General features: G+C 34.0%; 1 protein-coding gene across 1 annotated transcript; it reads right to left on the minus strand.

Moving 5' to 3' along the window:
• Nucleotides 1-46,311: 46,311 nt before the first annotated feature.
• Nucleotides 46,312-112,552, minus strand: LOC129226840 (uncharacterized). The gene is made up of 7 exons (XM_054861470.1): nucleotides 112,542-112,552; nucleotides 109,969-110,173; nucleotides 66,324-66,472; nucleotides 62,195-62,531; nucleotides 57,791-57,916; nucleotides 56,556-56,770; nucleotides 46,312-46,892 (listed from the first exon to the last, which is right to left on the minus strand). Exons 1-7 carry the CDS (start codon nucleotides 112,550-112,552, stop codon nucleotides 46,508-46,510), a joined length of 1,428 nt encoding a protein of 475 aa, XP_054717445.1. The 3' UTR covers nucleotides 46,312-46,507.
• Between the last annotated feature and the right edge of the window lie 16,593 nt (nucleotides 112,553-129,145).

The following is a 129,145-nucleotide window of genomic DNA, read 5'->3' on the forward strand; positions in this document are numbered from 1 at the left end:
CAATCTTTCTCGTGACGTCTGTATGTACGTATGTATGTGCGTATGTATGTCGCATAACTCAAGAACGGTATGTCCTAGAAAATTGAAATTTGGTACGTAGACTCCTAGTGGGTCTAGTTGTGCATCTCCCCTTTTGGTTGCATTCGGGTGTTTCTAAAGGGGTCTTTTGCCCCTTTTCGGGGGGAAATCATTGTTAATTTAGATGTAAACTCAAGTGGTGTTATAATTTGGCGGACACTTGGCAATTATCGCCACTCTTTTGGTCGCCAAGCTTTGTCGCCAACTTGGCGACAAATTTGACGATTTTTTTTTTAAATCTGATTTCAATTTGGCCATTGTTGGTGATATTTAGAGAGTAAACTATTGAATCACATTAAAATTGCCAGTAACGGGGAAATTACATTAAATTGAGGTAAAAGGAAGTCATGTGATGCACACATCAGCTCGTTTTTAAAGAAGTATGTTGAAAAATAAATATTAAAAATCTAAATATATTATTTTGTTATTGGTATTATACTGACAATAATATTATCAATGAAGTAATAATGATACTTTTTAACACACAATACAATGTTATTTAATAATGAACATAACAATAAAAACAACCTGTTCTTAGGATTATTACAAATGTAATATATTGATATTGATAATGTTTTATTATGAAAAAAACAAATGTGTTGTAATTACCATTATTATTGTTATACTTACATTATTATTGATGTTCTATTATATGAAAATTATTATTATGTTCCTAAAATTATTATTGTTATTGCAATATTTTTCATAATAAAAAGTATTTACATGATTATTATTATTTATTAATGCTATCCAGAGTACAGCAATAATAACTTTATAGTAATGGTAACATTAATAGCAAATATTGCTAATCATTAAACAAATGTATTGTAAATTTTTTCTAAATGAATACTGCTTAAACCGTCATTAAAAGATAAAATCAGTTCTATAAACGCTCAAAATTGCAAACATGTAAAATGTGTGCAAAAACTTCCCAAATATTTTTCAGCACTAAGAAAGGAGTTAAATGTAAATCCAGAACATGTGCGATGCACGTGTATTATTATTATTTTTTAATTACTATTATAAAAATGTTACTTTTGTTGTTGTTAATTATTATTACTATTATTATTGGCACTTTTGTTGTTGTAAATTATTATTCTTATTATTATTACTATTATTATTATTATTATTGGTACTTCTGTTGCTGTAAATTATTATTCATAAAATTATTATAATTATGATTGATACTGTTGTTGCTGTTGCCAATTATTTTCTTAATATTATAGTTATTAATTTTATCATTAATATAATAATTGTTATTCAATACTATTGTATTTATTATTATTACTATTGTTATTATTATAATTAGTATTGTGTTATTATTATTATTATTATTATTATTATTAAAATAAGCATTGTGTTATTATTATTATAATTAGCATTGTGTTATTATTATTATGATTAGTATTGTGTTATTTTTATTATAATTAGTATTGTGTTTATTATAATTAGTATTGTGTTTATTATTATTGTTGTTTGAAAGACAAGGATACGTTATTGTAAAACTTTATAATGAATTTGAAACCTTCTGAGTATTCTTTTGGTGCCAACATCATCAAAACTACATTAAGCATCGGCTGCTCGAAACGCAGAACTGAGCAACGATTCCTCCCTCTTTCAGAGATCCGCTTGAGAACCCATTTCACGAGTATCACAACAATTTGGTGGGTCGCAACCGCTTCTAATGCCAGGCATTCAGGCAAATAACAAGTCCGGATTACACACTTGAATTAAAAGCATCATCATCATCGTTAACCTACTGTGAGAACTTCAAAGAGCAAACAATGGGTTCGCACTTTATGGTGTGATAAATGGCAGTGTTTTTCCAGGTGACGACAATGCACCGTTCGGTGTTTCTTGTCCTGCTGATACAAGTAATGAGAGAATGGGGTCGTTTCCAAAATTTTCAAAGGATTTTTTTTTTCTGAAAGAGCATGCTTAAAAACATAATGTCTTACCATTTTTTTAAATAATTTGACTAAGTCTAATATTTTTAAAAATTATTTTAATCGGTGCGCTTTCATTGTTTACTCTTCTGCCGATGACATCACAAATGATGACATTCACAGAGTGTAATATTTAATTCGCATCTTTTCACATATTCACATGTGTTGGCAACGATATGGTTGATAGCAAGCGTAGAGTGCAATATTTAATTCGCTTCTTGATTATCATAACGTGGAAATGCGGTAGAAAGATGCGGCAAAGTACCTCATTTGTGACGTCATTAAGACCACACCTTATTTTCAAAATCGGACATTTTAAAAAAGTAATTAAAAATTAAGCGCCGGGAAAATGAAAGTTTTTCTTGCTCTCCGTTTTTTTTTTTTTTTTTTTTGCTTATTCTGTCAATTTTAGAGACTAAAAGTACACTTTTGACTGAAGGAAACAACCCCATTATATTTAGAAAATATAGTCAAAATCACTTATAACGAGCCCTGATTTAACAAGAACTCGGATTTAACGAGGAAATCAGAAATATTTGGTTGATACAATGTTAAATCCATGGGAACAAAACTCGCTTTTAGCATACATATCCCGCTTAAAGCGAGCAATATTTTTGTGGTTCATGAATTTTCTATTAACTTCCTGCTCAGCTTATCCTTTTTTGGATCGCAGTTCGAAGTCAACCTAAAATTATAGATGAGCCATAAATCCTGAGAACAAGTGATGATAGGACATTTTTCAAAATATTTTGTAGAGAAGTATTGGAAAATTATATATTGATTGACGCGAATGTATTTCGCTTCCGAGGGTACTCTAACTCAAGTTCAAGTTAACACAGGTAAAGAAAAAAGAAAAAAAAAACGAGCTGATGTGTGCGTCACATGACTTCGTTTTACGCCAATTTAATGATAGCAGTAACTTTTGGAGTTCGCGAAGAAACACTTTAAATATTTTCACCCGAAGTTTCTTGCGAACCGAAGCAAAAAAAAAGTTTTATACAGATTAATTTTCCCATTATTGGACATTTTAATGTGATTCAATGGGGTACTACTCTCTAAGTATCTCCAAAATAAAACCAGATAAAAAAAACCCGCTAAATTCGTCGCCAAATTGACGAAAAAACTTGGTGACCACCAAAAGCTTGGCGATTTTTCGCCAAGTGTTTGCCAAATTATAACATCACTTGACTTTGCATTGAAATTAACAATGATACCCTCCCCCCCCCAAAAGGTGTAACAGACCCCCTTTTGAACATTCCAATGCAATCAAAAGGGAAAGTGCACAACTAGACCCCACTAGGAGTCTACGTATCAAATTTCAACTTTCCTGGGGCATACCGTTTTTGAGTTAGGCGAGATTATATGTACATACACACATACGCACATACATACGTACATACGGACGTCACGAGAAACTAGTTGTATTTAATTCGAGGATCGTCAAAATGGATATTTCGGGTGTCTATGCGTTTTTAGGCATATATCCACGTGTGGTCGGTTTGAAAAAAAAAAAAAAAAAAAAACTCAATATTCATTCGGGGGCGAGAGAAATGGAAATTATGGCCGATTTTGGGGTGAAATTTTTTTCGCGAATAAGATACTTCCTTTACTTCGTAAAAGGAAGATAAAACGAATGAAAGGAACGATGTAACGCATGTAATCCTCTACAACACAAGAAAGAGACAATTAGACAGCTCAAAGTAAATTAAACAACTTCTTTGGTACAGCACAGAAACGAAAAAGCAAACAAAGACAATTTGTGTGACTTTACACGATTTTTTCCGAAAACCCGTATTTTACGAGCACCCGGTTATAACAAGCAATTTTTGTGGTTGTTTCGTGCTCGCTATAAGCGAGTTGGACTGCAATATCGAAAAATAATTTATTATAAAAATATTTACTCGCATATTTGGGGTAACATTTTCCTCGAAATTGATTGCGTAATACTACTTTTACGACTATTGATACTACTAATAATTATTAATAATACAGTACATGTGAAGTGTTTTTGATTCTTTTTTTTTTTTTTGAAACAAAAAATATACTATCTTTTAAGTTGATGTAATATAACATTTCAAATAATAAACTAGTAAATAAAGACTGTGATTTGCGTAATTTCCTCTGGTGTCAAGTTAAATATCAGTTTTACTGTGCTATGCTATTGTAACATGAAAATTTCTCTTAAATAAGCATCTCTAGTAATTTTTCGTTATTACCTTCATCATAATAATTATCATCATCATCATTATTATTATAAATCTATTTAATATCATTATTATCTGATAAATTCAAAATCAAATACATTAAAATCCGTAAAATGTGTTCACCAGAAAGCTTATATCTCGTCGTGTGTTGAAATTGTATCTAGCATCGTTGTTTCTGATACCTGGTAGATAGCAAACATTTATTTTCACCCCTTAGGTGATACCATTCGTACGAAATGAAAACATCTCAATTTTCAGCTTTTAAGATATTACCAAGCACTTTTCTGTTAATAAACATATTTAACAGCAGTGCCTCTAAAACAGTGAAACCCAATGTACAGCCCGTAAAAAAGACCTGTGAGGCCCGTTGTTTTGTTTAATGTTTCAAATTGAAAACCTCGGTTAGCCACCATATCACAAATTTGGAGCTAAATATTGAGAAACTAGTTTATTTAATTTATAAAATAAGCATTAAGTGATGATAACAACAATTCCTAGTTCGTAGTTTTCTTTACTTTTGCCCATTTTACCATGTTTTTCGGAGTTTTTTAAAAATATTTTGAAATTTTATTGGTGTTCTGACCCGCGAGAATGATTTTAATATGAGGTGTATCCCGCGAGTAAAAAATGGTTGGGTACCACTGTTCTATAAGATACGAATATTACACACAAGGAAAATATCAAAAAAAGATTTCTCATTTGTTCCTATCCAGATAAATCTATGTCCCCCGCCGAAATTGCCATCTTTAATAAGAATTTTTACTGAATGAAAGATTATTAAAACAAAACATTTTTTTCTGTTTCTATGATCTACGCCTTTATTAATGCAGTAATTAACCGAATTTTCAATAGTTTAATTATAAGATTATGATTATTTGATATGATAACACAATATTGATCATTAGTTGCTGATGAATAATAAATGAAGATGAGGTATTATAGAACCAGTAGAGATTTCTGATTCGTTTCGTGTTCAAATAAATCCATGACACAGCCCAGTGGCTATCTTGAATTAGAATCGTCACGGAATGAAATATTGTTGAACACAAAATACTTTTCTCTTCTACTACGGCTTTAGTAATGCAGTCATTAACTTAATTTCAGATGGTATGTTTATAAAATTATGATTACTTCGAGGATAACTTACTATTGATCAGTAATTACAGATGAATAAATTAAGGTATATGAAGTGCTAATAACTTGCAATAGTTAATTGTTTGATTTGATAGTTCTACTGATTTTTATGGCGCAAGAACCTTAATAGGCTATATTGTTCCAAAAGACAGTCTAAAAGTTCAAAGACAAACGAGCTGATGTGTGACTCACATGACTTCCTTTTACCCCAATTTAATGTCATTTTTCCATTATTGGCAATTTTAATGTGATTCAATAGTTAACTCTCTAAATATCACCAACGGTGGCCAGATTGAAACCAGATTAAAAAAATAAATAAATAAAAATCGCCAAATTTGCCGCCAAGTTGGCGAAAAAACTTGGCGACCAAAAGACTGGCGATATATTGCCAAGTGTCCGCCAAATAGTAACACCACTTGAATTTACAACGAAATTAACAATGATTCCCCCCCCCCCCAAAAAGAGCAAAAGACCCCCTTAGAAACACCCAAATGGAACCAAAAGGGGAGGTGCACAACTAGACCCCACTAGGAGTCTACGTATCCGATTTTAACTTTCTAGGACTTCCCTTTCTTGAGTTATGCGACATACATTCGCGCATACGCACATACATACATACGTACATACAGACGTCACGAGAAAACTCCTTGTAACTAACTCGTGAATCGTCAAAATGGATATTTCGCGTGTCTATACACTTAGTCTTATGCACTTATCCACGTGTGGTTAAGTCGAAAAAAAAACTTAACATTGATTCGGGGGTGAGCAAAATGGAAACTAAGTTCGATTTTTGAGTGAAAATTTTTTCGCGAATACAATACTTCCTTTTTTGTAAAAGGAAGTTAAAAGGGATGTCACTAAAAATGTGAAAAGGCTTAAAGAAAAAAAAACGCTTAAAATTTTAGAATTGTGAAATATTAAGCCAGAATAAACACGTATAAACGAAGTTTGAAGAAGTATAGTTTCCTTTGACGTGACATAAAGTGACAAAATTAAAGGAAACATGGAAGGATATTTCAGTTCAACAATTTTGAAAAAATACTGCTTAAAACGTTAATAAAGGATAAAATCAGTTCTATAAATACTCAAAATTACAAACATGTATAATGTGTGTAAAAACTTCTTAAATATTCTTCAGCACTAAGAGAGGAGTTCCTTGTAACTCCAGAACATGTGCGTATATAATTATTATCATTATTACTATTGGAAATTGTTGTTCTGAAAAATTATTTATTATTATTGTTATTATTGCTATTTATTAATATTATTTTATAATCAACATTATTATCACTATTACTGTTGCTATTTTTATTATTACTATAGGGGAGAGGGGGGCACATGTGAACAAAAACGACATTTTTCTATATTTTTCATTATTGATTTGAGATAAAAAGGAAAAAGGTGCTAAATATGATAAATCAAACATTTGCTAATATTTTCATGCAGTTATCCCCCTTCTACAAGAGTAAATTCCAACCTAAAAATTAGTTCTAAAATGTGTTACATTTTGTTCACATCTGCCCCGGTGGGGGGGCAGTTGTAAACACACCTGAGGCACAAGTGAACAGATACATAAATGGTATAAAATGCACCTAAGCATGTCTTTAAGTACTCTTTATTACGCATTAATAAACACAATGAAAATATAAATATTGATTACATAATAAATTGACTTGATTCAACGAACATTATAGCCTTCAAGTTTTACAGAAAAAGAAACTGAAGAAGCAGCTCGATATGTGCTACCTAAAATTGTAGGTGGGGGTAATTTTAGCAGAATATCGTCAGTGTTTACCATCGATGTATCATCTGTTTCTGGAAATACAAAGGTTTCTTTCTTCTGCTTCCTCATGAATTTAACATTTGCTTCATCACTCTCCATTTTCTCAATACGGCCAACATAGTGAATTTGTCTTTTTTTTAGTGAATTCTACGAGGACAAAGTCATTCACAGCTAAATTTTCTGGTGCAAGGTTGACTTCAGCACAAATTTCTTGATGGCTACTCTCTTCAAAGCTAATGTCGAACTCGGAGTCACTGACTAAAACCTTTGATTGCTCCTTTTTCAACAGTTCAGCAAGTTCTAACTTTCTTTTCTTTGCAACTCTTTCACATTTTATCTTCATTTTCTCTGCCCTTTCTTCCATCGCTTTGAGAATAATATCTTTTTCAGGGGTGTCTGTGAGAATTCTCGATTTTCTTTTTTAACGCTGCTTACTTCTCCCTAGAGTGGAATCGTAAAATTCTATTCTAGGCAATGGTCTCACACATTCTGGGGTAGGACTTGAATGTGCATTGCAGCTGGTAGAGGCATCCTCATGATTAACTGGCATTAAGCTTGTTATTTGAGTTGGGATGAAATCAGCGTCAGTAAAAGCAAGCCGAGATAATGGCCAAATTCCTGTTTAGAAAAACCCGATTTAATATTTTTGGATGTAAGGGCTGCTGTGAAAGCTGGTGAAGAACACTGACCAATTTCATATATAGTTATTCTTTTTCCTGGGTGTATTGTCAACCAGTCATTGAAAGAAGTCTTCAGTGCAGATTTAAAGGGGCCATAAACACCTACATCCAAAGGCTGTAAGCGATGTGAACAATGAGAGGGAATGTAAGGAGTACTATTCCATTCTCACGACAAAATAATATTACATCCAAACTGATATGACTTTCATGATTATCAAGTAGAAGCAAAACAGGATTTGCTGCGGTACAGCGGGAGTACTTTTTGAAGTGTTTTACAACTTCTAGGAAGATATCTGCTGTCATCAATCCAGTTTTGGATACAAATCCTAAGCTTTCTTCTTGGGAATAAAAAAACAGGAGGTACAGTGTTTCCCATTGCATTAACTATACCACAAAATGATACAAGTTCACCTCTCTCGCCTGAAACATTTTGTCCAACTTGTTTCTCTCCACAAACCGCGATCACTTTTGAAGCCTCCAACACAGTCGCGATACAGCTGATACTAACTTCAACTATTAAAATTTTTAATTATTCAATGTTTCTTAATTAGCCTAATCAAAAAAAATTAAATAATTTTTGAAATTGAAATAACTATAAAAAAAAACAGTATGGGGCACATGTAAACAGTTCACACCTGCCCCTACATAGTGTGTTCACATGTGCCCCATATGAAAACTTAAGCCTAATCTGATAAAAAGCAATATTTCTTTCAATTTTTTTTTAAAAAATAAAGTACAAAAACTTACTTTATAAATCTCACTTCAAAATGAATAAAGTTCAAATCACAATAAAGATAGTGTTGAATGTGTTTTTACTCTGAGAACTGGAACGTGAAAGTTTACTGGCACCTTCCAAAACAGAAGTTATTATGATTACTAAAAAACAAAATGGTTGAGATCTTTGAAATTTCAGGCAGCATACAGTACTACTGCTGTCATCTACATGAATTTTTTTCAGATTTTTTTCCTCATGTTATCTGGGTAAAATATGGTTTGTTCACATGTGCCCCCCTCTCCCCTATTGCTATTATTATCATTATTATTATTATTGGAACTGTTGTTGTTGTTGTGAAACAATCATTATTATAGTTATTATAATTTATTACTATTTATTATTATTTTTGTTATTATTACTATTAACTGTTATTATTTTATTATCATCACTAGAGGTGCCCGCACGGCTTTGCCTATAATAGAAAATTAAAAGGTTTTTTGGTTCGCCAGTATATTTACAAATAGTGCATGGTGAATTTTCTCGCCGATTGGCTTGTGCCCATGTTACGGTTCCACGTTATGATAATTTCGTAATTTACTTGTCCGTTTTATGATAATTTTGTTCTAAAAATTGGAATAGAAAAAGAACCACATCAATTTTTCGAAAAATCGTTTCGAGGTGCACGCCCCCATGCTACAAGCTAACTTTTTGCCAAATTTCATGAAAATCGGCCGAACGGTCTAGGCGCTGTGCGCGTCACCGAGATCCTGACAGACAGAGAGACTTTCAGCTTTATTATTAGTAAAGATTATCCATTACTACCACTATTATTATTATTATTATTCATTATTATTTTTCTTATTATTACTATTCATTATTTTTATTTTATTATCATCACTATTATTATTATTATTATTGTTAATATTATATCACCATTATTATTATTATTATTATTATCATTTTATTGTTATTATTCTCTTTACTATTTCAAGTTTGTCCTTATAAACATTAATTTTATCATTTATTTGTTCCTACTGCACTAAAGATTCATTTCACACAAACATACTAAATCATTTAAAACGAATAGAACCTGAACTGCTAGTATTCAAACACCGGAAGAATTCATAGAGAGAATACTCTCTCTTTCTCTAATTTACTTCCTAGTTATCAATCACAGCCCAGTACCAACCAGTGGAAATTAGCAGCAAGGATTTCACGGTCATGACTGCACAACGCCCCACCGCAACCAATCACAACGGCGTAAATAAAATCGCATGTCATCCCTCCAGAAGCGATTTACTGACTCCGGGAAGGTGTGGTCGGACGCTGTGTCGGGGGCAATTATCTCCACCCACTAATAAAAGTAGAATGAAAGCTCGCATTACCTGCGCGAACACTCAGTCAAATTGATTGCAATACATTTCTAGGGAACTAACGAACAAATCAGTATGTAATTGGAAAAAATAGATTGCTTGAAATAAATTGTTCGTGGATTTCAATATTGATTAAATTTTGCTTTCATACCCGATTGAGGAAATTAAAAATCTGACAGTTATTGTACATCGTCAAGAAATTTGCACTTTAATACTCCATTGATGGCTTAAATTTGCAAAAACCAATACCAGTGCTTGACACTCTGCATAAGTTATCATTTCTAACAAGGACACATTTTGTCCTTGCTTTCAAGGATTGATGTTCACTTTGCAAGTAAACCAGACAACAATGTTTTAAAGTTCTTTCGATGTTTTTCGAAGTAATAGTTGATGAAAAACACAAATGCACAGTGAAATGGACGTGCCTCATGCATGTGTTTCGTAGTTTTGAAGAATGTAGTGGCGGACAAAAGAAGAAAAAAAAAACTGCATCACTTTTAAAAATTCACATCTTAAGAATTGCTCGAGAAATTTGAGCAAAATTGCTCTTTAACTTTTGTCACATGAAACGTATTCACAAATAATCTGTTTCTATCACGAGTTACACTGAGCGATTGCAGGCAAATGTTGAAAAAATGTGAACGATAACTTACGATTCGTCACCTATCCGAGAATAATTGCGGCTCATTAGATCACCGATATAAGTTTTTAAACATTCTACAAGTTCTCAAATCTATTTGGCTCTGAAATTTTGAAAGTTATTAACTGATTTAATTCGCGCGTGCGCAGTAAGAAACTAATTTCGTTAAATGTTTGTGTTTCCCTCAAATTTTCGTAATTATTATTTTAAATTTAAGTGTAATGATTCTCTTGTAAGCTGTCAAGTTTTCTGGAAGTTTAGTGCTAGGGCGGAAAACTCTGCGCGTTATAGGAAAAACACACAGGACCAAAAGTTATATTTTTGAAAAATATGCTTATATCTTCATGAATAAAGGTGATACGTTTAAAAAATGTATAAAATTACTGTACAAAAAAATCTGTAAAATGTGAGCTTTTGCAAGTGATGCTGTTCTAAGTCCGTTCTACTGTATATGGCTGTAATCAGAAACATGATCGAGGACACTTAAATTCTTAACTTGCTTCTGTTTTATATAAACAAAATTTCTACAAAGTGTCTTGTGTCATTATCTGCTTTATGACATTATGCGTCATTGGAAGAATACAACGAACGTCTTGACCGAAATGAAAAGTAAGCATTAAGAGTTTTAAACGGGGATAAGCAGATAAAGTTGCCATCAGTTTACTGCATCTTTAAGGAAAATTGCCTTCCTGGAGTACTTTTAATGGTGGCTGTTCCCAGCTTTCATACTGAAAGGACAACCCCAGGAAGATATAAGAAAAAACCAGGAAAGAATAGGACAAAATCAGGAAAGAAAAAGACAAAACCAGGACAATTGCCGACGACTTTTTTCCTCCTCATTTCTTAGCGAAGAAACGATAATGTTAAGATTAGAATACGGGACCTTCTGATTAGTCCTTTACTGTTAAGCAAAAATTGTATTAAAAAAAATGGTTTCTGACAAATTAAAGTTTTTGCGATCAATGATTGTAGTTTTAAACCTTTTTGATTTTTCGAAACGTTCTTTCATTCTCAGGTTTCTATGATAGATAAAATATCTAATCCTAGAAAAAACACTAAGATATCTTACTGTTGCTCTGAGGCGACGATATGGTTGCTTAGTTATTGTTTCTAAGAGTTACATTTGAAAGATTATATTTTCTTTCTTTTTTATTCACATTAAATGTACGAAAATGCACTAATAAATCAAAAAATTTAAAAGTCATACCATAAAATATAAACAATCATCAGCAAAAAAAAAAAAAAAAAAAAACAAAGAAAGGAAAGAAATATGCACAAAGTAAAAAATGTTTACAATTAAAATTTTAAATTAAACTTAGTTTTACAATTTGAAGTATTTAAATGGATGAAATAACTAGTCAGCAATGTAAAATATTGCTTTTTTCGATTGTCTGAATAGAACGCCCGCAAATAACGTTTTGCGGAAGAGAAAAATAAACATTAAAGTTCAAAACGATTTATCGTGGGGGGAAAAAACCTCCATTTTTCTTTTTGAATCTGTGCTTTCAAAACAACAAGACAAAATTATTTGTTGCCAGTTAATACAACAAAATAACGAGTATAAATAAAAAATATAGTAATAGAATAATTCCATTTTTTTTTCTTTTTTTTTTGAGCAATCACGATTGCTTATTGTTCTCATTTGACTGTTTTTGACGTTCCTATCATTTTATTTTCCCACCGCCACCTTCCGCATCATCACCGTCGACGGGCTCCTCACGATGCTGCTCCTATAGCGAAAGCTGTCTCCAGGTTGCATCCATATCCTACACACACGCGCATACATACACAACTACACACGCGCTCACACACACGCACACACACACACATACATAAACACACACAAACACATACACACATACAAACACATACACACACATACACACACGCATACATACAGACACCCACACATACACATACAAACACATACACACACATACACACACGCATACATACAGACACCCACACATACACACACAAAAACATACACACAACTACCCACACATTCATGCCTGAACACAGACACAGACACACATGCCTACACACACATACACATAACCCGTACATACAAACACATACCCCCACACGCAAACACACACACACAAACACATACACACACGCATACATACAGACACCCACACATACACACACAAAAATATACACACAACTACCCACACATTCATGCCTGCACACAGATACAAACACACATTCCTACACACACATACACATAACCCGTACATACAAACACATACCCCCCCCCCACACACAAACACACACGCCTACATACACAAACTCGTGATTGCGAAAAACATAATTTGAATTCAAAACGTCAAAATTCAAACTATTATTATTTTTTTTAATATTACCTTTACTTTCAGACGATATTTTTTACTGAGCTGCTGAAACTTTATCTTTGTTAGGAAAAGAGGATCGAAACGTCAAAGGTAAGAATAAGCAATCTTTGATTGTTCAAAGCACTGTTTAATTTTCTTTGGAAGTTTCAAGGTTTAGTTTCAACAACTAATTTTTAAAAAAAAGGAGAAAAATAGGAAATATTAAATGCACGTGAAAAAATATACTGGAGTCTCAATCTTTTAAAACCATTTGTATTATGCAATTATGTTATTAGCACGGGTGTCACCTGATTTGGGTTGCCCTCCCCCCCACTCCCCGTAGTAACGCTACTGTTTTATGCCATACTTTTGTTCAACCACAGTGCCAAATGACACGGAATCAGACAGAAAGCGATCAAAGAGGTATATCACAATTCACTGCTATTCAAAAAGACATAATATAATCTCTCTTCAAGTCAATAGAAATCATTAACAAACGAAATGATCTTTGCAATGACTTCAGCATTCTATTGAACTAACAAATCGGAGAGAAAATGCTAACCGAATAGGTTAGTAAATCACCGAGTTCGCTTGCTGTTCGGGAGTTTAATTACACTTATTTTGGGAGTTAATTAGGTATTGATTTTCTGAAAATCAGTTCCTAATTTTTGAGCTCTACATCATTAAGAAAGGTTTTAATAAGAGTTTGAGAAGAACTTTTAGTGTTTTTGACGGCATTTAGCGAGAGGAAAGGATTACCGTATTGAATTGGGTGTGAAATGGAGAGTAAAATGGAATTGTTTTAAATTGTTCGAGTTTAATACGAATGATTTATGCGTGAAAATTTCAAACGCTAACGTGTTCATAGGTTTGAAATCCTATCAACAACTGTGATAAGAGATTACGCTAACTTATACAATTTTTGTTTTACATGTATTCGTATCAATAATGTCAAATAAAAATCAATACGCGCAATATCTTGGTTACGCGTTAAAACATTTTCAAGAAAGCAGAAGCAAAAAATATTTTCTATCCGAACTAAAAAGACAGTTTAGCTGAAGATATTATCTTCACAAAGAACATAGATGAATTCTATCCCATCTAAAATATTATTATTATTACTATTATTATTTTTTGTCCTTCACACTAGCTTTATGCATACAAATATCTTAACTTGTTTTTCCATTACCTTATAAGACATATTACGACTCTCATTGAAGTCAAATACTAGTTTTCTATAAGCTAATAGAAATTTTACACTTACAAATTTTAGTTTCATTTACCATTTTAGACATTTTTTTAGATAACATTGCTTTGGCGATCATTTTAAAGGTTCATACTCTTAGATAGTCAGGTACTGTAGACCCCTATTTAAAAAAGCATACAGTGTCATTAAAAAAGTGTAAAACTTTCCAAATATCAAACACGGTTTCAAGACTATAAGGAGCCTCGAGCAAAACAAATGAGCTTATAAGGAATAGGAGTAGAGTTTTGTGGAGTAGAACACACGCTAATATTATTTTATATTAAATTATAAAATGTTCTACGTCAGTTCCTTAAAAAAAGTCAGTTGAATATGAATGTTGAATGTCAAGCAAGCGTTACGCAGGACATTGGGCTCCCCGATGGGAGGTCACTGGAAGTCACTCTGGCCCCCAAAAAATGTTCTTATTCGGCAAATTTTGATTGCCGATTCGAAAAATTAGGAGGGAACATTGCAAAATTGCGGGGGTTTTTTTATTAAAAAAATATATAATGATGCTGTCTATATTCATACTTTATTGTTCGGAAAAATTCGGAGTTTCATTCGGCACGTTGGAAATTTATCCCCCCCCCCCCCCAAAATTTTAGTATCGTGGCGCCCCTGCGCAGGACGTGTCACTCCCATTAGCTAGTTGCTTGGCATAAAAAAGACTATAAAGGATTGCTCACAAGGGAATATTAGTTAACGGAGTTGTAATTTAAAAAACACAAAAATATCAGTTTTCAAAAGGATTTTTTCTTTACTCTCCAAAGGGATTAACGAAATAAGCTAACCGGGGTGGTAACTTCTGATAATGTGCCTGCCCGGACCTCAGTGATTTTTACGGGCTTTGGCACCAATTTCAGCAAAATATTGCCAATTTGCCGTCAAAAGATACTCAAGCTCATTGCCAAATGCAAAGCTCTATAGTTGGGGAAAACCTAACATGGCAGCGTGGTTATGCTGTAATTAAAACCAGCGTAGCTTTCTCAATGGTGCCTGGTTAGGTTTGCCCAAACTTTAGCGAGTGAAACCCGCTCAGCAAGTGAAGTAAGGGCACAATGTTAATACTTAAGCTATGAATAATTTTTCCACCCCCATCTCAATCACTTGTCGTATTATGTATGTTTTGGGATTGTGATAAACATTAAAATACAGGCGTACTAATAAAAATGAACAAAAAAAATGTAACAAAGCTTTGTAGAAAATATTGTCCATTCAAATTCGTGATGAAAAACGAGAAGAGAAAAAGAAAAATTCAACTGAACGTGTCAAAGTGGAATTAGCAAGACGGAGGCTAAACGCAATAAAAGCTCATAATTACGAACAGTGGAGTGGCAACAGTATAATAAATGACTACTCAGCAAGTAAAGTACCAACTAACCCGAACTTCTCGCATATTCGATTTAGCAGGAGAACTCTTTAGCTGGGAGACGAACATATTGAATTAACTCGATCTCAGAAGGACGTACTTGAAATCCGAAGGAAAAGAGTTTGGGGTGCAGCAGTGATTCATCCACTGGGGATATGATAATCAAATTAAGCGATCCTGTCTTTCTGATCAACCGAAGGAAGGTAGACGAAAGCACTTTTCTATTTTTAATTAAGATTTAATGGATTATTATTATTAACGCTTTTGCAGGATAAAGGTCGTTGACCTACAAATGATAAGAGTCACGAATATCGATTTTGAGTCTTATACTAACATTTAAAGCATGAATTTTACTTTTAAACTGGTTTGGGCACATTCTTTCTAAGTTCTTCCCAATTTTGACAATTTTTGGAAGGACCTCTGTGTTTACAATGCTATTGTTCAATATGAGTGTTCAAGGTTTAATTAAAGTCGAATGCAACATCAGAGAAAAATTATTTTACATAAACTTTAGATCGGAAACCAGCTCAGAATACGACATTTAGGCATCGTAAGTACAACGTGCAAGAACTTTTTCATTTGAAGCAGAACTGTTGCTTTAAAACGCAACAACTAGACAGGAATTACACACACATGGAAATGGTCGAGAAAAAAAAAAGTGTGATTCTTTTTTTTTTTTTTTTTTTTTGGAGGGGGCTGGGGGATGATTTCTACTGGGAAAAATCGAGGATTTTTATATTTTAGCGCAAAATAATGTAGGGTAGACAGGGGCACGTTTACGCAGTGTCTTTTTTTCAAAATGAATTAGGAACTGGAGAGCCAACAATCATAACAGATTGATGCTACTCCCTAGCAAAAATTTTCACAAGTTTTTGAACATTAGTGGAGCTTCGGTCCAGTATGCAGAAAGAATAATCTGTCTTCTACGAAGTTGAGCAAATTTTGTGTTGAACGTTTTGAAGTTTATTGTGAATAAATAATACTTAGTTAAGAAAAAACAAATATATAAAAATTAGCAGAATTTTATCCTTTTTTGAGAATTGCATTTCTATGAACTGAAATATTAGTACTATTATTATTACTTTTTTTTTTTTTTTTTTGCACGTTAAAAATAAATCCAAACTTGGCGACGTGGCAAGTTTACGCGTTGAAAGTCGGAGCACCTTTACGATCGTTCTTACTGAGTCTTTCTTAAACGTGCCCCTGACTCTTTTTTCGCTCCAAACTGACTCAAAAATTTTTAGTATTTTTCGGCTATTTAGTTTTGAAAATTGCCATTTAATTTTTAATTAAGTTACGCATTCGTATCTTATAGCTTACAATCATATAGTGCTGTCTTCATGCCCCTTCAGCTTCAACTTTATACACTATTCAGTCTGCAATAAATTTGCTTAATTTTAGCGATGGTAACACATTATCTTCCAAACACTAAAAGAACCACGTTAGGTGTCAAAATAAATATGCGTAAACGTGCCCCGTATACGGAGCAAGTTTACGCAACCGACTTGAACTCAAAAATAACTTTTTTAACGGTTGAAAACACAAGCTGAGCAACAACTAAATGTACCAATTTTGACTCCATTAACTGCTTCATAAAACCGCAATGTCTAAAATTTCCTAAGTTAAAACATAAAGATTAGAAAATTCATTGAAAAAAATCCTCGTAAACGTACCCCTGTCTACTCTACTCAACAACTTCTTTTGAAATATTTTTTTGCTTTAATTATTTGCTAGAAAACAATAATTTTGACAATCAATGCAGGAAGCTGAGAACTAATTTAATTTCTCTGCAAATCAAGTATTTTGCCAATTCTCTCTATAAAAACTGTAAATTTATATGCAAGAAAAAGTTATACTGCCACTAATATCAAATAAGGAATAGATATTTAAGCTTAATACGTTTCTATTCAATGTATGTGTACATATGTACTCTTATGTATAAAAGCGTGTAACAAATTTTAAAAAAAGCAATGTTTCGTCCAAATTTTTACAATGTATATAATAACAGCAAAATATTTGAATTTTTTTAACGTAGAAAATCGAGAGTGTGCCAAATCAGGGCTGCATGAAGTAAGGTGACTCCCTCGTATTTCAGAAACTTTGATGAGAGAGAGCGCGAAAGCAAGAGACAGAAAGAACGAGCGATTGAAAAAGGGAATTAGAAAGAGAGAGATTTCAAAACATTCTAAATGACATAAAAATCCTGATTTTTTAATTTTATTTCCAGTTCGATTCTTTACTTTCAGGAAACATTTTGATATTCCCACCTCCTTCTACTTATTCTCTCTTCCATGTGAAAGAAAAATTAGGCGTTATCCTAACCAATATCTGAATGTCATTCTGCAACGCAATTGCGGCCTCAGGTCGTAATTCGAATACCTATCGGAAGTCTACATCGTGTAAATTGCAAAGGACAAAAGAAGAAACCTTAGAACTCATGGAGTGAGCTGTTATCTTCAGCGCCTACAAGTACCTCAAAGGTGACACTTGAAGAACTGACGTCACACAATGACACATTGAGAAGTTTTATCTGACTTTTTTTTTATTTTTCTTTGAAAATGGTGAATCGCAACAACATCGTATTGTCCGCTAGAGTTTCTAATATTTGCTTTCCGGATTGGGACAGAGTGAAAAGATTATGAATGAAACTTATTTTCTTCGCAACAGCATGTACGAAGTAAAAACATAAATACTGTATGCTTATGAAAACCTGTACTGCTTAAGTTGTCTAGACACTTTGGAACTTGTAAGAAAAACTAATGTGAAGTGGATACTATCAAGGGTTAAATGTTATTCTTACCGATGTATTACAAGTACTCCGAAAAAGAGAGAAATTTTAATTAAAAAAAAAGTAATTTAAGAATGTTTACATAATCGCAGAAAACCCCTTCAAAAACTCTATATTTTTTCTATTTTACTGACAAGTTGGTCAGGGGTGCAAGTGAACTCAAGTAAAATTTTCTGAAGGCAGTGTAAAATTTTAGGAAAGTATGAGGAAGATCTACTCCTCTCCCCCCCCCCCCCAAGTAAAACTCCTTCAAATATGCATTAACTTTTCAGTTTTAAAATGCGTTGTGAGCCCAAAATTTTCGGAAACGGCAAACCAAACGACACTTGAATTGAATGATATCTCGGAGACACCAAAGTCTAAACTGGAGCATGGAAAGCATGACGTCTCAGGGAAAACAATTTACCACCACACTTGAAGTGAATGACATCTCGGAGACATCAAAGGCTAAAATTGCATTTGAAACGAATGACATCTCTGAGACATCAATTTCTGTAGTGTCACATGAAGTAAATGGCGTCTTGGTAGCATCAGAATCCACCATGGCACATGAAATGGATGACGTTTCTTAGAAGCCAGTTTACAACGGCACTCTAAGTGAATAACGTGTACGAGACATCAAAGTCTACAACGGCACATGAAATGAATAACGTATCGGAGGAACCAGTTTACAACAGCTTTCGAAGTGAATGACGTCTCCGGAGAAATCAAAACCCACAACGGCATAAAGTGAATGACGTCTCCCAAACGTCACTGTATGTCAATGAGTTGAAGCTACTGTACTATTGCAACTGCAACTGAAACTTATTGTATTAGTATGCAAAGGGTTAATGTAATATTGAGAGATGATATTCATAACATAAAAGAATTGAGCTAGCTTTACTAGAAAACGAATGTTTTTATATTGTGTGTAGGTTAAAACCATTTAAAAATATTTCTTTTCCAGTTAGTAGAGAATAGACAAATAAAATGCTTGAGAGCAGTGGTTCCAAACGTTTTTTATCCAAGGGCCGTACCATTTTTTCAAATGATTCCCACGGGCCAGAACACTTATAAAATTTTTAAAGTACTTAAAATCTCTCTAAATAACATGGGAAAACAGGGAAAAGGAAATAAAATTACAAACCGAGAAATGCTGTCGTCATCACTTGATACTTATTTTATTTACAGCATTCGTTTTCTAAAAACAATTTCCGAATACAGTAAAACCTGTGAAGTTGACCACCTGTCTAAGTTGACCGCATTTTTCAGGAACGGAATTATCCCTTATCATATTGATCAACCTCCATAAGTTGACCACTAAAGTAGTGCATCGCAGGTGGTCAACTTACACAGGTTTCACTGTATACGAGTCTAAATTTAACATTTGGACCAATCGTGGTTTTCGATTTGTAAAAATTAAACAAAGCAGCGGTCATGCGGTTCATCTTCGGGCACCACTGCTTTAAATCATGGGTAGATAAATCGTTAAAACTCTAGAAACAAAGAAAGAAGGGCAAAGGAAGGCAAAGAAGGTTGGGAGTTCGCTCTTACTTTTTAAAACTTCGACATTATAGCGTACTTTCAACAAACCGCATGGTTTTACCGTTATTTTTCTAAGTTCGATGACAAATTTCAAAATAAACCTTTTTGCTTACAAGCTAAAAAACCAAATGTAATAAAAGTGAAATTCTGAAATTAGAATTTTGATTAGAATTTTGAAGGAAATGATACAAATAAAAAAAAAGCTATTCAACACTAAAATTGTAAGTCTCAGTTATACAAAAAAAAAAAAAAAGTAAAGAAAGAGAAAAACTATTCATTTTCATTGGTTAATTTGAATCTATTTTTATAAAACTGCAAGAGTTTCAAAATATTTTATTCCAAAACTTTTAAGAGCCAGCGCTGAACGTACGACGTTTTTCAGAGGAGCATTTTTACTGCACCTAATGCGTTTATTCTAAAAAAATAGCAGACAGACTAATAAAAAAAAAGAACAAATAACTTGTGCTTATTCTACTGGAAATAATAAACAGATTTTAGACACCACGTACTTCAATGAATTTGCTTGCGGTACCTAATAATTTGATGGGTTTAATCCAAAAAGATGTCACATATTGTTTCTTTCCTTACTGTGAATGAATAAAACATACTCATATGTTCGAAGTTCTACTATCAGTATGTTCAATAAACCACAATGTTTCATCCGCTATTGCTTGAACACGCACGCAAGAAACACTGTCAGATTATTTCGATTGTTTACTAAATTCCAAAAAAAAAAAAAAAAAAATAATAAAAAAATCTTGACTTTCAAATAAAAGGATAATGGAACTCCAAAAACAAGTCATAAACTTATTTCAGTCCTACTTCCTTTTTTTATTACTTGTTAATATTGAGACTTATCCTTTAAGACTTGAATAGTTTGAAGATAATAAATGACAAGGTTATTAAAAATCCCGCAAATCATTATTCAAAAACTTCTAGACCGTGTAATGCCTGAATGGATGATTTAAATATAAGAATCATAAATATATTCTATTCATGTGTTCCTGTTTTTTAAACTAGTTGCTCATATTTAAATTATGAAAAATTATTCTCTTCTTCTGCTTTATTAGTGCATTGAAAAATATGCGCTACATGTTACGTGATACATTTTCTCGAACTGATGGATTTAAAAGACGGGGGCTTGTAAATAGAATGTGAGAACAGTTTTACTAATTAAAATCTGATTAGAAAGTAAAATTCTTTAATCGACACAGTGACAACGACTTGTTACTTCCTTTTAGCAAAGTAAAAGAAATGTGGTATTCACAAAAAAATTTTCATTTGGGTTTCGGTCTAAATTTCCATTTTACACACTCTCGAATGAATGTTGAGTCATTTTTCGGAATTTCCGCACTTACTTTATGTACTACATACGTAGGAACAAGCAAAATACAGGAAAAACTGTAAAGTTAACCACCTTTATAAGTTGACTACTTTTTTCAGGCACGGAATTAGTCCTATACTATATCATATAAAGCAACCTATGTAAGTTGACCACTGAAGTAGTGCACCGCAAGTGGTTAACTTACACAGGTTTTACTGTATCCGATTTGAACCTCCACGAGTTGACTATAATAAAGGGTGTTTTTTTTAGAGGTAGAGAACATTAGGTTCAAATAAAACACAGTTAAATGTTGTTAATTGCCATGAATATTGCTTTATTCGAAAGATGATTCTTTGCCATTTTTAGGTAGAGAACATTAGGTTCAAATAAAACACAGTTAAATGTTGTTAATTGCCATGAATGTTGCTTTATTCGAAAGATGATTCTTTGCCATTTTTATTTAAATATGATTTCTGGCATATGGCCACCTCGGCTGGCTCGGAGAAAGTCCAATTGGAAAGTCCAATTTTCTCACTTTTTGCAGCAATAGAGGCCGTATGTCAGTGATAAGGTGGCGAATGTTCTCTTCCAAGGCGTCAATCGTCTGAGGCTTATCGGTAGTAGACCACAGACTTCACATAGCCCTACAAAAAGTAGTCCAGTGGTGTTAAATCGCATGATCTTGCAGGTCAATTCACGGGTCCATTACGCGAAATTATTCGTTCACTGATCATTTCTTTTAACAAATCGTGACACGCGCTGTGTGGCACGTTGCACCGCCTTGTTGTCTATTCATGATGAAATGGCAAACCAAACTGAACATAAAACAAGTGACAGCTATTAAAGTAGCACACATATCAAACAGTGTTGCCAACTTAAAGTTCTATACATATAAAAAAAACACCCTTTAGTTTTCTCGTGATGTCTATATGAAGTTGTATGTGCTTATATACATGTATATATCGCATAACTCAGAATGAGTTTTTGATAAAAGGTGGAAATTTCGTATGTAGGGGGGTCTTCATGGGGTCGAGCTATGCATCTCCCATTTTGATTGCATTCCGATGTTGCTAAAGGGTTGCTTACAAGCTCTTTGTCACAAATCGACCTTACTTTCAGTTCGGACTAAATATTGGCTGCGTTAGGCTTTTCGTCGCCAAGTTTTTGACGCTAACTTGGCTGTTGACTGCCTAAGTGGCGACATATTTGAAGACAAAAATGAAATGCCATACGGTATTCGTTTGGCGATATTGGTAATATTTAGCGAAATTCTCGTAGAATTAAAGATAAAATTGAATATGTGTAACATCAATTTGTGTACAGCGATCTTTTCAGTATCGGTTGGCAGAAAACTGGATGCGTAAGTATTTTAAATGTTTTCTACTATTTCCAGTCTAAAGTACTGCTATAGTGTTTTTTTTCTTCAACACGTTCTATTCAGATAAACAAACTTTTGTCAGAATGTCTTTTCATCCATAAGCTCATTACTTTTTGCATTGAAAAAGGCGTTCCCTGTAACGCCGAAACACGTGTCTGCTGTAATTGGCAAATTTGTGCTTTTTTTTCAACGTTGTTTTTCTTACTTTAACGTTCTATTCAGCTTCAAATCTCATAAAATTTGAAAGTGCCAATCTCTATATTTACCATTCTTTTTTTCGCGATCTACTAATGAGGAAGATATTGGATTTTTGGAATAAACGTCAAGCTTTGGGTTAAAGTGAAATCAATAAGTATTTTTGATGACTCAATAATTTTACATTCCACCTGTTATCCGCCTACAAAAACAAAAATGATTCATTGTTATTTCAACACTGACATTAAATGCTAGCTGCAGAAGCGAAACTAATTGAGCCGGTACTTTCTCCTATATTTGAAGCATAGAGCTCTTTCCGACACTTTGAAATGACATTCTTTGCCATTTTCGGCATTTTTACAATTGAAGCATGAATATTCTCTAGGTAATTACGCAACTTACCGCTCTTTTAAAAAAGGTTTTTGCTCCCAAAATCACAAACATTGCAAAAAAAAAAAAGTAAGATCTTGAAACAAAAGGGAATATTCACTTCATAAAAGAATATACTTGAGGGATAAAATCATATATTTCGTCAAATCAATGTCGATACAAGTGATTGTAACAAAGGTAGAGAATAAAATGCATACATAAATTATGCTACTGAATTTACATGGAAATAGATTGTTCGACTAACTTTGAAGTTATGATATTGCTTGTAAATTTACTTTACACACATTTTTTCTAAATTTTTCGTTCAAAATAATGAAAAGGCCAATTTATTTGTTGCTTCAATGAAATAATGGAAAGTTTTTTTAAAAAAAATATTATTCTGGTACAAATAATAAAAAAAAAAAGTATAGAAAGGGAAACGAGGTAAAAATCAAATGCTTTATGTAATGCGAAAGTACAATTAATAGCATTATAAAAGCTTCTGTTTTTTTTTAATTCTGAAAAAATAAAATCTTTGTAAATGAAAAAAAAAAAAAAAACTATAGAAAGGGAAACGAGGTAAAAATCAAATACTTTATGTAAAAGTACAATTGTTACCATTATAAAAGCTTGTTTTTTTTATTTTATTTATTTACTAATTTATTTATTTTCATTTACGAAGATTTTATTTTTTCGCACAATTTTCTGATTCTGATGTATGATCGTCTAAGAAGAAAAACCCCCATAAAATTACAAAAGTAAATATAAATTCAAGCTAAATGTGTTTATATTGAATAATCACGCTCAACTTAACTTATACTTAATGTTTAACTTCTTGTTATACGAATTTATAATCTAATTATAATCTACGAATTTATAATACATGATCTAAAAGAAGGTTTTATTAATTCGGTGGCAATGACTTAGTTGCCTATACTATACTGCCGTGGGGGCAAGTAAAGGGCAGTAACTGTACGTTAGCTTTATTGTACAAGCTTGCTTATTTGGTCTCCGCTGAAAAAAAGGCGCCAAAAAAACGTCTAATTCCAACATTTTCCTGTTATTAGTATTGAATCTAACACATGTTTCTTCAAATACAGTAAAACCTGTAAAGTTGACCACCCTTGTAAGTTGTCCACCTCTCTGAGTTGACCGTTATTTTCAGGCACAGAATTAGATCTATACAGTGAAACCTGTGTAAGTTGACCACTTGCGGTGAACTACTTTAGTGGTCAACTTACGTAGGTTAACTTATATGATAAGGGCTAATTCAGTGCCTGAAAAAAGCGGTCAACTTAGAAGGGTGGTCAACTTACAAGGGTGATCAACTTCACAGGTTTTACTGTACCATGTCATTCAACCTCTATAAGTTGACCACTAAAATAGTGCACCGCAAGTGGTCAACTTACACAGGTTACACTGTATCTCGACAACTCATTTCTGCAGATACGGCAGTATGTACGTTAGATGCTCTAACTGAACTATCAGAACATAAAAACTAAATTTCTGAGGAGCACCACGTCAAGCATAAACAACTTTATCAAAGTTAATTAGATCAATAATTACCTATTTATTTTATACAACTCTTATTTATATGACAGCTGGATAACTCTGAAATACAAATAAAATGTCACGATATAAGATAGAGTTATTTTTACAAAAATATGTATTTAGAAAGCAAATTAAACATTGTAATATTCGCATTTAGTAATCATATGTTACTATGAAACTCCAAAATCTGGTAGATGTGGATTTAGCTGTTGAATATCAACATTCAAATACCAAATGCATCGACGTAAAGTCCAAACATTTTCAATAAATACCGGTGAAAGTCGACATTCTCTAACGGCAATCTTCCATGGTAACAGATGTAAATATTGACGCTGTTTGTACCTGCTTTCTTAATGTGTAAAACGTGTTATTTAAAGCTAGATTATTTCCCCCCCCCCCAATTCATATTTTAATTCTTTCATTTTCAAGCCTTTTTTCAAGTGTTATTTTTTCGACATTTGCAAATAATAATCCTTTACTAGGATTATTATTCGCAAATAATAATCCCTTAAAAGAGCGGTAAGAATAGGGGGCTCTTCCTCCTGTTCGCTTCGCTTGCCAAACCCGTTCGCCACTTGTGGCGGGTGACAATTGAGATTTTAATGCTTTTCAGCGTGTCTGGACATACGTCCTCAGGGGTATTATTAATTATTCAGCAGTTTTTCTCACATTATTTTTTGTTGTAATTGATAATCAAGTAATGAAAACAAAAAGTTTTTTACATGTTAGCTTCAGATAATACTTTCCCATTTTCATTTCAGGAGAAATAGTTGGTTTAATATGTAGCCTCAATCTATACAGTCACCCCTATAGTTCAATTTAAATGCGTTCTTTATTTCTAGAACAAAACAAATTTACAAGCGATAAAATAATAGAGTTAAATAAAGATTCTACAGTTGGTACTCAGGGGATCTTTGAACTGAAAGTTTTGGGTAGGGAAATTATTAGTTTGCTGAATAATGCAACTCAAAATTTTGTTGAATGATAAAATACAGATATGCACACATTCGTACATATAATGAAAAGGGACATCCGAGCATGCAAAAAGAGCTCTATTGCAATTAATATATGCCCGGAAAATTTGCCGAATTGTGGGTAAAATTTTCCGAATAACGACATTTTTTGGGTGGTCGCAGCGACCTCCCATTCTGCGCCCTTGCCAGTACTCAATTATTTTTACACCTGTCGAAATTCATTGCCAAACAAGTCCTGAATTACAAAGAAATTGCAAGTTGGGGAGTTAAAGTTATCAAGCAATATTGCCATTATTATGTGTCCGGAAAATTTGCCGAATTGCAGGTAAAATTTGCCAAATAAGGACTTTTTTTTGGGTGGTACCAGCAACCTCCCATTAGGGCACCCTTACCGGTACTCAATTTTACACGTGTCAAAATGCAATACCAAATACGTCTTGAATCACAAAAAAATTGCAAGTCGTAGAGCAGAAATTATCAAGTATAAATAAATGTTTAAATTTGGTTTCACTACTTAGATTTGCTTAAGGCGTAGGGACGAATTCATATAAAAGTAAAAAAATTTGTAATCCTACCCAATTTTAAAGAAAAAATATTCGAAATTTAAGTTATAACAAAATAGTGTCACGAGGATACAAGTTTATAACATAAACCCTGACAAAAATATATGATCATACAAAAATGTGGCTATTAGGGAATTCATCTTCGCTTGAAAAATAAGTCAGAGGGGAAAGAAAGAATAGGCTACGATCGCGGAAATCCCACTAACAAATTATGTGTTACTGGATTGGTTTAATAACTTAGTTAATCATGGCCAAACGGCATTTGATTAATTTAGTTACATTTAGAAAATCTTGCCTCTTTGCAAAAAAAAAAAAAAAAAGTGCCTCTGCCGAAACACACAAAGTTTTCTTTAAAATTAATTGCTTGTCAAGATTTGAAAGTTTATATCCTAATGTGAAACTTGCAGTGCAAATTTCAAATCGTGTTTTAAGAAATCATTAACTACCAAAACATTAAGAATCAATCCTTGATCGGCAAGAAATTAAATATCAATATTTACAACAACACTAAACTTCTATGTTTCTAACAAATAATATTTTATTACGTTTTAATAACAAGCGAATATTGATAGCATTGTGTTCAATACGAAAATGAGTTTTAAATATTTCGTAAGATAAACAAATGTGAGCGGAATTTAATAAAAACGTCGCATTAATTTTCATATTTTAATACTTAAAATCACGATTTAATTACATTTCAAACGTTCACTGATTTCATTAGAGAGTTGCAAACCATTTTTAAAATTCTAAATTTATGTAAAGTACTAATTAGCTCAAATAATGTCAATAAATACTCACATGATCAGCAGCAGCTCGTTAATCCAATTTGTAAACAATCAATAAACCATCTTCTTAAACTTCACTCACGAAATTAAATGATCCATCACCCTTCGATTTAATCCAAATTGGGCTTTGACAGAAACGTACATAGAAGCACACAATAAACTTTCAAACTTATTCAAATAAAGCGTGTTTAGATCTCAGCGTTTTGAACTGGCCGCCACGTTCGATCGAGTATATTGCTGAAACATTACAACAGACTCCCGCGATCCTCCACACGCGGTTTCTAGGGTTACAAAGAGCGAGATAAAGCGCAGAAGAAATAATCGCCAAGCAAAATATCTGATGCTCGCCAAGATTTGTTTGCAGCGACTCTGATTTTTAAAAGAAACGAGAAAAGTTTAATTGGGTAGTGTTTTTCTCGCTAAGACATGCAAAATGATGTGCTATTTTACAACCAGTTGTTATCACGTTTTTGAACTTCCATGAATGATTTCGTAGCTGAAAACGTGTTATCAGAAGAAAAGTGTTAAATTTTGAAACATATTTTTATAATTGTTGATGGTAAACAAGACTCCTTCATTGAAAATTAGAGACTTTTGTGAAGGAATAAGAACAAGAAGTTCTGTCTAGAACTAAACGAGCCTACTTTCCCGTATACCAATATCGACTTTCTAGTATCTGATCAGTATTCTCAAAATTAGATAAAATCGTAAATTATTTCGAACATATTTTTTAAATATTTTAAGCTGATTTCGAGAAATAAAGTTTGCCTCGCTCATCTAAAGAAGTAGATACGTAAAAAATAAATAAAAAGAACAAATAAAATAGCACTACCTTTTAAACAAAGCAGGTCAATACATTTTTCCATCAAAAAAAAAAAAAAAACATCAACCGCTTTCAAAAAGGAAAAAAAAAAAGAATTCAAATTCAAATCTCATTAAAATAATCATACCAAAAAAAAAAATCGTTTGTTTTCCCCCTGTTGCCAAAAATTTTTAAGAATAAATTAAAACAAAATGTCAACTAAAAGAAATAATTTTCATTGTCGAAAAAAAAAATCGTCTGCGCATATCTTTATGAAGAAACATAAAGGACTCCGAATTTCTCCGCCAAAAACTGAATACATAAATTAAATCTTTAACTTGAAAGTAAAATTAAAACATATTTAAAACAATTATTTCACAGTAAAAACCATGGCTGTGGAGTCAGAGTCGGAGTCCATCTGATTTTGGGACAAAAGAGTTAGGTTCGAGAGCTGAAAATTTTAAATTCAAAGACTCGGAGTTGAAATCGGTCATTTCCCCAAAAAGTCCGCAAGTCTACCAATATTTGCAGAGACGGAGTAGGACTTATTATTTGATACAGGAGTTGGAGTCAGAGTCGAATATAAAAGAGTCGGAGTCAGCCATTTTTCCTCCGTGAATAAAGTTTTGCCAAAGCTAAGAAGTCAGATTCCGAGTCGGGAAATCAGAGTCCGAGTAATTTTCAAGCACAGGAGTCGGAGTCAAGGGTGCTAAAATTATTGGAGTCGGAGTCGGGAGTAGGTCGTCAAGAGCTATTTCCAACAAAGTTTGTTTGAAGTAAATCCGCCTTTAAGTTCGGAATCTATATTAACTTTCAGTTTCCCCGTATAGGCGCTAATGTTAAGAGGTTTGAACTGTTCAAAATTTTACGAAAACTTGTTCAAATCAAAAAGATATTTTCGATACATGTTTTTCATCAAAAGCTTTCCCTACAAAGTTTGTTTGGAGCCACTTCGTCTCTAAGTTCAAGATTTATTTTTGCTTTGAATTTCTCCGTAGGCGCTAATGTTAAGTTTTTTTAACTGTTCAAAATTGAACGAAAAATTGTTCAGATCAAAAAATGAATTACGGGAATGAGATGTCCTCGCCGAGATCTTTCTAACAAAAAAAAATTTGTTCGAATTGGACTATTCATTCAAAAGTTATTAGGGGGTGGAACAGACAGACAGACCGACAGACATTTTTCCCCCATCTCAATACCCTACTTCCCAATTTTTAATTTTTCAATATTTATCTATTTTAATTCTATATTTAACTATTTAACTTATTTTTGACTTTTTTTTTTCCTGATATTTTTAAGATGCATTAAGCCTTCTTTCATGCTTTTTGAGCAATCACGATTGCTTATTGTTCTCACTTGACAGTCCTTGATGTTCCGGTTCCTTTTTCAGCTTGGACCAGGCCTGCAGCACCACCGTCCATCAGCGGCGGCGCAGCTGGTCCTGAGCACTGTCCCCCGGAATCCACTTTTGCTAGGCGGTGGCGTCCATGTCCTACACACGCATGCTCATACACAGTCGTCTATGCGCGCACGCCTTTGCACACATACACACGCCTACGTGCACACACGTAAGCCTACACACACACGCACACAACTATATACACGTAAGCACCCAGGAGGAGGGACATGCTTGGGCGGGGGAGCCATTTCTAGAAACAATAACTCTAACCAGTAGAGTCTTGTCGCAACTCGTGATTGCGAAAAACATAATTTGAATTCAAAGTTTCGGAATTCAAATTAGAGTTAATTTTTTTTCTTCTTTCTCTGACTTTTACTGGGAAAGTAGGCTAAAAAGCTGTCTTTCAATATTGTAGATCAGTTTTAGACACTTTAATTAATTTTCTCGACGTTTTTCTAATTTATTTCAATAAATAACTACCTACCTAGGGTGTTATCTTTAAACGCGTTTTACTCAAAACTTGAAAATTTCCACTTACATCCCTTTGCTTCTCACTGCCGCATTTGTACTATGTCAAATCTATATTGTAACATAAAATACCGCCAGATTTAGAATTGCTGTATTAACACCTTCAATGCGCAAGTATCAAAATATTTCACTATAAGCTGGGGGAGGGGGGCACCCCAGTGATAAAATGGGCCCAGTGTCTTCAAAAATCATAGTCGGGCCCTATATCGGCGAACTAAAGCGGGAATAATTCGTAAGTACTCTGTAAATCAATGTTGAAAAACTACAAATTAAAAACGACCTTTACGATTTACAATAAACAAGTGGGAGGAAAGTCTTTCAACCGATAACATGGGTATAACAATGTGTCTTTCAGACATACCTATACCTATTATTTCATCTAGTACTTAGTAGAAAATTCTGCAAATACCCAGACTTGATAGAAGTAATCCCATTCTAATGCTGTGTGTAATCCGAAAATTGCCGTTCCTAAGAAATATGAAGCTCAATCGCTATTTTAGAACGTTTTAGCGGTATGTATTTTAAAGATTAAGCATTCGAACAAGATTTATCCCGTTTTCTTCGTCCATGTTCTAATGTTATTTGCAATATGTTTAGAAATAAATAAATGGTTTTTTTTCCTATCCATCACAAAAGGAAATAGTTTTAACAAGCTCAGACATATCATAATGGTATTTTAATGGTATGTTGTAAAGAGTTTTAGTATCTATGATTTTTTTTTTTTTTTTCAAATTTACTGGTAAAATAATATGACTCATATATTTTATTTTTTCCTTAAGGGGGTCCGGGACACATTTTGAAAATTTTTTTATTATGTACTTTAGAGTTTTGAAATTTTTTGAACTGATTCATCATTTATTTAATAAGCAAAATCATAACATAAATATGAAAAAAAATTATTTTTTTATTTCAATTTAATTAATTTTTTTCAAAAAAATGGGGTTGCTTTAAATTGCTATAACTCAAAATATTGTTGGTAAATTTTCAATTTTTTTTCAAAAAAGTATGCACAAATATCTAAGCTTTAATTTTTATTCGGCGATTTTAAAAATATTGATTCAATAAAAAATAAAAAATATTTGAAGAAAAATTTCGAAAAATTCGAAGATACTTTTTTTAAAAAAAATCATAATTTTTGCAGTAAACGTTTTTTTCAAATTCGCCGAATAAAAATTAAAGTAAATTGCTTGAAAAAGATATGCTCCAAGTTTCATTACTTTATCTCTATCGGTTCCTGACTTATAAGAGTTTGAATGCAAGAAATCGGGAAAAATTGCATCGTGGAGAAAAACGCGTTTAAAGTTTTAAAGTTATGTACACATTCGTTAGATGCATGCAACAAAAATAACTATAACTTTCGTTCTATTTAAGGTAGAAACAAGATTCAAACGTCCTCTTAAGCAGAAAAAAACGGAGCAATTTTTCAAATTATAAAAAAAAATTGCAAAATTTGAGGATTTTTGTGTCCCGGACCCCCTTAAACTGTTACTGTAAGGAATGTAATTGGCAAATTGGCAAGCTATATTATTCGTTAATATATTGCTTTACCGGCCACCTTGTCTAGCTGTCAAAGAAGTATGATTGCGATAGGGAGGTCCCGGGTTCGAATCTGGGTCGGGCATGGATGTACTTCCTGTCTCTGTAGTTTCTTTGTGTGAATGTGTTGTTCTGTTGTGAATGGATGTCGAACCTATAAATAAGTCTTTATGGCATGTGTGTACTGTGGAAATCGGAATTCACACCAAATGACGGTACAGTTGGAAAAGTGAAGCAGCTTATCCCATACAGCCAGCTTAGCTGGCATACGACAACAACAACCAACGAGCTGATGTGTGCATCACATGACTTCCTTTTACTCCAATTTAATGTCATTTACCCATTATTGGCAGTTTTAATGAGGTTCAATAGTTTACTCTCTAAATATCACCAACAGTGGCCAAATTGAAACCAGATTTAGAAAATAAAAAAAAAATCGCCAAATTTGTTGCCAAGATGGTGACAAAACTTGACGACCAAAAGACTGGCGATATATCGCCAAGTGTCCTCCAAATTATAGCACCACTTGGGTTTACATCGAAATTAACAATGAATTCCCCCCAAAAAGGGGCAAAAGACCCCTTTTGGGACATCCGAATACAACCAAAAAGAGAGGTGCACAACTAGACCCCACTAGGAGTCTAAGTACCAAATTTCAACTTTCTTGGACATTCCGCTCTTGAGTTATGCGACATACATACACACATACGCACATACATACAATACGTCACGAGAACATACAGTGGCTCCCAAAAGTCTTCGTACACCTACGACTTTCAACGAAATAGACCCCATTCCATTGGTTAGAATTAATATTTCGAAATAGGTATTTAATTGTAAGATTTATGATCAACTTTTAACAAAACTACATGAAAAGTTTTTAAAAAATATTAAAACTTGATTTTTTAAAAATCAAAAACCAAAAAGTGCCGGTAATTTTATCTCACAAAAGTCTTCGTACACTTTATAAAATGTCTTTATATTATTGAATAATCTAATTTTTGATTAAGTTATTAATTAGTAGAATATCATACGGTATTCATAACGCCTTTTAAACGTCTGGGAATAGATTTCATTCTTTTTCTTTTTTATTTTTGCTTAATTTCTGAGTAAGTGTTCAAACACACTTCGAGTCTTACTGTTTCTAGCTCTTTTTTCGTTTTAACGCCCTATTTTCGTAATCTAGCCTCACGATATCTCTAAATACGTTACACTAAGTTAAAATCTGGAGATTGAGGGGGTATTTTCTAAACTTTAGAACAATTTTCGAGGCACTAGACGCAAACGTTGAAAACCGTGTGCTTCTTATCGTTATCTTGATAAAAAACAAAGTTGTTTCCAATAACAAAATTTTTGACTAAGAGTTCAAAATTTGTGTTTAAAATATTTAAAGGAACAGTATGATTCATTATTTCATCAAAACATTACAAACTATCAAGTCCTGATGCTAATATGCACCCTCGCACTAGAACACCTCTACCGTCCTGATTAACTGATCCAAATAAGTTCTTGAGATTAAGTTCCTAATTTTTTCTTCTACTTACAATTATATAAAAAATTAACCAAAAATGCTGAACTCATTTTTATCTGTAAGTAAGACGTGATTCTAAAACGTTTTTAGCTTATTTAGCATTGATTTTGCGACGAAAATCGTAAGCTTTCTGTTTTTCGCATGACCAAGAAAATTTCTGTGGGAAGAGGTCCCATTTAATCCAGCTAATCAGAGAACTTGGCGAACAATTTTCGGTGAAAATTAAATGTAAAATGTTTCATTTAACTGTGCAGAAACTTTTACAGCACTCAAATGTGTATTTTTCATAAATTTTTTAACTTTAAATCTCCGATCACGTTTTGTCAACTTTGACGGTTGACCTTTTCTCACCTTATTTTCGGTCCAATTCTTTTTTTTAAAGCATTTTATCAAGCACTTTACTATACAAACAAATAAATTAACTAATTTAGAGACATTTCAAGCCAATTTACCACTACTGTGGGAAAAAAATTCAAATTTTAAATGGTGTTTGCGGTTTTTTAAGAATACCAGACATTTTACAGTAATAAGCACAATATTAAGGAATAAATAAAGAAAAAAATAAAGCCAAATGACTTATAAGGGTCAACACAATGCAAAAATATTAATAAAACGACATATGATAATTTTAATCATGAATTTATTCGAAAATATTTGAGTGCACGATGACTTTTGTGGCGTGTTATTTCCCTGTCTCTTCTTTTTCTGACCCATTTCAAAAAAAAGTTCCGTCAATATTTTGAAAAAAACCAATGGGTTGTATTTAGAATGACATAGGAATGATGTGAAAAAATATTGGACTTCATATTCGAATTCAGTTTCGAGTTATCATGGTTTTACTAAAAAATTTCTAAGTGTACGAACACTTTTGAGAGCCACTGTACCTACATACAGACGTCATATATACAGACATACAGACGTCACGAGAAAACTCATCGTAATTAACTCGGGGATCGTCAAAATGGATATTTCGGGTGCCTGTACGTACCTAGGCATATATCCACGTGTGGCCAAGTTGAAAAATAAACTTAACATTCAATCGGGGGTGAACAAAATGGAAATTAAGATCGATTTTTGAGTGAAAATTTTTTCGCGAATACAGAACTTCCTTTTTTGTAAAAGGAAGTAAAAATCGTGTAACAGTATAAATGTTTAGGTAAAGTAGCTCCCGAAAAGGTAATAAAAGAGAAAGAAAGAAAACTCGGCAAGGAATTGATATTGGACACTAACATTCCTTCAGAACATCTGTACTTATATGGGACTTTTAATTACTCTTTCTAGCAATTGGTGCAGTACAACCTATAAAATCTCTTGCATCATTGAATCTAACAGAACCGATCAACCAACTTTCTAGCAAATTAACAGTTTTGATTAACGGAAGTTTTGCATTCAACGTAATCATCGATAATGTTGATACAGCTTTCAGGATTTATTGCTTATATAATTTTCTTTTTACGAATTGATTTTCAAGATGAACATTTTCTATATTCAAGTAGACAAATAAGCACTTCGTCACGTCCTCTTATTCTAATACAATACTTATTAAGCGTACCGTCAATCGGCTTTGCCATCTGGAGTGAATTTTCCTATTATCCAAATTTTAGTTAAGGTAGGCGAACACCCTAAATATTTTTTTGTTCAATATTCATTGCACCTTTATAAAACTTTATACGATTATTAAAATGACATAAATAACACATTTTGACTATTTATTTGTTGAAAAAAAATTCGGTAGGTTTTTTTTAATAAAAAAAGCCATATTTTTAGGAAAAAACTGCCATTACCTTAACACTTCCAGTGCATTCATTTTTGCATTATTTTTAAAACTTTTTGAATTTATCTCTTCGTAAGATATCAGAGAGTGATATGACCTTCCAATTTGGAAATAATTAACTAAAAACAGGTTTTTATGGGTAAATGTTTGAAAATTTCCCCCGAAAGACGTGTTTTTTTCCGTTCAAGTTTAATTGATCATTATTTCAAAACCACATATTGCATGCGCCTTAACTTTTTGAGGTTTATATCACAGTAATGTGTTCAATTACCACGTTTGCAAAGTTTCAAATCTAATACTAGTTAATACTTTTTTCGCTAGAGCTGTTGACGTAGATAAAAACTTGAAAACGTGGTTATAAGAAAATCAAGAAAGAAAAAGTAAATTTCAGTTATAAGTAGTGCAGTTGAGTTTAGTAAATTTTTTCTAGTTTTCTCAATAATTAACCGATTTAAAAAACAATTGCCGATTTAGAAAAAAGAACACTGGGGCTCTCTAAATTTCTCAAAATCTCGAAATCAATTTTTTTTTTCGAAAATTAGGGTGTTTGCTTACTTTAATCCTTTCTGAAGCTTGACATTGACAATGTCGAAGGGCGCCTCGAATTCTCAAATTGCGGAATGGAACTCTAAATATTGCCGAATCGTCAGACAAGATTTGCCAATTAAGGAAAGTTTTGGGAGGTCACAGTGACCTCCCGTGACCCTCCATCGGTGCAGCTCGGATAATATCCCCGCAAAAGGCCGCATGTTGCAAAAAAATGAAAGGTTCATGAAATGTTTATTCCTTGCGTTTGTCGTCAAGCTTCAGACCTTCTGCAAATTAACTTTTAAAAAAGTGGACAAATTCACACCAGATGGGATACAAATTTCTGAATGTTGAGCATTTTTTGACTGTCTTCCTATTAATGCAACTGAAATGCATAGAGCTTTGATTCGTCCCCCCCCCCACGCACTTTTCCAAAGGTCCAATTTAAAACGAAGTGGATAGAATTAAAGGCTTATAAAATTCATGTTGTCAATTTAATGCCATAATAAACTCTTCTGCAGTCAAATAACTGCAACATTTGGGGATTTAGATAAATAGTGTGCATTGTACATTATAATCTTTCCTTGAAATAACACTTAGCTCAATTTCATTCAGTCCATTATTGTAGTCAATGGCTGAAGCCGATATTTTTTCATTTTCAATGTTTACTAGTATTGAGTATTTTAATATAACTAAAATTATATACGTCACCGTGAAAGACCAAAATTGGAGAATGTTGATTTTCAGTGGTGATTCTTCAGAAATATTTGATCTTTCACCGATGGCCTTGGTATGTGAAGCTGGCACTGGCTGCTTCACGATCCACATGATACCCCTGGCATACTCACCGGCTAATGGTGACATTTCTCAAATTTCAAACTTATATATGGTATTGTCTCTGTGGCTGTTCTGAAAAATCGCACACTTTGACCGATTAAAGCTAAAATGAAAAATATTGCGTTTCGTTTACGAGATGCATAAATTTTCATGCTTCTTAACGCCGGATCTGCTAATAAACCTTTGTCTAATTCCACAGATAATATGATAGGGTTACCACCATGATTGGGCTATCATAAATCAATGTTTACAACGTAAAAATCCGGATTTACATTTAGAGTTAGGCTGGAAAGGATATAGTGATACGAATCCTCCGCCCTTGTTACACTCAGACGATTTTTTTTTTTTTTTTTTGTTCTAACCAAATTAGATCAAGTTTTGAAATTGTTTGTCGTATGTGTGAAGATCAAAGGAATGCTTTAGGTTATTTTCAGTTGAAGCTAATGCAACTCAGCATTTGAACGTTTTGATTTGAACATTACAGAGAACAAAACTTCGCACACTGTTAAAAATGGCGAATGTTAAGTTTGGAAGGCAGCGTTCAGATTTAATTTGGTTATTCTTTTGTCTGCGAAAACAACGACAATGGCAAAACCAATAAACTGCGAAAACAGTCAATATCAAAATTGCTTAAAACAGTCAAACTGGTGACTTCATTCAGACATAACTTTCTCAACGATTTTTTTTTACTCTTATTTACGGCCTTTATTGATTCAATTTTGCAATACATTTGCTAAACACGAAGTAATTGACCAAAAATGCTTCAAAATTAATTAACCCTTCCAAATCATGCGTTCTTCTTCCGTGACCTGTTTTGAATATAAAAAAAAGAAGAAATGGCGTTAACTCGCCAAATGTGAACATCCATTTAATATATTCCTCGACTCGATTTGAAGCGAGGTAACGGAACGGACTGCTGTACCTGAGCCACGCGAGTATCAGCTGACATCAACATTCCCTCCCTGTGCTTGGGAACGCGTCGATTGTTCGAAAAGTGTTCCAACCACCCCTCCTTACGGCTTTTATTCATCATTTTCTTTTGTATATATGATATAAAAAAAAGAATAACAGTCGTTTAGTTTCGTCGTTAATCAGAATTCAAAAAGATTCGGTGGAATCGTTCCGTGTTATTAAAGTAGCGTAGAAATAACGCTACTTCTTTTCTTCTTGTTGCTTTTAATTTATGATAAGTACTTTCGATGCATCGTGGGAAGCAGGATTTCGAACTTAGTGTTTTTTTTTTTTTGAAACAGTTGAAAAAATGGTTGTAGGAAATGGAAGAATTCGGGAATTGATGGAAAGTAAATGAAGAATAACATAATGTAAGCTTGGATAAAAAATATTTAAAATAAGATTTCTAAATCATCTCGTAGATCAAAGCCGTTTGGTCATGAAAGTTCATTTCTTCAAACTTATGTCTGAAAAATTTTGTTTAGTGCTTCTATAAGACACGGTATTGAAAACAATGCAATGAAAAAATTAGTTTGAATTTTGTGATCTTGAGTTCAAATTATGTTTTTTGCATTCACGAATAGGACCCTACTTGAGTTTCTTGTTTATACTAATGGCTTTGATAGCAACCATAATTTGAATTCAACATGTCAAAATTCAAAGGAATGCCAGGGGCTAGATGCTGGATACTGTTTTTGCGTATAAAGGATCGAGAAGGTCGTTCATAAATAATGAGGTTGTTTCCATCAGTCAAAAGTACTATTTTTAGTCATTAAACTTGATAGAATGAGCAAAAAAAAAAAAAAAAAATGGAGCGAGGAAAATCTGTTATTTTCAAAACGCTTAATTTTTAATGAATTTTTTAAAATGTCCGATTTTTCTAAGGCGTGGTCTTAATGACGTCACAAGTGATGAACTTTGGCGCGCACTCCACTGGCGCAATGAATGCTTACGCTTGCTGTGTACCGCGTTTCCACGTTATGATAATTCAGAAGCGAATTAAATATTGCGCTCTACGCTTGCTATTAACCATATCGTTGCCAGTACATGCCAGTAAAGAAACGAATTAAGTATTCCGTATGCGCTAATTGCATTTCATCACTTGTGATGTCATGCGCGGAAGCGTAAAAAATGAAACTGAATCTGCGCACCGATTAAAATAATTTTAAAAAAAAATTAAACTTTGTCAAATTATTTGAAAAATGGTCAAACCCCATGTTTTTAAACATGCTCTTTCAGAAAAAAGTGCTTTAAAATTTGGGAAATGATCCGCTTCCCAAGGGCCATGGACACCGGCATTATAAGCATAGAAAAGTAAAATTAAAGGACGGACGTCATTCTATGGTCAAGTGAGAACAGTAAGCAATTCGTGATTGCTCAAAAAGAAATTGTATGTAGCTGTCGTTGTTTACTCTTTTTAATAAAGTATAGTGAAATGCCAAATGATATTTAGGGGAAAAAAACTGCACTTAATATTCTATTCAGAATTTTCACCAAAAGTAGTTATAAGAAATTTTCATGCCTTTATTCTGCATTTCAAAGTAAACTGTTTCGAATTGAAAATGCTAAAAACAATACTTTTTTTGCCTATAACTCAAAAACAGTTTATCAGGGTACAAGTGGGCTCAAGTAAAATCTTCTGAAGAGAGTGGGAAATTTTCGGAATCTATGAGGAAGTTCGACCCTCTCCCCCTCCTTTCTCCCGTAAAAACTCTTCAAATATGCATTCAAAAATCATTGGGGAAAAAAAACCTTTTAAAAGTTTTTTTAAAAATACTTTTTATTTTTAGAATCAGTTGTCAGCTCGGCATCTCGGAAATGGTAACCCAAAAATTTCGGAAAATTTCTACATTTCGGATCATAAACACCCCTGGGTTTATCCTACTTTAATCTGACATTTAAAATTTCCTCCCCCCTTAAATATATCAAAATGTAGGTTGAAATTGAAAACAGGAGGAAGAAAATTTCGTGTCGGAGAAAAGTAGTGGGGAATTAAAAAAAAAAAAAAAAAATGCACATTTTTGCTCTATTATTGCTTATTTGATCAAACCCAGAATTTTATGTCACTCGAATTTGTTGAGGGGGAAAATTGCGTTCTTGTTTTCGTGTCACCCATTCATAATTAGCGTTCTTTATCCTCATTTGAAAGTTCTTAAATATGAAGAATACTATTTTCTTTAAAAACTTTTATACATATCAACGCTTGCTTTCTCGTTCCGAGAGAACTTATCTTACCCGGTTATGGCTTCCCATTGCATCGAAGGGGTCACGTGCTTTGCCGGTAAGCAGGTGGTATCCATGGTGACGGATGAGAGCTGTTCGAAACATGGGGGAAGGGCAATCCAGCTGCCAAAGAACGCCGTATGACAGAACTGTTACCAAAAAAAAAAGTAATAAATAAATAACCAATTCTGAAGCCTCAGCTGCCAATGGTTTTTTTGTGATGCGTCAAAGAGAAAGGATTTTGTGTGCAAAGAAAAAGGAGAAGGGAAACTATCTTGAAGGAAACCACCATTTCCGATATTCATAAGCGTGGTACTTTGTTGCGAGTCATTTCTAAATAGAAGGACCACTTCACATGTTGTATATGGATTTGGAGAAAACGAAATGAAGTAAAATCAGATAAATTTACATCAGGTTTTCTAATTTGTAGTTATTAAGGTGCAGATAATTTCAAAATATCGAGAGAAAAAAAACAATTAACGAATAAATCAAAATAATGACAATACTAAAATCCTCAGAATTTATTTTAATTTGGATGACACATTAAAAAAGAAAAATTCTTCAAATAATTTTTTGAAACAATCTTTCATGTTAAAATAAGATGTCGGGGACTCAACATCAGATTTCTAAGTTGTTGTACAATTATTTTTATTTATTACGGAGTGGGCTGATAAATGGGGTATGGCTGTTAATGTTGGGAAATGTCAAGTGCTACAGTTAGGGCATGGAAATAAGTGTACGTTATTATTTGCAAGGTTCAGTCATTAGTCAGGCAGACCAAGTTACTGATCTGGGGGTCCTAATAAGTCAGGATTTAAAGTTTAGCCAACAGTGCAGCATTGCTAGCAACAAAGCCAATAAGATGCTTGGGTTTATCAATAGATCTATTTCAAATAAATCTAAAGAAGTTCTTCTGCCCTTATATAGAAGTTTGGTAAGACCCCATTTGGAGTATGCTGTTCAGTTTTGGTCTCCTTATCTTAAGAAAGACATTAATGTATTGGAAAGGGTTCAAAGGCGGGCTACAAGGCTAATAAGTGGACTTTCCCACTTAGATTATGATTCCAGGCTTAGAAGGCTAAAAATGTACAGTCTTGAGCAAAGAAGAGACCGAGGGGACATGATTCAGCTGTTTAAATTTATTAAAACGAAAGATGTTACGGGGCTAAAGTTTAGCACTGAAAACAGGACAAGGGGTCATTGTTTTAAGCTATTTAAATCTCAGGCTAACATGGATATTAGGAAAAATTATTATTTTAGCAGGGTAGTGGAACCTTGGAACAGCTTACCGGAAGAGGTGGTAATGAGCAAAGGAGTAGACAGTTTTAAGAGGGCCATTGATCTTCACTGGGGATTGTAAATTGACTAGGACCAGTCTAGCTGGGCCCAGAGCCTGTTGCTGGTCGTCACTTTTGTATTTGTATTTGTATTAAGGTGCAGATAATTTCAAAATATCGAAAAAGAAAAATGATAATAATTAACGAATGAATAAAAATAATGACGTTACTAAAATCCTCAGAATTTATTTTAATTTGGATGAATTACATTAAAAAAAAATCCATCAACTAATTTTTTCGGAACAATCTTTCATTTTAAAATAAAATGTCGGGGAATGTACATCAGGTTTCTAATTTGTACGGTTATTAATGTGCAGATTGATTTCAAAATATTGAAAAAGAAAAGAAAAAATAATGAACGAATGAATAAAAATTATGACACTACTAAAAATCTCAGAATTAATTTTGATTTGGATGAATTACATTAAAAAAAAAAAAAAAACTAAATTTTTTGTAGCAGTCTTTCATGTTAAAATTAGGTGTAAGTTTAGGGAAACAAGCAATTTGTGCCTGTGTATATAAATGCATTAAAACAAAATGAAGCAGAAGGTCAAAACTACTATAAAAAAAAACGATGGTTAGACCCAGGGCTACCAAGAGTCCTTGTCAGTTTGGTCATCGAGCTCACCTCCCCCCCCCCCATAAAACTTTAGTTGGGGAAAACTTACCCTGGTGGTGTCGTATTGCAGTGATTAGGATCTGCGTAGCCTTCACAATGCTGCCAGGCTAGGGTTGCCTCCATGGGCGCCCATATGCAAAATTTTAAGGAGCTCAAACATTTCCCCCATGGTTTAGTAGGAAATTTTGCCCATGGAAACCGATTTCAGTACAGTACAGTTGTTAAAATTTGACATTTTTAATAACTTATTCATCATTAGCTGGCAAAGAAATGTTTTTACATTTTTGCAAAGAAAAAGTACTAAAAGCAAGAAAGTTCTAATTTCTTTGAGGGGGGGGGGGCTTGAGCCCCCACTTGCCCCCCTATATGGGCGCCCATGGTTGCCCCAACTGTAGTCAAATTTATACTACTCCTCTGGGCTGACATGGCCTCTCGTCGAGCCTGGTTAGAGTCTGATTTGGCTTCACAACCAAATATTTTGCTATCGCCTGCTTCACAATCTTCTTTCAGACGACTCTATTTTTTTTTCTTCTTTTCAATTAATGGTCTTTTTGAATTGTAGGTCCTTTAGGACATCCTCTAACCAAGTATTTTGTGGTTTTCCTTTTAGTCTATTGCACATAGACTTCCAATATACAATTTTTTCCACTCGATTGTCAGTACGTCTCTCATTGTGACCGAGCCAGGATAGTCGTGACGTCAAAATTCATGATATATTTGTTTTCTCAGTATTTATTATACTGCCGATCTTGGAGCGATGTGTCTGCCAAGCAACGAAACTGGCAGGATTGCCAAATTTAAAATTTGGGAATTTGGGAGTCTACCAGTGGCAATGGAAGGATGGTTTTATCCATCCGATAGGAGCAATCTGGGACCTTGGTGACTTATACATATGAAGACGTGCAAAAGAAAGAAAAGTAAGAAATAGGACAAATGTATTTTGATGCAAAAATTGTGCTGATTAGATTAACAGTTCTTTTAAACTTATTTTTTCTGTCATAAAACGCGTAGCTGCGTAATCGTTTTGAAAATATAGCAGCAAGCAATCGAGAGTAAATTAACTAAACGAAACTTATTAGGTGGCCACAATTTAAAAAAATAAATTTTCTTTGAGCTCAATAACTGATAATCATTAGCTTCTAAGCTTACTAAATAACAAAAATTTTAAAAATTAAGAAGAACCTTGAAAAATTCTTTTGTTGCGTACTTTCTACACTGTAAAAAAATTCCGAAACGTTACTGATTATTTCCGTGGAATGTTTCGGGATTTCACAGGTTTTCCTCTATTTCCCCTTAAAATTAAGTATATTTGTAAAAAAAGTTTCAGAATTGCTACAAGTTACGTGAATGCAGACTTTTCACTATTGTGAAAAATATTTTTAGCTACCAGTTTAAAGATTGACTGAGCGTATTTATTAAGTGTTTCGGCCCTAGTTCGAGTACGGCCCGTATAAATTGACTAAGCTCCGAATGAGAGCAAATAAATCACTAGATAGCTGCGGCTTTGCAAGGCAAGAATTACAGACAATTGGTTCTTACTTGCGATTCCGTCTTAGCTTTGGCAATGTTGCATTAATATTTCTGGCGCTTTCTTGGTAATTCATGGAGGTTCTAATCAATTACAATAAACCTACCTTATTTTTCTTGAAGGTTCATGAGATATGACTAGTGGGGGAGATTTCAAAAAGTTTCAAGAATAATTTCAGAAAGGTCACTGACATTTAGCGGAAAACGTTCCTGCTTTTTGGTAAGATATGTAACTGGCAGAAATTGAGCACATCAGCAGCCCATTATTCCCCAATTATTTCCCAAGAACGTTACTGAATTGTTTTTACAGTGTATTAGTTCGTTAATTTGATAAATGGCTAAATATAGCTATACTGCTTTCCATAAGGATCTGGGATCCATTTGATGTTTGACAAAGCTATAGGTGCACGTTGCAACCTTCTAGTACAATGATATATGCTTGTGCCTCTACACTGAGAAAGACAGCACGATATAAACACACAGCAACAGTATTGATTGCTCTCGGCAAGAATACCGGATTTTAGCCCTTCTATATCGAAGTTTACTAGGACGTGGGACATAGCCTCAAAATACGGCGCTATCTCTTAAAATCCACAGGCATAAAGCGGATACTTGTAGTCAAAGATGAATAATTTTCTGCAGAAACTTCCTAGAATTTCTCTAACTATCTTCAAATAATAGAAGTAAGTTCTATACTTTTTCTGCAGATTGTTTCAAAGTAGAAGTAAATCTAAAGTTTCTATTCTACGAATAAACAAATACGTAACACTTATTCTGCTCAAAAGTCGACGTTTTTGAAAAAGGCAGAATTAGAGGTCGCCACTGGCCACAAGGCGACTAACTGAAAAAAAAAAAAAAAAAAAAATGCTAGTTAAAAAAATCAGCTCTCAATCACCACCCGAATTTGAAGATATTTGTAGAAATTGAGCAGGGTTTCTACAAAATGTCAGCAGAAAATTTGTCGTACTGCTCTCTGTACCTTACGCACCCTGGTAGACCGATCTCTCAATGGCCGGCTACATGACAGCTCTGTTCTCAAGCAAATATTTTCCTCTTTCACAGAGCCATCTGTTAGGGGGGGGGGCTGTCAGGAGGGGATAATCTTCTTACATTGCTTTGATAAGTTAATGTAGTATTTGCGGATAAGTGCATGGATGTAGACAGAAGGGCGGGGGGCAACTGCTCCTCCATAGAAGAGAACCTTTGACTCCCATACTCCTTCTAAATGTCACCAAAGGTAATTTAAATTGCAATTTCAGGACTTCAATTTCGAAAAATGTCCAAATTGAACCACATAACTGCTTCTTCTGTCCTCATATTACCAAAAATTAGCATAAAATATTCTTTTAGGAGACGAGGGGAAAAATATTTTCAAGCAATTTAAGAGATTCACACTAGGGGGAGGGGGGACTAAAATCCACCATCTTGTTGCGTTGCGACTTAGAGCATCAACACATAGATACGGCAACCCTCCCTAAATGGAATTCTGACTACACCCACGCGAAAGTGGAAGTGGTTCTTATTGTTTTTTGACATAATTTGCATTGCTTACATACCCTTTACCCCACCCTGTAGGAAAAAAAAAAGTAATGGCGGGCTTACATTTAACCTAATAATCAGTATTTTTGTGTAAACAGATCTGTTTTCATATTCTGCATCAAAGTTTATAATTCACTTATAAATTGTGGTGTATGCATTGCGTTTATTTAGTTTTAACATTGTTTCATTGTTTGATGGTTCACTGAAATGAATTAACATTTTATGTTGGAAACTCTGCATCATCTCACATTGGTGGATATAGAGGCCTCCTCAATATAGCCAATCCCAAAATCTTGCGAGTGCAGGAATGTTTTTAGGAGGAAAAGAAAGAGAAAATACTATGAGTGTTACTTTAAAAGAAATTCTAAGTTTTAAATGAGAGAGAAATTACATACCTCTTCTTGAAATAAAACTATTTTATTTCTAAAATTTTGCTCCAATCGTTTACATCATTTCTTGACGCCAACTTAAGACACATTGACTATCTACTGTCCTCTGAGTACATCTATTGCTCACGAGCCCTAAGAAAGTCTAAATTTGCTTTAGTTCTTTAATTTCGAAACTTTTTTGGAGGAGTACCCCTTATTCAAATGCTCCTTCAAATGTCCCGAAGGGTAACTAAAAATTGATATCCATTTCTTCAAAGCAATAAATTGTGCAAAAAGATATTTTTGATTTCATTAACCTTATCGTAAATTTCATAAATTAACCATATTACTGTTGTTTTTAAATTCAAACTTGTCATAAGAACTTGAAGATGGGTCGGGGGTGTAGTTTTTCAGAAAAATCAATGAACCGGCACTGTTTGAGCTTGGTTTGAGCCAAGACCAACATCCGAAGAAAGGTTGTCAAAAAATATCGAATGGCCCCTCTCAAAATGATCGGTTTGATCCGGCACTGTCATCATGTGATTGTGTATTACACGAAGGTAAATTGAGAGCCGGTCTTGTCGAAACCGTAGAAAACTCAATTAGTTATAAACATCTGCTCTAGATGGCAGCACAACACATTTTCGAGAAGCGAAAAATGAACCTTATTTTTATGCTAAACACAAATTTGATTTAAGAAAAATATGATTCTACAATTAATATTTCTTCAATTTGAAAAAATTAAATCCTTCTATGTGGTTTTATTTAAAAGAAACTTAAAAGATTTTAAAAAATCAAAAATTATTATTTAAAAAATCAGAATAAACACTACCGTTTTCGATTTTATTCAGAGAAACGTTTCATGCTGCCATCTAGAGACCATGATTCAAAGCAAAAAATATTCCTCAAAAAGATTTTAAAAAAGTGATTTAAAAAAATGCGGGAATCAGCATTAGATCTTCGATGAAAATCACTTGAATATTTTAGACATTTTTCTTCCGTAATATTCAACTTTTATGCAGGGTTATTGCAGTGAATTATTCTAATATAACGGGGAAAGTAGTTTTAGTTCGCACTTTATACGAGCCCCTTCCGATGAAAGCCCTTCTTTCCTTTCTCAACAGTCTTTCTTAGGTTCGAGTTATTGAAGATTTTGTATTTTTTTTTGTATCACTTTTATCAAAATTGTTCTTTTGACTTGTTTTAAAGTAACTTTAAATAACTTACAACATTCTACGTCTACGATGGGTTTACTGAAAGAAGGTTGAATACATACAAGGTCTCTTATAATTTGAAAGAACTTGTTCTTAGGAACTCCTTTGGCTGGTGTTGGTACAATTCGCTGCATGAAAACTGATTTAAGTCACTTTCATTCCCACCTCACAACAGCCCTTCAGGTTAGTGGACAATTTGTGTACTCTCTAGGTGGCAAATACGTTTTAGTAGGGTGCAATAAGATTAATTAAAGAGGACCAAGCTTGACTAAAATTGAAAATGTGACTCAAACCACTCTTATTTATCCAGTTCAAATAAATATAGTTGATTCACTGATAAAAACACAAAGTTGTGAGTGTCATATAAGGCAGTAAGAAGCAAAGGGATGCAAGTAGATACTTTCAAATTTTGAGTAAAACATGTTTAAAGTTGCGGTCCTAGGTAGGCTTTCATTGAAAATTTTTGCTAAATCATGCTGTATAGCAGCACGTACCAGCGCTACTATTAAAATATCTTGCCCCAAGACAGAGGAGAGGTTCATCTACCAGTTGTACTGGTTGTCTCCAAATTTTAAATTTTGCCACTTACATCCCTTTGCTTCTTACTGCCTGAAATATATTTTTTACCCTCTTTTAAAAAACAAAGGACAACATAAAGAAGATAGTTTTTATTCACCATAAATGAGTTCAATTTATAGGTGTAGATGTAAGCTTGCAAAGTGAGGGCACAACAATTACTCTATCACTGAAAAATTCAACAAAGAGTCAACTGGAGGAAGAGCAAGAGAGTTAAGCTGAAAACTGCAGAAAGCAAACTTATCCACCTTCAACCCAAGTTGAAATTAAGCTTGCTGCTCAGTCGGTGCATCATACATTGCAGACATCAAAGTTTTGAAGCTCCCGGATTGGTGAATGATCTCCTTAGGGCATCCAAAAGCGTTGATTCTGTCCTGTTCGTAGAAAGGTCTCGGACCCCTAACCACGGTTCTGGTAATACCTGGGGCTGCTTTTCGAGGCAGGGTTGGTGTCCTGATTTCAGGACTGATAGGGCTCGCTGCCCTATTTTCAACTTCCTGAATCATCTGGAAAGTTGGAGAAAGGGTGATGTCCACTATGTTGGACAGCTTCGTTCCGGGCTTTGCTGGAGCCAGAGTGCCAGGGGTGCCCGGAGATAAGGGGCCTTGTCCACCTGCTGGAGTTGCAGTGTTGACGGTTAGCTTCGTTCGTCTACAAGATGCAAGATGACGTTAGCTTTTAGTGGATTTTTTTTTAAATTGCACATTTTAGATAAAACAAAAGAAATATAAATATTTGAATTAAAATCTCAATAGCGTATTATCACACAAATGTAAAATAATACATCCTGAAAAAAACACTGGCTTAATAAAAATGTACTCTAATTACTGAAAATGAAGCGCTATTTAGTTGTCAGATAATTTTGACTGATGTTTTTAGCCATGCAAAATCCCAGTAGATGTAGCAGCTTTAGACTGTCGCTTGACTCTAATCAGCTACATCCACTGGACAAGCAAGGAATATTTTTTTGCATTTTATTTCGGTATAAGTGCAGCGCTGTCCCATTCCTCCCTCTGTCCCATTCTTACCGACTTTCCCCTACTCTTCTTTAAACTTCTTTTACGAATAAAATATACTCTTGGCTATGCTTTCGCTTTATATGGATGTTTTTAAAAAAGAAACTGTTTTTACCAGTACGAATATACCTTTGGCCACAAATTTTGCACTTATACCGGAAGTAAGTTCTGTAAAAAAACTAAGGTCCGTATAGACCCGTATTTTATTCACGCATGTAGACACGAATGATCCCTATCCGCGGATCAACAGTATTAACGATCCAGCACATCACTAGTAAGCACCATTTTTTCCCAACTAATGTATAGTTATAGAAACAGACGAAAAAATGATTTTAAAACGTTGAATCTCATGATGTACATGTACATATGATAAAAAAAAATTATTTTCTGCTTCAGAATCAGCACACAAATTATTGTGAGAATTCTCTTTGAAATAACAGACATGAAAAAAAAAAAAAATGTTAATCTGTCAAAATATACGAAAGAGAAAGTAAGTAACTGCAAAAGACAATTAATTTTGAGCAACAAAAGCTATTTGAGAATTGTTTTATTGAATTTATTAGCAATTTTTAAATTTGTTAACCATAAGAACGAGATAAAAACAGGTATTAATTTTCGGCAAAAGAATAGTTATCCTTCATACGGATAGGCCTTTCTTGATGTCTGAAAAAGTTAAATTCAGAATTTTTTTAAAATTCTTCTGGAGCTGAATCTTGTGAGCTCAAATTGCAAATTAAATCCTGGGTATGGTAGACCGACCAATCAATGAACACTGAAGCGGAATTTTAATTTTCTGAAAATTCATAGAATTGTTAAAAATTGTAGTGTTTGATATACAGTGGAAAAACATTTTAGACGATATAGGGCAGCGGTTCCCAACCTTTTTCCAATTGCGAACCCCTTCCAAATTCCAAAAGAAGTTGGCGAACCCCTTGAGTACGAGGTAATAAGTCACAAGCAAAAAAAAAGCGTGCACACACACACACACACACACACACACATATAGACAATAAAATTTGGGAGATTTCTTTTAGTTTGATGCTGCTCCAAAGTGAACAACAAGAACGGAAACAAAAATGCAAAATATAGAATTATAAACACTGCTACGAACTAAAATGATCGCTAAAAAAATCACCAAAAAAAATAAAAATAGTGATTATTCTGCATTGAGCTTCTATCAACTTTGAAAAAAAAATGGATTTTTTTGTGGAACAATGAGGCTGAAATTTTTCTGACACAAGGTTATATTTATCTCTATCACTAAATCAGAAGTAAATTAAAGAATTATCTTTTAAAAAATCTTTCTGCTGCCTCAGATTAATTAAATGAACTTTTTTCTTCCAGTAAAATGAGAAAGATCTTTAGGTTTAAGTCTTCTTGAAAAAGACTACGAGCCTAGCTGCGCACATTAATCGTTTGATTACTGAAGAATTTTCTTGTAATTATGCCAGAAACGCGGAGTAAAATGCGTGCATGGAAAAATAATAGAAGCCTCTATTTTTCACTATACGCATTTACTTTAATTTTTACACAAAAGGTGACTTTTAACAAAACAAACATTTTTAAGCTCACTAGGGAAATTTTTTACACAAATTTCGTAAATTCCTTATTTACATATAGCACACATTGTTTAATGGTTAAAACCAGTTGATTTTTTTTTTTTTTTACTGCTTAAACTTTACACTGCCAAACTTTTACCCACGAAAATTTACTGAAGTATAATTAATTTTCCATACTTCGTAAGGTATTTTTGGGTTGCTAGCCATTCTTTCTCTTTTTCGACAATAAAACTCGAAGTAGATTGTAGTGTATGTAGTGTGAATATTATAGTAACAAACAGCGCGATCTCACTTCTATGCATTTTTGACTCAACACACCAGAAGAGCGATAGCTCTTCGTCGGACTCAAATGATAAAGAAACTAAACATCAAAATATTTGAGACGCTCGCATTTGCTCTAAGTAATGTTTTTATCAAGTTTAATCAACTTTTTCGATGAAAAGCTTCTGAGGAAAACGAATGCTTTCAAATTCCTTTATCTGAGGATAGGGATTGCAAAACCGGTATACCGAATACCGGTATTTCGAGCAATTTTGCAATTTCGTAATACCGGTATTTGCTGAAGAAAATACCGGTATTTTCATTATTAGATGAAAATAATAAATGGTTTTAATTCAAAAATTTTCAATTTAACTTCTTAAATATCTACTTATATTTTAAATGTAGCGGAATGTGGGGCAAAGTGAAATGGTTAAGATAACTGAGTTTTTTCAAAGTGAAAATATCGGAAATATGTTTTGAAAATTGCAGTACATAAAGAAAGAACAGTGTATTTTGTAATAAAACTAGCGTTGAAACGGTATTTTTCATTTTTGGCAGTAAATTTGAGTCTTCAAGAAGTGGAAAATTTTCACTTTTTTTTCATGGGGCAAAGTAAAAATAAAATATTTTTTCAAATGAAATATTTTTTTTATTCCATTCTAAAACATAGTTTTGATCAACGGAACCAGTAAATAAATGGTTGGATGAATAAATGAAAATATAATGAAACAATAAAACGAAAAATTGAATGAATAAATCAATTAATATATGAAGAAAAATAAATGAGCGAGTAAGAGAATGAAAGAATAAGAAAATAAGTGAATGCATGAATAAGAAAATAAGTGAATGCATGAATCAGAAAATAAGTGAATGCATGAATAAATAAGTGAATTATCAAATGAATTAACTATTGAGTGAGTAAATGAAACAAACTATTTCACTTTACCCCATCCACTTTGTCCCGTATGTACTTGACTAATTGTACAATTCATTTAAAACGCAAATCAGCTTAATACAGTAAAACCTGTCTACAACTATACTGTTGGGACCTAAAAAAATCGTAACAGACAGGTTATCGTTATAGACAGTTTGATTATTCATGCTGACATTTTGCTGGGGCCAAAAATAAAATATTGTTATAGACAGGTTATCGTTGTAGACAGTATCGTTATATACAGGTTTCACTGTACAGTGAAATCCCGTTACAACGAATACCAATATAACGAAATTTCCGTTACAACGAAATAAAATTTCAATCCCGATTTAATTTCTAGTACGTTGCTTGAATTTCATTATAACGACATTTCCGTTACAACGAACAAAATTTAAGGTCCCTTGAAGTTCGTTGTAACGGGATTTCACTGTATTAACTAAATTAATACTGCAGTGGATGTTAGGAGGTCTCAGTTAATATTTAAAATGTTAATGACAAGAACTTTATCATTTTATAGTAATAAAAATAATTTTTGACTTACAACAACATATTACAATATGAGTATCAAATTTTTTAAATTGACTGTATAACCAAATGCTTTAATCTTCGGCGGTATAATAGACTACATATGGTACTACAAAGTTGACATAATACTAGATAGGTGGAGATAATTCAGAGTAAATATTTCATTATTTCACTTTGCCCCATGTTCCCCTACATTTATTTTCCCAAGCCAAAATCAATCTATAAATGTAAAAATTTAGCTTCAAAAGCATGAACTAATAGAATATCATTAAACAAAAGTATTTTTGTGCACCATGTCTTTATTTGTTCCTTTTCCCTGATCGCTCATTTTCCCTTTTGGGAAAGTTAATTTCGAGTGTAATATCAATGCCCCCCCCCCCCCTTTTCCTTTGAACAATTTATTCAAATCATCAATTGCAGGAATGCTCTCTCTATTTTTTTTTTTTTTAATATTTGTCTCAACTGTACTAAATTTTGACAAAAACAGTTTCTCGTTAGCATTACAAATAGCAATTTGTTGGCGCCAGTATTGGTTTGTTGTGCCGTCTCGCTATTTGGCTTCATACTTAGCAAAATAAAAATATATATTGCCTTGAAAATTTGCATAGAGGAAAAGCATAAATATGTTCCCCCGAATTCAAAGATATTTTCAGATATTTACATAATTATAATTGCAAGGAATTTTGAAAAGAAAGCTAAAACGAATAAGAGAAACGAACAAGATCGAATTTAGTCAAGTTTATCGCAAATTTCAAACCGAAGGACTAATAAAAAGTAAACACGAACCCCTCCTGTTCAAGAGAAAATGATGTTAATATTGGAAAAGTATCGTCTCTCAGGAAAAAAATTTCAACCAGCTTTAAATTAAAAAAATACTAGAAATGCACACAATACGAATGAAACGCACACGCACACACACAGACACACAAGGGTTTATCCAAAAATGACATGCAACAGACCGATTTTTTTTTTTTTGAAGATAAAGTATTTTTAGGCAATTAAACTAGAGCATGTGTATCACCCATTGCTAACAGTACCACCGACCTGCGTGAATTCAGAAGGAGTAATTATAACTGCAGGAAAGTTGAGTACTAAAATGAGTTCCAGGCTTAGAGACAATTCAATGGATGCATTATGTTTTTTACTAGTATAATTTTTTATTATGACAATTGTTCCTTCATTTTATATTTGTTCACAATACGTTTTCATAATAATACAATTTTTGTACAAAATATATGAAGAGTGGCAATGAAACAACATTTTTTCAAGCATTTTTTGAAACATTTCAAATACCGGTATTAATACCGGTATTCCGGTATCACGTTTTAAAAATACCGAATACCGGTAAGGAATTCTTGGTCTGGTATTGAAATCCCTATCTGAAAAGGACATAGTATTTTTTCAGCATGGCTTCAGGGATATCATTCTCAATAGAAGCGCTAAAACCGGCGCTTTGCAATGACAGAATATATTCTTTAAATGTAAAATGTGTCTCAGCAAGTATACAAATATTTTGATGCTAAGAGTATCGAATGTGCGAGAGACAAATGAATAAAAAAAGAGCAAAATTTGCCTGAAATTTTAATAATCTCTCCTATCATTTTAATTAAAATATTATTATAAATCTTGTTCTTGTAATAAAAATACTTCAATGTCAAATAAAAACACTGAAAAAGAGGTTTCTCAAAGTACATTTTAAGGTAAAAGCAAAATTATACTTTAATTGTATTTTACTCGTAACGAAATTTTCTCGATTTTCATACCTACAAAATGCTCCATGCGACACAATTTTCGCTCAAAGTACACGAAATTCAAAATTTAGCCTAATGTTTTACCAAATATTAGAACTTGGTATACATTATAGAATCAAACTTCAGGAAGGTTTTAACAAATTTACTAAAAATTACTAACAAGAGAAATTTCGGGGAATTTTTATCGAAGTATTTTTAAAAAATTCTCAAAAATTGTATTGAAGGAATTTACTAATTAATACCAATTTTTCTTTGCAATGATTTATTATGTAATAAAATGAGAAAATTAAGAAAAAAATGTAAAAATTTAAATCGAATGGAGCATTTTAAATTTTTCAAAAAATATTTATATTTTTTAAATTGGAAAATAAGCAAGAGTTGGTTTTTCTTTTTTTTGTGTGATACTCTACATGTTTATGCTTAAATACATATGCACACAAAACCTTTAGTGTGAAAACTAAAAAAAAGTAACTTAAAGCCCACCGTCCCCTTAAGACATCGCTCGCAGGTTAACTCAATTTTCTGAGCCTTTTAATGTATTAAGACATTTTAAACTATTTTTCTCTCATGCATTTACATCTCATCTAAAGTTTGGATGCTTCTGGATCCTCTGAGTTAGTTAATTCAATTTTTATTTGCTCAATTTCGAAAAAAAGCCCGACTCCCAGTAACAGACACCGACAATTCTGATGATACCCAGTAGCAGATATGATGAGGAAAGGATGTGTAATGGACAAAATTCCCTTTTTTCTCTTCAAAATGTGAAAAAGTTCTTTATTTTTAGAACTAAAGCCTTATTCAACTGAAATGAACATAAAACACCAGCTGACCTCACGTTAGCTGTTCATAACCTTCCACCACTGCCTTATAAATACCCCCCCCCCGGCTCATAAAATTCACTTAAAACCACACTAGATGGTTGCACCGTATTCATGAGCCACAACATCATCAGTTTTACGCGTCTAAAGGGCTTTTTATTTACATCCAAATTTACGACTGGTGTTACTGGATCATTGTCTGTTGCTGGTGACTTTACTCAATATCATTATTTTTTTTTAATTTGGGAGAACTTTCATAGTTCGTTTTTTTTGGGGGGTTGAAATGGAAAAAAGTACCTTGATTCAATGAATGAAAACCTCAACCAGTCAACAAACAGAGCATTTTATAGTCGTTTTCTTTCTGGAAATGTGAAGAAGGACGTTACCTATTCCTAAGGTAGCCCCCCCCCTCAAGGAAAAAAACGAACTAATTATATTTTTTTATTACAAAATGGCGGTACTGCATTGTAAAACATATACGTACATTTTAGCGCAAATAGCCACATTGGAATATATTACATTGATCGGTCGCTATTGCAGGCAGTGATTTCACTTCTGACGAAAAATATAGTTCTAATTTTCAGTTAAAGATGCGCACCAACTTACATGAGGTTTAAATTCTTGTTGAGTAACGTTTTCTGAAAAACATTTTCTTTCTTTTTCAATTTTATTTAATTTCATTTACTTTAACTTTAATAATGTAATCATTTTACGTCGTGTACGCTCCCAAAGTGGCAATCAAGTTAGTGGCCCTAAGCAAAAAATATGCTAATGCAGGAAGGTAAATTTTGGTAATCCACTATATTTTATTATTTTTTCCATCGCACAATATTCTAGTCTCATTTGAAAAAAAAAAAAAAAAAATCCAGAGTATGTGCAACTTCGGGTTCAAAAAATCTTAAATTCATTTTTCCTTCGCAATTTCCAAGTAATTAGTTTTGATTCATCAATCACCATTGCATTACTCTTCTAGAAGTAAAAATAGCTGATAATACTTTTTACAAATGATTTTAACCCATAAGCCACCTTTTCGAAGGATATGCTCCAAAGTTAGCCCATTAGGCACAATTTTGAAATTGTCTCATAAAAATAGTTGAATTTGATGTTACAACAAAATTTGGTATCTGTAAAATTCAACAGAAACAAATTCAGCCAAATACACCTAATAAGAAAAATTATGAAAAATCACCAAATTTTAATTATTGCCTCTTTTGACTCACTTACCGTAATTATTTTCTCAATAATTTATTTTATCTTAACATTTCATCCTGTGTAGGCACAATTAAACTAAATAAAAATGTGAACCAAAGAACAAATATTTTGCTTTGTAGTAAAGAGAAAATAGACAATTTCTAAAAAATTAAGAAACAATTATAAAAAATGCTAATTTGAATTTAAAAAAATCGAACATGGAATTAAAAGTACAGGAATGCAACGATTGATCAAAAAATGGTATAGTTGACATATAAAGACACAAGTCACATAATTTCATACATGGCTCACTAGAGGATTTTTGTAAGAATGGGGTAACTTATGGGCTCCTAACCTTTTACACGTCGTGGCATCCTCTGAAGATTTAAAATTTTCTGGTAATAAACCCAGTGCAGGGGCGGATTCAGGGGAGAGTCAAAGGGCCAGTTGACCCCCCTGTGACAAGAATTTTGCCATGATTCTTATTAAATTTTAATTTTTTTTAGAACCGGAAAATAGTACATAGAATCAATGTTAACCTTACTTTGCTTGGTTACGCAAAGTATTTCTTCTCAGTACGTCATAATTCAAAAGATTGACTTGGTTGGTTTGCTGTGATATTGCTATTTTGAGTTTTTTGTTCATTCTCAAAAGAAGAATAATCTTTAATGAGTTTGACGTTTTTCAGAGTTCTCTTCCACCTCAAGCCACATGTCGTTTGTGCTTTTTTCATCTATTTTATTGCTGTAATCTTACATAGTCAAAGCTTACGGTAACGTGCCCAGCCTGTTTGTTTGAAGAAATGTGAGTTTTGATGAACATTAATTAAGGGAATGAGGTTAGGTACAGACTGTGCCATAAAAAAATTTAGGAGAGGGTTTTGATAGAAGGACGATGCTCTGTAGCATATGAGGAGATTCGCCGACCTCCTTGGGGGGTGGTCATACTGCTTGACTGATACTTTTTTACGTAGGAGGAAAACACTGGCGATTGAAACTTGACCCCCCTTACAAAACTTTCTGGATCCGCCCCTTCGAGTCACGTACAAAATCTCAATTTTATATAAATTAATCAAGTAATTAATTGATTAATGTATGAATAGCACTGTATATGGGAATATGGATATAGACATAAAGACATCGTGTTCACATACCAGCAAGTTTTTGTGGGGAAAAATATGAAAGTATGCATTAACAAGGATCTCGCTTCTTTTTTGCTTATCGTAAAAGACTTTTCAAAGCTCTTAATACGGAGGATCTGTACACTATCCTTTGTTATTTTCTGTTACCGTAAAATATCTGAAATCCGGGGAGTTTCATGAATATCCATAATACTTTTTATTTCATCAACAAAGAGGGTTTCACAGCTTGGATAATTCGCGGCACCCCTAGTCTCTTTTTGTTGAGCGAAAACCAGACGGATATATGAATCAGGCACGCTTGCATCAACTGCCCTTGATCCTTTGTGCGCATGAATGAATTTTTTACCGCCTCGTCTGTTTATACGTTTATAGCACTACTCGTTGGCAAATAGGGTTTGACTGAGGCAGTGTGTATTGATTTCTTCGGTTTTTACTTTCAAATGCTATCACTATCTAATTTAGTAGCATTTTAAGACCAATAACAACAAAGTATTTCGTGTTCCAAAAATGTACCCGTGAATTACAAAAAAATAATTAAAAAAAAAGATAACCGGACGGGAATGTACGAATAATTTGACCCCTCAGACATTAATTAATTGCCTGGAAAAAAAAAGACGAAGAAGCATGTCACGAGGTTCTGATGAAATTAGTTACAAAGGCAGAAATCGCCGCATTTTTTTAGAGTTATTAAAGTTATTTTTACACGTTTTATTTAATGGTTTACGGATGCAATAACGAAACTATTTATTTTGATTGTATTCGGTTGTTGTTGTTGTCGTGTGCTAGGTAAGGCTAGCCATTACGTGTGCGCTGCTTTTCCAACTGTACCGTAGTTTGGTGTGAAGTCCGACTCTTACAGTACACACATGCCTTAAGGACCCGTTTATCGAGAAGGCAACCATTCACAGCACAGAAACACATTCACACAAAGAAAAAACAAGGACAAGAGAGAGAGAAAGTATATCCATTTCCGAGCCGGGATTCAAATCCGGGACCTCCCTATCCCTGTCACACTTTTCTAACCACTAGATAAGGCGGACATCGAATATATTCGGTATGAAAATAAAACAATTAAACCATCAAATGATATTTTAAAACCTATTCTTGAAAATACTTACGTCGGTGCGACGCCTGTTTGTTCCTTGATAGTATCTTCTATATTTTTCTGGGAGTAAAGAAACATGGGAGAGTTGTATTGATGGTGTACCAGTTGTGCGCTTTCGTCGATTGGTCGCTCAAACATCGGAGCACCTGGTGGTGGTGCTCGCGGTTTCCTGCTATACGTGCCGATCGTTGAATAGGTAGGGGTTGGAAAACTATTGACGAACACAGGCTGAAAATGAGAAACAAAAACTAATCAAGATCAAGATTTAATCAAAAGCAATCAAGATGTACTGAGTGATTAAAATTCTAATTTATGGTTAATTAAACGATTGAAATTTAAATTAATGCAGAGTTAAATAACACCATTTGAAAATGTAATTGGTTCCTTAGTTTGAAATGATATTCCCAAGAACTATATTTCAAAGCACCTACAGTAAGGATATGTTCGAATAGAGTAACAGTTAACCCTTGATCAACCAGAAGCGTTCTAATAGAGCTACCGATTGATGAGAACTATTGAAAACATCCTATGGACACTCACCGTGACGTCATCAAATCAACCATTCGTTGCAACCGGTTACTCTATTCGAACATGCCGAATGTTATAAAACTAATAAGATAGATATTTGATTAGTGCGTTGTCGTTTGTTAGAACCTACTACAGCCCGAGAAGAAACACTTTTAGCAATGAAAATTAATCTTTTATTGATATTTCATAAATTAAATAATACGAGGAATGAAAAACTTTCCTTATAAATTCCGTATAAAACTTAAGTTAGTGTCAAAAACCTATTACTCTATGAAATGAACAGTAAATCATGGTCCTGTCTTTCTGTCAATCTTATACCTTGAACTGAATTTCTTTAATGACACCTCATGAAAAATGGTCATTATTAACAATATTTTCATAATGATGAAGTTCTAATCGTCTTTTGCATGAGTAAAGATAAAAGATTTGTCGGGTTCGAAAACGTAAGCCAGGAAAAAAAAGGGGGAGTTGGGATTGGAACTTTCTTAAGATTACCAAATCCATTACAGCCTCAAATTTGGACAATGATAATTATATTTCTTTCTGCTTCAAAATATCTTTTGAATAACATATCTACAAGTAATTTAGTAGGTTTTAAAACAATTTTAGCCAGATTTTAGTGTAATTGATGCTTAGAGGGAAACATACAATATATTACGCGATTTTTAAGGAAAAAAAAATGTTTAACTGTCTACCAGTAAACGGTACGTTCTGACTTACTTGGGATGGTTGTATTGTCGAGCGTCCTTTCCAGTCGGGACTCTGGTTATACCTCAAGTAGGACCCCATAGGGATGTCATGACGAGCTTTCGGCTTTGGAGAAATCAGTGGAAGAGTTCGATAACCCTAAAAATAAGAAAGTTGTTTAAGGCTCATGTATAACAGTAATTTAGATAGTGATCAATATACATTTTGTACCGTAAAGTGTTTTGGTAGCACCATGGAGTACATTTCTGACACAAAACTAGCTTACTGTGACTACCACGAAAATTTCTTGTACGTACTTATTTCATACTAGTGGTACCCGCACGGCTTCGCCCGTAATAGAAAAATTAAAAGGTCTTTTGGTTCGCCTGTATTTACAAATAATGTATTGTGAATTTTCTCGTCAACTGGCTTGTACTCATGTTACGGTTACACGTTATGATAATTTCGTATCTCGCCAATTGGCTTGTGCCCATGTTACAGTTACACGTTATGATAATTTCGTAATTTATGATAGTTTTTTTTCTTAAAATTGGAATAAAAAAAGAACCACATCGAATTTTCGAAAAATCGCTTCGAGGTGCACACCCCCATGCTACATACTAACTTCGTGCCCAATTTCATGAAAATCAGCCGAACGGTTTAGGCGCTATGCGCGTCACAGACATCCTACAGACATCCAGACATCCTCCGGACAGAGAGACATTCAGCTTTATTATTAACTAGTGGTACTCGCACGGCTTCGCCCGTAATATAAAAATTAAAAGGTCTTTTGGTTCGCCTGTATTTACAAATAATGTATTGTGAATTTTCTCGTCAATTGGCTTGTACTCATGTTACTGTTACACGTTATGATAATTTCGTATCTCGCCAATTGGCTTGTGCCCATGTTACGGTTACACGTTATGATAATTTTGTAATTTATGATAGTTTTTTTTTCTTAAAATTGGAATAAAAAAGAACCACATCGAATTTTCGAAAAATCGCTTCGAGGTGCACACCACCATGCTACATACTAACTTTGTGCCAAATTTCATGAAAATCGGCCGAACGGTTTAGGCGCTATGCGCGTCACAGACATCCTACAGACATCCTACAGACATCCTACAGATATCCTACAGACATCCAGACATCCAGACATCCTCCGGACAGAGAGACATTCAGCTTTATTATTAGTAAAGATAAAGATTAAAGCTCAGCATTTACGTATAACATAAGCTACCTAGATCTGACAACTTGGCAGCATTTCCTACTGAAGCATTATGGCATTCAGGATTCCGCAGTTGAATGTAGCTTCATATGATTCAGGGTTGAACTTTTGAACTGATGACAGTTGAAAAATTCAAATAGGACCAAGTCCCTGAATACTACGAAGCTAAACAGCAGCTGAACGAGAAAACTACTCCTTAGTAACTTTACTCCCTTAGAGTTTAACAGATCCAGTTGCAAATCAACACCAATGCCTTGATGTCCACATGCACGCCAATTTTTGTGCGAATACTCGCATCACTTCTTGAGATAAAGCAGTTAGACCTCATGAAAGAAAGGTTCGATTGCACCATCCTTCTTGGAGCGATTGGCGCCAAAGCACTTGCATGTATTGAGATCCACCTATACAGGGTGTCCGTTTTAACCTTCAAGACCTTTATTTTCGCAACCGTTAGTCTTAGATGTATACTTCCAGTTGCAGAAATGTTCAAAATCAGATGCAGGGTTAAGACATTGAAGTAAAAATAAAAATGAGTCAAAAAATACAAAATTTAAGTTTTTATACGGATCCCAGGGTCCCCTAACTTATATTTCGGGAAATAATCTCCATTGAAAAATAATTCCAACTCAAAAAGTTTGAAATTAGTACGACCAATATTCACCGAGATATGAAAAGCAGCGTTTTGTGACTTACACCACTTTTCACTCGCCGTCAATAACACCTATTGTGGGAAAATATAGTGGTTAACAAGTGTTTAAAATTACTTGTGTGTACAGAGTGTGATTTTTCAAAGTATTCGAGGTTTTGTAGCGTGTTTTTTCGTATCACTGCACAACATTTGCATTTATTTTTGAATAGCAATGAAAAATATACGAGGGAAAATTAAAAAATCTACGTCTATTTTTTTCAGCCAAAATACGGCTGTGATTACAAAGCAAACATATACATTCCCAGGAGTAACCGTTCCTTGAACCATACCAACCGTATCTGCCTTTTGCTTTGATGAGCGGAGCTGCTATCAGTCATTTAAGATGACAGCTGTTCTTCAGACGTCCACAGTCCACAGCTTATGAGCAGCGAAGTGTTATTCGTTTTGTATGGAGCAAGAGACAAAAGCCCACAGCAATTCACAGGGAATGCACCGGCAGTACAGACCTTGTCCCTAGTGATTTTTACGATTTCGGTCCAATGAAGAAGTTTCTGGCGGGACAGAAGCCAAGAACGCGGCCCGACGGTGATACCCCAGGCAGCCGGAAGAATTCTACCACGGGGGGATCTCTAATTTAGAGCTGTGATGAGACAGATGTCTGAACCGGTGTTGTGACTATGTGGAGAAATAATACATACGGAGTACACTACGTATATTTGCAAATACCTGTATTTACCTGTTTTTGGTGAATAAAAAATAGGCGCAAAGACTTTTTGATTTGCCCTCGTAAATATCTTGTTTTTCTCACTTTGGCGACCTGTCATTCTTCTGAAAGGGCGATAAGTTGCAATCTAATCTTCAGTATGGCCCCTTAAAATTTTAAACTGGAATATCTCCTTGAGTTTTGATCGCACAAATGTCCAGTTTTTCGGGTTAGTAATGGTTTTCAATGGAGATTATTTCTCTAAATATTAGGTTAAGGACCTAGGGCCCGTATAAAAAGTTAAATTTCGTATTTTTGACTCATTTTTATTTTTGCTTCAAACTTTCAATATCTTAACTCTGCATCTCATTTTGAACATTTTTGCAATTGGAAGTAAACATCTAGGACTAACGGTTGCGAAAATAAAGGTCTAGCAGGTTAAAACTTAACACCCTGTATACTAATTTTTGCTTGAGTTCCTACATTTTTTAATGTTTCTCTCAGAGGTTCACTTAAATAAAAATTTATGCTTGATCCCTCGTATGAGTTCCTGAGACATAGTAGTCAAACTAAACGAGAAAAATATTCTATAGGTAGTTCCATCACTTTGAAGCTATAAACGTCGAAAGCTAATCAACACCAGTTCATATGTCTACCAAGTTTCGCTTGGTCCCATAAAATATGTTTGATTTAGAGCTTTCACAAAAAAAAAAAAAAAAAGGCGATCACGTACACACAGACTGACAGACAGGAATATATTTCCAAAAAATTGTCAAAATTGGTTCAACACATCTAAAAAGCATATGAGTCAGTCGTATTCATATTGAAATTCAATATAGATTTCAATATTGGAATTCAATTATAGTCAGTCGTACTATAATTGAAATTTTTTTCTAATGCATTCCAATTTAAACATAGGAGAAACAAAAAACAGCAGTAGCTAAATTTTGTTTCCCCTTCAAATTCTGTTAAGGAATTGAAGTATCTTTTCGTTTGGTTTGTTTGTGTTTTTTGGCGCAGGAGCCTTAATAGGCTATACTGCGCCAAACGATTGTTAAAAAAGAAAAAGAAGAGCCAAAAAGGTGAGTTTTATTATTAAGGAGCAATAGACATAAAACTTCTAGAATTTTGAAAAAATTGCCCCTCCCCCCCCCAAAAAAAAAAACAGTTAACGAATTTTTAAATTTTGAACGACGGGCCGAAAGGAATAACTGAGAAACAATTTTAAGTACTATAAAAAATGTTAATAACGAAACAAAGACAAGATAAACACAAGACGTAAGAACGAACACTAAATTAGAGGAAAAAAATCCAATCTCCTAAAGGAAGGGGAACAATTTTGGATGGAGAGTGCCCCTAACAATTCCTTCAAAGATGGATTAAAATAATTAAAGAATTTGAAACGAAAATAATTGAAATTTCGACAATCGGAGAGGATATGCAACACTGTCTGATTGATATTGGAGCAGATTCGCGGTAAAAGAGACGTTGGTGAGTGAATCTTGTGTGACCAATGCGAAGTATCTTTTGTGTCTGAGAACACCAATCAATTGAGAATGGTTTTTTAAAATTTCTTGCTTACGACTACAGTGAAACCTGTGTATAACGATAACCTGTCTATAACATTTTTTTGGCCTCAGCGAAAATTCATCATGAATAATCAAACTGTCTATAACGATAACCTGTCTATTACGATATTTTTTTTTAGGTCCCAACACTATCGTTGTAGACAGGTTTTACTGTATGTTATATTTACAGCTCAAAACCCTTATCAATGAATCAATATAATTACGTAAGTAAAGATTTATGTAAAACAATTTGCCGTGTAAAAGAAATAAACTTAAAATTCTGTCAGACCTGGCTAACAATTGCGTCTTGTTCCCTGTACTTTTCTTGTCTGTATCCATGTAGCTCTACGTCAGCAAGGTTACGTGGAGTGGGTGCAAAATGGCCACCCACTAGACTGTGGTCTGGCAAAGGTGTGCTTGGTAGCGGTGAATAGCAGTAATTTTTTATTGGTTGGTACTGTGGTTGGGGAGCCACCCTCGGCGGAGACATCGGCTGGAACATGGGTGCTTTCGGAAACGTTCGGGCACTTTCGGTTTCTCGAAGTAGCTTCGCATAAGGATGGATACCATCCGATTGCGGGATCGGACTCGTCGGAGTACTCGGAGTTTGTGGAGCTCCTGGTAGCCTGTGAAATAGAATGGGAAATATTACGTTAGTTATCGCGGATCTCAGAAGCTTAGTGGTTAGGGCATCAGACTCGGAATCGGAAGGTCCGGTTTTTGATGCCAATGATTATAAAAAGACTCGCTGCGAACACGGAAGGTGCTCAATGCTCAAATTTACCTGCTCAAAAAGCCTGTTGTCAGCCTCTGAGAAGTTACAGGGTGGTTTTAATTAGAAGTTATCCCGTTTAGAACTACGTCGAGGCCTATCTAATACATACGGTTTATTAAAACCATTAAAACTTCGTTTACGCGTTGTACGGACACTGCAAAGAGGAAACTTTAATTCAAAGTTTGGAGAAAATGCAACAGTCCAGGGAAATGAAACTTTAATTTCGTTCAGGAGTAATTCAATGTGCTTCAATCAGAATGCGTGTTAGAGAGTGTTCAGCAGTAGATCCGAACATTTCTCATTCTATTGCTGCAATTTGGTCTTTGCAACTGGCAAAGATCTCAAGATGCTCTCACAGAAAGCAAGTTCCATTTAAACACATATTGACTTCTTTTCATTAGTCAATATTTTATTTACCTTTTATTTGGGTGGATTTTTCTAAACGTGCTTTTGATGCTTGATCGATAGAAATGTGGATTGATGATGAATGACTTATATATTTTAAATACCTTTTTTAAAAATGTGTTGTATTAAAACACATTTTACGTTTGCATGCTTTTTCTTCTTTTTTTACTTTAACCACTTTCATGGGGTGACACTACCAATATCCGCCTTCCTGGTGCCATCCACGGTAGCTACGCCACTCGCAGCGCAACATAATTTTTATCATGTATGCAAGATATCACAGTGGGGCAACGAATCCCCCCTCCCTTGATCTGCACTTTAATTTCTCCAAGAAAAAGATGAAATTACGTTTTTGATTTTTGTTGGAGCAGAACACAGATAATCAATTATTTATTACTGCAACAACTTCTACTGAATTTTATTCAACGTTTCGGATTTTGTCAGAGAGAAAGAGAGATCTTATATCTTTCTTTGGCCCCGTAACGAAATTGGTACAAATCCCGGACCATAGCAATAAGTCTTCCTTTCCGGCATGGTCTAATTTATTTTTAATTTTAGCTCAAGGGTTTTTGAACCCAATCTTCAAATTTCTAATTTTCAACGTCGTGCTTCACTGTCTGGGTATTCAAATGGCTGAATGCCAAGAAAAGAAAAACACTATCTTTAAATCCTCTGAAAACTGAGGAAGAAACATCGCTAAAGAGATTTCGTGAAATGTTTAGAATTTGGCGGCACTTTTATGCGGAAGACATAAATTAGGCGGATTGCTTTAATAATATCGTTTTTCGAATCGTTAAAAAACTTTTCTCTGATGAGTGAGATGATTCTGACCTAAAAGTGGCTCCTAAGACGGCGTGTAGTATCAATACAAACTTTTGAAATACAAATTTGTATTCATTTGTGAATACTGATTACTGACGAATTTAAATGTGGACCGCACAAAAAGTAAACGCATGCAAACCTAGTAACTTCGCGCATGCTTATGAAAATGTCAAGTTATCGGGAATGCACAACAGACTATTCCTGCGAAATGTTTTTCGTCAAGCCAAAATGTGTCTAAATTTCCTGAATTCGCACTGTTTATTAAGAACCAAATTTGTGAGACTTTGCTGCAATAATATTTTGAATTAAAGCATCGAATTCATTTCGCATATAATTTAGGTAAATGTACTAATAAGAAGGCTGCTAAAAGACGTCGAATCATTTACAATAAAAGATTTCAAGAATTCTGTCGTAATTTTTTTCATGATTATTCGAGCCTTTATGCATTCTCCTGCGTGTTTCATTAATATAAGAAACCATCAAAATTACTCCTTAAATAAATAAATTAATTAAAGCCTTCTCTATGCTGTAGTATGAGCATACTATACTTCAGAAGAAACAATGATGGGCCCCAGAGATTCTGCCACCTGAGAATGTATGCTTATTACCCGAAAAAAGGTGTTACTTTAGCCTGTAAAAAAAGTAACATTCAAGCCTGCTGATTAGAGTATCGATTAAAAGAATATCTCGCTTAATTTTTATACATTTTGAATGTACCAAACCATTGATGTCTATTATTTTAATCCCGCTTAATGGAATATTCCGCTTATTAGAATAATTTTTCGTGGAAAATTGGTTGTTTTATTAAGCGGGATCCACTGTATGTTAAAAGTTAAATATGTTAAAAGTTATGTATATTAAGTAAGTTAAGTATATTAAGAATTTCCACTTTATTATGTATGCGCATTACAAGAAAAAGTTTCTTCACAATAATTTTTAATAATCAACATAAAAAAGTAACAGTTAAACTACATCAATACCTATTTGTTTACTTCGCGCAAAGTTATCTTACAATAGTAAACCTAGCGATCTTTATCTAGGAGTATGATAAGTAAATAAATGTGAATTGATGGACGCTAGTTTAGTTCACGAAAAAAAAATGCAAATACAATTCGAAGCAATTCTTCTGAATTTTATGAAAGCAATTCATAAAGATTGAGAATGATTAATAAAATTAACCTCAGTTGAATTTAAGCTTGCGCTTTATGAGCTAAATCTGCTTCGTAAACCTATGAATGCTCCTCCCCCTTTTTTTTTTTAAATTTGATGTTTAGTGCTCGTTTGCACCGTCATTCGACTTACTATAAATATCGAGATAAATTCTGGCTCACACCCCAAATTAATTAACTTGTTTGCGTATACATTCAAGTCATGACAAATCTATAAAAGACGTTACTCTGTTTTACGTCAACTTTTTTAAATGCTAGGGCCTGCGGAGTCTGAGTCAGAGTTGAAGAATTGGAGTCGAAATGATTTTGTAGAAAAGGAGTCAAAGTCGGAGTCGGAGTTGATCATTTTCCATCAAAGCCCACAATTCTGTCGGTGCTTGCAGACTCGGAATCGAATACTCAAAAATTTCCAAGTTCGGAGTCATAGCCGGAGTCGACCATTTTCCCTCCGACTCCGCAGCCCTGTATAATTCAATTGATATAATGGTTGCCCAAATGAAAAATAGACAAGTTGAATAAAAATAATACTTGTAATGAAAATCAAAAGAAATCGGCATGCGTGTTGAAACACAGGTCCCAGCGTTGCGGCAGCAGGTCGATGCCTTTGCTGTAGAAAGATCGGGGCTGATTCTTGAAGAAGTCATACACGGCTTCTTACACTTCATCGTCCGAATGGAAACGTTTACCCTGTACTGATCTCTTAAGTGGCCCTGGAATGGGTGAATTAAGGTGGCCCGTTCCTTTACTCAGGTTGAGTTCGTCACTGAGTTGACAGGTCTTAATAATTCGATTAGTTTGGATCATTTCATTAAAGAAGGCAATGGAATCATTGCTGATCGCGATATTTTCTTGTCCCGATCTCGGCAGATCCGGTGTCGTTTTCCGCCCTTCTCGAAAACTTTTACACCACTTGTTTACAGCCGTACAACCTAAATAGTGGTCGCCATACTCTGCTACCATTTACCGATAGATGTCCGCATTACGCTCACCTTTCGCATCCAGAAACCGTACTACCGCGCGTGGTTCCGATCTGGACGCATTCATGGATAGCACGACTTTCCACTTGCACAATTTCCTCTACTGCAAACAGGTTTCTCCGCTGAACGGCATCTGAGAGGCATCCCTCATACCACCCTTTATATAACTGTGCAGATGCGCTGTAATCGAATCATTCATTCTGATGTTATCGCACTTGTCCACTTTTTATTTGGGCAACCCTTATATGATGTTGAAAATATGTTCTTTACCTGCGAATTAGGAGCTGTAATCTTTGTCCAGCCGCCTTTATGAGGTCATGGGCATCCATGTGATTCATCCCAGCGGTATCATGACCTTGTATCTGGTAAATGATGTCTCCTCTGTGTAGCTCACCTTCTGATGGACTACCAAGAAACACCTACGAAAAACAAAATGATTACATTTGAAAGTTGCAAGCACATTTTAACTACTACTGGAAAAATATCATTATTACTTTTCCAAAAATCAATTATTTTCTTCTGTGAACACAAAAAAAAAATTTGAGATACCCCCGAAATCCCAATATAAACAGGACTTTTATCATACTGTTTGAACTTCTTTCTCTGATGTTTTCGGCCAGACATGAGGAGGAAATCACATCTTATTCACCAATCAGATAAATCCATCACGTAACCTAGTTCAAAACGGTATGGAAGTAAATCCGAGATGTACGAGTGTCGGGCTTAGTGTCTTAAACTAGGCCGACGAGAGGTCACGTCAGCCTAATCAGAAACTAGGGGCCAGGCCCTAAAGAGGGCCCGAATTGTAGTATAAATTTTGTCCAAGTAGTATACATTTTGTAAGATTTATGAGGGAGAGAGGCCCGGAACAACACTGACGAGGGGCCCGGCTTTGCTCTCGGCGACCCTGGTCTTAAGCACAAGTCACAGCATTTCAAAGTGGAAGACGAGAAAAGAAAAAAAAGTCCCAACGACATTGATAAATACTGTGTTCCAAGGTACTTGATATTTAGTTCATCACGTAATAGAATCGAAAGCGAGACAAGTAACTCCGAAGCAAGGCCAACAAATTGAAATAGCCATACAGTTTTAAAATGGTCTCCTAAATAGTTTAAACAAAATTGTCTAAAAAACTAGAGAAAAAAAGGACAATTCAGAACGTCCGTCTTTGTATGTGCTCCTACAAGGACTACCGCGGTACAAAACTCCAAGTGCCCTTTTACAAAATACCTTCCTTGCAGCTTTTGCGTGCTAGATTTAGCATCATGACTAGATTGCGGAGTCGGAATTGGATTGGTTTGTGTAAAAGAGTCAGAGTCGGTCACTTGCCCTCCTACTCCGCAATCATGATGCTGACTCTAGCTCGAAAGGGCTGCGCGGCATATTTGCAAAAAGGCACTCAGAATTAACTAGAAGGACGGACCTTTTTCCCTTTTTTTCCATAGTTTTTAAAGTCATTATTGTCTAAAAAATCTAGTTTTACTTTGATGCTAATAATGATGTGAAGGACCTAGCTTGTTTGAGGGATCACCCTATTTCATTTAGAATATTAATGCAGAAGAACTCAGATTATCCAAATCGCTTTTAGAATTTGACCAAAAAAAAAAAAAAAAAAAATGCTGTGCTTCTCAAAACTATGATTCTGTCGACGCGCGCGCACGCTACTATTATCATTTTCTCCACGAAGCTAGTCAATCAGCTCGCTTACTTTGATCAAGATGTTCAGCAAGTATGAACAATGACTTTCATTTAAAGTACGAATTGCACATTAGTAGGGAAGGGTGTTGTACCTTGTAACACTTTTCATATTTTAATTTTTAATGTCAATTATTTAAATCAAATTTAAAATTAAAAGTCACATTAAAATTCCCTAACATATTTCTAGGCAATATATTTTTTAAAATTCAGACAGTTTAAAAGTAAAATATTGCCAGCCATTTAAAGTAAGAGTTCCAAGCTGTCCCAAAGTACAACATCCTATTGTACCTTGGAACACATACTGTTGTACTATGTGGAAATCGTTATTATTCAGGAAACAGACATAGTATGCTTGAACCAATTTTGCTCCAAAAAACAAAAATAATGTTTCTTTCATGGTAACGAATTAAATCAGGAATAATGAATAATGAATAAATGAATTATTGCCTAATATATATATATATATATATATATATATATATATATATATATATATAATGTGTTTAAAAGATTACATAAGATTATAACATACATATCTTAATTATGCATATGTTGTGCCTTGGAAAGCGTTCTAAGGTACAATATGATTGGCAACCCCAAGGTACAACTCTAACTTCCTTGGTACAAACACCACTGGTTTAAGAAAAACCAAAATAACGGTCAATCTAGATGAACTATCATTATTTTCTTATAACCAAAAAAATTAAAGTACTTCTCTTTTATGACAAAATAAAATTTAGCTGATTAGTTTTACAAATACAAAGACAGAAAATGAAATAAAAATGAAGAAAATATTTACTTTGGAGTCATGAAATTTTCTTTATCCTACAAAATTGTCAATTTTACTCATTTGATGCTGATTGTTACTATGGCACTATTTGGTGGGGAAGGTTACTATTCTAGATTACAAAAACATGGCTGCTAAAAATAGATTCTTAAAAATTAGCAGTGTCCCAAGGTAGAAACGTCCCAAGGTACAACTACAACCTCTCCTCTACATTTGCACTCCATCCAGCCCTCGGCGAAAGGCTTCAAGTCATCAAAGATCACCAGAAGAGAACAAGTTGTAATAGCCCGTCTTCGCATTGGTCACACAAGATTCAACCACAAACATCTCTTTTGCCGCGAATCTGCTCCAATATACAACTCATGAAATATCAATCAGACATTCGCATATCTTCTCCGATTGCCCAGATATCAATCATATTCGCTTTAAATTTTTCTATTAGCTCCATCCATCTTTGAAGGAACTGTTAGGAAACACCCCCCATCCGAAATTGTTCCCTTTCCTTCAGGAGATTGGCTTTTTGTCTTTGATTTAGTGCTCGTCCTTAGGTCCTTGATTTTTGTCTTGCCATTGCTTTGTTTACATTTTTTATATTACGCAAAATTGTTTCTCAGATATTTCTCTCGGTTCTTCAATCAAAATTTAAATCTTCGTTTCAGTGCTCATTTTGGCTAATTTTTAAAATTTTCTTGACATTTTTGTCCTTTTGTTCCTAAACAAAAATCACTTTTTTGGCTCTTCTTTCACAGTTTAACAATCGTTTGGCGCAGTATAGCCTATTAAGGCTCTTGCGCCAAAAAACACAATCAAACCAACCAACTCCCCTACATATTTTGCTAACGCATAACATTTGTAAGTATATGCTTAGCAGAAAAAACGTGACCTTTCTATTTGATTAATTAAAAGCTCTTTTTCTTTGAAATTAGTACTTTTTCTCCTCATTTTCAACATACATACAGTAATTGATTGAAATAGACCTCTTTTCCGAAAAAATACAATCATGCAAATTGTTGATTATCCGAATGGGGGTCCTGTCCCAATTGATTCGGATAATTGGAGTTCTACTGTATTTTTAGGAAAATAAGGGGCAAAGAGATACAGTTAAAGGGACATAGCTTTTTCAAAATGTAAAAATTGGAAATTTATTTCGAAAACTACGGGCATTGAAACATTATTATTATTTTTTTTTGGCAGTAAATTCGTGCCTTCAAAAAAAAAAAAAAAAAAAAAAAGTGGAAAAATGTCATTTCTTTATGGGGAAAAGTGAAGGATAAAATATTTTTGTAATGAAAAATTTCCAATTCAATTTTTAAAAAATATTTTTGATTATATTTTGAAAAATCTTTTGAAAAATAAATGAGGGGATAAAGTAATGAATGAATGATTAAATAAGTGAATTGTTGAATGAAGGAATGTAAATGATTTAATTAAAAATGAATATGTAAAGGAGTACATGATTAAACGCAGTGAACTACATTAAACTCTCGATTATCCGCGGAATTGGGTGGCAGAAGTGCCGTGTTATATAAAAGTCGCTAATGAACTTCAGAAGGCTAAAATAAGCGACTAATAAGGAAAAATTATTCTTCCTCAAAAACTTGGCTGCATTGATGCATAATGTTTTCTGCAAGCAGTGAAAATATGCACAGAACAGTAAAAATGTTTCGTATTTTTGCACTACAGGACTTCGCATCAATAAAGCACAAGTGTATGTACGACGAAGAGAACGCAATAAATAAATAAATAAGCAAACAAATAAGTAAAGATTTAAATTTACAATTTTCGACGAAAAAAAATACCATTGGTATTTGCTTTTTGCTGCGAAAATATGTGTTCCTGATTGTTGATTGATTCGCGAATAATCCACCCCGCTGATAATCCACTTCCGGATAATCGGAAGTTTACTGTATTTCTTTTTGCTCCGCATGCACTTAACTAATTATGCAAAATATTTAAAACACAAATAAGCTTAATATTTACAAAATGAATATTGCGCCGACTATTAGAAGGTTCAATTGATATTTCAAATGCACTTTATCATTTTATGGTAACAAAAATAATTTTTGATTTGAATCAAAATATTACACTATAAGTATTATATTTTGAAAATTGTTTGTATTATCATATGCTCTGATATTCAGAAATAATTTTTTCCTGGCTGAAGTAGACTACGTGTGTTACTTACTACATATTTAAAATATTTCTAGATAGGTGGTGCTAAAAACGGACTAAATATTTCACCATTTCACTTTGCCCCGCTATTTTACTTTGCCCCACATTTTCCTACTTAACTTGGCAGCCGAAGATCTGTAATAAATTTAAATAGAGCGGATGTAATAACAAGAAGATGATTAGTGGGAGAATCGGTAGCTATAAAGCGAGAAAAATCTCTCACTTTCTCTTTGTCAATCATCTTTTTAAGAAACGCTCAATTTTTTTTTTCTCTTAGAGAGGGAGCAGACGGAAGTTTCTTCTGGTATCATAAAACTAAAATCATAGAAATGAGGACGCTAAACAAATGCACTTATTAAAAAATATGGCAATAAAACTTGAAGCTCGTTTTCGTTCATTTACCTCTGCTGGTATCTAATTGCTTGTGAAGCTTTGCTTTTTTTAATGCAAAAGTTGGAAAGCAATGACAGAGGCTTTCCTTAGGTTACTCAAAATAGCACGCAATCCATCACTCACAGCAGCCACTGTTCGTGCGATTTTATTTAAATAAAGGTTTTGAATTACTAAAATTCTAAAAAAAGTTTTCATTTGAACTTATTTTCGTCCAATAGTTTTTTACTTCCTTTTACAAAAAAGGAAGTATTGTATTCGCGAAAAAAATTTTCACTCAAAAATCGACCTCAATTTCCATTTTACTCAACCCCGAATGAACGTTGAGTTTTTTTTTTTTTTTTTCGACTCGACCACACGTGGATAAGTGCCTAACAACGTATAGACACGAGAAATATCCATTTTGACGATTCCCGAGTTAATTACAACGACTTTTCTCGTGACGTCTGTGTGTACGTATGTATGTATGTGCGAACATGCGTATGTGCGTATGTATGGCGCATAACTCAAGAACGGTATGTCCTAGAAAGTTGAAATTTGGTACGTAGACACGTTGTAGGATCTAGTTGTTCACCTCCTTTTTGGTTGCATTCGAGTGTTTCTAAAGGGGTCTTTTGCCCCTTTTTGGGGAAAATCATTGTTAATTTCGATGTAAACTCAAGTGGTTTTACAATTGGACACTTGGCGATATATTGCCAGTCTTTTGGTCGCCATGTTTTGTCGCCAACTTGACGACAAATTTGGCGATTTTTTTTAAATGTGGTTTTAATTTGGCCACTCTTGGTGATATTTAGAAATTTTTTATTGAATCACATTGCAATTGCCAATAATGGATAAATGACATTAAATTGGAGTAAAAAGAAGTCATGTGATGCACACATCAGCTCGTTTTAAATCAATTGGGAAAAAGAAAGAAAGAAAGAAAGAAAAGAAATGAAGAGAAAAGAACCGAAAGGAAAATAAAAGAAAAGGAAAGAGAAGAAAAGATATGATAAGACAAATTGAATTATAGCAACGGGATTGCTCATTTGAAAACGTAGCAACAATAGTCCATTGCTAAAGTAAATATAAAGCATACTAATGTGTTACTCGTACTTTTCAATGAAAATTTCTTCTGATACAATTTTTTTTTATTTTTTAACCCGTTTGTGACTAGCGTCCTTTTACAGGACGCTTAAAAGTTGATCCGTAAATATTTAAAAACTCATGGACTTCATGGTTTTCGCATATTTCACTTTTCAAATCTGAACTTTAATCCTCTAAAAAAAGTCAACTAGTATGCCATGAAAAAAATGCTAAATATTAACAATGGCGGTTTTACGATATAGCTAATGTCACAATTGCAAGGAGCCTCCATAAACATTAGGCCCTTGTAGGAGTTACAAAAATTCACATGTTACCAGTTTTTTACATAGTTCCGTCATAGGCAAAAGGGTCCTCTTAAATGCATTGCGACAGGACCCCAAACCTGCTACTAATTATTTATCTAAAAGTATAGACGTAGATATATTGTAATTTAAAAGAATCGATAAAAAAGAGAAAACAATCGAAATAATAATGTTCATAATAATAATAATAAAATCTAATTCCCTGTTATGAAAAATGTAAGCTATTAAATATATTACAAGTTTTGGTGTTCAGAAAACCTAACTCATAACGAAGAAATGTAAACAAGCAGTTTTTTTTTTTTTAATCCGCAGGGAGCCAGGGAACAGTGCACGCAGAAAAAAGTACACGTACAGCACGTTAAGACGACGAAGATCTTATTTTACTTTTAGATTTTTGTTTCTTCAGGGTATACTGTAGTTTACAGCAGTATAATATTTTTTTATTGTTTTTGAAGCTTAATTTATGTATTTAGTTGACAAATTCAAAACGAAAAATATTACTGTGGGCCGAAATTTTTTCCTGCAATTTGATAACCTAGAAAAACAGAATGTAGCCCAAGAAGGCAATGGTTGGTCTTATTAGGACTCCGGTGTCTTTATTAGAACACCGGAGGATCGGGTGGAGGATAGGAATCCTGCACATATTTGCACGAACTGTGCTCAGAAGAGAGGGAGAAAAAAAGAAAAAAGCACAAAAATAACGGCTTGTCAGTGTCCCGAATGTGACGATTTATCTTTCTCCTTTCCCTTCAACTAAATCTTACTCAATTTTACTTAAATTTAGTTTAAGTTAATAAAAAACTTTACATGCCTTTTGATGTAATTAATAAGCCACAAACTTTAGAAACTAATGTGTGTTTTGCATTTAATCGCATTGGCATCCATTTGACTGCTGTAACAAAGTCGATGATAGTATACGGAAAAGTGGACTTCTCAAATTCAGGACGAATTCCTTGTCTCGTTTTTACCTTAATATATTAAAATCCATCAGTAGTTACCTATCTATGCATGTGTGTGACTGGAACTCCACGCGAACGCCAGAGAATTGACGATCGAACCAGGTGTCAAAAGATTCGTAATTTTTCGGTCTTCATATTTAGGCAACTTTTGTTTTTCTATGACTTAATTAGGGGACATTTTTTTAAACTCCAATTATTTGAAACGTTCCATTCGCTTCAAGGTCTCCGGAACTCTGCTGGACACATCGTGCCAATAGTTGCTAGCAAGAAAATTACTCTACAGAAAATTTGACCTTGTCGCAATAATTCTTAGTTCAAGCGGTAAGTTCGTTGCGCGGCTTGGAAAAAATTGGTTTACTTAATATACTGCTGATTCAGGGGTTCCCAAGTACAGGGGCTTTTTTTTTGGAGGGGGCTTCGTTATTTGAGGGGAGGGGCACATCATTTCTCTTGAGGGGGAAGGGCACTCCTGTGATGATAAATTACTGCTCCGTCGCTGGTGTTAAAAACATTCTTTCACCGCATCAGGTGGCAAGAAGGGGGCGAAGCCTCCGAAGTACACCGGCAGTAAAGTTCGGTACTTCGAAGGAATGGCGATGTACAACAGCGCTGCGAGATCTCCAAGACCGGTTTAACTAGCCGCCCTGGTGCATAGTATCTTGGTATAGCCATGAAAAGCGATTGTTATTATTATTACTATTATTATTACGTATTATTACTGTTGTTGTTGTTGAGTAATCAAGATTGCTTATTGATTTCACTTTACCGTAGTTTAATATTTCTCGTTTTATTCATTTATTATTATTGTTATTTTTTAAATGGAAGATAGCAAGCGACTTGATCGATTGCTTTATGAAGCTTTATTATTGTTTTTTTATATTATTATTTTTTAACGCACACGATAAATCTTTCCCTGTTATATTATTATTATCACTATTATCATTCTTATTTTTTGCTGACAATAGATTTTGTGCATGATTTTGATTTTTTCCTTGCAGGCGAAAAATATTTTCGCTTCTTATTGATTTTTTAAAAATTTTATTTATTTATTGTTTTGCATCTTAGTCCCCTCCCTCTCCCTTTTAGTCGAGAAATTCTTTTGCATCTTAATCATTTTTTATTCTACAAGCGCTGATTATGGTTGCTTTGTTGAAGTTTAAACACGGTCAAAAATACGCTTGCTAAATTTACTCTTTAATGATTTCATTTTATTTTATTTTATTTTTTTTCATTATTTTAATCCAATGTTGAATCTTCTTCCGCCGTTCTCTTTTACAGCAATATTATATCACTGATCTCTGCATTTTTAAGAAAATCATATCCGAATAAAATAAATACCACCAGAGAAACAGACACCGAGAAAAATTTCACACACAACAAAATGCTACAAACACTCGATCTTTTACGCTGCCACCAGAATAGCTCCCGAGGAAAATGAGACTTCATTCACAATTTTCCATGTCTTCAACAACGTCCTATTTGCCCCCCGTGCGAGAAGCATCTATTCTGGCGTGGCATGGGATCTGCAGATATGACAAGAGGCACGGGACAGAGACGCTGACGGCGGCACATTTGCTCGTACGGGCGGGCAGCTCGCGTTTCGTAGTAGCGGAATTTGGCTGCGGGATCTGCGTGGGAGCGGCGTTTTGCCCAAAATAAGTTGCCGCAGGACCAAGTTGCTTTTCACGAGGTCGCGGATATTGTTTCGGTCAGAATTGTGTTCACGCTGTAAACATTAATAACTAAAGCTGTGGTTTTCAACCGGGGTTAGCGTAACAGCAGTAGGAGTGCCCCCCCCCCCCCAAGTGCTAGGGCGCACCCCCTTAAAATCGTAATGACATCCCTCCTCCCAAAATGCAAGAGCCCCTCTAAAAAAGTAAAAAATGCCCCTCAAAACACCCTTCTAAAAACTTTAATGGCGCAGTCTGCGTTATGACCCCTCCCCCCCCCCAGGTGAGCTCCCCTGACAGTATGCGAAAACCTCTAATGCGTAAGCAATAGTAACCAAAACGTATTATATGTAAAATAATCTGCGCCGACGAGAAGGGCTACATTATGTTAGCCTAGTCGGAAACTAGGGGCCCGATTTTGAATCGCAGTAGCATAAATTTGGAACGTTTTGTGTGTGTGGGGGGGGGGGGACATGGTGACCAAACTGACAAAGGGCCCGCCTTGGCTCTAGGTGGCCTTCAAAATTATATGGATAATGCTAGCTAGAATTTAACTATGTTAAAAGTTTGGTTAATATCGTGTGACTCTACATTGAAACAAAAGTATTGCGTTGCTTTTTTTTTTTTTAATTAACTTCTGGACTTTTGTTTGAAGAAAAAAATAAAAACCAAGAACTAGAGTAGGCACTGCTTTTACGACAACTTACTTCCACGAAAGAGGTTTTAAGGGTTAAGCTCTACCTTAAGCGAAAGGATGGGAACAACCTTATGTTGAAGTTGTTTTGCGGCGGCATTCGAACAAGCTAGAGCCGAAAATCGGTTAACTTTGTTTAAAAAAAAATAAATAAATAAATAAATAAAAAATAATAATAATAAAAAAAATACAAACCCTAAGTTTAAACTAATTATTTGTGTAGACCTGTGTAGTTAAAACTCTGCTATATAACTTCCATCACAATAAAATTTCTTTCCTTTATCTACGTAATTTAAGACCTTTTGAAGACTCCTGAAGACTTTCTATGAATGCAGTGACTGACAGATGATCCAGGGCTGCGGAGTCGGAAGAAAAATGGTCGGACGTCGGACGTCGACTCCAGGTTTTTTAAACGTCCGACTCCGACTTCGGCTTTTTATTTATTTTTTCAAATACCCTCCCCCCCCCTCATGGGAAGGGGGAAAACCCCTAAACAGAGATTGAAATAATTCCTTTTTAAGAAATTTTCACGTTGTATTGTATTGTAAATCTAAGATGCATACAACGTAAGAAATTCAATTTGAAAATCAAATTACCCAATAGTTGCGATTTCTACAAGGAAATTACTTAAAATTCCCATTTAAAAAAAATGAAAAGGATTAATTTGCTCCTCTTTAATGCAAAGCCGTATCCAGAAATTTTTTTTCGGGAGGGGCCCAGATTCGCACATTACCCGAATACACACACACATATACATTTTGACATACATACATGCAAAAAAAGTTTAACATAGAAGATGTTTTTTGTCTCGATTTTTAATGTTCCACCTGTTGGACTGTTGTTATTTTAATTTTTATTTTAATTTCTTATATTTTTTTATTTACCTTTTGTAGTGGTAAGGATAACAGGAGAGTGTCCCTTTAAGTCGGATGTAGAACATCCATAATTTTAGGGGGTCCGGAGGTTTCTCCCCTGTAAATTTTTTGAAAAATATATATAAAAATCTGTATTTTGAGGCCTTATATGTGGTAATTGAGCCTACAAAAATATGAAGAAAAATAGGCAAACAAAGTCTTTTAAAAGTTATGCATTCTTTTGCAAATCCAGATCAATCAAAATAAAAATTGCTTACTCGAAAAATCGTTGACATTTTAATCGACAGAGAGGAAAAATGAGAGAGGAGAAAAGAGAAGCACATCGTCATTTGCTCTATCGGCTTTTAATGTAGTTTGTTTTTGATCACTTCTCCAACATCACCCCCATCCCCTTTTCATCAAATGCCCTACAGTATAAAAATTACATACAATGGTTTAAAAGAAATGGTGTAGAAATTCAGAAAATAAGAACGAAAGAATAATATTCTGGCCATTCGGACAATTCATACTTTATTTTTTGATAAGAGACGAAATTGTAGAAGTTTTCAAGGAGTTTCAAAAACTCAAATAATTTTCAATGACTCTAGAACAGTTGAAATTATTTAAAGCTTTTTATTTGCACTTTTCAGAAGTTGATTGCACAGTCTTACAAAATGATTATAACTTCGTAAGACACACCCATTTTAAATTAAAAATAAATGTAATGAACTATTTCTCAAAGCAAACAAGTTTTTTTTCAATCAAAAGTAGAGCAGAAAATGAAATAAAGTAAAGTAAGTGTTATTTTCCCCCCTCACGCTTAAGATATTAACAGTATGCAGTAGAAGTAAGATAAAAACAAGCAATAACAAAAGAACTTCCAAAATACTGAATTCGGTGTTAAATAAATGGCAAGACAAGGAACATATCAGTCACAAAAATTTATCTTAAAAAATATGCTATAAAAACGCGAGAATCATGATTTTTGCATTTTTTACTCAGGGTGTATCAAGGAGCTGAATTTGGCACATCTTGGTAACCAGAAACAAGCCTAATCAGAAACTTCACTTCACTTCACTCTCCGGGGGCCCACTGTACCTATCACTAAGTGATTTAACCAGTTTAGGACCCCCGGAGCTTTATTTTAAACATTCAACATATACATATAACAATGCGCACACATACAAACAAACAAGATCACAGACAATTACAGTACATATTGACAAACAGACATAGAAGCACAAAACAATTCGAAAAACCCATGCTATAAAACATGATGCTGAGGCCCGGCCCTAGGGAAGGCCCATGCTCGAAATTGGTTCAGTGTAAGTTTTATAAGAGTTTTAGGAGGAGGAGGGCAGGAGTGTGCACAGGGGGGGGGGGGGGAGGGACACCTGTTGTCTCGAGCCTAAAAGGGGGCCAATATTTTTAAAAGTAGGAGTGAAAATAGGAGCAAACAATATGGAGGGGGTCCAAAAAAGTCATTTGTGCAGGACCACAAAATTTCTGTGCACACCCCTGGAGGAGGGCTAGTCTACCAAACTGACAAGGGACCTGCCTTGGCACTGGACGGCCCTGTATTGAATTGGGAAAAAGAGCAGGAAGTCCTAATTAAGGGTCTAAATTTCAAGTATGCTTTGCAGCTATTGAGAACTAGAATTGTTTTTCTGTATTTCTTCAAATTTTCACTCGTTTAATTGCAAAATTAAGAATAAAAAATATTGCTATTTTCCTTTTCTAACATTAGAAATTGAAAAAAAAAGAAACTTCTGTTTTACGGTACAAAACATTTTGGATTTCGGAGGGAGGTGCCTCCTCCCCCCTCCTCTGGATAAGGCCCTGCTTTAATGTTTAAAAAATAGATATTGATCAAATCCTTTGCTGTCAATTTTTGAAAGCACAGAGAAGAGTTATAGAAAGAGTTTTGAGAGAGAATTTTTTTTTTCAAAATCAAAAAACTTTTCTTGAGAGAGGGCGGTCCCCCCCCCCCCCTGGGAGACACCCATCTGCTAGGTGACGCCTCAACTTAATTTCTGAGTTTATAAAAATTGAAATACTTTAATTCTAAAAAAATTCCCCAATAAAAAATCTTAAATTTCAACAAAAATATTGCACTATATTGCAGAGAGAGGTCGGATACATGTACGTCTGGAGTAAATTTTACATAAAATGCGTCGGTATACAGTTTTGTACGAATAACTTTTACTATACCTACATTTCTTGGCTCAATTTTTAATTTTAGTTCGATTGGCAGCTTCAGAATTAACCTTAATATGAAGATTTTAAGATTGACTACAATTATTGAGTGTTGTAACAAATAAATCATGTTTTAATTTTATTTTGTATTTTTCAGTGATAACCAAGCTTTCTTACACTGTAAAAAATCTCGGAAAACTCTCTGAATATACAAAAAAGCTTTCCGTAATACACAGATTCGTACGCCCTCAGCAGTTTTCTGCTCTTATCAAAAACCTTTCCCGTTTAACAAGGAAGTAAGAGTCGACGCATGCGCAGCTCACACGGCAATTTTATAGTCCAGCAGTAAATCCAAACTGAAACTCGTGAAAGTACGCAATGAAAACAAGTGCTAACTCAAGTGCTGAAACAAGTGCGAAGTAACACTCATCAAGGGGATTAGTAGAAGTTTTGTTCCTCGCATGAATTCACTGAAGATAATTTTAAAGTCTTATATTTTCTTGCTAATGTATCGTCATGAGATTGAATTTGAAGCTATGTCACTTATTTTTAAGTACGAAGTGCAACTTCTCGACGCATGCTCGCGGAAGGAATACAAACTGAAATTAAAAACCAAATAACTGCCGAGAGGACGCCATGTAAATTCGTTGCGTCGCATAACTTGTGTAGGTAATTTACTTTTTTCATGGATACTTTTCTTCTTTTTACCAAACGGGTAATTTTTGTAGGCAGAATTTTATTCTGTCATAAAAATCACCTTTTTGGTGACCAAAGCCTGCAAAAGACCACCACCGACGAATAGGTAAGTCGCTTTGCAACTCTATTACTTCAAAGTGATTTAGTTCATATAAATCTCGTTAAAAAAACTATTTTCCTCAGTATCATTTTTTCGTTGTGAACTATTGCAATTTGAAAATATTTTACACTACATAGAACACATATTTAAAGTGCAAGTATGTCTAGTTTTATTCTGTAAAATTTATGAATTGAAGATTATAAAAAACTTTAAATAAGTGTTATTGTGTACTTTGTTTTTATGTGTCAATCTCAGTTAATATTTGGCAGAACATTTATGTATCAAGCATTATGAATTAAATGTTATAATATGCAAATTGTCAGGTTTGATAGTTCGTCTTTAAGGGTGCATGTTTTCATTCTCTTGTAAACAGTGTAGCTAGATTGTATGAAGTAAAAAAAAACTATCTCTTGTAACTAGGAACATACTGCTTCAGTATTATCTAAATGACGATATCTCTTTAAATATTTGCATTAGCGAAACGCTTTAAATTAGTTAAATGTGTATTCATTTCTTTAACAAATAGATTCATATATGTATTTAAAAGTGTCTTCATTTTTTTTTCGTTTTACGAGCCTCAATTTTACCAAAAGCAAAAAAAAAAAAAAAAAAGACTTAATAAAATAAATAATTTTGTATTTTTACACCATATTAAAGTATTTGACTTATAATTTATATGATACTTTGATTTATAATGCATATGATACTTTGATTATCATTAGTACGATTTATTTTAGTTGCAATGTACTTGCCCTTAAGGGAAAGAAGCTGCAAATATAACAAACAAGAATTATTTCTCAATAATATATTTTTGTATATATATGAAATATACAAGCAATAAATAGCAATGAGAAAAAGAAAATTAAAAGTAGCAATTATTAGAATAAAGTTGAAAGGTTGAATTCGGAGCTCATTAGCCGTGGAAGATTCGATAAATATGGTCAAAAGACCAAAAGATATTAAACTACTTACTAAATAGAGAGTGTTTAAGCTCTAATATATGCATTACATTGGGCCAAACGCACCATATGCTAAACTATATGCATTAAACAAGAGCTTAAACCTAAAATTAAAAATAGGGTTTTTTTTTACCTCGGCTAAATTAAGAAGCAAGTCCCTATAATTTGTCTTCCCCAGGACAGTACATATTGCATGCATACTAGTTTAATGTAGGACAGTCAGGAGGAATGAGTCAGTGGCAAAAATTGAACAGCTGCATTTCCATGCCAAAATAAAAAGTAATATTATTTCGTGTCATTGTTTTAAAAGTGATCATTTTTAAAAAACTATGTTATTAATATACAATGTACATATGGGGAGAAGACGAGGGGCGTTCACCACACAGACTGTGCCATTGACATTTTCAGGGGGTTGCTTTTTTAAGGGGGGGGGCGCTTTATAGCATTTTATGGGTGCACCATCACTCTTATGGTGGGGGGTGGATTCTCGTATATATGAAATGGAATAATCATGTAATAGAGTTCAATGTTTTAATAAATAAAATATACATTGCATTTTGCGCACACTGTAAAAACTAGTATGTTGTGGCCATCACGAAACTTTCTTCTATATCTTTCTTATAATTCTGATCCCTCCCCATGCTTAACGAGGAACCAATATTCCAAACGAGAACAAAATTACACATGCCAAAACTTGATGACCATCCCAATTCCTGATTTATCTCAAAAGCAAAGCAAAGAATGAAAATTGAAAATTATTTTAAAAGCCTTGCTTAAAATAATTACCAACATTTATCTGTTAACAAAATCAAGATGGAAACAGTTAAAAATTTAAAATCATTGAGATAATATTTCGGATCATTTCCATGCAATTAAAAGCACGAGCTGAACGCAGACGACAGTCTATTACGATTTATCTTTCTTATTGTTGCAATTAAAAAGCTATTTTTATTCACACAAATAAAAAAAAATCAGCCCCCCCATGGAACGATTGGCGCCAAAATTAAACAAACGCCTGTTTACATATGGATTCATATTTTCTCCAAATTTCATCCAGAACGTAGCATTACTTCTTGAGATATGGCACTCACAATGGAAAAAAAGAACGTTCGATTGCGCCACCCCCTTTTCAGCTGTTGACACCAAAATAGAATCATTTCTTATACCCTCTAAGGGCTACTTGTCGATAAATTTTTGTTTGATTACGTTCATTATTTATTAAGATACAGCAGTCACAATTGACGGCAAAAAACGTTCTATAGCTCAACCCCCGTTTGAGCTATTGACACCAAAATTGAATCAGGATCTGTACCTGTTAGGGACAACATATGGACCAAACTTTGTCTGATTCCGCCAGTTACATCCTGGGGAATAGCAGTCACGCAAAACTCAAAAAACGTCCCATTGCTCCACCCCCCTTGGAGGAATTCACGCCAAAAACCAATGGGCACCAGTTCACATAGGGGCACATATGTGTACCAAATTTCGTTCGATTTCATGCGGTATGTTTTGCTGTAGAGCGGCCACAAAAAACTGGTCACACACAGACGTGACACACATACACACACACATACACACACACACACATACACCCACACACATACACACACACACACACATACACACACAGACAGACAGACATTTTCCAAAAATAGTCGAAATGGACTGAGCACACCTCAAAACGTTCGAATCCGTCAAAATTCGAAATTCGAAAATTTGCACGAATCCAATACTTTCTTCTATATATTAGATATAGAAGAAAGTAAAAAGGGAATCATCAACATTAATAACATATATTTTACTTTTAATTTGAAGCAACTACGAAATTTATAGCAACTTCACTAACCTATTCGAGCAACTAACCAATAAATCTCTTTTGGAACGATTTTGTGATTAGGAATGAAACTACTAGATTATTTCATAATTTTTCAAAAATTTATAACTGTGCATATCTTATGCTGTTAACCATGCTATTTGTCATTAGAAATTCAAAAAAAAAAAAAAAAAAAAATCCACGAATGATTCTAAAATTGCTTGTATTATTGCTGTTAGATATGAAAGAATTGAAACTGATATGGTATGCAATACTATAATAAAGAATTATATTTAGAAAAAATCACGGAAAAAGGATTCCGAAATTCTCGGAAACGTTTTTGAAAATTGTTTGGAGAATTCCGAAATACTCGGAAACGTTTTCGAAACTTTCATGAACCACAGCTGCACGATATACTCAGAAACGTTTCCGGATTTTTTTTACAGTGTAGATAAAGTCTTTAGATTTAAAAAAGAATTAATCTTTTATCTGATCTTTTGGATTTACGCTTTCGTACCAACACTTATTTGAATTTACCAAGCACCCTCAGAAGTTTCCCGACTTGCTCAAGCGATACATACATTCTTTTTACTGTTTTATAACTGATCAAGGTAAAAAAATATTAGTATCTTTATTTGAAAGTGATTAGAAAATGTTAGGCAAAAAAACTGTTTGCTGACAGTTGCTATCAGTTAAATGAAGTTAGAAAATAAGCAAATTAGTAGACGGCGTAGGTAGCTGTGACAGAAAGTTCGATAAACTATCAAGTCAACTAGTAGTCACAATAACAGTTATATCCTTATTAGTAGGCTTTCATACAAGTAATCAAATTAATTGGTAGTCAACTTTTAAAAAAAATGCAAGAAGAATCTGTGAAAAAAAATGGTTCGTAGGTTTAATATGCTGAGAGTACCTGAACTGATGCGCAAATGAGCCCCCTTAAAGTGATTACGGATGATACGAAATGACGCTCAAAAGGAGCAGTTTGTTCCCCAAAGTTGGCTTGTTTTCTTATTACACAAAAAAATCTTAATCTATCCATGAATGGTTTGATAAAAAAATAATAATTCCATCTTCTTTGCAGAAAGTTTCTTTTTAAAAAATCATTCACCAACTTGTGTGGTTGTGAAAAATCTGCAATCACATAAGATCAAAAAGCATGTGTTGAATCTTTTTGAATGAGGAATAAAGCCTATACACCTGTTTTACTTTTGGAGTATCAGTTTCCTTAAAAAAAAACTCGGTCTTCGAATACCACTTGCCCCCCCCCCCCCCCCCATTGTCGATTATCATCCTTCTTATCCAAAAATTTCATCAAAACACGTTGAAATTAAAGGAGTCAGGTTTATGAAACATACTTGCAATGTGTTTCAGTAATTATCTATCATCTCTCGAAGGTGTTTTTTTTTTTTGAGAACGCCATAACTTTTTCAACTCTTCAATCAGCTTTCCTAAGTAACGCATCATTTTTTTTTAAACAAATTCCACTGCTTTCGGCAAAAAAATAAACAGACAACTCATATTTGTGCTGCTTTGTCAAAAAAAAAAACTATTTTCTTTTTTTTTTTTTTTTTTTTTTGCCCATTATTTTACGAAAACGGTCTTTTAATTGGGGCGGATAGATGTTGGCGGCCTGTGGCGGCCATGATATTTTGATAACATCTGTCTTACCTGCTGTTTATTATTCAGTCACTCATGATAAATCACCATGACAAGTGACACGATTGTATGGTTTTCTGAAGTCACAGGTCTAAACAAAAAAGCAGCAATCTATCGATGCCCTTAAAACCAATGTAACCGATGTCATCGCTCAAATTCAGCCGGTTCTTTGCATTTGTTATTGAAAATTGAACCATTTAGTTTCGTGTCACTATGACATGCTAGGGTAGATAATTACACAGTGTTCTATGCCTTACAAAAAGGCCTGCACAAGAAAAGAGTTTTGTTAATACCTCACACACAGCTTGTTTTATTCCACTTTAATATCTACTCGTTCCTATTGAAAGTTCCTATACAATGCACCGTATATCGTATTGCCGATTTATTTTGTAAAATGAAAAGTAGCCTTCTGAAATTATTAAACTTGCCAGCAAAGCGCAGCATTGGGTCTTTTACAGTTCCTTTTAAATTAAAATTTACTAAAAATATGAAGTGGAACCCGCATAGTTCAAATATAAATTAAACGGCTGAAACGGAGATATTCGAGCCTTTTAACTCTAATAATAAGCGGGGAAGAGAAGTAAACATATTTAAATAAATATCTATACGATTCATGCACAGTAAGAAAACACATACACACACAGAATAAGTGAAAAGAAGATCTGCGTGAGTATGTAGAACGTTTTTTTAAACTTATTTAGCCATTGGCAGAAACAGATATTAATAATTTTAATTTGAACCTCACGTGGAGCGTAATTTTAAAATATGATTTCAATCTTTTATTCAAAGTTATATGCGAGAAAATTTAACAATTGAAATTAGAGGAAATAAACAATTCACGGTAGAATTCAATTGAAGCATATTCTGCATTGAGCTAATAGTGTCTTAAAAGTGCTCCATCCGGAAATGAAAGGTGGATTATTTGGATTTTACAAGAATGTCTATTTTTTCTTGTCAAAGTTGCAAGAGTATAGAAATTTGTCCACAAGATATTGTTAAATTTTGTAAGCTATCACTTTTCATTCCGTTGTTTCCAGTTTTATTTAAGCTAAGTTTAACTTGTAAGTTTATTTTATAGTAACAATTGCATAAAGCATAAAGATGTCTTAAAATTCATTACCTATTTCATTACATTCGATGCAGTGGCAGATTTACAGGTTGGAGGGCCCGCCGCAACGCATTTTTGAGGGTATCTTTGTCTATCAATCATTTTTACATTTATCATGCTCGTTTTTGTATCCTCTTCGAGCCCTGTGGTCTCGGGAGTTGTTGCAAATGTCGCAACTGTCTCGGGGCAGTTGCGACATTTGCTACACGGTTAATCCGCCCTGATTCTATGAATGAAATGAAGACTCCTGGCAGTCACAGAAACTGCTTGGAGGACAAACATCGTACTAATATTTGACTCGTTCAAACGTCGAGTTATTATTTTTATCCTGTCAAAAAATACTGCTTTGCTATCTTTGCAAACACATACTTTTTTACCTCCAATTTTCGCTTACGCCATTATTTTAAAACCGCAAGGATACGCGAATGAGTGGTAAAAATAAACAGACGCTTTATTTATGACCCAACAGTAGTGGCACTTTTCAAAGAGAACGGCTCAGTTTTGAAAACACTACGAAATCCAAAAAAGATTTGTTATTGATCTTGTTCACTAAAATAGCTTATCTTTATGAAATGACGTTATGACGTTTTCTTTCACAGACACATTAATAATAGCTGTCTGTGAAGAAAACTAAGAGTTCTACGCTTCTTAACTCTTCAAATAAATAGCTGGGGTAAGATTTTATAGCATGAAATTCATAATTATGAATTAACGTGTGGCTAGGTTTTGTGTTCACAAATGTCCCATCACCTACTTTAGAACAAAATTGCAAAAAAAAAAAAAAAAAAAAAAAGGTAATCTTGTTTTAATGAAAAAATTTAAACATTGTCCTAAATTTACTAAAATGTTCATGATTTGCAATAATTAAGTTTAGCTAGACAGTTAGTTTCAAATATGTTTTCACGAGTAAAAGACAGTGATAAAATAAATGCAACACCTGCTCAAAGAAGTTTCTGCCACAGAAACATAAAATGTTTCATTGCTCTAAAAGTTTGGGCAAAAGGTAGGATCAGGGGCGTGCACAGAATTTTTGGGGCCCTATCACAAACGACTTTTCCGCCCCCCTCCATATTGTTTACCTCTACATTTCACGCCCAGTTTAAAAAATATTATGCCCCTTCATGCTTTGGCCCGGGCCAACAAGTGTCCCTTCTCCTCCCCCGTGCACACCCCTGGGTAGTACTGGTACTGTCATTACTCGATAATTTTCAAGATTTTTTTGCAGTAAGCTATTTTAGTAAAACATTCTATGCTTAAAAGTACCCCATGTTCACATTCTCTACCCCTCCCTCCTCTTTTTCCCTAGAATACACAAATTAAAAGAATTTAAAAATATTTTTGAGCTTTAAACTTTTGCGGAAACATTTAAGATCCAGCACTCAACGTGTTACGACGTTAGTGTCAAAAAATACACGCAGTGCATGATCGTAGAAAGCATAACAGTTCTTAAGATAGTGATAAAGGGGTTACCTCTGAATATTGTGATAGAACGCACAAATACTTGTGTGTCATCATTCCATGACTAGTCAACGAACTTCTCAACCAGACCATCATCGATTTACACAAAACTTCCATCTGTGAGACCACTCACATATTTTTAGAATTTTTTTTTCTATAACTGTTAGTTTTTTTGCATGAGAGCCACAAAATACTCCAAAAATGCTAAAAAGTGAAGTTTTGGTAGTTACAAGAGTTCATTTTCCATCTCACTGCATATTAAATTTTTTATACTGCATCAAATGCATCAAATTTCGAAAAAGAATGGAGGAAGGGTGTATTTTCAATCACTATTTATCGGTTAGCAAATCGCATAGTGAGAAAAATTGCAACATTCTGCGGTACAGAAATATTTCATTACTAATTTTTAAGGGGCTCCCAGCGCAGCCCCATTCTGAAATTTTTACCACGTGTAGACCACATGAGTAAGCAAAAAATGTTTTTTTCTGATTAAAAAAAAATTAATTTTGAAAATATTCAAGATCAAATAATGATTTTCATGACCTTGAAATATTAATGTCGTATTACCTTGCCAAATGATATATCATATGAAATCCTGTTAAGACGGCTTTGAAATGATACCTAGTATGAGAACTGTAGCTTCCATAGAAGCGAAGAAAAATAAATATTTGAAAGTACCAAAATTTCACTTTTTTCTGTTTTTGGAGTACTTTGGCGAGGGGGGGGGGGTCTCTCACAAAAAAAGGGAAGAAAAGAAGAAAAAGGAACCAAAAACTACTTTTTACTATCAATATGTAGGTAGAACCAAATATAAATTTTAATAGAAATACTTGACATGAATCTGAATTTTTTTTTTTTTTTTTTTTGTTTCGTTGTTTTGAGGTAGATGACCCGTATTGAAAGGAGTTCAAGCAAGTCCTTATCAGCGACTCTTGACCGTAACTTCGTTATAATACATTCATATTAAAATAGTTTTAATGTCAAAAACGACAGAATCGACTCGCAACATCGAAGACTCAAGACAAACAAACACACAAAAGGAAAAAGAAAGAAAAGAATGAAGAAAAGAGAAAGAAAAAAAACTTGCTCCTCGCTCTCAGTAAGTTGAAAAATATTCATGGCATTCAAAAAATCGCAAACCGGCCTGGTCTAAGTGTACGAACCTCTCATACTAAAAACAACATATTAAACTATATTATTTTTATTAATAATTATTTACAACTCTAATATTGAGTATTCAATTGTGTCGGGGGGAATCGAAATGTCAGTAAAGTTACTGGAGCACACAATCTTTTACAACATTCTACGTTTATAAGTCGAAGTTTATGTTAATTTTTGATAATCTGTAAAGTTTCATTAACATATCATTCACATCATTTTCGTTAAGAATTTTCTGAAAAAATTTTCAAAAGCAGTCAGAAAATATAATTCCCAGTTAGTAAATGATGCAATAATGTAATGAGCAAATAGTTAGACAGAAATGCAGTCCATTTATGCACCCACTAAAATATTTCAGGGGGAGAAACTAACACAAAAGAAAGAAGAACTGATTGATTGACTGAGGTATTGAGATACAGATATTGATCAGAATCTAAGTGATTTCAATTTATCTTTAAATGCTTTTAGCAGCAATAAAGAACAAGTGTGTAAAGTAATAAACGGATTACAAGTCTCTCCTATCGTCCTTACCTGTTGCTATCAAGCATAAGATGAGTCATATTCACAGTCAAGTATTTAAATGCAAAATTATTTTGTCTTTGTTTGCGTGCAAGCAGCTGTTCCATTGTCTAAAAGTTGGAGCTTAACAGTTTCATTAGCAAACAGTGGAAGTGTATTCGATTTGGTCTTCTTCCAGATGTCACCAATTACATCAGGGTTTGATGCATTCGTTGCCACCAAGGCTGAGTAATCCTTTGACTTTTCCTGATCTCACTCGACTTGCACATTTTTTATTTATTTTTTGATCCCGAGATTTATTTTTAGAGTACTCGTAGGTGTCGTTCATGGCCTTCGCAAAGACATTTGGATTTTTTTTAGCAAGGTGCAGTTATTATTTGTATTTTTTACTGCTATTGCAAATAAACCTTCAAGATAGTTTTTTTGCTAACAGTAGTGCAGCTAGAATTTACTGTCGGGGAGGAAGTCGGTTATAACTAGTGATGTTCCGGATATCCGTATCCGTATCCGCGGATATCCGAGGGAAAATAAAGATCTGTATCCGCATCCGTATCAGTTACTTTTTTGACGGACCTTAAACGGATCTTTTCTATTCTAAAACTTTGTAAATATTTGCATTAAAGACTCTTAAATTTCGTTTAAATTAGGTTTTATTCCCTATTAAAATTATAAGGTATCATTTCAGATGCCAACGGCCCTCTGAGACATGTTTTTTTTCTTTCCTTTTTTAAATTTTTAATTTAATATTAGTTTTTGATATTGGTTTGGAATTTCTGTTATTCTTCATTTTGGTTTTTTTCGACATCCTTCAAAAAAAGTCAGGCAAAATTCTCTATTTACTGTTTGTAAAGGTGTTCCCGGCTCTGTTATTCCGTCAGTAGGTGTAATCTGGGTGGAATGGGTCAGCGCTGCATTTATGCAGAAATAAAATGCGAAAAATTATTTCTAGCCTATCCAGTAGCAGCTTTACATTCTTGCTCCTGTATCCTACATCTACCGAGTAAGCCAGAAATAATTTTTCATCCTATTTAAGTTTTAATGCAGCGCTGACCCGTTCCTTACAACTCTCCCTCAATTTTAACGGAGATTTCTTTAAACAGTAAATCACAGTCTCTATTATATTTTCGCGGCAGATGACATTTTTTGAAGAAACAGTGTTATTATTATGACGGGAATACCTTCCGTAATAAATTTTAAACTTGGATAGTTGAATTCGGCAAAAAAATTTGAGATCTGTATCCGTATCCGCGGATCTTGACACTAATGATCTGGATCCGTATCCGAGGATCTACTTTTTTAACGATCCGGCACATCACTAGTTATAACAGTCCTAACATGTAAACCACCAAATTAGATTGGCAATAAACAGCGTGAGTCTAAACTCTTAGGCAAATCTTTAAGACGTAATAGAGAGGACGATAAGAAGCAAGAATCATGGGAACATATAGTCGCAAACGCAATGCTGACGTACTACATGCACACAAAACCAGAAATTGATGGATGCAAAACAAGCCGTCAAAAAGTGTACGAAACTGTCTTAAACTGACCAAGTAACATATATATTTATGCTAGAATGAATAAATATATATATATATATGTTATTGAATAAATAGATTAAATAGTCAAAAAAGATATAATTTTGACACATTTGTTCTGTTTTTGATAATTGCTTACAAAATATATAAAAACTTTTTTCCAAAAATTAGTTTTGGACACTTTCGGACAGTTTTGGACACAAAGGTTTTGAACAGGACGGTAAAAACCTTGCCAAGCCTGCTTTCATCTGCGCACATGTATAAACATAGGGAAATTAGGTTACTATTATCAAAAAATAAATAAATAAATACACTCATGTATACAAAGCATTCATTGCATACATGACAATGCATTGCATGCAATGCAAAGCATGCATTGAAATTTTAATCAAGAATTTAACTTATATGTAACTAGATTAAAATCAGCTACATAAATAAGTTCATGTACTAAAAAAATGTAAGAATGTTCACATTGAATAAATGTTCAATATAAAACATTACTTTGATACATTTTATTCTATTTTTGATGTTTTCTCAGAAAATACAATTTCTCTAAAAATATAGTTTTCGACACAAGGGTTTTGGACCGGAAGGTAAAAACCAGGGCTTTTATTGTGGTTTTTAGCGTAGTGTCCAAAACCTTGCCAACCCTGATCTTAGGGTGGCCCTTTTTGGGCTCCCTTACCTTATTATTATGTGCCATAATTTTTGTGTTCATTGCACTTAAACTAGAACATAGTACTCCGGGTTGGGGGGGGGGGGGGGGTTTCAACCCTCATCTAGGTTGCCAGAAAACTTTTAAACAGACATTTTTGCTTTGGCTGTACTTTACTGTGAACTTTACTAGCAACATATACAAAATGTTGTTAGAATTATCCTGAACAATATTTTTTTTTCATAATAACGGTTACAGGGGACACTGAATGCTTTTGATCTAAAATATCAACAACAGTTTTCAGTTTTCAGTATTTGCATCAATAAGAATCAAAGTTGATTAATAAAATGCTTCACTACATAAGCTTGTTTACACTGACAAAAGATAAATTGACAAAATCAAAGGGAATTGAATTCGAAACGCTTTATTTTTCATCAGATAGAAATAGCTGCGAACAATATTATTTTTGAAACAAATTACTACTGAGACGTAAGATATTTTCTTTTCTAGGATTTTAATGTGTTACTATTAGTTTGTTGCGTTTTTGGCTAAGGTAAAAAAAGTAAGCAATTTTCCTGAAAAATAAGATATAATTGTATGCTTCTTTAGTTTTCTTCCTAAAGTTTTAATATTAGTATTTAAAAGTTTTAATATTTGAAAACTTATTTTAATCAGTAACACATTTTAAATATAATTAAATATATTCTATGTGACCATTAATGAAAAATATATTTTGCTTGATAAATAAAGATTTTCATCAATGTGAAGGTTATTAGTAAAGTTTTTTCAAAATGTTCATGAAAATTTACATAAAAAGGTAAGAATGAGCATGTGTGTGGCTACAGAAATCATTAACTTTTACCACTACGAAATGAGCAATTTTTGAATATATTTTTCTAAGATGCTTATCCGTTTCTTCAAATCAATTTTTATCAAGGTATTCTTATAGCTTGTTCTTAGTACTTCATTTACAAGAAATACACCATTAGATTAAACATATAAAAGTAAAAGCAATGTAGGTATAGGTATGAAGTGCATGTGTGCTTTTATATCGTGTTCTTTATCTGTTGCTAAGGATCCCTTCTCTAACTTTTATACATTGTTCCTCATCTTTTTCTTTAGTGGACAATGGAAGGAGATTTGTTTTCCTGTTCCAAAAGGAATTTAATTTAAGTTCAATATAAGGAATGCATAAAAAGAAATCTTTACTAATAATAAAGCTGAAAGTCTCTCTGTCTGGATATCTCTGCGACGCACGTAGCGCCTAGACCGGTCGGCCAATTTTCATGAAATTTGGCACAGAATTAGTTTGTAGCATGGGGGGTGTGCACTTCGAAGCGATATTTCGAAAATTAGATTTTGTTCTTTTTCTATTCCAATTTCAAGAACATTTTCCCAAGCAAAATTATCATAAGATGGACGAGTAAATTACCAAGTTGTCATAACGTGGAATCGTAACATGGGCAGGCCAATTGGCGAGAAATTCATCATATATCATTTGTAAATACACTGGCGAACCAAAAGACCTTTTAATTTTCTACTACGGGCAAAGCCGTGCGGGTGCCACTAGTTTATAATAAATTAAAACAAGCGGGTAATTGTAAACCTTTTTTTTTCACAAAATCATTACTAGCAGTACTTAAGTATCAAGTACAAGTAACTTAATGACAAGTTAAAATCTAAGCCATGACAATTAGCTCGTTTGTAAACAACCAAACGACTAACTTTTCACTCAGGTAACGGTAACGGATAAGTGAATCAAATGTATTTCAAGTCTGCATTCAAGAGATGTTTTTTTTTTTTTCTGTACTGTGAGGATAGCGTCAGAAAAGATAATTTTGCTCTGAAAATAACACATCAAAGTATACAGTTGCCTTAAAAATAAAGCTATGCATTTCGAATTGCAAGGATCTCGTTCATCAGTTAAGAGCTAAGTGAAAAAAAAAAAAGTAAAAACGAAAGAAAGAAAGAATGAAAATATAGTTGCTTAAAGAATGAATTTATTGTCTGGCAGAGCTTTTAAAGAACACAAGAAACTATGGTAAAAAAATTATATTTGAACATTGATTTTTTTTTTTTTTTTTTTTGATGTAATGGTTTACAAATAATTCAACCGTGTGTTAAAAATAAAAAAAATACATTCATCTGCTGAAGCGTGTGTTATCAAATTGAGATGATTCATAACTTAAGGTTTTATTTCGCCCTCTGAATGACGTTTTGCATGTAAATTTCGAGATCAACAAGTTTATTAATGAACGAGTTAGCAATGCAATGTAAAGAAAACACAATGCTCTGTTAGAAGGTTCCAAAATTCAGCTAAACGAGCTGATGTGTGCATCACATGACTTCCTTTTACACCAATTTAATGTTATTTCCCCATTATTGCAATTTTAATGTGATTCAAGAGTTAACTCTCTAAATATCACCAACAATGGCCACATTGAAACCAGATTTTAAAAAAAATCACCAAACTTGTCACCAAGTTGGTGACAAAAGGTGGCGACCAAAAGACTGGCGATATATCGCCAAGTGTCCGCCAAATTATAACACTACTTGAGTTTGCATCGAAATTAGAAATGTTTTCCCCCCAAAAAGGGGCAAAAGACCCCTCTGAAAACACACGAATGCAACCAAAAGGGAAGGTGCACAACTAGACCCTACTAGGAGTCTACGTATCAAATTTCAACTTTCTAGGACATACCGTTCTTGAGTTATGCGACATACATACACACATACACACATACGCACATACGCACATACATACGTACATACAGACGTCACGAGAAAACTCGCTGTAATTAACTCGGAAAACGTCAAAATGGATATTTCGGGCGTCTATACATTCTCAGGTACACATGTACGTGTGGTCCGGTCGAAAAAAAAAACTCAACATTCATTTGGGGGTGAGCAAAATGGAAATTAAGGCCGATTTTTGAGTGAAAATTTTTTCATGAATACAATACTTCCTTTTTTGTAAAAGGAAGTAAAAACCACAGTAAAAATCAAAGAAATGTTTTTTTTTTTTTCGCTATAAACAACTTCAATTGACTGTTCCAAGCGTCTTCCAGGCATAAAAAAAAGTCACAAAAGCACGGTTTTTATGTAGCACTGTTAGAAAGATCCCAAAATTAGGTTAAGACGCCATAATAAAGATCATATAAATGTTTTTTAGCTGTGAAACTCTTTAACCGAAGATTTGACGAATCTTTGGTGATTGCGAAAAGTCAGAAAATCATGGTTCCTACATTGCACACTGCTCAAAGTATCTATCCATGACACAGCATTAATTACGAGACTTGCCAAATCAAGTTAATTAATCCCCTTAAATTTTTGCCAATAGGTACACTAAAAGAAAGGTTTATTTATTAGTTTTTTCATCCTGGACTCTCTCCGAGTAAGTGATCTGTTGTTAAAGGCTCCTCGATTGCACCTTCCATGTGGTCAGGGGCGCCCCGAACTTACATTTTTGTGAGGGCGGACCGTCTAAATTTCCCTAATAAAACTCCAAATTTCGTTGATTGATGATAATTTTGCCTAATGGAACTCCAAATTTTGTCGATTGATGATAATTTTGCGGAATGAGGCCCCAAATTTTGCCTAATTGAATTCTAAACTTCGCCTAATAATGATAATTTCACCGAATCGTCAGACAAAATTTACCGACTAAGGAAATTTTAGGAAGGTCACAGTGTCCTCCCGTGTCCTCCCAGCAGGGCGCCCCTGCAAGGGGGGTGATGGCCACTTAATACACCGTCCGTGTATTTCAATGCTAAGATCCAAACTCACTATACTCCTTGCTTAATTCGTAACTGTTTTATATGGGTGATGAACCCTGATGAACAATTAATGAAAAGAGTTGAAGCGCAGTTGAGGATAGTTGTTTAATGACAACAGAGAAGAAAGAAAAAAATGTTGGGGGGGGGGGGCGAGAGAAGGCTCAAAATTTGAACTTAGCGTAGCGAAGGACAATGAAAGAGATATTGAAAGAACTACAACAAAAAGGCTGACTTTTTTCCTAAATCAATTTCTAAAAAGCAATTATTCGCATCATTCCGAAATTGGAACTCACCCTCTGTATGACCAGTGGCGATCCGATATCTTTTCCACCATGCAGCCTGAATCCCCAGGGGGTGGTCGAGGCATCTCGACTGAGGGTGACGTTGATTATCCCGGACGCCATTGTTCTGGAAGGAGCACAGACGGAAGTACCACCGGCCCGAAACACGGAGCCTCCGGTACTGAAAGGTGTTCCGACAACCCACGCGGAATAGTTCCCTTACGTCAGCCACAGGATAGGGTGATGGAGAGAGAGAGATGTCGGAGGAGCACGTGGAGGATTTTCTTGGATGCTGATGGGATGGGGGGACCGTCTTCAGCGCTGACTGATGAGGTATTAGGCGAAGTCTGTGGCTGAGACAATGAGACAATCACCTGCATTAGTTCACAACTCTGTTGGTTACGATGGGATTATTTGCGGAAGATAATTATCTAAGGGATACTTGGTAAAGAAACATGACTAAGCTCAGGGTTTCCTGGGAATAATCTTTTACTGTGGAATAATGTATCTGTGCTCCATATAAAAACACAGTGCAGAAGCATGACTAAGCTTAGGCTTTTCAAAGAGTATTCTTTTGGTATAGATGTATGCCTCTATGTCAGCGGTTCCCAACCCATGGGTCGAGAATCTGAAACATCAAGATATTTTTTTAAGAACATTCCCCTATAATTGGAGATGAAATCTAATGAAACAGAAACTTCTTTAAAGAAAATTGTCAAAGAAACTACTATTAGCTTCAAGCTTCAAGTTAAAAATGCTCCTCCTTTGGTGAACTGGCTTGACCAACCAGTGATTTGAGACTTTTTGAGGGGTATTTTCAACAACTTACCTGTTTGAATGAGACTTTTAATTTTTTTTTTTTTTTTTTTTTTTTTTGAATCCAGAGCGTGTTTTTTCAAATTTCTTGAAACTCATTTCTGCAGATGCTGCCATTTACCTGCCCACGCTTGCATACTTCTGTATACTTCTATAACCTTATCGAAAGAATACACCGTAAATAAACATGATTAAGCTTAATATTATCTAAGAATGTTCTTTTGCTGCAGAAGTATGTCTGTATATCCTATGTCGAAAGGATACATAATAAAGAAACGTGTAAGTTTAGGTTTTTCTGAGAATATTCTTTTACTGTAGAAGTATACTTCTATATCCATAGGATACAGAATATAGTAACTCATAACGAAGCTTGGAATTTTCTTACAATATTCTTCTGTTCAAGAAATATTCCCGATTTCCAAAGGATGCACATGCACAATAAAGGAACATAACAAAGCTTTCAATTTTCTACAAATATGCCTTAAAAGCAAAAATACATTTATCAATGTCCACAAGCTCTAAAACAAAAAGAAATAACCGTAGCACCTCCCCCCTCCCCCCCCTTTTCGTTTTTTTTTTTTTTTTTTGCTTGCTTGTTTGTTACGGAAGCGTAATATGTAAATTTTCATAGAATTGAGAATTCTTTTCCTTAAATAATGCTCAGGTATAGTAATGAGTTGGGAAATGATGTATGATTGTCTCTTTTTTCTTAGTTGCAGCCGTCGGGTAGTATCTTTTGGTAATTTTCAGTGCTCTACACTGCCAACAGATGTATTAACCGACTTCAAGAATTGGTAACATTTCTTAAAACTAATGGACAAACTCGGTAATAAATTGAATCCATACTTCAGTTTAAAAAAATGCATAAATGCATTAAAAAACAAAGGGAAAATTTAATTTAATGTTAAAACACACCGTAGGTCAACCGAAAAAAAAAGTCTTCATCAGTAGCAACATACATGGTTTATTCTACTTGAATCCGTGAAATTATTTTACCTATCAGTGCAAAAACAAATCTGTTACTTAATGGCATTAACTGCTATGGAGCAAGATAATGGAACTTCCTACCTAACTGTTTTAAACAGCGTAAATAGAAATTTGTTTAAAAAAAGGCTTAAAAAGTTTATAATAAGCGCTACTGCAAATGATTTAAAGATACAATTGCATATTTTAAAGTGTACCTTGATTAGGTTATAAATTTTTGCTCACATGAAGCATTTTAACACACAAGAACTGTTGTCGCTCGTTTTCAAAGGAACTCTTGGTCATATTTTTGTAGGGATCTCTCGCAGGACAGCGGAGTCGGAGCCAGATTCGTAGAGCCGAAATTGGACTGTTTTCGAGTTTGAATAAGTCAAAATCAGAGTTTTAAAATTCCTGGAATCGGAGTCGGTCATTTTCCCTTGGAGTCTGCAGCTCTGCCAATGCTATGGGGTCAGAGTCAGGTCGATTTTACTGTAAAAGAACCGGAGTCGGCAATTTTCCCGCCGACTCCGCAGCCCTAATTTTTAGTGACTATTATTTTTATTAAAGAATTGATGAAGCATTCTAATGAGGACTTTTTTGAGACTGTCCACTACCTAATGGAGATATTTAGTGTGTATTTCTTATTGTGATTTATCAGTACTGGTGTCCATCTTCTAATGGTGATTTTTATTGAGCAATCACAATTGCTTATTGTTCTCATTTGACTGTCCTTGGCGTTACGCTGATTTTATTTTCCCCCCGCCTCACGATGCTGCTCCTCTAGCGAAAACCGTCTCCAGGTTGCGTCACTTACTTGTCTACACTTACACATACACCTAGACACACATACACCTACACAAACACATACATACAGACACCTACACATACATACACACATACAAACACACCTACACACACAAACACACCTACACATACACACAACTACCCACACATACACATACCCCCCGCACAAACACACAACTACCCAACACACATACCCCACATACACCTACACACAAACACATACACGCACGCATACATACAGACACCTACACATACACACACAAACACATACACACAACTACCCAAACATACACATATTCCCCCCACGCACAAACACACATACATAGATAACTACCCACACACACATAATCCCCCCCCCCCCACACACGCAAACACACAAGCCTACATACACACACACACACACTCGTGATTGCGGAAAACATAATTTGAATTCAAGATGTCAATCTTCAAATCAATTTTTCTTTTTAATTTCTTTCTGAATTTATCCTCATTAATTAAGGAAAGTATGTAGGACGTGTATCACGTGACTTCGCTTCTTGTTTTTGCAGTGTTCAAGATAACCCGAACATCGCCGGGAAGTGAGTTAGTTCCAAATAAGTGGTATACATCTCATGATTTTTATTGTTTTCACTTTCGGTTATAATTTATCAGTGGCATTCCTATTTGTTGTCACTAATTAAGCAGTTTAATATTAGTCATCAAGGAGTTTGTTGCATCTCAGTCATAACTTATAAATTTTACTATTAGATTGATTGTTCACATCAGAAAAAAATTCTATTAACGATTAAAATAGAAGTGATAGTAATAAAATAAAATAAAATAAAGTCACAGAGAAGAAGTTTTGAACTTGCCATAACAAATTTTATCCTAACTCGTCAAAACCAATGTAGACAATAAATTGCACCGTATGATTATGAATAGAAAAAAAAACATTAAATTAGTCAGACAAAATAAATAAATAAATAAATAAAGCAAAAATAAGAAATCAATACTTCGAGCCGTAAAAAGGGGGGGGGGGAAGTAGAAAGGAAGAAAAAACTTCCGAAAATGACATTTTTACCGTCAAAAAATCATTTGTGGATGTACCCTGCACCTGTTAAGCTTTAAAGCGGGAGAGCAAAACTTTTTTCTTTCTGGAATTAGAGCTTGAATTATAAATAGTTCGAACGTTTGTTCTACGTCCGTCCTGGCTGAGTCTCTTTGGTTGGCACCGAAACAACAATATAATCTGTAAGAGTATCTCGCACGAACTCCATGCTTTCTTTCATTTTCATAAAACGTGAAGGGAGATTTTCGGTGTACTTGCAAATGATGAATTCCTGGCATGTGTTAGATGTACGTATACTAATGGAGCTGTCATTCAAAACACTTTGATTTGGCATTTCTCGTAGACACTCGTTGAATTCTTTTGTCTGCAAAGTTGCTCAAAAATGAGTTTTGAAATAAATAGGGATTTAGATTAATTACAGTTTTTAACGAAAGAAAATTTATTTAAAATCTTGAACTTTTCTAACACCCCACATCTCGCGTCAAAATGAGTGACTTGAAAAATCGCTTACTGAAAATGTTTCTCACCCCCCCCCCCCCACCTTTTATTTCTCTCTCTCTCTCTCTCTCAAAAAAAAAAAAAAAAGCGTTAAATGTCTTTTTATAGTAGTTGTTCTAATTACAACATGCTGTAAGGTAAACACAGCAGTATTGGCTAGTGCTTCAGTAGTGACCACTTCCACTTCTAGGTCACTTATATACTTTGAAGAAAAAAATGAACAATAATAATGTGATTAATGTATGGTACTTAATGTAACTATCATGTTGAATCTATTTTATTCATCTGTTATTCGAATTTAAAGTAAGAAATGTAAATTCTTCGAATGGGAGAATGTTAAATGGCAACTACTGAAATTTTCAGATTTTGGAGTGGCCACTAATTGATCAGTTTGAAATTTGGCAAAAAATGGTTCAAAAATTGAACAAATTGAAATTTTGATATTTTTAGAAAGTGGGACGATTGAGGAAGAGTTTGGCTATGCTACGCTCATTGGGTTTCAAGAGAGGTAATTAATATTCTAGACACACAGTTTAAAAAAATACTTCATTGTGGCCACTACTAGTCGTTTTAAACCTTGAAGTGACCACTACTGAAGCACTGGCCACTGCTGGTGTGTTTTCCTCACAAAAAAAAAATCTAAAGGCATCTATACTAACTCTCACAACAGCTTATGTTTTATAAAATTTGAATGGTTAAAAAATTGGCTTTAAAAAGCTGCAATAATTTCCCCAATACTGCTTTTGTAGATCCCGATATTTTACTCGTTCGAACTAATAAAATACCTTCTAAATATCTCAATATATAACGGTAAGTGAACCGAATAAGGCCGTCCCAAGATTCGGGCCATCTCGCTCATTTATGTTTCAATAGGCTCGAACTTTTGCATTCATCTGCTGACACAGAAAAGTTAGAAAAAAATAATTCCATGGGAAAATTTCAATTTTAAGTGTGTTTGTCAACAATTTTAATAAAGAAAACATTTTATTAGGATTGTGTTAGCTATATTCCTAAAGGCTTCATTAGGAACATTGATCCCCAATAAGGCCGATTCTGGATAAAATGGCTAAAAGTACGATCAAACGTTAAAAATATGAAAAATTGTTTTTTGTCAACATATAAGCATATATTAAATCACGTTTGATGAATTCAAAAACATTAGCAAAAGTTTCATGTTTACTTCAATGAAGAGGAGAAAGACGAATCGTCATACTCGGGGCTATTCTTTCACGCAATACTAAAAACACAATCCTAAACAGATTTTTTGGCGAAACTCTTCCACCGATAACGACAGCTTTTGCAGAGCAATAAAGTAAAGTTGGCGCACTATTTTTGCGATAAAAATTTCTTTCATTTCTTATTGTTCAAATTCTTAATGTTCTTTCTGGATTTTCCCCTCCGTTCCTCGATAAATATTTTCAAGAATATTTATTTGCATACTGTCCATTTTAGTTAGATGCTGGTTATTTTAATCAATTGTGTGTAATTAGGTTAAGAAAAAGCAGTAATTTTTCAGCATGGCTCTAGTGTCCAGCTAATGTTATTATGTCCGCTTTTTTTCGTCGAAATGAAAAACTAATGTTTATTCAAATTCGCTCAGAACAAGGTAAATAAAACATGTACTTACAGTTTTTTAGCAGATATTTTTGATGTTACGTTGTTGTGAATGACGATTCCAAATGATGAATTACGCAAATGAGAAAAAATATACATAACACACTGCTTGTTTTTCCTAAAATGGAACACATGGAACGCAATGTTTTACCTTTTTCGGCAATTTTGTAAATCACCGCAAGGTAGAGTATTCGAGCTCTGGAGTTGCGAATACAGAAAATTACAAGAGATCGACTATAGATATCCTGCACGTGCCGTATGCAAGAAAATTTAATTTTGAACAACAAAAATATAAAGTACAAATATAACTTCATCAAATCAACAGCGCCTTTATATCGAATGAGCAATAAATGGATTAAAGAATTTGCTTACTCTTGGTCTTTTAAAATCTATTATCAAAATATTAAAGATCTATGAAAAAAAAAAAAAAAATTTGGTGAAATTAATGGAGTCCAATTGTCGGTGGGATGCCCCACATTATATCTCGACATAAAGCAGCAACAATTATCGAGAAAGAACGCTCAATGGGCAACTCGCTTAAAGCTATTGCCGCCAAAATCGAATTTTGTCTGAATACTTTTTTTACTTCTTGAAATATGGGAGTCATAAATAACTGGGAAAAAAATCGATTGCTCTCCCTTCTTTTGAGTTATTGTCGCAAGAATTGAATCAGCTCCTATGGCTTTTAAATTCTACCTATCTTCTAATTTCTGTTTGAACCAGCCCGCTGCTCCCTGTTCATATAACAGTCACGCATTGCTCCATCACCTCGAAGGAATTGTCGCCAAAAACTAATCAGCAACAATGCACAAGAGTATAGACGAGAGATAAGTGTAACTAAATTTCGTGCAATTTATTGCAGTAGTTTTTTCACTAGAGCGGCCACAAATAAACTGTGCACGCACGCGGGAACACACACACACACACACACACGCGCGCGCGCGCACCATACAGACAGAGAGAGAGAGAGAGGGAAAGATAGACATTTTTCAAAAATGGTCAAAATGGATTCAGCGCACCTTAAAATGTGCAAAGTCGTCGAAATTCGGAAATTTTCGCAAGTCCATGTACGTTCCTTTATATCTTTTAGATATAGAATAAAGTAACATATTAGTTCCGTCCAAAACTAAACGAGCCTAGTTTCCCGTATGCCAATATCAACGGTTTCTAGAAGTAAAATATGCCTTGCTCATCTAAAGAATTTGATGCGCAAAAAATAAATAAACGAACAAATAAAGTAGCAGCACCCGTTAAACAAAGCAAGTTAATGTATTATTCTCCATTTAAAAAAATCTTTTACGCTTTCAAAAAGACAAAAAAAAAAAAAAAAAAAAAAAATTAAAATTAATAAGCTCAATCAAAAAAAAAAAATTTTTTTTTTTTGATTGAGCCCTGTTGCCCTGTTGCCAATGGGGTTTTCCCCTGTTGCCAAAAAATAATTTTAAAAAAATATATTAATGTACTTACAAAAATAAATAAAAACAATAAAAATGTCAACTTGAAGGAAATAATTTTCATTGTCGAAAAAAAAACATCGTCTGCTCATATCTTTATGTACAAACATAAATGGGACTCTTAATTTCCTCCGCCAAAAAGTAAATATATAAAACTTTTGAGTGAAAATTAAAACAAATCATATTAACAATAATTATTTCACAGTGATAACCATAGCTGCGGAGTCAATCTCAGTCTTGAGTCAGATTCACGAGGTTATTAATTCAAAGACCCGGAGTTGGAATTATTCATTTTCTCTTAAAGTTCGCAACTGTACCAATGTTTGTGGACTCGGAGTAGGGATATTTTCTGGGATAAAGGAGTTGAAGTCGGAGTCGATTTTCCAAGAGTCAGAGTCAGTCATTTTTTCTCCGTGCAGAAATTTTTGCGAAAGCTCTAGTCAGAGTCGAAGGCGAGGAGTCGGAGTTCGACGAATTTTCGGGCACAGGAGTCGGAGTAGGAGTCAGGTGCCCCAAATTACTCCGAGAAGGAGTCAGGTGTCCTAAAATTCTCGGAATCGGAGTCGGGAGTTGGTCGTCAAGAGCTGTTTCTAACAAAATTTGTTTTAAGTCAATCCGCCTTCAAGTTTGGAACCTATATTGACTTTCAGTTTCTCCGTAGGCGCTAACTTTGAGAGATTTGAACCGTCCCAAATTTGAACACAAGATAGTTCAAATCAAAAGAAATTTTTTATGCATGTTCCTTATCAAAAGCGTTTTCCTACACTGTTTGTATGAAGCAAATTGGCCTCTAAGTTCAGGATTTATACTTGTTTTTGAATTTTCCCGTAGACGCTAATGTTAAGTTTTTTTGAACTGTTCAAATTTGAAAGAAAAATTGTTCAAATCATAAAATGAAATGTGCTAATGAGGTGTCCTCGCCGAGATCTTTCGAACATAAAAAAAAATTGTTCGAATCTGACTATTCACTCAAGTTATTAGGGGGGGGGGAGGGAGGGACAGACAACAGACCGACAGACAGACACTTGTCCTCATCTCAATACCCTACTTTTAATTTTTATTTTTTTGATATTTATTTAATCACTTTATTTATTTTTTATTTATTTATTTTTTTTCTGCGATATTTTATAAGATGAATTAAGCCTTTTTTTGTGCTTTTTTTTCTTCTTTCTGTGACTTTTACTGAGAAAGTAGGCTAAAAAACAAGAAACGTGAAACATCTCTACAACGTGCCAAATTAAATCTACATGAAAAAAGGTTTATTGTAATTTTCAAGAATGTTTTCAAATGTAAAATACTTCATAACTTCTCTCATTATTATCATTCTGAAAAACGCTTTAATTGACAGCTCATTTACTTCAAGATCCTATCGCTTGTCTGGAGCATTCAGCAAATTTCTCATCACGCTATCTCTGCTAATATGGCGACGGATCGTTCTTTCAGAACCATTCATTCCTGGAACTCGAATCAATTGAAAAGCAAGCTATTTTACAGCACGTAAGCTATTTTAATGCACATAAAGAATTTTTGTTTGACAACCAACTTCGGTAATTTAGTTAGACATTAGCACACCATATCACTGGAGAACAATTTGCAACACAATTTCTATTCAGTTATTTTTTGAGCTGTTTAGAGTAAAATTGGGATGCCGATATCAAACCTGGTAGCTATAGTTGGGGCAAACCTAACCTAGCAGCGTCCTAATGCTGTGATTATAATCTACGTAGCCTTCATAATAGTGCCAGGTTGTTTTTTCCCCCGAATATACTTTTCTTCTACTACGTCAAGTTTTTACTGCCTATACTTTATGTTAGAACCGCTATATAGATAGGCCGACGCTTCAGCTTAAGTTTAGCCATTATTGAATCGGATTTTTCATTGTTGCACTATTAGGGTTACTACAACAAAGTTTCGGATTTTGCCAAATTTGCCGAAAATAATATTATATTTAATAAACAATTCACGTGTGCCGCTAATTAATTGTCGCAGTGAACAATCACCAAACGCGATAACTCGCCAGAAAGACAACCATTCAAACACGCGCTTCGATCTAAAATAGCTAATCTTAAGCTGATGCGTCGGCTCCTATATATAGGGGCCTTACTTTACGTGAATGTAGCCTCTTTCCGCGGAAGAGCGTGTAAGGCAGAAATCTCTACTGCCTTCCTATAGACTGACGTAAACCTCTTTTAAATTAAAGTTTCTTCTTCAAATAATAATAATAATAATAATAATAATAATAATTATTATTATTAGTATTATTATTATTATTATTATTATTATATTATTATTTTTATTATTGTCATAATTATTATTTATATTATAATTATAAAAATTATTTATATTATCATTATTATTAGTGACACATTTCAATCCTCTTTATTGTCACTGCAAAGAAAGTTAGATTTTTATTAAGGAATGTCTAACAATGGGGTTGTTTCCTTCAGTCAAACTACTTTTAGGTCACTGAAAGTGATAGAATAAGCAAAAAACCAAACATGGCGAGAAAAAACTTTCATTTTCCCAACGCTTCATTTTTTATTAATTTTTTTATTTGTCCCGATTTTGAATATAATGCGCGGTCTTTATGACGTCTCAAATAGTGCACTTTGGCGCATTTATCTACCGCGTTCTCACGTTATGATAATCAAGAAGCGAATTAAGTATTGCGCTCTACGGTTGCTATCAACCGTATCGTTACTAACACATGTGAGTAAAGATGCGAATTAAATATTGTGTTCTGTGAATGGTAACAGTGAATGGCATTTTATCATTTGCATAGAGTAAAGAAATTTACATATTAAAAAGGAGATGAAATTGAAGCCGGAATTATGGAATACAGCGGTGCAATTATGGGTGAGGTTATGATAGCAACCAAATGAAGTAACTGGCGGATTGGTTTACGTTTTAATTCATGTTGCTATGCAATTTCAAAAATGTGCCTTATAAACTTGCAACAATATCTAAGTTTAAATTCACGACCAAATTAAGATTCAGTAATGGAATGCTTTGAATCAAATTGTATCTCAAGATATTTAGAAGAAGCTAAGGATCTTGGGATACAGCGGAGCAACTTCCGGCTTCAATTTCTTAGTATAGCGGAGCCTCTCGATGTAATTTCTTTACTCTATGATCATTTTCTCTCTTAAAAAATAATCTTAAACGACATTTAGCCGTTGCTTTCATTTTCGCTGCTGACGTCACAAGTGAGCAAATCGCTAGGGTTACCAGAATAAAGTTTCAGGATACTACCAAATTTCGCTAAATGAATATTTTGTTTAACTAACAATTCTCGTTCTGCTAATAAATTGCTCGCTGTGAAAAAATTATTAACTGACGATATCTTGCCAGAAAAGACAATCACGCTCTCCGATTCAAGACGGTTTCCTCACTTGTGACGTCACACGATGAAATAAATATATTGGATTAGAAATCAGACATTAAAAAAAATAATTAAAAATTAAATGTTGGGAAAATAAAAGTATTTCCTGTGACCATGTTATTTATTTATTTATTTTGTTATTATTACTATTATTATTAATATTATTATTATTATTATTTGATTGTTCTTCCAATTTCAGTGACTAAAAGTAGTACTTTTGACTGAAAGAAACATCCACATTATTACAATGGAGTTTGCTTCCCTTTACTCAGACTCTACTTTGCCATAGAAGAAACTAAAGGTGGTGCACTTCGAAAGAAAAGCTTCAGGAGAAGTTACAAAGAAAAACTAATGCGATTGCTCAAAAAAAACTTCGCTTTCCTCATTCGCAAAACATTGTAGCAATTTTGCCACGGCAAAACGTTCAGCGAGAAAGGTAATTTTAGCAAGTTATGGTTTCATTGAGAGCCCCAAGAGATAATTCGTTTTCCCTCTCTTCCTTTAAATCCTCCAACTTCACTAAGCAGGCGTCGCAAGTTCGAGAAATGAGTTCCTGGCACACTTTTCTCAGCTGCGACTTTATAACTTGTAACACGCTAACTCGTATGTTCTTTACTTTTTTCCTTTAAAATTACATCTAAAAAAATATGGACGCCGAAGCGTTATGTGATTAGGGGCGTGAAATATTTAGAGCAGGGAAGGAAATATTCCCTTTCACTTTTTTTTTTCAAAACTTGGGGTAAAAAAACAGATGTTTTCTGCAGTAGTTTTTATTTAGTAATCAAATAAATCAGTGTTTCTGATTTGTAAAATAAATAATTTTTGAAGATTTTGAAGATTACGTACGACGCAGATTCTTCTGAAAGTTGGCAGAGTATTTCAAAGAAAACTTTTTTTTAAGGAAAAAAAGCCTTAACTTTCAGCTAATGAAGATTTGCTCCTTATTTTATTTTATACTAGCTGCACTGCCCGGCTTTGCACGGTCTAACTCAAAAATAAAAGTTATGTCAAGTGACACATGTTCAACAATCCTGCTTCATTTAGAGGGGGGGGGGGGGAACACTACAAAATTTCCCGTCAAAATAATCATTCTTAAAGAAAGAAAACGGAAAATCAAAAGTTCCCCAAAAAAATTAAACGCAACCGCCCATAAATGCAACTAAAAACCTGAAAAAAAATAAAAAGAAAAGAAAAGAAAGAAGATAAATCGCCAAATAATAATCAAAAGGGGAAATTTTTACCTCAAAACAAAAACAAAATTTTATTTAGTCACAACCGAGGAAAAAAAAGTGGCAACCTTGCTAATTTAAAATGAGATCGTCCAAACGAAAAATTTTCGACATAAAATTTTTATTCCATTAGGCTTAATGATGCTTTTTTATTTTTTCCCTGTGATTTTACAGTCTTTTTTTTTCAGTTCGAAGGAAATGAATGAACCTTAATGGTATTTTTCGCGGGCTTTCGAATGGCACCAAAATTGAACTGGTCGAATAAATATTTCGGGTAGAAAAAGCCATTTAATACCATTTTCGGGTCCTAAAATTAAAATTCGAACGTTCGATTCTTTTCTGGCGTTTGAACCCCCCTCCCCCCCCCCTTCCAACGTTCCTTCTCCTGTGCCCAGGTACCTCCCTGTCAAATTTGGTCCTGATCCGACGAAAACTGTGGATTTGTACAGGGAACATACATGCACACTGACACTTATCCTTATATATTATTTCTGTAGCCTATTTTTGGTTTCTACGCGAGATTTTCCTCAATTCTTGATCGATTTCTTTGATTTACACCTTATTTTAAAGCTTATCGTGCAGGCTACTGACGAAAAATAGACCCACGGTCTAAAAATTGTTTTTTCGGGCGAAAAAACCTGTTAAAGAACCAGAATGAGGTTTTCGGTTAAATTTATAACTTTAACTTGCACTGTTACCGACAGAGCTGAATAGCTTGATCGGCAGAGCGTTCGACTGGTAACCAGGAGAATGCGTGTTCGGGCCCACGTCCGGACAATCTGCATCAAAACATTACAAGAATATCGCGAATTACATGAGCGATGAATAACAAATATGAGGGAATACATGAGGCAGAAACGCTCCTAGCTGTTATGAAAACTTGATGCAACACGGTGCTAAATTGATACTCAATTGTAAAGTTTTTTTTAAAGCTTTGGCTCCGAGAAGAAAATTAAAGCATAATGTAAGCGAAAATATAAGTATCAGGTTTAAGATTTCAGACTACATTGGAATTGTTTTTTGCTCAGTAAAATATAATAAATCGTATGTTGAAATATAGATTCTTCTAATGAGTTTTTGACTCTTTGTACAAATAAAAAAAATACTTCCTCATTTGAAAGGTTAATATATATATATTTCTTCTTTTTGCAAAAAAACAAATAGCGTATCACATTTTTACTACATTTGAAAAGCTACGCCTTAAAAAGAACTTAGTTCAAATTATTTTGTATTTTAACCGTGCTGTTAAATGATGAACACGTGCTGCCATCTAAGTCATAACGGTTCAAACAGCCTGTGATAACAAATTGTAAAAATTTTCAAAAATAAAAACACTTCTCGGCAAGAAAACAAATTTAAAATTACCTGTGGGGTTTTTTTTTCGGTAGAGCGTTCCGCTATAAACTGTCTGAACTTCGGGCCAGTTCGGGCTGTCCGACATAATAGCAAATTTACAGTAATATTACGCATTACATGTACTCATAACATACAGCAGATAACACACGTAATAAAATAAATGCAGTGGGAATGTTATTTGGTGTTTCGACTCCCTTATGCAGGCTACAGTTATCATTCAGATAAGTTGACTGCTAATCGAAGGGTGTTCTTCCCTTTTTTTTAAGCTTTGACTCCGTCCAGACCACTGAGCATAATGTAAGCATAAAAAAAGTATTAGATATACGTCAAGGGAATCCTTTTTGTGCAGAAAAACATTTTCATTGTATTCTGAAATGTAGATTTTTCTAATAGCAGTGTTCGAACTTTTGTGCAAATGAAAAAATACTACACCAAATTAAAACTGCGAGTTTCAACCAGTAAATTTTTAATTATTTATTCGGATACGATATAAAACATTAAAATTATTATCAACTTCATTAGTAAGAAATCATTTTCTACTCCTCTGCTTTCGACTGAAAAAAAAAAAAAAAAACATTTTGTCTACGTTCGAAAAATTACACTTAAAAAACGAACTCTTGTTCAACTGATTTTGGTTTTGAATTTTAAGTGTTCGATTAAAAGAAAAACAAGTGCGGGCTTTTAAGCCGTACAGGTTAAAGAAGCCTGCTATGGGAAATTGTTGAATATTCAAAAATAAAAACACTTATTTTTTCAACCGAATTTATTACTTCTCTAGAATGTTTGTTTCAATCGCTACGTGAGATCTTCCTCATTCTTTAATCAAATTCCATGTTTTACGAATAATTTTAAATCGTATCATGCTGGCTAATGACAAAACATAGACGCATGATCTTATTATATTTTTTTTCGGCGAAAAACTTTTTTACTGTGTTTTATTACGCATTCCTTCAATGAATAGCATTCGAAAAGGAAGGCACAGTTGCTAAGTTTGTTGGAGCGTCGTACTGGTAATCAGAATGGCGCCTTTTCGAGTCCTTGCCAATAAATATCTCTTTAATGTTTCTTTTTTTCCGTCAGATGCTCACATGGGCAGGACTTTATTTGCCACAACCTGTTTTTTCACATGCGAAATTACTGATTTTTCACGTGTCACTCAGCCACACTTTTAATGATATTTATATTTGCATTGAAAATACGTGCAACCAAAAGGGGAGCGATGATTAAATTATCACAACGTTGTATTTAACGAGGTTTTGTTACTGATGTCTTCAAATTACATGCCTTCTCTTGTGCGCTTACTTTTTTCCATTTACTTTTTTCGGTTTTTCTTCATAATATTCTTTCTTTGAAATTTTTAAAGAGCGAAATGCATTATGAAACGATTCGAAGTACAGTGCGGAGTTCCGCACGGGTCGACTAGTACTATATATATTCCTCGTTTTATTTATACAGAAAATCTTCAGGTAGCATGTTTTCCTTATTAGCATCTTATTTTTAAGCAATTCTCGATGCCAATTTAGATTTTACGATTATCGAAAATCGATTCATATTGCGCACTATTTTTTTAATCATACTTTACGCCGCAGACTGCTTAAAAACATTCAGGTACTGGACTGACAGGAAACTACCCAAATAATATAATAATGAAAAATGTTGAAATAGATAGGAATCGAAAAAGCGCATTGAATCCTTTTTTGACACAAAAAGTATTTGCCCTCGTAACCCAATTAATAATCTATCTAATAAAAATCTTTGATTTATGTCAAACTTGGTGTTTAGTGTAACTGATCCTTTTCTAACAACATTTTATTATTTTGAAAACTAAATGGGATCTTACGTAATAGAGAGGATGGGGTTTGAAAAATCTTACGTACCCTTACAGCCTTACATGGGTGTAGGGGGGGGGGTCAAAATTGCCAAAATCATCCTTAAGTAATTAATGAATGGCACTTAAGTCAAACAGTTATGGAACATAAACTTCTTTTATTCAATTTAGAAAGATAAATATAATTGCTCATCAACTGCTGACATTAAAAAGCTTAAAGTGGTAACCATAGCAGTTTCTTACTTCTCGCATATGATATCTCTGGCAAGCGGTAAAAAAAATTTAATGTTATCACACGACAAATCTCTCCAGCAGCAAGTTGCCAAATTATAACAAGCTGATATTAAAGAAAGTTTAGTCATCAAAACAAGCTAAATCGTCGCATTCCCACTTACTTCTTCAATGTCCTCCTCTTCAAAAATAGGAGGAAATTCCTTCCCTCCTATTGGCCAAAACCGAGGACGGCCCATGTCCTCCTGAGGCATCCTTCGAACAGGACGACGTCCTTTCCTCAGGTCTGGATGAAGCGAGAGACGTTTCCCAGCGTTGGCGGCTCCAAAGAAGTGATCAAAAATTGGTTTAGCCTCAGTTGCCAGCCATCTGGACAAAATAAGGGTTTTGCGTATATTTCGCCACCTCCCCGCCTGTGGGTTATGTTTTCTCAAGAGTATTTTGCGTAACCCACGTCAGATAAGGCAGTGGTGCTCCGTCCGTGGAGAGATTATCTATACAGGGGTACTGCAGTCTAAAATAAATATGAGGAGAAGTGGAAAAGGGGGAAATGAAAACAGAAAGATGCGGATTTACCTCGATGAGAGAATTTTTGACGAATGATGTCTGAAATATTGAGGGGGAATACGAATAATCCTCACTTTGAGAGAAAAAGTATTGTTATATTTCAAAACGTAAACATATCCAACTAGTGAGTATCATAAGGCATTTTTTTTTTCCTGTTAAGTCTAAAAAAATTAAAACCAATGAACAGTTTAAGGAGTATCCAACAAATAGACCACGATCTTCAGGTCGATGAGAGCAGGGCCTGATTACCGCAGGGGCACGCGGGGCATAGGCCCCCTCCTCTTAGATTTCAGGGGGGCCCAACATCCCTTTAATTTATCATGTTAATTAAAAATAAATAATGATTTCACTTAGAATCTAGAGTACAATGATATCATTGATATTTTTGCAAATGGCAAGATGAAAATCTCTTATTTATTGATAAAAATTTCCCTTAAAAATTTGAACTCCTTGCAAATCTCAAAACCACTCCAAGTTTAGTATGTATTTACTATTAAAAGTTATATCTTAAATAACTTTGATATTTACGGTAAACTGCAACGGGCAAAGTTTAACCACATCTTATATAATTATCGTATACTATATCTCTTCTACTTTTTAAATGTTGTGATATGGGGTTCTACCAAATTTAGCATGGTTGTGTTAATAGACAAGAATCGAAATATTTTATAGCTTCAGAATAAACGGGAATAGAGGGAGGGGGCACAAAATAAATTTCATGCCCAGCGTCTTCAAAAATCTTAGTCGGGCTCTAGGGGGACCCTGAAATAGAAATGTGCCCCATGTCCAATATCATCAGAATGATCGGGCTCTGGATGAGAGTACAATTTTTAGATCACGATCATTATGTCTGTTGGAGTTTCAATTTTAAACAATGATCTTCAGACCAATCATAATTTCATTTTTAGATCATCATTATTAGGTCGTTCAAAATATAACATCTAGAACAGGATCGTCAAGCCGATCAGAATACAAATTTTGAACCACATATGTCAGGTGAATCTGCACTTTTTTAGATCATGTTATTAGGTCAACCAGTATAATTCTTAATTCATGACCATGAGTGTCCGATTGATCTTAGCATAATTTTTAAATCATTCTCATTAGATCGATCAAAAAACAACTTCTAGAACATAAACGTCAAGTCCAGGTGGATCAGTATGATTTGTAAATCAAGATTGTCAGGGCAATCAGAGCATAATTTTTCAGATCATGATCGTCAGATCGCTCTAAGTGTAATTTTGGTATATTTTAAACAGTTCGAATAAGTAATAAATAATTACAACGACTTATCTTTGGTTGTATCACTGGAGAACTCTAATGTGAAAATCGTAATTTTGGCTAAGAGTTCTACTTCAGGACTATAAATCTTGTCAACTGACACAAAATTAGCGCTTTTTTATTGAAAAAAAACAAATAAATGTATTAATAAAAAATAAGTAATAAAATTAGTAATGTAAACGTATGAAAAAAAAAATTTCGTTGCTTAAACAATTCTTGCTTTATTGATTCATTTTGCTGCAGAGTCATTTAAGGTAGCTTTGTTGAACATTTCATAAGGTTATCCATTAATTATGTCATACTTTTTGTAATACATTCCTCCCCCCCCTCACTTGTCTCAAAATCACACTTCACATAAACCCTTTCCCTCCCCTTGTCACATGTCAAGATATATTATATTCATATATTGTAACAAAAATGCGCAATGTCACGCGCTTTGTTAGCCCCTCTCTCCCCCTTGTCACAAACTGTCACAGTTATATATGCACCCTTCCACTTAAAGCATAACATTATTTATGATCTACCCTTATCTCACCTACCATACTAAACAGCGTTATTACATTTAATGGCGTAATGCAGAATAAAAACTTCTGAAGCATTCTATATATTTTGGAAGGAATAATAATTTCATTAACCATTTAAAATTAATTATTAGTTTGGTTCAAAGTGATCCGGATACTAATGCTAACTTTGAACAATCATATGGGTCATTCTTCAAAAAGTGTAACTTTTCTGTCACACGGCTTTTACAGTAAAAACATTAAGGAACAATTCATTTAACAATGCTTGTCAATTTCATCAAAAATGTATCTATTTGAACCTGCCAACAATTTTTTAATAATAATTTTTATTTTAGTATATTTCTGGTTCACAACATGCGAATTCTTACCTCCGTGGCATGTCACACACCTTGTGTGACTGTTTTTGTTGCTCTATAACTTGTTTAGTTAAAAGTATATACTTATTTATTTATTATTCCTTTCACAAGTGTCTCAAATACTAATTGTTTAGGTATGTTTAATTTTTTAATATTGTGTTTCAGTTCGTTCACACAATAAATTCTCACCTCTGTTACCTAAACACAAAATGCCATTCCTCATTATTATGTTTAAGAATAACACGTGGCAGTAATGACATCAAATTTTATTTTCCATGATACAAGGGAGCCCCCTTGTTTATTTTCAGCCATACTTGAAGTTGTGAGATTTTTGTCAAAAAATAAGAAGATAGATTTTGATTTAAAAACTTAGTGTTGTTATTTTGACTTCTTACCTCCATGAAATTGAGTTTTAGGGATGTAAATTAATGTAAAAAAAAGGAAACATGTTTTTATGTGATTAACATGTGCAGATTGTAGCAACGAAGAAAAAAAGTTTTCCCATGAAAAATGTATCTATTGGGCCTATATTAATGGAAAGATCCTCACCTCCGTGGCAGACCTTATCAATGTCATTATTTCTGAGGTGAAAATAACTGATGGAGGGGAAGTACATCAATAATAGTCATTCTACCAAAATTATAAATTGCCAGCATATCCTCAAATTTACTAAATAATATTTTTAACATATGTTTGAAACTACTAATTAAGTCGTACTTTAATGAAGAGAGCTTAATATTATATTCCCCTTTAATCATTAAAATAGCTGATTGTTTGCACAACTAACGAAATTACTGCTTTGATATTAAATTGGCTTCGATTTTTAAATATTCAAAGTTTTTTTCTTTTTTTTCTTTTCCGTAAACAAGGCATTTTTTTTTTTAAATTTATGAGTAAAATAATTGGAACTTAGCTGGGCCATTGTTTATGGTTACTTCTAGTAGGTAACACTTTCTTGTAAGAATGAAAAAAAAAAGTTTCGAAATTGAAAAATATTTGCATTTAAAAGTTACGTTTTCTGGAGAATGACTCATGTACATTAAATAGTTTTTTAAAAACGTAGTGGAACTTAGAACCAAAAAAAAAAAAAAAATAAATAAATAAATAAAAAAAATAAATAAATAAATAAATAAAATATCTAAATATTTAAGACTATTTCAGAGTCACAAGATTTATATAATTTATTATAGTGTATAGAATCTCGTTCTACGTGAAAATTCCGAAACATTTTAAATCACTTCTAGGTAAAGTTCCGGAATTTCACGGGTTTACCACCAATTTCATTAGAAAAACAAGTATCTAGTCGAAACGTTTTCTGAATTACTACAACTGCTGCCTCTCACTGTTGCGGAAATTATTTTTTGCCAACAATGAGAAGATGCTCATCTTCTTCATTAGGTGTTTAGCCAATACCTTGGGTACAGCCCGATAAAGCAGTGGTGTTTTTTGAAAATTTTGTTCTCATAGACTCAAAAAAAAAAAAAAAAAAAAAAGAACACGAGAATTTTTTGCTCTACCAGTCAATCATAAACTATTTTAAAATATTCACTATTCGGTCACACATAAAGAGACATATTTCATTTATTTTGGAGTAAAATTACTCTTTTCTGCCAAACGAAAACATCGTCCCTTTTCACCGAGGCCAATATTAGGCAGATGAAAAGTTTCACTTAACTTTATGCACCTGTGAGGCGCCAGACTCTTTTTCGCGAAGGCCGAGAAAGATAGTCGGTATGTTCTTCGTTTGATAAAAAACAAACCTTCCCCTCTAACGTAAGAACTGGCAAGGCTAAGAAAACAAGCGTGGGAGGTTTAAACGGTTTGCTCTCCATCCTCCTCGCGGTTGAGATAAATAAATCCCAAATTCAAAAAAGCGAAAAAATAGTGTTCTGGTTCATTTGTTGTCTCAGTCGCGAGATTTATTCTATGTGCTAAATAATTTTATGTGTGGATGCAATGGAAGAAAAAAGAGGATTCTTGCTACTACTACTGTTACTATCATTATTCTTCTTCCTCTTATTCTTGATTATGAATGTTATTATTATTCTCATCATTATCATTTGTTTATAAAGAAATTTAAATTTTAAAATAAAACAAGTAAGAGTCATTCCACGTCAACAGACCTAATTTTTCAAATCGTTCCTACTCGACCATCTCTGAATTGGATGAAATTTTATAGAGGTGTAGAGATGTCTTTGAAACTAACCTATGCAAATTTTCAGCTTCCAAGATCCAAATTCTGAGGATCTAGAATCTCCCCAAAAAAATGATCCGTAATGGCGGATTAGCTTTTTGTTACAAATTGCCATCTTTAGCCTAAGTTTGCAGAATAATTTATCACCCTGGAAGCCTGAAATTTAAGGAGCTTAAAGTTCAATTGGCTGTTAATACACTCAAGTTTTTTTTTTTTTTTCAATTTAAGCTCATTTGATTTTTTATAGCACACGTGTCAACTCGTGAAAAAGCGCGGTGGTGAAAAATTTTCCTGGATTTTAGGTTGCCATAAAATCTGAACAAATATAATTCAAAGTCTCGTACTTTGTGATTATATTGTAAAAACATTTGTTTTTATGAAGAGAGAACATTTCCGGGCTTATTAGTCGTGGTCTTAATGAAAACGAAGAAAAACCAAACCTTTCGTCGAGCTCTGCGTGTGACATCATCGGTGGATGGATTCGAAGTGACTGATGAATTCAGTTACTTCGAAAGCTGAAAATTTGCATAGGCTAGTTTCAAAGGCATTTCTAAGCCTCTATAAAATTTCATCCAAATCGGAGATAGTCGAGTGGGGACCACACTTGACATGAAATGACTCGTAACACATACTTGGAAGCATTTACTTCTTTAGACTTTTGATGTAATGTTCAAATACTTATAAAAACGCATTTTTTTTTTGTGTAATAAAGTGAAAATGACGTCATGAGCCCAAAAATTCATAAAATACCTTTTATTCTTCGCTATGTACAAATGAACACTGCGTGCTCTATAATATAAACATCTTTAAAGAAGCTATGTACATGAAAAAACAGTCGGGACAATAGTTTTCAAAAGAAAAATTGCATTTACATGACGGTTATCTAACAAATAGTTCAGGCTGATCCGATCTTTAAATTTTTAATTTAAAATCAACTATTACGTTAATGATGCATAAGATAAAATGAAATCGAAAAAAAAAACATCTTCTAGGGAGTAAAGGTACCTTCGTTTCTTTCAGCTGTAAGATTTGCAAACACGGAATAAAAATATACGATACATCTGAAATTAGATTGAGCTGCCTATCTTTTGATTAGTGTTTCTTAGCTTACGAGGAAGCATGAAATAGCACGTTTAAGTCAAATATGAAAATACAAAAACCATTTCATTAAAACATTTAAACTTTTTCTTAAAATTTATAAAACTTAAAAATCTCCAAAACTTTTGAATAGAGTCCTAGTGTGATCGACTGTATCAATTTCAAAGGTTTAACCCTCATGGTAAAAAGTTCACTAATTTCACTTGTGCACACTTGCTATGGCTATTGCTACGCGTTCTGCGCTTGTTCTTTAACCTCTCCAACTTTAGCACTGTTTTCTTGCAGTACTTTATCCTCCCGTCTGTTATCTGTTTCAGGTGTTTCTGATCTGGAAATTTTAGGAGGTGCTACATTGAATATAATACGACTCACTCCGTCTCCATGTTGTTGCACCATTTCTCGACCTCTCTGTGAAACAACGAATCCTTTATCGGCAACAGCGCGGAAATCAGCTTCCTCCAAAGAATCTAAACCGTCAGATTTGAAAAATGCATCAGTTGGGTTCATTATTTCCGGAAGGTTCCTTAGGAAACTCGGATTAGTGTTTACTAATTCTGTAAATGAACCAGGTATTTGTTTTGGAGAGAGACCTGGAGATTCCTCTGGGGCGCGTTTTCTATCTTCATCTTCTTCTTCATTATATTTTTCTTCAGAATACTCTTCCTGTGGTTCTTCAGAACCCGAATTGCCTTGGCCGATTTTAGTACCATCAGCAATAAATAAGTTTGGTTCCACAGCGCTGGCAATGATTATTTTAGCATCCTTAGATATACCATATTCTTCAAAAAATTTGTCATCAATTTCAAGAGGCTCTTCTTCGTTATAATCAACTTTAAATCCTTCAGTGTGACTCTTATACCTGTGATTTCCATTGCCTTCGTAAGAGCCATCGTCTTCGTAGGAACCATCATTTTCTTGGTAAGGCGCTTCTTCATCGTTGTACTGATCACGGACTTCATATGACTGAGGACCCTCATGCTGCTGATCAGTCATATAACTTGCAGGATACTCAGAATTGTAAGGTTTATATGAAGTCTGATATTCGTCATCAGGTCTGTAACCATCCCTTCCTTCATTCAGAGGGTTAGTTAGTTTTTGTGGTGCAGCGTAAGTGCGTGCTTGTTGAGGTTGCAGTTCTGCTTTATGCTGAGGTTGTTTGTTATCATCCAGGTTGTAGCCACTTTTAGAATAAGACACAGATCGAGAGACATATGGCTTGCTCTCAACTTGAGCAAGTACTTGAGGTTCTTGTATGTTGCTAGATGCTTCTAATTGAGTTCTTCGAGGAACTTCTCTTCCGGTTTGTTCTGATGATCGTGCTGATCTCCCTCCTTGATGTCGATTTCTGTTTGAAAGATCTGAAAACTGCTCGGACTGAATATTAACTGGACCAACATTTCCTTCATAACTGCTTATCCTTTGACCTCTTTCATAAGGTTCTTGAGAAACCGATGAATAGAGCTGAGGAATGGGATCATCTCTTACGTAAGCATGGTAATTTTCTTGCTGTCTTTCAGGTTTTGAGGACTTCACATTTTTTTCTTGTGGATATCTTGGATACCTGCTATATTGGTTATCAGTGTTGATCCTTTTTCTTGGCGTGTGTACCAATTTTTCTTCTTGAACTGGTTCTGAGTTTTTGTAATTGTAGTATATTGGTTTTAAACCATCTCGCCCCTCTTCTCGCTGTCCAGAATTATCAAGGTACTCAGGAACTTGTTCTTGAATGTAAGGTTTATGGCTTACATGCCTTATTTCATCTTGATACTGATGCTCCCGTACTGGTTCGGTGTTTTCATAACGTGTATTTTGCCGCTCATTATAAACAGGTCTATTTTGCTCATATCTCACTGGAGTTTCGTACTCTTGGGGCCTTTGATTTGGGGCTGAATAAAAAATTCTTGGTCTTTTAGAACGTGGGGAGTGTTTTTTGCTTGGCCTGGCTGGCTGCTCTTCAACATATTCAGAACTATGAATGACCTTCTGAACTGGTTCTTGTCGTGGACGGTCATAATCATTAGCAGTTTCGCGAGAGTAATCACTCTGTTCTTCGGATACAGGTTCCTTAACTTTGTAAACGATAATATCTTCTTTTTCTGCAACAGTTTTATATCTCTGATCATAATTTTCAGAAGGTGGTGGTGGTGCAGGAGCTGCTTTTGATGGTCTTCTTGCTCTTTGTCTCTGCTTAGGCGTAACTGTTTTAGACGTTGATGTGCTTGTAGACTTTGAATAACTTCCACCGGATGGTGTCTTTGTCTTAGTACCTGACTTGTAGGTTGATGGAGCATCAACTGACGAATACGTAGAACTTGGGCCACTTTGATGGTTATAGTACCGATCTTCATCTGATTCTTCCCTTGCATAACTGTCATCTGGTCTTGAACGGCGTACTTCTGTGCCTCTGCGTCCAGCAGTTCTCTCCTCGGGGACATAACTTTGGTCTTCTGGATAATGATGATGTTTCTTACATTTCTTTTTCACCTGTCGAACCTGTTCTTCAGGATAGCGTGGTTGCAGTGTTCGAGGTGAAACCACATGCCTTCCATCATAACTATGTCGTTCATCAACGGGTCTCAAATACAATACTTCTCCTAGAGCATTGACTGGAATCTGATTTATTCTTTCTTCAGGAACATCAAAGTTTCGAGCAGTAGGTCGAATGATTTCTGTTTCTAAGTACTCATGACCACCGTGGGCTTTATAATTTGCAGCTATTATTCTTCCAGCTCCTGGAGCATCATACTGTAGTTTTGATGCAATGGGTCTTGGTGCATTTGCCACAGCATCTAAATTTTCTTTCACGACTGTTCTTAAAAGATCTCCAATGTATAAAGCAGATACTTTTGAAAGTTGAGGCTTATTACCACCATCTGTGACTACAGGTAACTGAAAATCGTCTGCTTTTGCAACACATATTGCTGATAAGCACAACACTGCTAGGCATCCAAATGTTTTAAACAGCATCTGAAAAAAAAAACTGAAATTAAGTTCTGTTTGATTGAATGTCTGGTTAATCAAGTGTATCAACAACTAGGAAGACTACATTGACACTCTACCGAACTTCATAAAATATCTTCAAAATATTGAAAGAATTGTTTAGCCCAACATCGTTGAAAACACTATAATTCCACAACAAAAGTACAAGCAGAAGGGATGCCAGCATATTTTGCAGTAATATTCACGTTTTTTTTTTTTAAAGTTTTCATAACAAATTCCAAGATTTTAGTGCTGCTTTTGCTGCTAATTTTAAGGCAATTTTGCTTTATGTATTTTACAGTAACTCTGCAGATTCTTCTACAGCATTTTCCCCTCTCAATTGAAGAGGATTTTTTTCCGTTACACGAGGAAAGCTACCGTAATTTAAGGAAAGAAAATTCTGAGACACGAAAACCCAACACGGGGAAATGTCCTTCGTCAGCTGCCTGCAGTGCAGTTGATGGCCGGAAAGTTCGAGCACTATTCTCTTATGAAGGCATTCGTAAAGCTAATAATGATGCAACCAAACACGATTTCAACAAGCATCATATCGAGTCATGCCAGCCATTTGAAGAATGTCAGTGTGCGTTAATGGTGACAGGTGCACACTAACACTAGTCGAGGGTAGGGCCCTGAATCTTTTCAACCAGGGTACTTCCCCTGATCCTCCCTCTCTCTAACATACTTGACAATATTTGCATTTTTTATTTTTTAATTTTGAAAAAGAAACATGATGTATTTTTCAGACTAAAAATTTAAAAAATTTCCGGGGGAGAAAATCTCGGACCCCTAATCCCCTGCCCCACTCATGAAATGAATATTATACTCAGGATTAGGTTCATATTGTCAATACTTAGACCTAGTAGTGACATCCCTTGAAACCAAACAACTGAATCCCCATTATCTCTGTGTTTGAGATACTTTTGAAATAATTAAAAGGCTACCAATTTCACACACCACTTTACTTTTTTGACCTCGCAACGGCCCTCGCTTACATGCGTCAATGGCAAGTTACATAGAAAGCGCGTTCATAGTTTTTATTCTTCTTTTGTACATTAGCCAACTTAAAATTTGTTATTTCTAAAAATTGTATCATTTCATGCTTTCATAGAAAAGACATAGAAAATTAAAACTCAAACATAGAAAATTAAAACTTTTTTTTTATTTTTACGTTTGTAGGCGAGGGAGGGAGACACCCCAGATTACCGCCCGTGTGTCACGTATGCTAGGTACGCTACTGGATAGCCAATGACACTTATAGCTATTAATTATTAGCTCTGCAATAAAATATTATTACAGAGAATACATTTTAAAAATATACTTCGAAAAAGGAAGTTCCTTTTCACTTGCTTACGTTGAAAAAAAGAAAAAAATCATATCTCGAAACGTCAGTAAGTTTGAAAACACAATGCAACTTATCCACGTTTTTGGAATTCCCCATGTGCTGCAGTGATATATTTGAACCCCTCCCCCCCCCCTAGAAAAAGATTGCGGAAGAATTCCATTAATCGGTCACTTCAGCTTCGTAATCATTGATATTCATGAAACCATAGCTCGAAAAACAGTTTCAAATGCTGTTCTTGTTGCAGGCAGTTTCCGTCGTCAAAGCAATTATTTAAACCATCCAGAAAATTTTTCAATTTTTGAAAAGAAAAATTAAGTTTCTCAAACGTTAGCCGGATATGAAATTTTAGGTCATTAGTTAAAGCCAAAAAAAAAAAAAAATTTGAATTTTGAGCTCTTGAATTCAAATTAAGTTTTTCGCAATCACGAGTGAGTGTGTGTATGTTGGCGTGTGTGTTTATGGGTGTATGGGGGGTATGTGTGTTTGTGTGTAGGGGGTATGTGTATGTGTGTGTAGGCATGTGTGTTTATGTCTGTGTGCAGGTATGAGTGTGTGGGTAGTTGTGTGCATGAGTGTTTGTGTGTGGGCGGTAGGGGAATGTGTATGTGTGTGTAGGCATATGTGTTTGCGACTGTGTGCAGGCATGAGTGTGTGGGTAGTTGTGTATAGGTGTGTGTGTACGTGTAGGTGTCTGTATGTGTTTGAGTGTGTGTATGTGTTTGAGTGTGTGTATGTGTTTGAGTGTGTGTATGTATTTGAGTGTGTGTATGTGTTTGTGTGTGTGCATGTGTTTGTGTATATGTGTAGGCGTATGTATGTGTGTGTATGTGTTTGTGTGTGTGTGTTTACGTGCGTGTATGTATGCGTGTAAGTGTAGGATATGGATGCAACCTCGAGACGGTTTAGCACCGTCTCGACGAGGAGTAGCATGGTGAGGCCGGTCGACGGTGATGTTGCAGAGGGTGCTGGCGGAAAAATAAAATGATAAGACCTGAAAACAGTCAAATGAAAGCAATAAGCAATCGTGATTGCTCAAAAAGATCTCTATCCGCTACTTCTTATTCTATTTCGCAACACTATGCGCTTTAAGGAGCACAAATGAGGCGGTGAGAAGCAAAGGGATGCAAGTGGCAAAATTAAAAATTTCGAGGTAACCAGTACAAATAGTTGGGGAACCTCTCCTCTGTCATAGGGCAAGAGATAGCACTAGTAGCTCTGGCAGTTGCTGCTGTACAGCACGACTTAGAAAAAATTTCAATGAAAGCCTACCTAGGACGTTATCATTAACCGCGTTTTACTCAGAACTTGAAAAAATCCACTTGCATCCCTTTGCTTCTCATTGCCTCCCCCTTCCCCCAAATGTAAATAAATTATTCCCCTCACACAAGTTGATAAGCAAAGCAGTGTGTTAAAGGGGGTGAAAACTTCTTGTTTTAGCTGCATCTTTATGCATAAAATGAAAACGAAACTTTCAGAAAAACGTCGACTTAAAAGCAGTACATTCGAGACATAGGGACAACTTTGCATTGAAACAACTAAATTATTTTGGGACCGAATGAAAACTTCAAGATAATAAAATATTCGAGTAATAAGGCTTCGAGTTATCGAGAATCGAGGGTAGTTTAAGTGAAATGATAAATATTACTTCAGAAAAGCAGTACCGAAACAGAGGTACGGTGTGTAAATACAAATTTTCCTAAGCTTAAGTTTCTGATCTCATTTAATTGCAGATTGTCCTAAATATTTAAAAAAAAATAAACTGCATTTATAATGGGGTCGTTTCCAAAATTTTAAAAGTACTTTTTTCTGAAATAGCTTGCTTAAAAACATGGGATTTAACTGTTTTTAAATAATTTGTTTAGGTTAATATTTTTAAAAAATTACTTTAATCGGTGCGCTTTCATTGTTTACGCTTCTGCCGATGACATCACAAATGATGAAATGTCATTTAGTGTTGCCATTCACAGAGTAAAATACTGAATTCGAATCTTTACTCACGTGTATTGGCAACGATATGGTTCATAGCAAGCGTAGAGTGCTATATTTAATCCGCTACTGGATTATCATAACGTGGAAACGCCGTAGAAAGATGATCCAAAGTGCATTATTTGTGACGTCATAAAGACCACGCCTTATTTTCAAAATCGGACATTTAAAAAAAATTAATAAAAAAATTAAGCGTTGGGAAAATGAAAGTATTTTCTGGGTCCATGTTATTTGTTTTGCTTATTCTATCAATTTCAGTAACTAAAAATAGTACTTTTGACTCAAGGAAACAACTCCATTTTACCAGCGCAAAATTTAAAAAGCTTTATAATCATGAAAAAAAAGTCATGAAAGAAACGTGCGCTTGTAGGTACTGGAAAAACATGATTTATTGATAGAACAAATCAGTATTACAAACAGATATCTTCCTTTAAGGCAAGTATGAGAATCTTTATCGCAGTAAATTAATAAAGATCAAAGGATTTTACGCTACTTTACGTACGACATGAAGCTCAATCGGCATATTAAATAAAGAGAAAAAAAATTAGGCTAATACTAATAATAGGCAAACATGCGGCTTGCTATTGAAATCCAAAAATAAATTAACAAAGCATCTGAAGATCTCAGGAAAAAATGAACTAATAAAGGAAACTAACTCACACTGAGAAAAGAAAAAAAAAACTGTTCCGATATATAAAAGGAAATTGCATTCTCGCAACTTAACTGGTCCATTGATTATATTATGTTCTTAAACTTCATGCGTGGTTGATGATAAGATTTTTTCTCGCGTCTGCGTCGGATCTAACTGCTTTCTGAAAAGCTGTTGAGTAAAATATCTGAAATCGAAAGCTTTAGATAAAAAAGAAAATACCGAGTTAACTCTATAAGTCGTACTCTTTCTTGGGGAGCTTTTTAAATTGAATAATTGCCAGAAAATGAATTATTATGAAAAAACCAAACCATTTGCTGTATGGGAAAAAAATCGTTGTCAAAAATGACAAAAATGTCAAAATCTGGTCAAAAATGAATAAATAAAAAACAATAATCTTTACTAATAATAGAGCTGAAAGTCTCTCTGTGTGTTAGGATCTCTGAGACGCGCATAGCGCTTAGACCGTTCGGCCGATTTTCATGAAATATGGCACTAAGTTAGTTTGTAGCATGGGGGTGTGCACCTCCAAACGATTTTTCGAAAATTCGATGTGGTTCTTTTTCTATTCCAAGATTAAGAACAAAATTATCATAATATGGACGAGTAAATTACGAAATTATTATAACGTAGAACCGTAACATGGGCACAAGTCAATTGGCGAGATACGAAAATATCATAACGTTTATCCGTAACATGGGTACAAGCCAATTGGAGAGAAAATTTACCATACATTATTTGTAAATATACAGGCGAACCAAAAGACCTTTTAATTTTTCTATTACGGACAAAGCCGTGCGGGTACCACTAGTGATAAATAAAGAAAATAAGAGAAAAATAAAAAAATAAAATAAATCAATAAAGAAAGAAAATAATAAAAGAAAAACAAAAAATAAAATAAATACGTAAAAACAAACACTATTTTTGCATGCGAAAAAAGCACTTGATAATATTTATTACCAGATACGGGAAAGACGGGCATGTGAACACGGGGAACGTGTGAACATTGTATGTTTTACTATGATAATTTGGAGCAAAAGATCTTGAAAAATTCTCTAGCGATGGAAATATCAGTACTACCTTTCGGTAAGACTTTTAAAGCAATGGGTTCTTTTGTGTTTCTGAAGTAACAATTTCTCTGTTCGAATATTGTAGTACTTAATTATTATTATTGTTATTATTATTATTATTATTATTATTTGGTCAGTTCAGTAACAATTTCTTTGTTCGAATATTGTAGTACTTAATTATTATTATTGTTATTATTATTATTATTTGGTCGATTCCGTCATCAGAATATGCTACGGTACTTTAATATTTGGCAGTGAGCAAATATAATATGCATTTGGAAAAAAAAATTCTATTTGACACATTACTGCACAATTTAAACTGACATAAACTGACAAACTCATCAATGCAATTGGTTATACACGAAAATGTTTCATATAAAAGTGATATTCTTTGAAAAAAAGATGATAGTTCTGCTTTTTTTAAGCTTGTTCCCATGTGCCCTCCTATAGGGGACACATGTGAACATTTGAAGACATTTTTTAAAACTATCAAAAAGCAAAGAAATATTCTTAAAAAGTGTATCGAAAGAAGTGCACGACACAAAGATACTATTCAATATTGTGGACACTTTTACTCTGAGAAATTGATAGTATTTTTTGAAAAATAAGGAAATGAAAAAAAAAAAAAAGTTCACATATACTCCCTTCTTTACGATTTTGTTTCTTTATAAGTTAGCTTTCGTGAATTTTTCGTATTTTGAGTGACAAAAATCGTTCACTGAAAATCCAGCAATTATTTTTGAAAATAATTTTTCAAGCAACTACTTGCTATATAACAATCACAAATCGATAAAAGAAGCGAGCATCAATCAGTGTAGAATAAACCTTCGTGGATGATAAAAAATGGCTTTTTTGCAACATATCTTTAGTAATTTAATTTGATTGTAGTAACATTTAAGATCATCTGAATTACTAATAAAAGATACATTTAAACTCATTATTATCATATTATGCTTATATTATCATGTGGCAGTCATTAGACACAAAAAAATTTAAAGTTATGGTTTTTTAAATATTTGATATGATCTGCTGCATTTATATTTAAGTCTTATTAGGCTGAATTTTACCCTTTTTGAAATGATATAACTTGTAAATAAAGTTCAAATTTGAAGAATTTAGTGGTAAATAATTTGCATTTTTTTAATTACCACATTACAGCGATTACCACTTCATGATTTTGTGTACATGCTTTTTTTAATACAATGCAATTCATTTTAAAAAGTAAAAATTATTTTTAAAGAAAAGGAAAGAGAAAATGAATAAAACACGAGAGAATTGGTCGCGTAACCTTGATAACCTACTTCTTACAGATAGATGGCAGCACCACAATTTTCATTCGATGAGACAATTTTGGAGATAAATTGCTCGGCATTAAATTTTCCAGGCCAAATTTTAACGGATGGGAAAAAGCATGCATAAAAGCATGCACGCACAAGGGCGCCCATATAGGGAGGCTTGAGCCCCCCCCCCCCCTTTGAAATTAGAACTTCCTGGCTTTTGGTACTTTTTTTCTTTGCATAACTGTAAAAACATTTATTCTCTAGCCATTAATGAATAAGTTATTAAAAATGAAATATTTTAAAGACTCTAATCTGTCCTAAAATCGGTTTCCATGGAGAAAATACCCTTCTAAACCATGGGGAGAATATCTGAGCCCCCAACCCTTACAATTTTGCATATGGGCGCCCTTGTGCACGTATGAAATAAGGCGTGATATCAGGCCTCATAAAATAAAAGAATTTTTATGAATTTTTCATTTCTTCAGTTGATTGAAAAATATTAAATGATTAGTCTTTAAATATATAAAGTGTGTGGTACTTTCGTTAGACGAAATTCATGAAACTATGAATTTTGTGTCGAAAATTAATATAAAAGTGAGAAAATAATAAACATATGGGAAATGTACATCAAGCTTTATCAGACACATGGTGGAATTAAAATATCCAAAATATTTGTTCGATAAAAATGAAAGGTAGTTCTAATCCTCGTTATCGCTCAAAGAAACTGCAGTTCTAATGAAAGGAGAACGTGCTTCAGTTTTAGAAATCAGTTAATAACTCTGAATAAATAAATAAATAAATAAATGAATAAATATTTAGGGGGAAGAGAGGCACACGTGAACATGGTATGATTTACTTAGGTAACTTGATGTAAAAAATCTTGAAAACTCTCAAATAATGGCAGTAACATACCAGTCCTTACTTTTCGCAGAACTTTTAGAGCAATGACCAATCAGCCATTTTCTATTCAGCCAATTCATTGTCTTAACAGACGTTGCATAAAATTTCATCACTGTCTTCATCGCGTGTAAACACATTTTAAACTAACTTATTAGTTAAACTTAATTCACTGTATGAACATTAAGGTAAATTAATGGCAATGTTTGATTTTTACTTCCTTTTACAAAGTAAAGGAAGTATTGTATTCGCGAAAAAAATTTCACCCAAAAATCGGCCTTACTTTCTATTTTGCTCGCCCCCAAATGAATATTGAGGTTTTTTTTTTTCAACCCGACCACACGTGGTTAGTTGCCTATAAACGTACAGACGCCCGAAATATCCATTTCGGCCATCCCCGAAAACATTACAACGAGTTTTCTCGTGACGTATGTATGTACGTATGTATGTGTGTATGTGCGGATGTGCGTACGTGTGTCGCATAACTCAAGAACGGTATGACCAGACAGTTGCAATTCGATGCGTAGACTCCTAGTGGAGTTTAGTTGTGCACCCCCCTTTTGGTTGCATTCGGGTGTTTCTAAAGGGGTCTTTTGCTCCTTTTTTGGGGGAAATCATTGTTAATTTCGATGTAAACTCAAGTGGTGTTATAATTTGGCGGACACTTGGCGATATATCGCCAAACTTTTGGTCACCAAGTTTTTTTCACCAACTTGGCGACAAATTTGGCGATTTTTTTTTGAAATCTGGTTTCAATTTGGCCACTATTGGCGATATTAAGAAAGAACCATTTAATCACAGTAAAATGTCCAATATCGGGAAAATTAATCTGTACAAAACTTTTTTTACTTCCTTTTATAAAAAAAAAAGTATTGTATTCGCAAAAACATTTTCACTCAAAAATCGACCTTAATTTCCATTTTGCTCACCCCCGAATGAATGTTAAGTTTTTTTTTCGACTCGACCACACGTGGACGCCTAAGAACGTATAGACACGCGAAATATCCATTTTGACTATTCCCGAGTTAGTTACAACGAGTTTTCTTGTGGCGTCTGTATGTACGTATGTATGTATGTGCAGATGTGCGTATGTGCAGATGTGCGTATGTGCAGATGTGCGTATGTGCAGATGTGCGTATGTGCAGATGTGCGTATGTGCGGATGTGCATATGTGCGTATATGCGTATGTATGTCGCATAACTCAAGAACAGTATGTCTTATACAGTTGAAACTTGGTACGTAGACTTCTAGTGGGTTAGTTGCGCTCCTCCCCTTTTGGTTGCATACGGGTGTTTCTAAGGGAGTGTTTTGCCCTTTTTTGGGGGGGGGGGAATCATTGTTAATTTCAATGTAAACTCAAGTGGTGTTACAATTTGGCGAACACTTGGCAATATATCGCCAGTCTTTTGGTCGCCAAGTTTTGTCACCAACTTGGCGGCAAATTTGGCGATTTTTTTTTAAAAATCTGGTTTCAGTTTGACCACTGGTGGTGATATTTAGAGAGTAAACTATTGAAGCACATTAAAATTGCCAATAATGGGAAAATGACATTGAATTGGAGTAAAAAGAAGTCATGGGAGTCACACATGAGCTCGTTTTTAAATCAGTTTACAACAAACTTAGGGTAAAAATCTTTTAAGTGTTTCTTTGCTTACCCCAAAGCACTATTACCATTAAATTGGCGCAAAAGCAAGTCATGTGATGCATCAGCTCGTTTTTTTTAAATTAAGAAATATTTACTTTTGCAGGTTAGTCCTGAGGTATATGATGGAGGACTTGTTAAAATAACATCTAGGGTAGATGTGAACAGTTCCCATTCCCATATCCTCTCCATGCTATGAAAACTAGTGTAGGATAATACAAGTTTTTGAAAAAAAAGGAAACATTCATTTTTATTCATTTTCTACAATAAATTTATAAATTTATGAACCTTTTTTTCAAACAATTATTATTCCTATTTTTTTATTTATGCATCTGTTTAGTTACGACCAAATAGTTTGTCACAGTTTAATTCATAGAATATTTACATGAAATAAAAATGCACAAAATGTTTTACCTTTTATGAAATCAAATGCATTTTTCAAATGCATTATCATACTTTGTTTCAAGCTTCTTAACGGCAATGTATACAATAAGAATAATCTTTTCATAAAAAAAGTCTTTGCACTATGTAGTCTTATAAGTTTTTTTCTTGTCTATCCAGTGATCAGAACATGCCACGAAACTTTAAAATTGGACTATGAGCAGAGTTATATGTTTTTGAAAAAATATTTAAATATTGGAACATATTGATAACATTTTTTGTAAAATAAGGAATTGAAAAAAGTTGTTTTCATGTGTCCCTCCTTTCGCCTATATGTGTAAGAAAAAGTAAAAATAAAACCAATAGCGTTAAAGAAGCAAAAATTTTTCAAAACATTGCAAGCACTTATTTCGGGGTTACAAGGAACTCCTTTTTCAATGCCAAAGATGAGTGAAGTGAGTTTATGGGTAGATGTAAATACATACAAAAAAGACTTTTTGTTTACTAAAAGGCAATGTCTAACAGTTTGGCAGATTTAATTTAACGTCAGGTTTACGTTAATTATTAGCTTTATTTTTACGTAGATTTATAAAAGAATGTTGTTCTAATTGTGAAAATTGCGTATTTAAAATATTTTAGGACTTAAGCCAGTTAAAGGAAGATATTTGGCTCCTAATAGAAAATCAAAAATTGACGGAAAACTAGGATTGCTTAGTTCTGGCAAACTTCTTGTTATTCGTTTGTAGTTATAATGTATATTGATTGAAATTTCCTTGCATTTTTTTAAAAGTATAACTAGTGATAATAAAACCTTTTTATTTGAAAGTTTTTGCTTCGAGGGAAATTTTCGGTTTGAACACATAATGTAGAAGATGTGTGTGTATAAACATATATATATATATATATATATATATATATATATATATATATATATATATATATATATATATATATATATATATATATATCGCATACGGAAAAATGCAAAAACTTTTAAAGAAAAACGAGCTAATGCGTGCATCACATTACTTCCTTTTACTCCAATTTAATGTCTTTTCCCCATTATTGGCATTTTTAATGTGATTCAATAGTTTA

This window comes from Uloborus diversus, chromosome 7 (assembly GCF_026930045.1).
Source record: "Uloborus diversus isolate 005 chromosome 7, Udiv.v.3.1, whole genome shotgun sequence".
Taxonomy (NCBI): Eukaryota; Metazoa; Arthropoda; class Arachnida; order Araneae; family Uloboridae; genus Uloborus; species Uloborus diversus.

What these genes read in the sequence shown, in the direction of transcription:
- LOC129226840 (XM_054861470.1), bottom strand. An exon ending in AAGACGCAATTGTTAGCCAG is followed by an intron (nt 57,917 to 62,194) that starts GTCTGACAGAAT and finishes TCTTATTTTTAG; the next exon opens with GGTTATCGAACTCTTCCACT. An exon ending in CGACAATACAACCATCCCAA is followed by an intron (nt 56,771 to 57,790) that starts GTAAGTCAGAAC and finishes TCTCATTTTCAG; the next exon opens with CCTGTGTTCGTCAATAGTTT.